The sequence below is a fragment of the Ciconia boyciana genome, chromosome 1, assembly GCF_034638445.1.
Source record: "Ciconia boyciana chromosome 1, ASM3463844v1, whole genome shotgun sequence".
NCBI lineage: Eukaryota > Metazoa > Chordata > Aves > Ciconiiformes > Ciconiidae > Ciconia > Ciconia boyciana.
Window position 1 is genome coordinate 61,468,941 of NC_132934.1, and position 144,179 is coordinate 61,613,119.

At 44.4% G+C, this 144,179-nt stretch overlaps 2 protein-coding genes across 2 annotated transcripts in view; both read left to right on the forward strand.

Annotated features, from left to right (window-relative positions):
- The window catches only part of CKAP4 (cytoskeleton associated protein 4), an 8,248-nt gene extending 3,742 nt beyond the window's left edge, over positions 1 to 4,506 (forward strand). Inside the window, exon 2 of the mRNA XM_072870649.1 lies at positions 1,431 to 4,506. Coding sequence (XP_072726750.1) covers positions 1,431 to 2,762 — 1,332 coding nt within the window. The 3' untranslated portion in view covers positions 2,763 to 4,506. The remainder of the gene's footprint in view (positions 1 to 1,430) is intronic.
- A 25,948-nt stretch (positions 4,507 to 30,454) lies between these two features.
- Positions 30,455 to 83,469, forward strand: NUAK1 (NUAK family kinase 1). The gene is made up of 7 exons (XM_072870660.1): positions 30,455 to 30,840; positions 58,336 to 58,456; positions 69,460 to 69,611; positions 70,961 to 71,026; positions 78,019 to 78,138; positions 78,443 to 78,575; positions 79,660 to 83,469. The coding sequence occupies exons 1-7, from the start codon at positions 30,520 to 30,522 to the stop codon at positions 80,811 to 80,813; spliced, it is 2,067 nt and encodes a 688-aa protein (XP_072726761.1). The 5' UTR covers positions 30,455 to 30,519; the 3' UTR covers positions 80,814 to 83,469.
- Positions 83,470 to 144,179: the final 60,710 nt, after the last annotated feature.

Consider the following 144,179-nt stretch of genomic DNA (forward strand, 5'->3'; position numbering starts at 1 on the left):
TGTTAGGTCTTTTGAGATTAATTTCTTGGTTCAGAGGCTGACTGGGAACTGCTGGAGCCTCCTTCAGTGAAAAAGGAAAAAAAAAAGGAAGCTCTGTATATTTCTTTCTAAGAACATATAAAATATACTTCCTTCTGTTTATAAAATAAAACCACCCCTCCAGCTGTGTATCTAATCAGTAAACATGGCAGCCCGTGTGGCATGACTGATTAATATACCCCTCAGACACAGGGAGTAGCATGAGGCAAGGCAACATGCATTACTCAGCACTTGCCATACTGCCAAAGCCTTGAGGTATTTTCTACGTGATGGATTCCTGTTGCAGCCAGTGGGAGTTCTTGCATTGCTTTACAAAGTTTAAAAAAATACAACCCACACATGCACAAAATGATTTCTCCACAGTCTTGAGACTGATATTCTGCTTGGCCTCGAAATTAAGTAACATATGCTTCCGCGTTGGTGTGCCTGGGTCTTACATTTAAATGTGAGAGTAAATTAATGTGGTTGCCGCTCACCCCTTGACCTTTTCCCTCTTGCCGCTACTAAAACCAGCTCTAGTTTTTGCAGTTGGGAAGCTTAATAGCATGCCTCATCCAGTGGTAACAACTTTCTGTATTAACCTGAGATAGATGCAAGTCAGTCCACTTGGCAGCTGCTAGGGCTTTGTTCTCTGCCCGTGTCCATACGTGTGCCCCTGTTCACTAAGAGCATGTGGGTGTATGCATGTGTGTGAATAATGGGTTACTAAGTATTTAGAACATTAAAGCCTTTCTGTGGTTTTGTATCTTAAAAAATAGTTAACAAGAAAAATCTGTGTCTCCATTTATGTCTAGGAGCAGCAAAATGTCATGATTACTACTCCCATTCCCTAGCCATTTCCAGCTCCCCTTTCCCCCTATTTTTTCCTGTTACTCTTCCTTGTCTACTTTGAAACTTCTTTCATGTTTAGGAATTGGCCTTGGGTATGATTGCCTGCTAAAGTCTAATCCCAGCTTTTCTGTATTCAGAAGCTGATGCCAGATGTGCTTTAGGGTTTTTTTTCCCCCTCCATTTCCTCCCTTACAGGCTTGTGGCCCATAGAACCAGGAATTGTATAGGGGAGGGATGGCTCAGGGGTCCAGATGCAGACTCTGGAGACTTGAATTTGATTTTCACTGCCACGGATTTCCTGGATCATCTGTGGCAGGTCAGTGAGGCCAAAGATCCTCAGCAGAAGATGTATGTATCTATAGAGCTGTAAGGGTCTAGATGCCGGGCTTTTTGTGCCTCCATATCTGTATGCCATAGGGTCACCTCAGATAGGCAGCATGAAGGATTGTAAGGTGATAATTTCATATGGTAACAAGGGCCATAAGGATCTTGGACACGAAGGGTAAGGATGTAGGTAAGGATGAAATCGTGGGTATTAACCATGTGGATTTCTGTTTTAGGTGCGTTCCCTTCAATCCACATTTGGAGAATTTGAATCCATGATGAAAATTGCTCAGCAGAAGCAGGAGGTTACTGAGAAGGCTGTTAAACAAGGGGAGAGTGAAATAAACCGGATCAGTGAAGTGCTTCAGAAGCTGCAAAATGAAATTTTGAAAGACTTGTCTGATGGCATCCACATGGTGAAGGATGCAAGGGAACGAGACTTCACATCTCTGGAGAACACAGTGGAAGAGAGACTAACAGAGCTAACCAAGTCTATAAATGATAACATTGCTGTATTCACTGAAGTCCAGCAAAGGAGCCAAGATGAAATCAATAATATGAAAGCAAAGGTTGATTCACTAAAAGAGTCAGATGTGTATAAACATGAAATTAAGGTGCTAAAAGATGCTTTTGATGAAATACAAGCGTCACTGAAAACCAAAGAAAAGGACATAGAGACCTTGAAGAGTACAATAGACTCCATGGAGTCTGATGTCTATACTGAAGTGAAAGAGCTAGTCAACCTCAAACAAGAACATGAGAAATTCAAAGAGGCTGCGGACACGGAACACCTTTCATTAAAAGCTTTACAAGAGAAAGTTCTGAGAGCTGAGAATTCTATTATGCAGCTCCCTAGTGACATTAAGAGGCTTGATGAAGATTTACTGCAAGTTAAAGCCAACCTCAACAAATGGGAAGAAAATGAACTCTTCAGAAAAGCATTAGAAACTTTTGGGAAGAACAGTGAAGGACTAGAGTCTCGATTGAGGCACATAGAAGACAGCCTGGAGTCTCTAACTTCTGTCGCTGCTCAAAACAGTGAGAAGTTGCAATCTTTCCTTTCTAAGGAGGCAGAATACGAGAATAAGCTCAGTACCCTAGAACAAAGCATTACTGCTCTTCAGGGGATCTCAGATATGGATGTAACTTCAATCACAGACGCTCTGAAAAATCTTGGTGAATCACAGACCTCACTGTACAATGACATGGAAAACCTGAGGAGAAGCATCAGTGACCTGCCATCCTCCAGTGCTCTTCAGGATGTCCAGAAGCAAATTAGTACTTTGTTGGATCAAGGAAGTCTTCAGACAGGTCAAGCACATTCTGAAGGCTATCTTGAAAAATTTTCTTCTGTGGAAGGCTCTGTAGATGAACTGAGATCTTCTGTCAGCCAGGTTGATTCCGATTTGAAAATGATAAGAACTGCAGTGGATAGTTTAGTCTCCTACTCGGTGAAAATTGAAAATAATGAGAACAACTTGGAGTCTGTGAAGAGCTCAATAGATGACCTGAGGAATGATCTGGAAAGGTTGTTTGTGAAAGTAGAAAAAATACATGAAAAAGTTTAGGCAGCAGTGCTCCTTGTGCAAATAATGGATTAAGGAGAATAGCTTTTGTATGCCCAGTTTTTTACTCTTTTTAAAAGCAATTTGATACCTCCAAAGAGAATAAGAATACTTTAATAATAGAGGCAGTTCTGCTTATTTCCTTTATTTCTCTTTTGTGTAGTGTTTTTTTTTTTTTTTAAGAAAACATGAGTTTAGTTGGGGGTTGAGTTTCTAAGGGCTCATCTTCTCTATAAAGTTGTACCGCTGTAACTGTAGTGGTGTAACTAGGGCACTACAGCCTCGTTAGCATGGGCACATAGGTAATGGCATGAAGGTGTTTCACACTATGACACTAGATATCCCACACAGAAGGGCTACAGCTGTTCTGGTACGAAAAGCATACTGCTGTACACGCTGAGAATTCCACTGGTATGTTTTGGTCTAAGAAACAAATGAACAAAACTACACCCTTATCTTAAACTGTTTAGATGGGTAAACTTAAGCGTGGACCAGGTTTGAAGCAACTCATCCTTCTCTGCAGTTTGGGACTCAGCCATATGGTCAGTGTACCAGGTGTCAGTTGAGCTGTAGTATATTTCTGTGAGTCCTTAATCTGCACCAAGGAGCTAACAAGGGGTTAGCTGAACCCCCCAAAAGGAAGGTTTGAGGTAAGTGGCATTGCCTGGGGCTAAGACCCAAGAGAGGTGTTCCACCACATGGCTGGAAAGATTCATTTTTTGTGATCACAGGCTTCTTTGCCAGCATCTACAGCTGCTGGTGTAGAAGACCAGTGCTTAGAAGGGACATCTGAATGATGGGATTAGTTTCAAGAGCGTACAGTATTATTTCTGTCGTCTTTTTGGGCTGTTTACATGAGGAGGCTGTTGTCTTTTCTGGAAGGCCTCATTTGTCTGTGATACAGGATGTTCTGTACAAATGATCACGAATTTGAATAAGGAAAGAGAAGGACTAAAATTGCACCTCTCATGTTCCACGTATAGCAAGCATGCTAACGATAATGGTACACTCCAAAACACACAAGGGGGAAAATCACCATGAAATCAGCAGAATTGCTTCTAAGGTGTATACATTTCCAAGTTTTCACACAGCTGACAGTGACCTGAACTGTTACATATTCAGGACTTGGTGCCTGATTCTTGTCACCATTGTCACCGGGTGTTTGCCTGGGGCACTGGTAGCAAAGGATCCTTCTAGGAACTGGCTGAGAGTGAGGAAAAAGTATCATAATTCTCTAGATGTTCATTTTCTCATGGAGCTTTCTTGGTTTTCTGTCTTTTCGGAAAGGGTTTCTAATATCCCTCCTTTTAAAGTTTACTTTTGAACTTTATCCAAAGATTTGGTGAAGGGGTCTGCACACAGATACCTTGGAAATAGGTCGTGTGTGTCATGCCCACCTCAGCCTGCACTAGCCAGATCCGTGGCTACATTAGAAGAAGAATTCCTAGAAACAGCACCTCCCAAAGTGGTGTGCTTGTGGGAACAGCGCAGGTGAAAAGGAGTTCTCCTAGGTAAATAAGATACTGAATCATATCTAGTGTTGTTCCCACTGTAAACAGGAAAGAATTGCTGGCACAGAAAGAGGGACCCATGGCATTAAGGTAACTGTTGTCACTGTTGGAACTGCACTGTTCTTTGTTGACTTCTCAAGTTCTTGAACAATGTTGTTTAGGTTACTGTGAAATGAACTGTATGGCTTATTTGCGGTATTTTTAATACATAATAAACATTGGGAATATTCTTTGCACCTTTTTTTGATTGCTGCTTACTTAATGTTGTGTTTCCCAGGATGCTTCCAGTGGGGAACAGGAAAGGGTGTGGGGGAAAAAACATCCCTATACTTGTTCTCAGCTTTCATAGGGGAATGTGGAGGCAGTCTTACCTGTTGTGGTTACAGAGGAACTCTTGAAAACAGAATTTGAGTCAGATCAATGCAGTGGTGTTGACCACCGGGCTCAGAAGCCCAAGATGATGGTTGTGAGGTGTGAAATACGTGATTTATGCAATGAATGCCAGACACTGCCAGCAATGCCTTGGTAAGACTTTCACAATGTCCAAAGCATGTGTAACGGAAATAATGAACAGAATGGATCTCTATAATCTTTCCAAAGTGGCTGCTCCTTTTGCATAGCTTTGGATGCTGCATTGCAAGGCCCATAAACTGATACCATATTCAAGATGGATGCCTGGCTTTCAAAAGTTTGGGAAAGGGTGATTTCAGGAGTATGGGCATCATCATGTCCTGGCAATTCCTGAGGCCAAATTCATAGAGGTAGGTAATCGCTGTTATTAGACTACCTATATGTTCAACAAAAGAGGTGAACACACAAGCCCTTCCATCTAAAAGAGATTCAACATAACCTGGTGATGGGAAGCTGGCCATGAGCACACAGTGGCTTTGGACATGTGATGAAGGAACTTAAAGAGGCTGTAAAGCCAGCAGTGCAGCTGGGCCAAATTGGATCTCAAAGATTAAATGAAAAATTACTAGTTATGCCTCTAGTAACTTAAATTCTATGTCAAACTATTGAAATGACTTATTTCACTAAATAATAATAATTCTCCGTAAATAATAATGTGGCTGGAGGCAGGCCCAGCGGCAAGGATCCCTGGGTGGGCTGGAGGTTCAGCTTTTCTACGTGGCTTGACAGCCTCATCGAACACAAACACTTCCCGATTCCCTCATAAATGCTCAGAGAGCACGTCCTGTCTCCATGCTGCTCTTCACCGTTGTTTTTACACTTTCCAATAAAAGCAGTGGAGAAGGTCTTAAGCAAGACATAGTCTATGCTGCCAATGTTCTTTTACATTATTAGTAGTTCACCGATAACATGCTGTTAAGAGTAACAAATTTCAGCAGAAACTGTCCACCTGATTGATGAGGTATTGATTGAGCCAGTTCATTGTGCCAGCATTTGTCTTCATTTTCAGCTCTCATCTTATACATGGAGAAACTATTATGCTGCGGCACTGTAGACTTGATCATAGTTGGAAGGGCTTGCCCAAATATCTACACTGGCAAACGTGATGGAGATAAATCTTGTGCTGCTGCAGGAACTTCTCCTAGTAGGGCTTCGACCACTGCCTCGAGTGAACTAACCCGTAACAGCAAGAAGAGTTGCTGGTGGCCTAAGTGTGTATGTTAGAGGTTTTATTAAAACATGGATCAGTGATTTAGTCTTTTTGCCATGTTATTGGACAGAACGCAGCTGCAAAGAAGTTAGACGACTACAGGAAAAAAGGCTTTCTGAGATGTACAAACACCACAATAGCCTTAAAACACCCAGCGTGGGCCCTCCGTTCTACTCGGCACTGCCAAGGACACTCTCTATCCAGTTTGGGGCACTTCCGAGCAGCGTGTGGCTGAGCTGGAGGGACGCTCGAAAAGGAAAATGATGATAATGATCAGAGGTAAAATGTTCTAGGGAAAAGAGACTGAACAACTGGGCCTCTTTAGACTTGAAAAAAGCGGAGGGAGGATGGACGGGAAAAGAGGAATGAAAAGTATAAACCACCTTCAAGTACCTGAAAGGCTGTTCGGGAACAAGAACGAAGCCATTTGCTTATTGCGGAGGGGGCGAGGCGCTACAGGCGGGAAGGCCGCAGTGAGGGGCGAGGATGGCGGCGCGGCGCGGCGCGGAGAGGCCGGGCAGCCTCAGACAGGCAAAAGCTTTGCTGGTACCGGAGCGGCCGCCGCTTCTGCCGCTGCCGCAGGCCGGGCAGGGAATCCCGCTGAGGGCGCAGCCCGGGATGCGAGGCACGCTGCAGCCGCCGCGGCGGGGCCGGCGGCGGGGCCGGCAGCGGGGCAGGGCGGCGGGCGGCGGCGGCGGGCGCCCTCCGGTGGCGGCGGCGCGGCGCGACAGCCGGCGGCTCGGGGAGGGCTGTGGGCCTGTCTGCCCGCCCGTCCGTCCGTCTGTCCGACCCACTGGAATGCCTTCCCTGGGCAGGGGCCGGGAAGGGGCCCAGCCTGCCGCCTCCTGCTTGCACGGGCCGGGCGCCAGCTCCCCCCATCTCCCTTCGCCGGGTCCCAGAGCGGCACCCGCTCGTGTGCCCTGTTGCATCCCCTCCTCCCCCCGAGAAAACCTTCATCCAGTGCTGAGCTGATTCTAGAAGCAAGTGCCACTTACTCTGCCCAAGGTAGCCATTTTGCTAATAACTGGTCCCTGGCCCGTTTGTTCTGTCAGCAACTGCTCAGCGTATAGATGTTTAGGGAGGGGGGAGCTGTGGCTGTTTTGGTTTTAATATCGGCTGTATAGGGTATTTAGCACTGTGAGATGCTAACCCTCGTTGGTCCTCTGAGTGCTCGTACATTGCTGCTCCCCTGCCCTTCCTGAGGCATCGTCAGCCTCCGCCAACCATGAGCAGATATGCACGGATATCAGACATGCAGAGTCAGAATATTTACACGCAGGACTTTATTGACACTTATTTGTAAATCTTGGCGTGAGATGGTCAAAAAGCATATAAAGCAAATCCCTTTCCCAAGAAGCCCTTTGGTCTAACACTGACCAAGGATGCTCAAAGAGTAATTCTGCCTTGGAAACCAAACCAAAAAGTATTATTTTCTGCTTGCTCACATAGCAAAACATCTCCAGAATCTCTAGTATACAGTATTTTGCAAGTCCCCAATATATCTTCTCAGGAGTCAATGCTTGCTCATGCACTGAGAAAAGGAACTCAGAAATCTCTTTATAAGAGCAGAGCCTCATGATTCCTGCATTTATAATGCAAATACTAAACCCTGGAGCTATTCAGAGCTAATGCAGCATCACAGTTGTAGCCTGCTATACCTCAGATAAAGAGATCCCTGAACTCTGCTTTTTTTTTTTTTTGGTACTGGAGCTTATGTAGCAGGTGGTTCTTTGGCTGATATGGATACACAAATAATACATCTCAAAATACTTTCCAAGACGATGCTATCTAGATGCTCAGCTTAGCACTGGAGGACAAATCTTTTCTCAAGTGATTCTGATTTCACTGTGAGAGGAATAAAAGCCAAAGAAGCAATTTCTCATTTTGCTCCGTATCCTGTTTAGAAAAAAATAATTTAGATGAAATACTTATTACCCAGTTAACTCCTGCGCCCCACCCTGGTGTCCATCCACAATTCTAGAGGAAGAAGCTAGTTCAAATAAGGCTGTCTTTGTTCCACTCAGAAGAAAGATTATCCTTTGGCACTCTCTAGATGTAAATATGTCACGTTCCTGTGGATAATCCTTTCCTGTCAATGCTGCTTAGGTTGGGGCTGGGATGGAGTCCTACAGTTATGAGTAAGGATGGAAAACATAACAAGCAGAGAAAGAATCAGGGTTACATTGAAACTCTCTTTCAATTTTTTTTTAGTGCGCTTTCAAACAAAATGCTGATAATGTTTTCTTTTCCCCTCCTTTCTCCCTTTTTACTGAACTTCCCATCAATATATACGTCAGGGGGATGCAGAATATGATGTTTAAATATTATTTGCTTTAGGGTAATAATTTGAAGCCACAAGCAAAAACAGGGCTTGAGATGATAGCCACTGCAAAGCCACCTGTTTAGAGAGAGCACTGCAAGAGACACCATCTATATAAATGAGTTGATGTCCTTGTTAGTGGCAGGCAAAACCAAAAGATTGCAGTTCCCAGAGTGTGTTTGGACAGGTCACACTTTGGTGTCACTCAGGCCAAAACACCTTTCTGCCAAGTACTTCCCTGCCCTGGGAACTCAAAATGCTCTGCACATGGGAGCGGGATCCAACCTGCAAGGTGGTCTGCCTGGGAGCCAGAGACCCGGGAAGGGCAGCAGGCTACCTCTGAGCTGTGCAGCCTGGGAAGCCTTGCTCGGATGACCTTTGCGGACTGGTCAAAGTCTGTAAATTGAAAACAGTGAGGTCTTAAAGAAAATTTCCGATCAGATGGGAAACTTAGAAGTTATGGAGAGACAAGGGTCCTGATCCAGAGCCCACTGAGGTCAGTAGCTACACTCCCATTTCCTTTCCTGGTACAAAATCAAGGCCAAAGCACTTAGCCAAAGCCACACTGAAAACGCATAGTATACCCAGCAATGATTTCCAGTACCTAAAGCTCCAAAAATCCTCTCCTTTCCTTCGAGTGCATCAGAGCTGCCTACCAGAACACCTAATAGCTAACAGATCTTCCCATACTGAGAGAGCCTTTCCTTTTTGAAGTCCCCTTCTCAGGGTCTGGACACAGCAGCGTAAGAACATTATCAAAGGAGGTAGTACAGCCTTGTACGGTTTATGGTATAAATGAATATGGTTTATGGTGTTGGGGAAGGAGGCTGGGCCTCAAGCCATATTCACTAGCTATTTCTGTTCAAAAGATTGCAAACATTAACAGTACAGACAGGCCAATGCTCATCATTAAGCTCCAGAGTAAACACGTAACTGAGGGACAACCTTCTTGATGCTATTGTTTCCAGCTGACTGGAGTTTCAGGCAGAGCAGCTATGCTGGTCCACATTCAGCTGATGCCTTCAGAGATCCCATCACAACCCTCAGAGCTAGAAACAAAAGAGACATTGGCTGATCTGAACATAGCGCCCTGAGTGAATGAAACTGTTGTTATTCCTACGTCATGCGTATAATGCCATCACCCAGAGGTTCAAATCCTATCCTAACAGGTGCTGGGTGAGAAGACTTATTTATGCACCTGTCCACCACCAATGCTCTGGGCACCAAACCGCTCTCCCAATGGCATATTTGTATGTGGACCTCCAGCACCCCATTCTGATCGCTTTTGCCTCATCCCCATACCAGATTTCTAACATCATACATTCAGGTCTGAAGATGGTATTGTTCTTAGCACTTTCATTAAGTATTACACATTCTTAGGATGGTTTCTAAGAGAGGGAAAAATCCCTCAGTTCTGTCTAATGTGTTCAACATTTAAAAATAAGATATGCAGGAAAAAGAGCAGCTTTTCCATTCAGGAAGGAGATATTTGTATTGCTAAAAATAGCCCTACTAAGCTTTCGTGAACATGAGATTGATGGCAGGATAATTAACGTTTGCTGGAGTCTGAATCCTTACAGATAATTAACTGAGGAGGTAATAACCTCTTAGACCCATGAAAAATACCTCTGTACTTTAATGCTTTCAGTGATCAAACTGCATTACAGCATCCCAGAAGAATGTCACAGCCTTCCAGTGACTGCAGGTTGGTGGCACGACTGGAAAAAGCCGGGTACCTCCTCCCTAAGTCACTGGGGTTTTAAAGCTGCAGCAGCTGTAGAGACAGCAGGATGACTCCTCATCGCTTCCTTTGGATTCAGGGGAAGCTCCTTTGATTAAGCCAGCCCAGGACATCGTAGACCCTTCAAAATGTATTATCACATATGCACTTTTGGGTTATCCTGTAACAACATGGGGAAAAATTTAGCTGTGGAGCTGTAGGAAGTGAGGGTGCAGGCTACATTTGTCCTTTGTGTCACTGTTCCCTCCCTCCGCTGTACAGTCGCATAAGAGATTACCTGCTCAGAGGAGCTGATCAACCAAAGACAGCAGAGGGACAAAGACGAGGTGTGCTAAAGCAATGCGGCACACAGCAGAGAGACCAACCAGTCCAGGTGGCTGGTGGCAACCCCTGCGCCTGTTACATTTTTATAGTGTTAACTTTTAAGTGTTTCTGCACCTTCCTCTCCCTGTCTTCTGTGGGATCACATCTTTCATGCGATATGATCTGAGGCCTATGGACATGGATAGATCCTTCTCTGTCAATTTCCATAGTAATTGGATGAGTTTTGTGTGGGATAGGGATAGGGGAAGGTGAAGAATTCAGTTACAAAGCAGAATTTACAAGGACCAAATAGAATAGATATCTACTGCTTTCCAGCCTCCAGCCCCATTACATATTTTCCAGGGTTTGGGGAGCTTTATTACTTCATAACTTTTTCCAGGGCAAAGAATCTTCTATTTCTTCTGTCCATTCTTTCAGTATGGACAGGGAATACTTATAATGCAGTTAGCAATAGACAGTGGTATTATTTATTAAATACAACCCTCAAAAATAGTTTTTGGTTCAGGTCACGCAAGAAGATCAAGGACTTTAAGCATTGCAACTAAGTGCTCCAGAAGCACTGGCAGCTCCATAATGCAAGACAGAAATCATGTGTTTGAACTTTCTAGAATTAGTGTATTTTAACCAAAGTCCACAGGAATCACCAAAGGATGCGTGCGGGGTTGCATTTAGATTTCACTCATTTGTTCCTCCGGTTTGGGGGATCACTACTCACATGTAATCTTGCTGTTGTAGTAGAAGCTCTGCAAATACTTTTGGCAGAGAAGTATGTGTCCAATATTAAAGTCTTAGGGTCATGCCCCTTGCAGCATGCATGCTGACTCTCTGCTTAACATGGCTCAGTGATGCAGCTCTTGTGTGTGTGAAGGTCTGTCCCCAAACCGCAAATAGCTGGAGTAAAGGCTGAATCTATCCAAGAATCCTACTACATTGTCCTTTGTTCAGATCCTGATTTCCTTCTCTTTCTTCACAAAGCTCTTCAGCTTCCTTAGGTTTGCTATTTCACATTCATTAGAACTGGTATAATTTACTACTTTACCTATAAAATTAATTCAGTAACAGAGCTGCTGTTTCAAATGGTTGCACAGAGCTAAATCCCTGTTTGTGAAAGTATTTGAACTGTAAAAAGAAGCACATCTATTAAAAAGAGGTTTTGGAGTGCTCTTTATTGTTCCTTTCAATTTCTCTCATGTCACCGTAACAGAAAGTTATCCTCCTCCTGAAGAGCAATGAAATAAATCTAAGTGCTTACAGCCTTCACTGCACAATCCAAGTTCAGGACTAGGTGTGCTTTCTTGTTTTGGCATAAGAGAAGCGAACTGAGAAAAGATGCACTGTAGCAAGTTCAGTGTTTGCGTTTTTGTCTGAACTATTTAGAAGCAGCCAGGTGGTTAGTACAGCCCTGATTTCAACATTTCCTGAACAAAATTTGGAGATAAATGTGTCTCAGGATGATGGCTGAGGCTAGCAATCTGCACTTGCTTCCTGCAAAAAGGAATCAAGAATGCAACAAGCAAATGTACATCGCCACGTTCATCAGTGAATCCAGCCAACCTCAACACCATTGTCTGCAAAAGGGAAGGGAGTTTCAGAGGGTGCAGCTATACTGTATCTTGAGTGTGAGCCCAAACTTCATTCATGCCTAAACTGTTTGGAAAAAAGCCTGTGCTCAGGAATGGGGTTTAGTATGTACTTGAGCAGAGGAGCCCAGAGGAGCTCCTTTCCTTCCCTCCCTTCCAGTCTGCAACCAAGAAGCAGAAGCAGAGATTTACTATGGGTTTATACAGGCAAAGGGGGCCTGGAGGCTCAGGCTAGCAGCTATCTTTCCCACCAGCACAGCCAAAACTCCCAGTCCCAATTCAAAGTGCTTACGTCCCTCTGAAGTTTGTACCGAGTAAAGATAAACACATCCTGAAGTGCTTTGTTAATACCAGAGGGATGGGCTTGACACAGGGACCTGGTTTGAGAGAAGTTCTCCACTCCAAATGAAAAAATCTAGTCACTAGGTGATTTATTAGTCCCTCTTCAATGATACTTTTGTTTTAAGAGGGCTTCAGTTACCCTCTGCTGACTGGAATTTTTCATTTATGTTGGAGAAGTATTGCTCCTTGACTTGAAAAATGACTTCCAGTGAGCAATAAATGCTGTGGGCCTCATCCTGTGGCTTTGGGCATGACAGCTCACCACCGGTCGGTCACTTTGCCACAGGATCCTTGCCATTCTTTCCCTGTTTTCTTTTTCTTGCCTTATGTTTTACACATGTTTGTAATTACCTTTTTTTTTTTTTTTTTTAAAGTTGCCTTGTTACATATCCCTCTGTTCCAGGCTGTCAGCTATGGGTTTCCCTATATTTAACTCCCAGGCATTCCTCATCAATGTGCTCGCTGAAATGCTTTTACTGCAGGAGAAATCCTTTTCCCACATTGCTTCCAGTACGGTAAGGTAGAGCGAGTCCTTGCAGTTAAGGAAGATTCCCTCTGGGGAAAGATCCTAACTGCAGTGCAAGACTCAAGCCCACCAATTATGCTTTCAAAAATAATGGCAACATTTAAGGTGTGGCTGAAATTCTTCTTGTACATTTTATCTTAGACATTATGTGAACACTTCTGACAACGAAACCTCTGGCTGGCTGTATTTTTGAGTATCCTTCGCAGTTATCAAGGAAAAAGGTTGGGTGTTTTGGCAGATCTCTAATGTAGGTTCTACCAGTAAGTTCATTCAAAACAACTGTTTTCTTCAATATGACTCCTGATCTTGTGGAGAATCTTACAGCTTCCTGTGCTTCCACTGCAATATTGCTCTACTTTTTATTAACCTTTGGTAGGGAACTGTGGGTTCTGTCTGTTTTTTCTCTGCCTTCTCCTGCTCCTTTCATTAGGAGTATTTGTTACAGACAAACACTCTATTTCAAGGCAGTTCAACTCAATTTACTCTTTTCAAGGTCAAAAGTAAACCATTTAAAAGTAGGGTTTTTTACTTATCAAAGAAACTCTCGCATACTTACAAACAAGAGGAAAACGGCACATTGTTGCGATGCGCTAATGATGTTAAATGTCTAAATGTGAGTAAGCAGCTGTGTGGGAGGCCTTCCCTGAGCACCTGGGCTCAGCAGGGTGCAGAGCTTCATCGGTGCCTGGTCACCCTTGTGCGCTGCTGCGGCAGCAGAGGGCAAAGGAAGACTGCAGCACCCTTAGGATGAGAGGTAATACTGAAGCTAATTCTGCAGCTTGGTTTGTTGAGACATGAGAGTCCCTTCTCATCATTCTGGCAGTGTAAATGTACTTTAAAGTTAAAACAATCCATAATCAGTCAAGAACTTACATTACTTAAGATGTTGTGTAGAACAGGTCTGGTAGTGCCCGCATTTGGGCTAAATGTTAATTAACTGCCTCTTGCTGTCCCAAATCCCATACTATTCTCAATCTGGGGCAGAATATCCCATTTGCTGCCCTAATGATGCATAGGGAGGATGGCTGCTGTTGACCAGGCTTTCTGTGGTGATTGAAGAGATCACATGAGTAATTAACACACCATTTGCTCAAGTGCACATGGATCTCTGAAGAAGAACATTGTTGTGGTTTAACCCCAGCCGCAACTAAGCACCACACAGTCACTTGCTCACTCCCCCCCAGTGGGATGGGGGAGAGAATGGGAAGAGTAAAAGTGAGAAAACTCATGGTTTGAAATAAAGACAGTTTAATAGGGAAAGCAAAAGCTGCACACGCAAGCAAAGCAAAACAAGGAATTCATTCACTGCTTCCCATGGGCAGGCAGATGTTCAGCCATCTCCAGGAAAGCAGGGCTCCATCACACGTAACAGTTACTTGGGAAGACAAACGCCATCACTCCAAATGTGCCCCCCTTCCTTCTTCTTCCCCCAGCTTTATATGCTAAGCATGACGTCATATGGTATGGAATAGCCCTTTGGTCAGTTGGGGTCAGCTGTCCCCGCTGTGTCCCCTCCCAACTTCTTGTGCACCCCCAGCCTACTCGCTGGTGGGGTGGGGTGAGAAGCAGACAAGGCCTCGACTCTGTGTCAGCACTGCTCAGCAGTAACTGAAACATCTCTGTGTTATCAACACTGTTTTCGGCACAAATCCGAAACATAGCCCCATACTAGCTACTGTGAAGAAAATTAACTCTATCCCAGCCAAAACATTGATCATTTTTTATAAATATTGTATAATTATAAACATGTACAAGTCTTCCCAGATACAAGGATATATTGCAGTTATCTTTCTAGCTGATTTGCCTGTACAGATTTGGACAGATCTCTAACACTCTGATAATATCTTCTGACAGTGCCTGAAATTCTCCTTACATTTCCTTATATCCTTATATAGGACAACGGGAGTTGTGCCTGGGGATTCTTCCACAGCCTCCAGCTCAGCTGCTGCAATAGCAATGAGCAGTACTCAGTCCTGTGGGAGTGACAGTGCATCTTGCTTCATGCAAGATTTAGACTTTAGCTTTGTGCCGAGACTTCTTCAAAGGTGGCCAAGAAGAGCAAGGTTGCCAAACCTCACTGCAACCCTGACGGGACTCAGTCATCCAGTTCCCCTAGGCTGCTGTGAAAATCCCACTCTGAGCTCTGTATCTTGCTATTTGCATAATGTAGCTTGGCTAGCGTCAGTCCCTAGGAGGCAACTTGGTTTTGGCTGTCTTTAAGAGCTGCAATTTAGTTAATGTACCCAAAGAAAACACAGGAAACGCATCAGAGTAAAGAAGGAAATCAAGAGAAAATCAGATAACAACACTCATCCTCAGCATTGCCTTGAAAGAAATGAGTTACATGTAGAGAACAGAAGGAGCAGCCACCAACTAAATAGGTCAGGTTACCAACATGAGGCTATTTAGAAAGCGATAGTAGGAATGGTGATCAGATATGCAAAGCTTTTGAGATGCAGATTTAAATTGCCCTGGTCAATGGCATTGCTCCAGATGTTCTCTAATGTAATGGGACAGAATTTTTTCCACTGTAATCCTGCTTTCTCCTCCAGGTTTCACTGACCATAAACTTCTCGTTAGTGCCCTTAACATGAGGCACAAAAGTCTTCAAACTAACACCTGTTGCATCTATTTTTATAAGCCAAGGGACTGACTGGTTCCACAGGCGATTCAAGAATAAAACGTATTTAGTAGCCACAAAGGTTTTCTATTAACTTTATGTTTCTTTTCCTTTCAAAACTGACTATAGTCTCAAACTATACAGCTATATGTGCCACCTGCCGCTGTCCCTTTTCGACGTAAACCTCTCTTTGTTTTGCTCCTTTAAACTCGGTGCCAGATTCTGCTCGTGCTTGTGCCCATGTAGATCCAAAATAACTCCTTGGACGCTAATGATGCAACTCCAGGCTCTCTCTGGGGTAACTGAGAACAGGAGCTGGCCCTTGTTGGTTCGAATGTACCCTTGACGCAACTTCACTGAGGGTGAAGGAGCTGCCGTGAGGGTAATTTGGCCTCACTGCCTCGTGACACTAAGTGTTTCCTGCAGGCTGCAAACAGTTGGAGTGTTGTCCAGCCAAACGTGGCGAGTGCAGCGGGTCACAGACCTCTCATAAAGCTCTGGAGCTAAACTGGGTCAGCGGAGGCACGACAGTCCGCACCAGCTAAAGAGTGGCCCGAGTGATTTACGTGAAGGAAGAAGAATACGTGCGGATGCATCCATCCAAACCTGTAACTGGAAGTGACAGAGGCGAGGGGAGTTCCCCGCTCCACTCTCTCATCAGAGATCCTCGATAATAACCCCCGACAGAGAGAGCTTCTTCCTGGGCAGCTGCGGATTTAATTTTGCTCTTTGTCCAGCCGAAGCAGCTCAGATCTCTAAAGAAGTGGATTTTCTATACAATAGGGGTGGGAAGCACCGAAGCGTGAGGAGAAGGCGGGACACCAGGTGTCTATGAATGAGCTAACGAGGAGCCTAAAATGCCTCCATATCCCTCCCCTGCCCCCTTGTTCTGCCCTTGGACTGTAACACGGAGCAGCACAATGAATCAGTATTAGCCCCGGCGCAGCTGCGAGAGGTCAGGCCCTGCACTTTTGTACGGGTGTCTTTAATTTAGGCTCCTCGGGGACTCATTTTTCAACCGAGGACAGGGCTAATGCTTGAGCTATCGGGGGAAATGGCATCAGTCGGTGAGAGGACAGGCGTTTAAGAAAGGCAGCTTGTACTTTACCCTCTCCTACCACACCCTCGGTGTGATGCTTAGGTAACCTCTTCTGCCTTGGCCTCTTTTTAGTAGCCTGCATAAAGTTGATAGCCCAAATCCGTTCACCTCTTCTGCCACTGATTTTCAGGAACGCAAAATTTAAGGAAATAGGGAATTGCTTTTGGTGGCATTCAGCGCAAGGTTAAGTCCAGTGAGACGAAGTCTGACAGTAAAAGAGGCAGAGACAGATGTGTGCTTTTTGCTAACTGCATCATATGGAGAGTTAAGATTATCTTCATTCTAGTCTACTCTCCTGACCGCTAAATATTAAGCCCTTTAGATCGACTCTGATGCTCCACAATGCTGCCTCCTGCTTGCACACTATTATTTTCTACCTAGTTTTATTGACATGGCCTGTGTTATTAACCACAAGCTATTTCTCCAGGGAAAATGCGGTTGTCCAGCCAACCCGCAAGGAATAAAAGGGATGCCTCATGCACATGAAGCAGGACCCCTCCGTCTCCAGTCTTTGGACAATTAACAAATAGCATTAATGAACTACTGGAGGGTGCAGCCCTTCCTGGCTGGAATGGTGGTGGCTGTGATGGTGGCAGGAGGGAAATGCCGGTGAAGGCAACGGGGCAATCCTCAGCACCAGGAATGGGATATGCACTAGGGAAAAACATCCACTCTAAGGAGCGGGTACTGGATGTGGGCACTGAAGGCCTGGCTACCTTCTCGCTGAGACTAAGGAAATCTGAAGTAAATGTAGAAAAATCAGAAAAAATGCACCTGCAGAAAAAATTAGAGTAAAGTAGGAAAGGAAATGGGCTATGAAAGTTGTTATCTAGCATCTGTGCTGAAAAGCAAAAATAAAAATTTCCATGACTTACACTGGTATAAATTAGTATTATTCCTACCAAAGTAAGTGGAGTTACACTGGCATACACACAAAGGAAAATGAGGTCTCATAAAGAACAACGGTCTCTGGATTAAATCCATCACTGGGGTAAGCAAATACATTCCACAGACCTCAAAGGAGCCATGCCTGCTTGTACCCATGGTGAATTTGATTCATTTTCCCCAGAGGCCTTTTTCCATTTTACATATAGCATGCACACAGATGGCCAGAGCTACAATGGGGTGCCCAGCTTTGTATTAAAACAGGCAGCTTGACTTCAGCTTGAACGTAGTGATGTGCTCCACTGTGATTATATTTTTAGAGCTATCCGTGAACAATATTTCAGCTCCTTGTCAACTTGGGCTTTCAGATCCTCAACCATCAACATAAACATAAAAGGATGTTTAATATTGATGGCTAATATTGACAGGATTCCTAGTATAGCTATTTAAGCAACATGAGCTTGCATGTGTACATACATACATGTAGATGTCTATATATATATTCATATATATATGCTGCTGTTTGTTATACCACAGACACACACACAAATGCACAGAGTTATTATTGATTATAATAATCCCTTGGAAATCAGACACTGCCATGTGTTTTTACTCAATTTGTCTACTTTCCCTCAGGGTCAATCTAGCCTTCTCTTCAGGAGTGCTGAACGGTCACTGCTCCCATTGAACGCTGTAGCAGCCATGCATAATCACCTCCTCTGAAAATCACATTTAGCTCTCACAAGCTTGCATATGATGGGTCCCGGTCTGCTGGTGCTTCTCTTATTTAAAAAAAAAAATATTCCCATTGTACATCTGCAGTATCTTCCTGGAGGATGAGTCCGACAACCATACCACTGGCAGCTGCTGTTCTTGAAATGGGACTCTGCAAAGCTTCACCTCAGACTTCACCTCAGGCTCCTTTGAACTTTGCCTGTCGTGCTAAGAAATGTATTTTTGAAAGTGTATCTCTGTCATTAGGAATGCTGGGTCTTCTGCTGCTTTTCCAAACAGCAGCACCTCAGGCATCTCTGGCTGTGTTGCAAGTTTGCAGGCAGGCAAACAGAATGGCCACCGAGCACCTGCTTTATTAGTTACAGGAGTGTTAGGTGGCACAGAAGAAGGTGGCCTTTTATTCCTCCTGGGGCTCTTGTCACCTGAGCAGCCCCTGTGAAGAGCAGAGACACCTTTGGTCCCGCCAGTTCCTGGAGGCAGAAGGGAGCTGATGTTGCTGTGGCACTGCAAAAGGTCAGTGATGAACACAAGCCTCAGTGTCCTCCTTTTTGGCCAGGAAGCAAGTAGGGGTCATTGGCTGAGACCTGATGATTGAGACCTACAATTGACGAATGCAGCAATTAAAGGGGGATGTGATAGCTGAGAGGCATATTAGACAGTGTGCCTTTCTAAGGGCTAATTACTGCAGATGCAAGTGCTTTGCTCTTGCATTGAAACCTGCTTAAATCAGTTTTACTCAGATGTAGCCTGACGGTCTGGTCCCAGGAGCAGTACTTTTAGTCTTCCCATGAGTCAGATTTGTGGGTTCAAATAAGCCGTGACTAGGACAATACCAGTGGCCTGGGCAATGTGGATGCCCTCTCAAGCTAGATGCTTGTGTGCTCCTGAGGACCATGTTGGGAGCCGGGTTTCACACGGGACATCCCAGGCAATCCGTTTGCCTGCAAGTCTCTTTGTGGCAGGGGTGAGCTTGGGCAGCCAAGCTGCTACAGGGCCCTCTCCATCATAAGAAGACTCAAGGCAAAGGAATCCTCCTTGAGTAGCAACCCTGAAGGTAGGGCAGCAACAGCTTCTAACATGTCATATGAAAAAGTTTCACTGATCATTTGTCACTGGCACAGGGCAATTTTACACCAGCAGCCCTTCATGGACCGAGGAACCAGATTCTGCCTTCATTTCTGATCACATCCCCTTTCACAGCTGTTCAGATCTGATTTAAAAATTCACACAGAATTTTTTTGGGGGGGAGAAGAAAAGTAAATTCTGCTCAAAAAGCATTAAAAGATCTTGCCTACCACTGATTCCTGCTACCACTTCCCAGTGAAAATTTTGTCAAACAAAGACCTGTCTATCAGTCTGTGTCTGTAGCATTCCTAATGCAGCTAGGTCCTGGTTCACAGCTCAAGACATCTGCTCACCCACAACAACAACGGATAAGCATTGATGTTTTGTCAGTCTTCCGAGAGCTTTGAGTGCAACACATCTAATACTGTCTTCACCCACACTCTGGCCATATTCAGTGATGTTAGTCCCAATTTACATCCAGGTTTGCATGCCAAAAATCATATTTACTGCTTAAAATACTGTAAAGAAGTTGAAAAATGTTGCTGAGCAGCACTGCTGCATGCTTGTTTTGCAGACAAATTTTTGTCTACAGATGCTCAACCACTTGGTGGTGCTACAGAAAGGGTCTACTTAGCTTTCTAGAGCAAAGCAGGTTTCTTCTCTTTCACAAACAGTATCCAGAGATCACATTAGATAAAGCTGTGGCAAGAAGTACCTTTCTTCCTCTCTCTTTTCTCATATGAGTATTGCCTTTGCAATGGTCAGGTTGAAATCTTAGAAATCTAGCTATCGTATTTCCCCACTGAATGTGTGTGTAAAGTTACAATCTCTGCTAATGCATTTCCCTCTATTGGATATTTGATCTACACATTTCCAATGGAACTGAAAATTGCAGGAGAGGGGGCTTCCCGGGAGAATTCACCCATTTAAAAATGAACACGCCCCATGCCACCTTTTGCTCGCTTTCCCTGACGATCCAGCGCTAATTTTTCTTTTTCTCTGGCATTATCCCTTGCCAACAGCAAAACCTTCAGACTGCACATTCAAGAGTTCACGCTGCAGTGACACAGAGCAGAGGATATCTGTCTCTCTGTGCAAAGCCAGCGAGATCCGGGCACTGACACCCCTTCGGCTCCGTGGAAAATCCCAGGCACACTCTGTGGGTGCCAGCTGGCACATGGGGATGAAAGATGAAAACCCTCCTTTTTATCAAGCCAGGGCAGAAAGGTGATGAAAGCCCTGATGGAGCAAAGTTCTTGAGCTTCATATCTAGGTCCTGAGGGGGAAATGCCCACAACAAGCCCGCAGCATCTGCCCCAGCAAGCGAGTGTGGGCTGGGGACTGAGGGAAGGGAACAGAAGCAAGGAGGGATGAGGCAGAAGACTTCAGACAGTATCATGGTGAGGGGGGATAAATGGAGAGGGAGATTCGTAATTTCAAGCTGTTTTGCAGCAGTGTCTGGTTGATCGTAAGCAGCCTAACTGGTGTTGTCTTCCTAGGCTTCTGTGCCAGCAAAGGCTCCTGTGCACGGAGCCCTCACAGAGATTAGCACAAGCTGAGGTAAAGTGAGAAGGATTTGGCCTTGCTAAAGCAATGGGAAGTATGAAGAGGTCACGTTGCTCCTCTTGTTATATGTGAATACTTTTTTCATCTTGGTAACAGATCTTCAGACATGTTCTTTAGAAATGAGTGTCCTGTTCCATTAAAAATAAATCTGTTTCTTTCTTATAACACAATTAGTGTCAGCAAAGCATTCTCCAGATCCAAGAAGATTTATTTTTGTATAATTCTTGGGAGGCAGGAAAGAGTATTCTAGTTCTGGAGGAGAGATAAGGAGACACAAGTTTAAAAGTGTTTTTAGGCCCTGGGCCAGATTTTCCGATTCGGCATAGCTCACGGAGGAGAGGGAGGCATCTCTTCAAGCCTCTGTGGACTTGCTGGGGAAGGTAGCTCTTTCCTACAGTTAGCATTACCCAAAGCGTTGTGCGCTTCGCATTGATATGGGGAAGCTGGCGGCATCCATGTGTTGTCTTGCTTCTCTTGTAGGACTGTGGCTGCATCTTATCTTAAGATCTGTGTTGTCTTTTTGGGGTTGTTGAACTGTGATTGTCTGTGGCCTCAGTGCAGGCTGGAGAAGCCTAGGGGTGGCTGTGGTGTGGACCAGCTAGCATCAGCTCTACAGAAAACGACCTGTCATCTTAGCATAGCAAGAACATCTCTTCCCCACCCCTAAAACTCCCCACCCCACCCCTGCCCTGACACTCACCCTGCTGTGGGCCCAGCAATGAGGACGGCGTTGGAGCCGGAGGGGCTGTCACCGTCCTCCTGGACGCCAGTGCACGAGGGGGTGGCATCCTCTGCTCCGCTACACCCGTTTATGGGGGTTTTGGAAATTTGCAATTCCCTTTATACCGCATGAGAAGCACAAAGGAAACACAGAGAGCCACAAAACCTCCCCCCTTGCAATTCCCTAGCCAGCGAAATGAAATTTTCATGCATAATGAGGCTTTGATCAAGTTTGTCGCTTAGCCAATTTGCTATTGATTTAAAGAGTTCTCTCTGCTAGCAAACAGGCATAAAGGATGGGATTTTAAAAAGATCTAATGGAAAATGATATTTGGTTCTTGGGCATCTATACGCAAACAGATTAATTTTCCATTTAACTGCTCTTTGTAGTTTGCTGCCCCAGATTTCTTGGTATGTCCTTTTCCTGTGGAAGTCGTAATGTATTGTTGGTACACATCCTACAGCTGTAATATTCTGTTTACATCTTTCTAATCACTTGCCATAAAATGATTATATTGCCATTAACAGTTTTTATGATTTGACCTGATTTTATTTACAAGTCACAGACAACACTATTTTCTAAAGCCAGGAAGTGGCTGCAGACAAATGAAAAGTAAACAAAATAAAGCTCAAGGAAGCTGGCAGCCTCCGCGCTGAATCTATTTTCTAATTTAGTATTGTTTTGACTTTGACAAACTAATGATCAGTGAAGGAAAAATGCAGCCAGTCTTACAGCTTCGAAGCCATGATGCACACTATGCTGAATTCCAGTATTTCAGTGTGAATTTAGAGGGAGGTGGAAGCAGGAGATGGTTTCCCAGGACCAGATTGCGTCCTCAGTGTGGAGCCCGTGGCAAGGGGTGGAGTTCTCCACCGTTCCCCAAAACACCTCCAGGAAAGGAAAAGGCTGCATTCGGCAAGGCACGATTCAGCCCTTGCTCCCCTTTGTCTGTGGAGGGAAGGAGGATGCTGGCCAGTCTGCAGCACATGGAAAGAGGGAATAGAGAGCCACGTTGCCATCTGTTCCCCCCAGATTTGTCTCCTAACAGGAGTAAGGTGGCACACAGTGCCCTTTTCTCCTCTACTCTTGAACCACATACCCACACTGCCAAGCCAGGGTCGTACCCAGGGAAGTGATGCATGTTATCGGTCGAATATAATGAATGCTGTTCTTTCTGATGAGGGACATTGTATATCTACCATAACATGGTAGATGCTATGTTCTAAGTGTCATGGGGTCCATTTTCAGTAACTGGGCAGGATTTGCCGTCATTATCCCAGATGCCTGCTGATCAGTGAGAGTCTTGGGGAAACACTTGTATAGATGAGTGCATCCAAAGGCATGAACGTCCAGTAACTCATTGATGCCACATGCAGCATGAGTTTTAGCATAACATCTTGTGCTTAACCTTTTTCACTCCTCACTTTAAGAAAAAAAATGTGTCTTTTTTACTCCCTATATTATTGGAGTAGCCTTATTTCCAAGAAAACTGGTTATGCATCCAATAGCTGCGTGAAAAGAGCTATACAGTCTAGACACAGATCCACAGACCTCAACATCCAACCAAACATCTTGTGCAAAACATACTTTTGGTTTTCTTCATCACAGGCATCAGCGCAATGTATGCCACACAAAAGCCACAACCGACGCTAAAACGCCCCTCCTTGTAGGATCTACCCAGTGGCTGTGATATCTCCATGTGATCAGACTGGGCAGGAAATCCCAGAGTCCTGGAGGGACGTATCTGCCCCATCTCATCCGTGAGTCATCCAGGATGAAGGGGTCAAAATGGCAAAAGTTCACGCTTCCCCATTATGTTCCCATACAAACATATCTGAGCGAAGGCTCCTGCAGCGCACAGCTCCCCGGCGCGGGCCAGCAGCCCCTGGCAGGATGCCCCCGAGCCCGTCAGCACCTCAGCTGTGTTTCGCTTCCCCCTTCTCCGCTCCGGCTGCCTCCCGGCCCCAACCCAACCGGCGGCCGCACAGCTCCACCCTTTTCCGCCACAACCCACAGGCACTGCCAAAGTCTGCCCATGTTTGGCAGCTAAGGGCCTGGGGTTGCAGCACCGAAAAACAAGGTTAAGACACCTCGCTTGCATGCACCGTTGTGCTGGGGGAGTTGGGGCCAGAGGCATTGCGAAATGGTGGCTGGGGGACGACCGCTCTCGGTGATGCTTCAGAGAAGCCATGTGTGTATAAGCTACTCCAAGAGCGGTCGTTCCATGCGTGGGAGCTGGCGGTGGGCAAAATGGGCTGGGTGGAGATCCAGCTGCCTACACGTGGCCTAATGTGCTAATGGTTGAAAGTGATGCAGCCAGTCAGCCTCTCAAAATAAAGGCAAAAAACCAGAGGCGGCGGAAGGGAGGCAACCGAAGGCAAAGAAGGGAAGTGATGAGGGGAGGGGAGCACGTTGTTGAGTAACTTAATTACTTTTTTCACTTCTGTTTTGCAGTTTGCATGGGTGAGATGCGCAATCCAGCCACCATAACCCGCCACAACTCCCTGCTCACGATGATGAAAGCTGCAGTGTTGGTTTTCCTTATTACAGCCTGCTGATGTATGTGGACTTTAATCCCAAAAGGATTAATGTGCAGGGGGAGGGAGGGGGGCTGGTGGTTTGGATTGTATGGCTCATTTATTTAATAAAAATAATATATAAATAACAAAATAAACACACCATCACAGAGTTTTACTGAAAGAATACCTAAGCTGAACGAGAAATAGGAAAGCAACAGAAGAAGGAATTCTGTGCGCTCAGTCCTTCTGGAAACCCTGCAACAGAAGAGACCCTGAGCCTCAGCCCCTACATTTCAGTTTCCTCTACTGTGCGGTTTGGGTTGTTTCTCCTCAATTCTCAGTGGTGTTGAGTGCCCCAGTTTAGCAACAGCGGTGAGGAGTTCAGGTATCACGCAGAACTGTTGAGTGTAGAAAAGCAGATTTTACATGGATAAAATCATGTGACAGAAGCATACAGGCGCACACACGCATATGTAAATATGTAAATGAATCTTCAGATCTGGAGATGTAAATTCAGCAGGTGATTGGTATCCTCTGTGCTATGGATGTTCCAATAAAACATGCCAAGCAGTAGAAAGAAATAACCAGTATTACAGGTTCATTGTCTAAATTCTCAGTGAAAGCCATTGAAGCAAAGGCTTGAGGCTTGGAAATAGAATTTAAAAGATGTTTTATATACACACGGCTCCTCTCCTACTGAAAGTCTTATACTCTTATAAAGAACCCCTGCCTAAATTCCAGAGTCCTCTCCTAACACACAAGTATTCCTCAGTTTCTTCATTGCCCATAAAGCTCTGTAATGGGTCCAGGATCCAGATTCAAAGGGCTTAACTCCACCTAACTCTCTGTATTTCCCATTGCAAGAGGCCTAGAGGCAATCAAATAACAAGACGAGATACATGAATTTAGATAGAAGTTATAACTTCTGAATCTGGGCCCTGGATCCAGATCCAGGGTGTGGGTATTCATTACTTGATTGAAGTATTGTTTTAATAGTGAACTGACATCTGTGGGATGCAACCAAAGACCCACCTCAAAAGAGCACTACTTGTCAAGGTAAAGTTTTTTATATGGCTCACTGCAGAGAAAATCAGCGTTACAGTCTTAATCCTGAACTTGCGTGACTCCTGTAATTTTCATAAAGCATGCCATTTCAAGGATTGGATGTGATCTGCCAGGGCAGATAATATACAGATACCTGCTGCAGGAAACAGATGCCAGCCGTCTCTGCCAGCCGCCTTTTTCCAAAGGATAATCCCTGTCACCGAGTGGAACACATTAACATGCTTTCACTTCATCAGACCAAAAAGCTCGCTCTCTCGGCAGGTACTTATACAGAGGAGAAAGTTCAACTGAGAGAATGTCCCCCGGGTTTGCCGGCCAGTATCTTCCAAATATTTGCAGTTATATTATCTTTAGATTTGCAGACTGGACAATGCTGAGCACTTCAGCTTGGTCCAGCAAATGCATACACCTATACTTAGCTTGATCATCAAGCACGAGCAGTCAAAGCAACTCAACTGACTTTAAGGCTATGGTTATGTGTTTCTCCACATACAGACTAGAGCTCAGCAAAGAGGACTGAAACCTAAGAGAGAAGCACGTTAGTAACAGAGAATACAGGCCTGTTGCATCCAGGAATCCCTTTAGTACTCATTTCTCCTCTTTCCTCTATCTTATGCTGTAGGGAACAGTCAAAGAAGGTATTCCAGCTCTCCAACAGACCCCTGGAAGCCCACCTTTGTAAGCCCAACACTGTTGAACACTTTACAAACACTGAAGAGTGCTTATGAGCAAAAAGTCTGTGTACAAATGATACTGTCTCCCCAAGTTAAGCCGCAATATGCATAATTGTTGCACAGAAAGTACCTGCCCTCAGTTTGTAAAATAAGCATTTGTAGCAAGTTTCTTTGAAATCCAGAGTTTATTTTTTTTTCTACTTAGCTAAATACATGGAATGAATTAACATCAGCTCTATGAATCTGATGTTTCATTACAGGTGTTGTAGACTTTCTGAGGAGACCTAAATATTTGATTGAGAGCTATTAAGCCAGTGGGTTTTTTATCCTGAGTGTCTCTATGGCAGATAACAAAGAAGTTGTGCCAGTTTGAAAGTTCATGGCAAAAATTAATCCTAAAAATGTATTGAGTTTTATGATAAATTTATATTGCTACCATGTTGCAATCTTTTAAGATTGTTTTCCAACTCACACTGACTTCAGGAAGGTAAGCCTACTGAAACCAGTGGCTTTATTGTTGTTATTGTGATTATCTGTATAGCTTAGATTTGGTACAACATATCCTCCAATAGTGTTTTGCAAATTAGAGCCTAATCCTATTTCAGAAGTCTGCTGCTTTCAGTGGGAGGATAATTCCTTTTTGTGAATAAGGAAAAGCATTTACATAAAATAATACTGTCAGAAGTGAAGAATTCCCTAGTGGTGTCTATAAACTCAGAGAGCTGAAATTCTCACCAAATGTTTATTTCAGAAACAGTGAAACGCTGCATATTTTACACTGACATGAACAGCTAGAACAATTCAAAATGCCTACAAAAGTAATTAGTTAAGATATTCTATGTCCATTGTGACATTGTCTCGCTTTCCCTCCGTGATTTTTACTTCTTGCTGTTCTTATACCTGTTGTGAAGGACACTGGTTTACTATTTGCTCTAGTCATTTTTATTCCTGTAGTGACAAGTATAATACTGATTGCAAAGCTGACAATACGCTAAAAATTAAAAGGAAATATCTCTCTATGTTGGTGATACACCCAATCATATGTGTACTTCTATATTTATCATTATTTTCAATTCCCATTGCTATTACATATGAGCACAGAAGTTTCTTGTGTCCAGTTTTAATTTACGTGTTTAATTTGCTTAATGCCCTCTGGCTTTGCATTTAAGAGCGTGGAAATTTAAAAGGAAAAGTGGTATTTCTAATGCTACATAGTACCTGTGCTTATTCCATTACAAAATTGGCATTTTTCATTTTGGAGCTTCTGGTATTTCATTATGCCTTATATCTTTCCAATCACAATATATAGCAATGATTCATGATGTATTTCCTTATGGAACTGGTGACGTATGCTTCCAAGCAGCTAGAAGAGAATACTCTTGGGAATATTAACAACGCTCATGAGTATAACATAATTAAACCTATTTTCATCACTGGCATTCATGCTTTTTGGCTATTCAAGAGGTATAAAGGACCTGCATATAGGCTACACTGAGTTCCAGCCTGAAGAGAGCTTCCAGACAGACAACCATAGCTGGACACTCTTCTCTGCTGCCTCTGGGGGGACCGAGCCATTTCTGAGCTGCTCGTACAGTCCAGCGCGCAGTCAGCTGGCACAGGTCAGAGCAGGACCTGGGCTGCTCTCAGCTTTGGTGGGTCTAGGGCTTGCACTGGACATGCAAAACCACCAGGCAGTTGTTACTGTCATCTTGACAGGCTGCTGCGCTCCTGGCACTCAGGAAGATCGAGACTTTGCTTTAATCTATTTAACTGAAGTTGCACTGAGGTGAACACATGCCAGGACAATTTTTCACTTCTCCCAGCAGTCAAGGGCACCTCTCTTGTTCTCTGTGTTGCCAGCCCCTCTCCTAGCTCCCTCCTGCCTCTCGGTGCTGCTGCATCCCCATCCCATTCCCATGCCAATCCCTACTTGCAGCAGGTCTCCGCTCCACGTGGACGTTTCTTGGGGTATCCCCCAAGTTTGAGAAGAGCTACATAAGTGGGTTTCAAACTGTGGGCACAGAAGGCAGCCAATGCAGTCGCAGATCTCCCTCTCCTGTACATTCAGGTACCCCAGGCACCGCTCTATTGTGTGCCAGCTGGCGGGAATGCAATAGCACTTCAGACCATTAAAATAAAACAAAAAAACCCCCATGAAAGCTACTGATGTAGTCTTATTTCTTACAAAGAGAAGGCCACAGCATTTTTGTCCTTTCAACAATTAAAATAAAGGAAGGGGCTACAGGAGGACATGGCGCTCTTTTCTTGTATAGTAAGAGTGAGGCTTCCCTTAGCACTTTGGAACAGCCAGTCTGTGGTGCACTCTGTGATGAAAGCGAGGTTAAATGTTATGCTCCAGGGCTTAAGCCAGTATCTGGCTCCCAAAGATCAAGCACCCAATGTGGGAGGCGTTACCTATCTCTGGCCACTGTGGGATTCTTTCTGTCTTCTTCAACATGTGCGGCGTGGTGCTGGCTCCTGCCAGGAACAGGGAACAGGGTACTGCGCTAGACAGACTTGGCTCAAGCCACTCGGGCACTTCTGCTGATCCTAAAATGAAGGTGCAGAGACAGTAATTACAGAGAAACGTTTTTTTCCAAGTTTATCGAGTCAGAGGGGCTAAAGCTGCAACCCCAGAGCAGTGTGTTCACTGTCTCAGGAGAAACCTCGATGAAGTCCAGCCTTACACACCGTCCTGGCGAGCTAGAAGAACCAAATGAGAGTCCTCACTGAAGCTGGTGTGTTGGTATCACCCCATGTGCTGGTTTTGACTGGGATAGAGTTGTTTTCCATAGTAGCTAGTATGGGGCTGTGTTTTGGATTTGTGCTGAAAACAGTGTTGATAATACAGGGATGTTTCAGTTACTGCTGAGCAGTGCTGACACAGAGTCAAGGCCTTTTCTGCTTCTCACCCCACCCCACCAGCGAGTAGGCTGGAGGTGCACAAGAAGTTGAGAGGGGACACAACTGGGACAGCTGACCCCAACTGACCAAAGGGCTATTCCATACCATATGACGTCATGCTTAGCATATAAAGCTGGGGGAAGAAGAAGGAAGGCAGGAGATATTCAGAGTGATGGCGTTTGTCCTCCCAACTAACCATTATACGTGATGGAGCCCTGCTTTCCTGGAGATGGCTGAACACCTGCCTGCCCATGGGAAGCAGTGAATGAATTCCTTGTTTTGCTTTGCTTGCATGCGCGGCTTTTGCTTTCCCTATTAAACTGTCAACCCACGAGTTTTCTCACTTTTACTCTTCCCATTCTCTCCCCCATCCCACCAGGGGGGAGTGAGCAAGCGGCTGCGTGGGGCTTAGTTGCCAGCTGGGGTTAAACCACGACACCCCATCATCTTGACAGTCCTGAGTTGGTTGCCTCTGACAAACCTGAGCTTTCACAGGAGACAGTCATTCGAATCGGCTGAGTACACGGACCAACCTCTGCGTTAACACTCCCCCAGCGAGATGGAGGGATGGGGTTACTGACTGCCTAAATTCTGTGCCTTGACATCGGTGTGACCGCAAAGCTGAACCCTGGATTTCTAAAAGTCTGTGTGTTATCCTTGCAGAGCAGACAATCCCAGCTGTAACCCGCACCTTAAGGACAGTCACTGGGGATGAGACACTGAGCAGGGCTCTCACATGAAGGCCTTTGCGATGGTTCAGTCAATTGGCCATACTGGACCACGCCAAAGTGATTTCACCCCACACAAATTTCCCATTTCTGCTGCAACAGAGACCATCCACCTTCTCTGTCCGTGGGCTTGGGGATGGCTTTTTTTCTAAAAGAAACATCTGATTCATCTTAACCCTGGCAACAATTTATATGTCTGCATCGGTTTAAGTTTTCAAGATGTCTTTGCGAAAGAAATAACCACCTTACTTTAAAATGAAGAGTAAAACCGATGCATTCATTTGTATTTCAAAGTTCCCAAGAGCAGAGGTGACGGCTCTGTCAGTTCTTCATCTTGGCACCGCTTTGCACGAATGTCAACCACAGCAGGACTTGGGCCCAGGAAGGTTTCTTGCAGGCGAAAACCTCCTGGAGCTGGCGAACAGCGCCTGCCCGTGCCAAGGACAGGCAGGGGCTGGGCGTGCCCGTGTTTTTCTGCCAGTTCCAGTTACGTGGAAACCCTACAGGAAACCCTGGCCCGCTGGGGGAATGGGGAAAGCTAAGCGTTTTCTGGAAAAACTTTCCAGACCTCAACGTGGTGCAGGCTCACTCGGGCCCCTGCCCGCCGTCCGCACGCCCACGCTCACGCCCGGGCTGTGCAGGTGCAGACGCCAGACGCGTGGGGCCGGGGCCTGCCCTCGGCCTCGCCTCAGCCCGGCCCCGCGGAGGCCGGCGGGGCTCAGCCGCGGGGCGAGGCCGGCCCGCGGCCGTGCGGCGGGGGCAGGGGACAGGCGGCCCTCCCCGCCGCGCCGGGGGTCAGCCCCGCTGAGACGCCTTCCAGCGGGCCGGCAGAGCGGCCGCGGAGCGCCGTCTCCTCCGCGCACAAAGGAGGGCCCGGCCCGGCCCGGCCCGGCCGCCCGCGGGGTCGCGGTCCCCGCCGCCAGCGCCTTCCCCGGCGAGGCCGCCGCCGCCCGGCCCGCGGCGCTGGGGGCAGCCCGGCCCGGCCAGGCCGGGGTGGGGCGGGGCGGGGCGGGGCGGAGGGGCCGCCCCACGCCTGTGCGGCCGCCGGGGCGGGCGGCGGGGAAGGGGAGGGGAGCGCGGGGCGCCGCCGCCCCCCGCCCCGCCGCGCCGCGCCCCGCCCCGCCGCGCCCCGTGGTGCCGGCGCGGGCGCGGGGCCGAGGCAGAGGCTGCGGGGCCGGCGGGGCGCTCACACCCCGCGCCTGCCGCCGCCGGGCATGGAGGGCGCCGAGGCGGCCGCCCGCGGCAGCAGCAGCCCCGTGCAGCCCCGCTGCTCCTCCTGCGGCTCCGGGCCGGCCGGCGGCGGCGAGGCAGCGGCAGCGGCAGCGGCGGCAGCAGCGGCAGCGGCAGCAGCGGCCATGGAGGAGCCGCTCGGGGAGGCTCCGTCCCCGGAGGTAACGGCGGCGAGGAAGCAGCAGGGGGTGAAGCGGCATCACCACAAGCACAACCTGAAGCATCGCTACGAGCTGCAGGAGACCTTGGGCAAAGGCACCTATGGCAAAGTCAAGCGGGCCATCGAGAGGTTTTCTGGCAGAGTGGTAAGGCAGGCGGAGGGGCTTCTCTTTGCCTTTTTATTATATATATATATATATATATATATGTATATATCATTTTTCTTTCCAGCACTTACTTCGGAACGGAGCCGGCTGGGTGCATCCCCGCCGGGAGCCGTCCGTGTGCGGGGCTGGGTGAGGCAGGAGCCCGGCGGGGACGGCAGCCCGCGGGGGCCCGGGTCCGCTCCCGCACCCGGGAGCGGGTCGGCATCCCACCCGTGCCTGCGGCCGCTTGGGTCCAGGGCTTTGTCTGGAGTGCAAATCCTATAGAGAAACTTTTTTTTTTTTGTGGGGTGGTGGTATTGTAGTAACACATCGGTACATTTTTTTTAAAAGGGTGTGCTATTATTGGAAAAATAGGGTGGCTTATTGTTTTTGTTTTGTTTTTACATGTGGGTCCACTGTGAACAGTTATTCTTTCCCCACTGGAAATTCACCGTTTAGCGAAACCTGTCACATCCCCCAGCTAACCAAAGCCGCTCACAAAGTACTGTCAGAGTGGCAAACGTTGGGTCTCCGCTTAAAAATGCTGTGATTCAGTCATACTTTTGTGACCTGAACTTTGCTGACACCTAAAAAATGGCAGGGACTGCAACCCAGCCCCATTGGTTTTTACGATCCGTTTCACCGCTCAGCGGTGCCGGCTGGCTTGAGACTTCAAGCAGCCCGGAGGTTGTCCAGCAATAACTCAGCTTCAGCATTTCCTCATTGGTACAGTGCTCCAGCAGGGCGCAGAAATGCAATTGAAGAAATGTACACATTCGTCAGAGTTATTGTCATTTTTTCTTCCCCGAAATATGTAACTATTCACAGAGGGCAAGCGAGTGAGAGGCAGGCTCAGAGAAATAGATGCTTTTCTAAAGAGGTCTTAACACTGCTTTGCATGTGAAGTAGACTAATTGAGTTTTCACTAGACTTCATCTAAAAGCAAGACGTTTCCCTAGTGACGTTGCAGGTTTTGTCTCATTTATCTTTCCCTTTCGGTTGCCTGGAAGCTCAACGCTGTACCCAGAGGCAGAAGCAACTGTAAAACAGAAAATTAAATTGCAGATGCTATGGCTTTAATAAGGGACACTTACTTTGCAACTAAATATCTTTGTGTCGACAGTGAAAATGAGAGTTTCAGCCAAGTTGTAGAGTCATATCATGTATGCTTTCAGTTTATTAGCTCATTTGGAGGCAGGCTAAAGAGAAACCAGAGATGGACATCTCTGCACATGCTCACTCCCAGTCCATGACTTTTAAAGTTTGCTGTCTTGGCTGTTTTACAGTTTCAGGCTAACAAAAGCTCCAGGGCTATGTTATATACTATTATTTTGTAAGTAGATTTGAGTTGCATTACAAAACGTAGGAAATAAGCAAATACATTGAAAAGACCTTTTTTAAAAGACTTGATAAATTAGAAAAAAGGTGACCATATTGTAAATGAGATTTGGTTTTGGGAATGGCCCTCTCAGGGGAAAGGATGTAGCGTTGGTATGTATCTCCTCTAAGTTAACAACATACCTGTTTTTTCTGTATTTTGCTAGCTGTAAAGCACTTCAGCTACACAGCTAAGGATACTTAGATGATACGGTCTGAACCAAATTTGTATGGCTAATGCCATCTTGAAATGGAGAGGGTGAAAATCGGAATACCCATGCAATCTTAAATGCAATAAAAATGTTACGCTCACTCTATCAGCTGGTATGCAGAAGCTAAACAAATCCTTACCGGGGTGTGAGTTTTATTCTGTAGTAATACAAGCCTTGGCGTGTGGCACTTCATAATTATTAACTAGTCTGCAGGCGAGTTCTGGTGTAATGTGTCTGTTTGAACTTTAACATCTGTGAGTGTACGTAAAATATCCACGTTTTGTCTGCTTACAGAATAAAAGCTAGTCAGGAATCCAGACAGAGCTAAGTGAATGGAAAACACTTCTTGTTTTCTGACAGTTCCCTTGTCTGGCTGTTGCAGTGAACGCCGATTGCTTTCCGTGGGTGAGATGAGAGCACCGACAGGATGACTGATTGGAGAGGGGCAGCGTTTTCCTTCAGTTCCCCCCGACCCCTTTCTCTTCCCTTTCCTCTCCTCAGTTCATATTAGTGGGCAGCGTTTGCGGCGTTCACGAGCAGGTTGGACTGGATGCGGCCGCGTGTCCAGCAGGGGATGCACAGAGCGAGCGATGTGCTGGCCAGCACCGGCTCTTGCACCATTTTCCAATGCAAATCATCTCACAGCCAGCAGCTAGGTAGCCAGAGTCCCAAGGTTGCTCTAGTCCAGTCTGTTTGCTTCCTATTCTGCTACTGGTTTAGCTAATCATCTTTTTCTTTACTCAGCGGTAAGCAGGTATTTGAAGCTGTACGGTAACAGATTGCGAAGCTGGACCTTGGCAGCGGCGTTGTGTTCCCAGTCATCAGCCTTGTCCAAGCGATTCTCCTATTCGGCCTTTCTGCTTCTCTTGTCGGTTAACCATCTCTTTAGCTGTACGGCACTTCATAAAGACATTTGCATGATTAGCCAGGCTTTTAATATGAAGCATGAACTTTGGATTTGTCGTCATCTGTATAAATAGAGAGCTCAGGAGTGAAATAGAAATTGGCAGATTTGAGTTAATGAAGTAAAACCAAGGTGAGAAGACAGTTCGATCCAGGGTACAGATGTGCTTTAGTCCTGTGCCATTGGAAATCAATAGCAGGATTTCTGTTGACTTGAATGAAAGTAGCATTTGGCACTTATGAACAGGTTGCAGGTTTATTCACATTGGTTAGAGTTTCTTTGTCTTTCCTCTTAACTCAGTGGAATGTGATCGTAAAGCTTCTTGCCATAGAGCTCTGGGGTAGATGGTATGATACATTTAGTTTGTTATTGGAAACAACTTATGTGAATTTGTGTATTAGTTACCACAGTGACTACAGACAGTATTGCGTGCTGCACGAAGCAGTTAAAATATTGCCCACTACGTGACGTATGAGGTGCCTGATTTTGCCAGCAAGATTTCCTTCATTAGTACTGGCTCAGTATGCACTGTGTAACTTATGATATTTTAAATTAAGGCACCTGTTAGTAAGTGTAAGGATGAAGAGATGATATTGCAAGCCTGTGAAGTAACACTCATGTTGACATTTCTGTGGGTGTTTTCTCCACTTGTCATCTTGCACGTTAGACGAAAGAACTGAGCTTTTGTTCATGTTATGTATTCAATGTTTGTTAGCCAAGAAATCCACAGTTACACTTATGTCAGCCTTAGATAAGCTGTGCATTGACCACCTCTGGCCGATCCCATGCATGATGCATGAAGACAGTAGATGCTGCTGAGTTCTTCTTTGAGTAAATGGTTCCACTGAAGTAAATACCCCTTACAATGCAACATTAAATTACAGATAGGTGTTTTCAGTCTTGTTATCTGTCTTTTCCTGACATTATACAGAAAGCAATGCCTGGATACAAAAATGCATTAATATTAATTAAATTCATGTTAGTAAATTCATGTTAGTAAAGCATAGCTCTCTAAAACATGGAAGGCACCAGGTAAACCCGGTTAGGCTGCCTGGAGCACTCCCAGCAGAGTTTAACCCAGGACTTTGATACCCCGGCCGGTTTACAGCTCCCTGTGAGGAGCTTGCTAACGTTGCTGGTTGGTTGCTATACGCTCTCACGAAGCATCCTGTATTATCTGCGCTTCCTTTCGCTTGCCATCTGCCCTCGGGACAGATTTTGCCCTTTGCAGAAGCCAGGAGCTTTTCTCCCTCTCTCTCCTTAGGCTGCACTTGGGAAGCGATGGGGAGTAGCTGCAGGGGCCTCCCCTCTGCCTTCACCTCCCTCTCCGCTTGAGAGTCAGGACATCTTTTCTTCCTCCTCACCAGCAGGTGGAGGAAGCACTATTCTCCTCCGGCCGTTCTTCCAGAAAGTTAATTATTTTGGGAATTGATGACAAGCTGTAGCCCAACATGAAAAACAGGCGTGCGGTGCATATTTTTGCAGGCGTGTTATGTGTGGTGGTGCATGTTTTTTATCTCTTTTGCATAGAGGTGCAGGTAGAAGGATGTTGCCAAATGAAATTGCTTTTGGAATTAAAACGCTGTAAAAAACCCCAAACTTTACAGCAACAGAAATATTTTTAGTTGCGACTCCAGTGAAAATCTTCGCTTTGAAGCAGCTTTGCTTCGTGATGCTTTTGGAGAGTCGCACAGGGTTTTTGAAACCCTGAAACAGCAACAGATTACATAAAAGGAGGACCTTTGCTTTGCTGATTGTATTTCTCCTTATCATGACAAAACCAAAACATGAATGCCAGCAATGACAGCTCTGTCGTGTCAGTAATTAAGGCCTTGTTGGCCACACAACCATTTGTTTGTTTGCAGTGTGGTTTTTAAGGGTTCCAAATAACAAGATAAAAGTCTGCTTGTGGGTCACTGAGGACAGTGAAAGCCAGGTGGGACATTTGCCCTAATTCTCTCGTCTACTTTGCTGATATCGTAGTAAATGTCGGTATTCCTCTCTTCCCTCTTATGCACATAAATTCTCTTATCTTTAATGACATTTCCATATATATTTCCATTTTTTTCCTGAGATCATCTGCTTCAGTTAGCACCTGGGTCACTACTTCATATTGATTTTAACTTGATGCTCAGTGTGCATCTTCTGCAGGATAATGTCCAAATCTGATGCAGAACTGTTTATTTTTCTTGAGGTTCTTCGTTGTTCTTATTAAGATATCTTCCTTTATTGCAGACACCAGTGGAAGTATCTACACAACACTGCTGTGATGTGAAGTGCTTGTACGGTACTTTGCACAGCAGGATCTTGACTCGTGAATGTAGCTTCCACAGCTATGATAATACACTTGAATAATAGTAACAACGGCTCGTATCACTACTCCGTTTTATACATGAGAAAGAAAAACTTGCTGATTAAAGCCAAAATCATCAGAAGTATCAGCTAGTTTTGAGTGCACAGCCTAATACCTGATTTTTCCGGACTTGTCGAGTACATACCATCAGGGGGATGACAGCCTCCTCCTGCAGAGCTCAGTCTCTCCTGCCTCCTGGGCTCCCTCTTTACCCTGGGCTTTTGTCCCTGTGTGACATTCAGCTTCGGTCTCCATTCCTGGCCCTTTTGTACTCCACTTGCGCTGCTGCCTCTCGCTTTGTTCTGCTTGCCAGCCCTGTGACCCACGCAGAGAACGCTGCCTTGCTCCCTGCTTCCGAGCTGGTAGCTGCCAGCAGAATCTGTGCAGCCTGTGGTGGGTGCTGCATACACCTCTCCTGCCGTGCAACACATGGGGGGCCAGAGGTTCCTCCGTGGAAGAGGGATTCTTGCAAAATGTATTGCCAAAACCGTACTTATTTATTTATTTTTTTTAAGATGTGCAAACTGAGTTCTTTTGGGGACTCACAATGTGACTAAATCTGGACAATGTTTTCACGGTGCTGAAGGCACGTTAGTGAAACTCAGGTCATCCTCTGTAAAAGTTGTACCAAAGCATGCATGGAAATTCTAGATCTGGAATGAATAGAAGTTGGAAAGTGTCTATGGGCTTGCAAATAGTTTTGCTGTTAATTTGTTATTTTTTCCACCCTTACTTATTAGATGTGTTCTGAGACTCCGGTTTAAAAAAGAAAAAAAAAAGGAAAAGGAAAAAAACCACTGGATTTAATCTGTTGTAATTCACAGTGAATATTGTGGGCTTATTAGAACAGGAGTTACTACCTGGTTGTCTAAAATTACTACAGTCTTTACATAAACACTTGTATAACTGAAATGCCAAAGAAGACCTGAACATCAAGGGCTGCAGGCAGAAATAACTGATTACAGCATGCAGGTCATTAGGGGAAAGGCACTACTACAAAATACTTGTTTTCTGCACTGAGAATTCTTGTTGGAGAAGCAGATTTGTTCAGGGGAGTATGGTTCTGTGGTATGAAGGTCTGAATTAATGACTAGCCAGTAAGGGGTCATCTGAATACGCTAGCTTGTCAAATCTTTTACCAAATCAAAGAACAGCATGTTCTTTCTGAGCTTTGAGTGGACATCAAGTGGTATTCCTTCAATGATGTTGGACTGTCTTACAGGTGAAGAAATTAAAAGTTTCTGAGAGACTGTTGCTTCTTCCGCCCGCCCCCCCTGCCTGGGATTGAACAATTTTGGGCAGGTCAAATAACTTCCCTGTGTCTCAGTGTATTCCTTTCTGAAGGGATACTACTTAATATAGGGAAGTTACATTAATTAGCGGGGCACATTTGGGCCTGATACATACCTAGTGCGATCCCTTTAAATGTGAAATTCACAACAGAATTTGAGCCAATGTTTATAATGCAGCCTTCAGCTAAAAACACTATAAAATGCCTAAGCGTTATTACAAATGGTTTCACAGCACCATATGCTAGAGAACACAACGGAATGGAAATTGCTTGTACAAAGTCTTTCATTAGGTATGGCTAAAATACACTGAGTTTTTTGGTGGCATGTGTTCTAAAAATTATTATTATTTTTTAAGAACCACAATGTGGATTTGCCATGTGGAGACAATTATTGTATATATTGTAGTTTGGGGTCATACATGTTGAATAAAACTGTGTGGAATGTGCAGTTCTTGTGAGCAATTGTTTATTCTTTACAGAACTGTAATCTTAGTTAGTCTGTGTTTTGTCTGGTAAATAAATAACTAGAGAGTCTTTCCTGGAGTGAGGAATAGGGAGGAGGCACGTGGTTGTCACGACAGTGCCAAGGGAGAATGCCAAATGGGGGTTGAAAACTAGTTCCAGGTATATCAGCCTTGAACACCGGCAGGTCAACGTGTGTGTACAGCCATGGTAATCCAAATGTAGAGCATATGGGACATGTTTCCAAAGCCCACATACCAGAGATTTGGAAACTGGCTGCTGACCTTTGCTTTGATGTGGGCATCTCCCTGGCTTGGGTCTCCACCTCCTCTACCACGCTTACGTATCCTCTATCTGCGCGAACCAGCATGCTGACACCAAAGCATCTCCTCTTACTGTACAACCATGCTCCTCTCAGCAGGACACTGTTGTTCTCCTCGTTGTCATCTTGTACACTCTTCCTGTGTAAAGTGGGACCAAACCATATGTTTTCTGCTGCAGCCCTGGACGATGCTCCAAAGCCAGAAGCGCAGGTTTGCCTCCGGGCTTGGGGTGGGATAGGAGCTCACGGCGTGGATGGCAAGAAGCGGTGGTGGCAGCTGCCAGCTCCTCCTCTGCGCAGAGTAGCCAGAGCCTCAGCAGCTCCTGACCTGGGCAGGGGTGGAGGCTGCTGCCAGTGCCCAGCTCTGGCGTACGGTTTCGATGGTTTGCATGCCACCAGCGATGGGCGTGTTGGTGTGGGAATCTCTGACCTGCAGAGAGTATTGATCTTGTCTCTTCTTGCCTCCTGTGTAAGGCAGGATTTGTCCCTAAATTGCCCAGGCGTGCACTGGACTCCTTATAGAAAAAACTCTTGTTATTAGCCCTGATGGGTCAATGTACTTGGGATAGTTGGTATGTCAGAGGAAATGTCTCAGATGAAAAGGTCTCTGACTAAATATGCAAATTATATTTGTCAGTGTTTCCCTCATATCTTCTAGCAGATGTGAGTACCATGTGTGTCCATTTAATAAACTAAACTCAAAATAATTTCCACTTTGCCGGATATATGGGGAATAGCTGGGGGTGGGGTGGGGAGCGAACTACAAAGCAAGGTAAAAACTGCATATGTGTGCTGTTATATTTGATGACCAATTCATTAAAGCCATAAGTGTATCCAAGCTTTCAATAGCGTTCTCCTGCTGTTGCTTCCTGTACTCCCTGGCTACAAAATCAGTCTCTATGGCTCTCATTTGTCTTTCCCACATGAAAGACTTTGAGCATCTGCAAGTTATGATTTGAGAAGTATCTGCTTTTAAACAGAATATATTTATCACTGTGTCTTCACAGGCAGCATAGTACGTTGTATAAATTAGGGGATCCTAGACCTTTGAACACTAGGGGGCTGGGTGAGATACTCCGTGCGCGTACGGTGTCTGGCCATACCCGTCAAACATCCTGGACCCACACCAAAAATGCCAGATGTTCAGTAGATGTGGAGGCCCTCCTGTAACCTTTGCTGCGTGTTGCAAAGGGGGGAGGATGGAGGGGGCGAGGTTGTAGCCATCCCTCGCTCTTGTGCGGTTTTAGTACTCTTGTTTAAGCTCAGTATTTTTTATATTTTGAACTAAAGACCAAGGACCAACCCTCAGTTCAGTCTGTTAAACTATTGCATGGTATAAATGCTTAGTGTTCCCTAACTCTCCACAGACAGATGGGATTTGCTTCTAGCTCTGGTGGTTTAAGAGACATCAGTCCTTAAAGCTGCCACTGGCCCACGACAGGATGCAAGTCCTGGGTCTTGCTCAAGTGTGAACTTTTTCAGCCTCTGTTCTTACCAATGGAGGAAAATAATAAAATACTTTAATGGGTGGTTCCTTTCATTTAAAAAAAACCACCCAGCCACACAGCAGCTGTGGGAAAAGGGGTTGGCATGGCTGGCATGTTCAAAACCGTCCCAGCCAGTTGTAGGTGAATGCAAAATCAGAAAATAAACACAGGTCTTGTGGTTTATAAGTATTAAGAAGATAGCTGAGGTTGCTTAAGTTAATGTGCAACCAAGGTAACTGTTAATTTCTGGATGCCTCCTTGGCTTTCCCCTCTCCCTGCCAGCGTTTCCCGCCTCACCTCAGCCACACCTCCGCATGGCGCCGAGGCCCTTTGCCGTTGGGTCCCCTGGGATGCCAGCCTGGTGAAGGGGAGGGCCTCCTGCACCTTGCCTGGGGCTGGCTGCCTCCATGACGAAGCATCGGTGCTTGGCGGGCCACTCCATCCCTGTTGCCTTGCCTTCCCAGGGAACGTCAGCTTATGGTAATCCCAGAGCCCCTCGGCTACCCTGGCCCGGCGGCCGGCATGTGGGATGACTTCAGCAGAGAGGCTGGAGGAGCTGAGCGTCTTTGTTCTGAGGTCTGGCGGCTTGAGGGACTTGCAATTATCGTAATGTCTCGCTGTGCCGAGGAGCTGAGTCAGCGTATTTGGGCTTGAGCACTACTGCCTTGGACTAGACACTAGTTAAGGGATATTAGGCTTAAAGAAAAAAAAGAAATTAATTGTTCCTGCAAAAAGATGCCATGCCAAGTTTGGAGACTAAATTTACCCATTCATGGGTAGATCAGAAAGATTTGGGTCCTGTTGTTGATGGAGATTTCAAAGCCTCCATATCGTGTTTCCCGTACACAAAAAGGCATTTCATCTCTGCTACAATTTCTAATCTCCGTGAAATGCTTGATGGTGAATGATATCTCCCTTTATTTGAGGTACAAGTGTTATTTTAAAAGTGAGTGTGAATATTTTTTTGATCACAAAAGGTAGCAATGAGGGTTGGATAAAAATACCTGTTTGAGCCATGTGAGCTGAACATAAACAAATGTTCCTTTTTGTTAAACAGTGTTTTGTTGTGGTTTTTGTCATTGATGCACAAAGATTAAGTCTTTTGCACACAAGTTTGACAGGGGAAGACGGCAAAGCATCTGTTAAAAAAACAGCTCCTGGGGCACGTGTTTGGAGCTGTCATTTATTTGTGTATTTTTGCCATCGCACTCTGCACAAATCAAATCTCGTAGCTTCCCCAGCGGAGTTCGGCTCAGGAAGGAGGAGTGAAGGCCAGCCAGTCCCTCAGGTGGCCGGGACGCCCGGGGACGCCCGGTGCAGCGCCGTACTCGGCGGTGGTTTTGGCAGGGCCGTGCTGCGGGTTGTTGTTTTGTCCTGGGGGGAAAAAAGCCTTTGGGAGGAGAAGAGGGAGCGCAACCTTCCCGGCTGGTGCACGCTCTAACGCCACGCAGACTGGAGCATGAGACGTGCTCCAGCTCAAAATGAAAACGCCTGTAAAATACCTGCTGGAGCCAATACAGGCTTGGCTGACCTATATAGGGATAAAACTGAGAGGCGTCCACATTGTCCTCTCAGGAAGACACATTTTTAACCAGGCCTATAATACATGGGGCATAGCGTCCTTCACGCTCCTTTCCTTCCCACGTTTATTCTCTTCGGGTTGCCGAAACGAGATGAAATAATGAAACGGTGATCTGTAGGAGCCAGTTGTCACAGCTGTGCTTCGGGTGCCCAGGGGCTGAGTGGTTTCCCTGAGGTTCATCCAGAAAGTCTGTGGCAGAGCCGCGGGGAGAGCCGAGGTCGACCACAGCTCCAGCGCTGCACTGAGCCGAGCCATTCCTTGTATGGGTGTAACCATCTCAGGAGGGTCGCTCATAAAGTGGGTGTCCTCTTTCATGGCTGTAGTCACACTTTGAAGGGATGGTGCCAGTTTTTCAAAAGCCCACCAGCTGTCGTGTCTTGGAGCCTGGTCACTACTGCGTACCACTGTTGATCACCCATCGTACCGCTTGGTCACCGTTGTGTCCTCACGGTGGCCAAGGAGGAATGAGGGCCTTCAGCTAGACCATGCAGTGCATTTACATCCAGGCCAGGGACCAGCCATCTTTTTCAACAACAGGATTTTTTTCTGTGTACAGTTTGAGAGTTTTCTACCTGCCTCTCTGTTTTGGTAAAACAAATGTATTCTCCCATCCTGTCTGGTGTTTCATGATGAAAACGCGGTCTAGTGGGACCTGTGAAATGCCTCGTTGTGGGTTGCGCATTGCTCGTGAGGAATTCATCGGGGAGAAGGATTTCATGCTGTACTTTAACCTCCTTCCAGCCTTTCTGGGATGAAAGGAAAACTCTGCACCCGTGAATGTAACTGGTTATCATTATTGGATGTCATTACTCACTCACTCCGAGTTTAAAACAAAAAAATCGCATCCCCTGTGATGTCCGTGGGTAAAACACTGCTCTCGGTTACATTAACACTGTTGTAAACCAAAAAGTAGAATTTGGCCCTTTGTTTCAATTGAAATATTTGTTTAACGCAGGCAAGGACTAAACAATACACTTGAAAGCGATTTGTGTTATTGTCTGTAGAGCAGAGCTTGTATTTTATGAACTGGCTGATCATAAAGACAGCATAAATCATGTAAAGCATTCTCATTTACTTTTTCTTTCTTTTTTTCTTTTTGCAGATGGGGCTTGTAGAGTAGAGTTGCAGTCAAATGTCTGCTCCAGGATATTTTAGTTGAACTGTGTGAGTCCATTAAACAAATGTAATGGCTTTTTGGAAAGAAGCGCTGCGTGTTTCAAACCAAATGTTTTACATAGAGAACATCTGGGTAGTTCTGGGTGTTTGTATGTAGAGCAAATCAGACAGCAGCCGTAGTGAGCTCAGCTGGGAGGTTGCCTGGGATGTAGTTGTAGGATATGACAGTTCAGTTGTTATGGGGAATAATTCCTATGAAGTATTGCCATAAACTGAATGTTTGGCACAAACAGCTATATCTTTGTTTTACTGTACACCCAAGTTATTCTTCTTATCTGCCCAGCAAAACTCTAAACGATGTTTAAACAACCCAGTAAATGTTGGCACCTCTGAGCTGCGGCGTGCGCATTAAAGCAAACTTGAGGAAGCCGTTACCGTCAAGGGGAAACGAAGCTTGCTCTATTTTCAGTGAAGCACTATTGATTCCTGCCACGGGCAATGCAGTGCGAGTGAGCGATGAATGCAATATGTGCAAACGGGTTGTGGGGTTGAGTTGGAAATGATCGATGTTCCAGTGGTGTTGCGTGTTGTTGCTTTGAGGAATGTGAAAATGCAAAACCGGTGAAATGCGTGTAATTACCCTGACATTAGAGTTTATTGGGGCTACTGGAAGAACTTTAACCTGGTTAAATTAATAAGCCTGCTTTAATTCACAGCATCAGAGGTAATATACTTCCAGGAAATGTAGGAAATGTTGAAAAATGTCTTACTTGGGAGTCAGTTCTCAAATTATTTCTGCAATTTAACTGAGGAATGCGTGGTTCAAATGAGATTAAAGTTGTAATTTCCAGAGTAGCAATGCAGCTTCCCCTTTCAGGATTGTTTAAGTAAAAAGTTAAACAAAGTGGGTTAGGCAGTCTCTTGCTCCGGTCCCTTGTGGACAGCAATTCACATTGCGCAGCACTGCTTTAATAGTCCTGCTCGGTCTGACATGATTTGCGGTATTTGCTGAGATGAGTTTCTGGACCGAGCAGCGTGAGAGGGAATTGCTCCTCACTCTGAGGAAGGTGGTATGTCCAAGTCTGTGTGAAGGTCACTGGCAGGGTGAAGTGGGAAGCCTGGGCTGCTGCTGTTGCACTACCTAACAGCTTAGCTTTTGGCAAGGGGATCCCAGAAATCTGAGCGCTAACTCTCCCTTGTTCAACTGACCCCGGCCAAAACACATGCCAAAAAAGGTGTTTGTGCGTGTTGAAGAAGGGGGCAACAGTCCTGGAGATCACAGGGTCTGGGGGAGTTCTTTGCCAAAAGCTTTCCATCTAGAAAAAAAATTGCTTTGCTGTTTCTCCCCTCCAAAGTTAACCCTCCCCGTAACTGCTTGTAACAACGGCCTGCAATTGTGAACTCCTCTTCTAGCAGGGAAAGCTAGAATTATGCGTTTAAGGCTGCAAAATTGCTTGATCGCCAGCCACTTAATTGTAGGAAAGCGTAATTCATTCCTCACCCTCTCATGTCTATTCCAAGCCCAACTGGCCGCGGGGAGCAAGAGTGTTCCTGTTCCTGTGTTACTCTCTCCACTGAGCCGTTAGGGTGGCCCTGGTAATTTACTTTCAATAAATAGAAGAGAACAACAGGAGGTTCCTCTACCTTCAGGGGTATAAATATTTCTCAGAAATCAGAGACGGATGGGGAAGAAATGTTAGCAAACTCCTTTCCTCCCCCTGTAGCAATTCCACCACGTTGTGTCATAAATTCTAGGACGGTCCCTTCCAAAAAGGGACCATTAAATAGGTAACGTCCAGGCAGAACAATGTAATAATGAAGCAGTGCTTTTACAAAAACAAATTTAATATTGCGAAGTGATCTGCAAGCCCTGGAGCAAAATAACCTGGGTGAAGCTTTGATACACATGATTGCCAATCTTTTTGTTTTCCAAGAGTATTTTTCCAGATAGGATGTGGGTTTATGGTTTGCTAGATTCCCACCAGGAAGTGGCATTTATATTTTGATCGACCTTAGATCAGTTTAGAAAAACATACTAGATATAGGTGCTTCTGATAGTTCTGTGTCATTAACCCTTCCAACTGTGCTGTTTACATACATCTGTGTACCTTCCGTGATACAATCTCTGTCGCCCACCATCCTTGCGCAATGAATCCCTGCTCATCAATGTTAATCCCAAAGCCTAAACTCTATAAACTCAACTTTAAAATCTCTCCACACTTCAAAATTCCACTGGGTTAATTAGGAATTTGAGGTGGCCAAGCAGTATGGTGTTGGGTTTTAATGAGTGTCGTGATGCCTGAAGGTATAGACATTTCTTCAAAAGAAGACTCTTCCCAAGTTTTCCTTGTACTATTGTAATTCTCATGGTGAAATAGCACTTCCTTTTTTCTTTGAAGGACTGCAGAACCAGGAGAGCAAAATCAAAAGATCCACACAATACCAGATGACTTTGCTTTTGTGGAAGAAGAGGCATTGTGAAGATGTGCAAAGCTCTCAGAGGTTCTGAGGCATCTCTGAACTCACAGAAACTTTAGTGAAAGAGAGAGAATAAGCTGAGTTACATTTATTTACCCACAACTTCCTCAAGCAGAACGTACCAATGAATGAAAATGCGCTGTCAAGTGGCTTCTTGGAAAAAACCTAGCTCTAAGAAGGATTTTAAACAATGTCCAGCACCCTTCCTTGTTTAATGTGAATTACAGCCTTGCGCTGATGTAGCACCTTTCACCTAAACATGTGCAAAACCACTTTAGAGACTCTGGTAACTGCTGAGGTTACTGTTATTTAGCAATTATTTAGCAGCACATTACAATAGTTTGCAGCAGTTGCTTAGAGGGTGTGAATAACCCCATTTCCAATTTAAATTATTGGGAGGAATTACAGGAGACTGTAACTTTCAAACTGGAACTAGATCCAGGCACCAGGGCTTTATACTCTTTTCTGAAGAAAGTCATAAAGGGTTTTTTCTAACGAAGTAGCCAGGATCTTGGTTTTGCGTTTCATCCCCAAATCAATGCCTTGAACAGTGTGCACTCCTACTTCGGAGGATTACTTCAGTGTGGTTCACTGCTTATTCACAATGAAAAACAACATGGAATTAAAGTCCCTCTCTGCTGCCCCAGGTTAGCATTTTGCATTACATCAGCAGCTGTGGTAGCTGTGAGATCAAGCCTCAAAATTAATGTGAAATCTATCTTCCAATTTATGGAGGGGGAATCTGTAATACCCATGTAACACTGAGAACAGTAAACCTGGGGCTTGTGAATTCTTTCGCTCCTCTTTAACCTGACTTGCCAGTAACTTAATTAGTGCTAAACAGTCTGCACACAGACCTGCAGAAGTTAAAAGACTGACTGACACAGGATTCGCTTCCAGTGACTCTTCCTCTTTTGCACATGTGCTGGATGGAGCTGTGCTGTGTTTGGAAGTTGATCAATAATGATTGCACAATTCTAACCTTATTTAAACTATGATATAAACAGACATGATAGAAACAGATGCTACCAGTTTTTTTCCTACTTAAAAGTGGTCAGCTTTTTTTTCCTGCCCCCCCCCCCCCCCCCCTTTTTTTTTTTCCTTTTTGGTTCCAACAGAATTGTAACCTGGAAGAAAAGCAGTTAGACTTTGTGAAATCCCAGTTCAGTGTAGCATTTGGCTTTAGTAAATGTGGAAGCCAAAAATAAACATCTGCTTGGCAACTTCACCAGAAGTTAACTGTAAATGCAGTTTTCATCTTTTCAGTGAATGTGGCATTCAGTGCTGGTTAACATCTATTAAGGAGGAACGATCCATAGTTGAGGTTGTAAAGCTTTTTTTTTCTTTTAATTACAGTTACGAACCTCCATGCCTCGGGGAAATCCCCTACCCCAGTTTCTTTCCAGATACAATTTCTAATGTGCCAAAATGTGAACTTCCCTTGGAAGCTTGAAGGTAGCTGGATGGGATATTTGTGAGTTATTAGACTTTGGAAAAGAGATGGTCTTCCATCGATCTGTGCATGACAGCCCCAAAACTTCAACTTGGCCATTTTTTTCCTCTTTTCTTTAGTCCTTCAGAATTAGATCATAAGCCTCTTTTTTTGCAGGCTGAGTTATGAACATCTTAAAGTATTAGATATTGCATCTTTGGATATTCAGAAGGATATGGAGTTCCATTTAGAAGTGAATTGGGAAAAATGTAAGCAGTTCCACTCTTTTCTCCAGGAAGGTGAAGTCTGCACGTGACAGGGACTCTCCCAGGATGCCAGCCTTGGGCTCCAGTTCTGTAAGGCCACGTCTGCAAACATCTTTAATAACCTCGTCACGTCAGATCTCTGCTTTTCAGCAAATCCTTTGCAACCTCTGCTGCTAGCAGGGCAAATCTGTTTCACTGTGAATCAAGGAGGATGGAAGTGGGTATAGATTAGCGGTAGCGTGCTATTGGGACTGTGGGGAGGGGTGAGAAGGGGCAACTTGAGGCAGCACTATGGGAAACACTTTGTTATTGCTAGGGATGGTGATTACTTGTAGGATCTTTCTTCTAAAACTGAACAGTCCTACGACTTGGGACTTCAGTAGTGGTGTATGAAAAACTTTTATTTTGGGAAGGGAGAAGTTTTTTGGTAGGTTTCTGACATATATCAGTGGACTGTCCATTTCCTAATTCTGCAGCTCTCTCTTCTTCTCCCTGTTTCCAAGATTCACTGCCTTACAATGAAGAATCAATAACCAGGCTGCTAACTTGTGTTTTTGAATGCCATTGGAAATCAGATCTATGCTAAACCAGATGAATGCTTTTTTTTATTCCTAGTGGTAAATCAGTCCTGAAATGATTAATACAGAGCTGTAAGATCCGTCTGGTAGTAAGGATGACTCGAGGCCAGGATTCTCAGCGTTAAATGAAGAAAGGTCTGCCAGGTAAATTTGTCAGAGGATGCATGGTGTAAATATACCAGACTTCATATACATAGCTGAGGATAGCGGGTACCAAACAATGAAGGGATGTAAATTTTCCAGTAAGGCAGTAGTTACTCAGGAAATGTGCTCACAAATCCTGTTAACAGCCACCGTCTGCGGGGGTGAGGAAAGAAGTGGAGGAAGGGTGTTGTACGTGTTCCTCCTGGCACCCACTTTATGTATGTACAACATAAATGTGTTCATCTGGTGCCTTCTACTGCTCATTAAAACTTGGTTCCACAGGCGTTCTTTTCTGTGAATAAAGGGGGCACTAGAAAGAAGATATAACCCCGTTGCCTAGTATTTGTGATTAGTTAATTCCTCTTCACTTGATGTATCATCATTTATGATATGATAACAGCAGCTATGTCCAGCAGAACCAGAAAAGGAAAATTAAACCCGAGGTAATCATACCCTGGTTCTCCAAGAGGCACTGACACATTGTGCCTCAGCTTATGCAAATAAAATTTTGATTTAACATTTATCATGCTGACTTGGGACTTCTAGTGCCTTGCTGCAAGAGTGAGTTTCTCTACAGGTAGTGAATGATCGAGTGGCAGTAAATCAGCTTTGGTTTTTAGAAAGATAATCTTTTTAATGTGATACATTGGGAAGAGGGGAATGAAGCAGAGAGGCGCAGAGATGTTTGCTATGTGCTTTTACCATACAGAGTGAGGCAGGTGTAAAAAATACCCTTGCCTCTTAAAAGCATATGAACTTGAAAAGTGCATTGCGACACGTGCATCCGTGCCCTTTATGTGTGCAGCTGCTGGCTCACAACAACAATAACAGCGTTTTGTCTTTGGTAACATCCATGACATGAACAAACATGCAATGGAACAGAGTACTGGGCAGAAGCCCTGAGATTTAAATCAGCAGAGTCTCACTGGGTGCAGATGGCACCAGTTATGGCTTTGAGCAACTCCCGTGACTACTGCATAGTTTGCCAACTTATCAAACAACAGAATTGGGCCGTTGATAAATAATTAATAAGGATTTTGTTGCATGCTTGTCTCCCAAGCAGTATCACCATGGAGATGACCTGTCTTTTAGGATCTGAAAAGTTAACAGTCTCCAAAACAATGGCATTGTGTCAACCTTACTCTTTCTCCGAAAGAGAGAGCTCTCGGGGATGTGTTAGCAAAATGCACAGTGCCAGGCACTAATTTTGCTTCAACTCACAGTGGCCTTTTGTCCAACTTTTCAGTGAGTGCATGAAGTGTTTTCTATGACCGTGCAGAAACTTGTTCTTAGAATTGCACGTTCTGCAATTTCTGTTTATTACTGCATTTGGCCTGGAATTGGAGTCTCAAGATAGCTTTTTTCCAGCAAATGGACACAGCAAAGAAATAATCATGTGGGAGGAGGCTTACAAGAAGAAGTCAGCATGAGGATACCTTTGCAGAACCCTCTGGATGCTTGGCTTCCCTGTAGGGATATCTGTCCACGCTCCTTCTTCCCACCTGGAAGGTCCAGAGGCCAGATAGACAGTTATTCAGCCCATCCCCTGCCTTTCCTTTCTCTCCTTTGTGCAACCTCTGGAAGTGCCATTTCAATGCAACTGCATTATCAGCATCCCCCTCCTTATCATTTGATTGCAGCAACCTCAGGGACCACCCGATTTCATTGCTTTGTTTCTCTTCCTCTTGCGTTGGTGATGTCTGGGCCAAGAGCCATAGGCAGAGACTCCCCTGGAAAAAACATAATATGGTGCCAGACTTTATTCTTTCTTGCTCAGCTCCGTGGAGCTGGAGAAAGAACAATGTGCCTTTTCTCTCCCCACCCCCAAACATCCTCTGCTCTCCCTTTCTTGTCCCCCCTGGTTGATCCACCTATTCTTTCCCTCCCCGCCCCAGCTGGCACTTGGCGCATTGCACTTCCCACCTCCGAGTCTCAAAGAAAGGAAGCAGAGCTGTGAAACCGGCTGGGCTCACCCACTTCCCATTGCTGGGTGGGGATGGCCTCAGTTCACAGCTTTTGGAAAGGAGGCGGGTGTGTGTATTTAACCCTCCCTTCCCTCTACACCCAAAGAAAATCGTTTTTAATAATTTTCTTTAAGCTGCATTTCTGACATATGTCCCGGTGGCAACAAGCTGGTTTCCCTTCCTCGGGGGCCTGCACTCCCTGTCCTGATGTCATTTTCCCAACTGTCCGCAATAGTATTGCAAGAGCCCATTGGAATTTGCTCGAGCACGGGTGGTATGCACAAGCGCTGGAACCACAGTCACAGTCCCCACAGTGGAAAAAAAAGCAGTTTGCTCATATCTCACCACGGTCCTAAAAATAGACTTGATAGATAATAAAGAGTGGAAGATTGTTTTCAATGGGACTGAATGTACTGCATGCAGAAATTGCTGGGGAAGGTTCAGTGGTTTGTGTCACTCAGGTGGTCAGCCTCGGTTACAGCACTAGCCGACTTAAAAATCTGTGACTTTCTGCACTGTGGCTAATTCTACCTTTGTTTATATTCACACATCTTGGCTGGAAATGAGGCAAACATAGGTTCATTAGATTAAAACAAACACACGAACCAACTTCCTGAAATCAAGAGAAACACCTTTACGCTTTGATGAAAATATAGCTTTGTTGCTCGTCCCATAAATGATGATGCCAGCAGTGACTCAGCAGACACGGAGATTTGATATGGAAATGGGCACCCAGCGCCTGCCATGCCCTTTGTCAGATGTTTAGACTTTGACATATTTTTTTGTACGCGATGGTCTTGATCTGCCTCTGTAAAAAGAAAATTCCACCCGTTTTGCTCTGCCCAGCAGCCGAGAAGCTCGTAAAGGAGGAGAGACATTTCTCTTACAGATAGGACTGAATGTACAGAAACCTTTGCAACTGTCATCTTTTTGAAGTATTTATAGTTCAATTCAAGTTATTTGTACCAAACAAAAGCAAAGAAGCATGAAATGTGTTGGAAAATACTTAATAATCTCTCTACACCAGTTCAGAGAGTGAGTATAAATCCTCTTTCCAGCAAATGGAGACAGGTAATTTATTGCAGCCTTGAAGAGAGCAGCTTATTTCTCCACGCTTCCTGCCCAGCAAACTCTGCGAGCTGACTCATGGAGGGATGGGAAGCCAAAAGCTGTGCTCCCTCTTTTCTGTCTGCTTCTGGAAGGCAGAGCAGTGGTGGAGCAGGGGCTGTGCTCGTGCAGAGCCGTTTGGAAGTGCCTGGCAATATTAGAGGTTCACAACCCCCTGCTTTCTCTTCCCTGTGCCATACGTTTTGGAGAGGGTATTCTCTCTACCTGCTTCTGAGCAGAGGCTGGTACCAGAACTGGCAGTGCAGGTGGAGGTCATTTCAGTCCATCTCTGGTGCTCCTTTCTCCCCCTCTAACCCTGTGTGTGGGACCATGTTGCCATCAGAGCTGCAGAAGAGATACCGAGGATGTTACAAGTGCGTACAGCCAGTATCGATCCCCGGAGGGACCATCGCATGGCCTAGTTTTGAGCTGTGACCTTGGTGCTTATGCATATATTTAACTTTACATGTGTGAGCTATCCCCCGAAAGCCAATGGACTGCTCACATGTGTGAAGTTAGGCATGTGCTAAAGTGTTTTGCCAGATTGGATACTGTGTCTATAGGGGTTTTGGGTGAACTTGAACCTGTTTTGTTGGGGTGAGAGGCTTTAGATTTCATTATTAAGAATCTGATATGTTACTCTGTCTGAGTGCAAGGTCTTGGAGTTATCTGAAATTCTCATTAAGACAAGAAGCTGGGAAAAATACAAATTCCTCCACTAGTAAAGTGGAGTACCCTGGGACAGCCCTCAGATTATTATCCATTATTGATTTTTCAGGTAGGCAGTGATGAAGCTGCAACTAGAAGTCTGAGGGCAATCAAGAGAGACTTCGGGGCCTTGGGATGACTGTTAAGGGATCAGGAGCACAAGTAGTATTCTCCTCTGTCCTTCCAGTTGCAGGGAACGATGAGGGAAGGAACAGGAAGAGCCAGCAGATCAATGCCTGGCTCCGAGCCTGGTGTCACCGGCAGAATTTTGGGGTTTTTGATCATGGGTTGGCCTACATGACACCAGGCCTGCTGGCGACAGATCAGGTGCACCTGTCTCAAAGGGGAAAAAGGATCTTTGCACAGCGGCTAGCAGGGCTCATTGAAAGAGCTTTAAACGAGATTTGAAGGGGGAAGGGGATAAAACCAGGCTCGCTAGAGATAAGCCTGAGGGTGGCACACGAATGTTTGAGGGATGGTCTGCTAGCAAGGTCCTTTGGTCTGCCATCTCAGTGGAGGTATAAGATGGAGATCCATGTGGCAGCAAAGACAAAAGGGTTATGGATGTGTTAGAAACCACGGAAACACCAGAGAATGGCCATGTAAGAATTAGGGCTTCTCCCCCCAGAAAGGTGACAGGATCAATAGCCCAACTGAAGTGCATCTACACTGATGCACGCAGCATGGGCAACAAACAGGAGGAGCTGGAAGCCATTGTACAGCAGGAAAACTATGATATAGTTGCCATCACAGAAACACAGTGGGATGACTCGCACAACTGGAGTGCTGCAATGGATGGCTATAAACTCTTCAGAAGGGATGGATAGGCAAGGAAGAAGAGGCGGTGGGGTAGCCCTGTATGTTAGGGAGTGTTTTGACTGTCTGGAGCTTAATGATGGTGACGATAGGGTTGAGTGTTTATGGGCAAGAGTCAGGGGGAAGGCCAACAGGCAGATATCAATGTGGGAGTCTGTTACAGACCACCCAACCAGGATGAAGAGGCAGATGAACTGTTCTATAAGCAGCTGGGAGAAATCTCACAATCGCTAGCCCTTGTTCTCATGGGGGACTTCAACTTACCAGATGTCTGCTGGAAATACAATACAGCAGAGAGGAAACAGTCTAGGAGGTTCCTGGAGTGTGTGGCAGATAACTTCCTGACACAGCTGGTGAGGGAGCCGACTAGGGAAGGCGCCCCGCTGGACCTCTTGTTTGTGAACAGAGAAGGACTTGTGGGTGATGAGACGGTTGGAGGCTGTCTTGGGCATAGTGATCACAAAATGATAGAGTTTTTGATTCTTGGAAAAGTAAGGAGGGGGGTCAGCAGAACTGCTACCTTGGACTTCCAGAGGGCAGACTTTGGCCTGTTTAGGAGACTGGTTGACAGAGCCCCTTGGGAAGCAGTCCTGAAGGGCAAAGGAGTCCAGCAGGGCTGGACATTCTTCAAGAAGGAAATCTTAAAGGTGCAGGAGCAGGCCATCCCCATGTGCTGAAAGACAAGCCAGCAGGGAAGAAGACTGGCCTGGCTGAACAGAGAGCTTTGGCTGGAATTCAGGAAAAAAAGCAGAGTGTATGACCTTTGGAAGAAGGGGCAGGCAACTCAGGAGGACTACAAGGATGTCGTGAGGTTATGCAGGGAGAAAATTAGAAGGGCCAAAGCCCAGCTAGAACTTAATCTGGCTATTGCTGTAAAAGACAATAAAAAATATTTCTATATTTCTATTAGCAACAAAAGGAGGGCTAAGGAGACTCTCCATCCTTTATTGGATGCAGGGAGGAACATAGTGACAAAGGATGAGGAAAAGGCTGAGGTACTTAATGCCTTCTTTGCCTCAGTCTGTAATAGTGAGACCAGTTGTTCTCTGGGTACCCAGCCCCCTGAGCTGGAAGACAGGGACGGGGAGCAGAATGAAGCCCCCATAATCCAAGGGGAAATGGTTAGCTGCTACACCACTTAGACACACACAAGTCTATGGGGCTGGATAGGATCCACCCAAGGGTACCGAGGGAGGTGGCGGAAATGCTCACCAAGCCGCTTTCAATGCTTTATCAGCAGTCCTGGCTAACCGGGGAGGTCCCAGTCAACTGGAGATCAGCAAATGTGATGCCCATCTACAGGAAGGGCTGGCAGGAGGATCAGGGGAACCACAGGCCTGTCAGTCTGACCTCGGTGCCAGGGAAGGTTATGGAGCGATCATCTTGAGTGCCATCATGTGGCACGTACAGGACAACCAGGTGATCAGGCCCAGTCAGCATGGGTTTATGAAAGGCAGGTCCTGCTTGACCAACCTGATCTCCTTCTGTAACAAGGTGACCCACTTAGTGGATGAGGGAAAGGCTGTGGATTTTGCCTACCTAGACTTCAGTAAAGCCTTTGACACCGTTTCCTGCAGCATTCTCCTGGAGAAACTGGCTGCTTATGGCTTGGATGTACTCTTCGCTGGGTAAAGAACTGGCTGGATGGCCGGGCCCAAAGAGTTGTAGTGAATGGCGTTAAATCCAGTTGGCAGCCAGTCACAAGCGGTGTCACCCAGGGCTTGGTATTGGGGCCAGTTCTGTTTAATATCGTTGTCAATGATCTGGACGAGGGGATCGAGTGCACCCTCAGTCAGTTTGCAGATGACACCAAGTTGGGCGGGAGTGTTGATCTGCTCGAGGGTAGGAAGGCTCTACAGAGGGACCTGGACAGGCTGGATTGATGGGCTGAGGTCAATTGTATGAAGTTCAGCAAGGCCAAGTGCCAGGTCCTGCACTTGGGTCTCAATAACCCCATGCAAGGCTACAGGCTTGGGGAAGAGTGGCTGGAAAGCTGCCTGGCAGAGAAGGACCTGGGAGTGTTGGTTCACAGCTGCCTGAATATGAGCTAGCAGTGTGCCCAGGTGGCCAAGAAGGCTAATGGCATCCTGGCTTGTATCAGGAATAGTGTGGCCAGCAGGAGTAGGGAAGTGATCGTCCCCCTGTACTTGGCGCTGGTGAGGCCGCACCTCAAATACTGTGTTCAGTTTTGGGCCCCTCACTACAAGAGAGACATTGAGGTGCTGGAGCATGTCCAGAGAAGGGCAACGAAGCTGGTGAAGGGTCTGGAGCACAAGTCTGATGAGGAGCGGCTGAGGGAACTGGGGTTGTTTAGCCTGGAGAAAAGGAGGCTCAGGGGAGACCTTATTGCTCTCTACAACTACCTGAAAGGAGGTTGTAGAGAGGTGGGGGTCGGTCTCTTCTCCCAAGTAACAAGCCATAGAACAAGAGGAAGTGGCCTAAAGTTGCAGCAGGGGAGGTTTAGATTGGATATTAGGAGAAATGTCTTCACCAAAAGGGTTGTCAAGCATTGGAACAGGCTGCCCAGGGAAGTGGTTGAGTCACCATCCCTGGAGGTATTTAAAAGGCGTATAGATATGGTGCTTAGGGACATGGTGTAGTGGTGGACTTGGCAGTGCTTGGTTAACAGTTGGACTTGATGATCTTAAAGGTCTTTTCCAACCTAAATGATTCTATGATTCTATGAAAGTTACTAAAAATACTATAATTAAATTATCTAAGTCTTAAAACCAGTAAAATATATTGAGAAAGTGTGGTGGAGGTGCAAGTACAGTGTTCTGAGAGTACCAAAGGGACTAACAGCACTTTGTTTGCAGATCTAGAGCTGGAGTATTTGGAGTAGTTAATGTAGCTGATGTAAAAAAGCATGTTGCGTTTGCCCTCATCTTGATTCATAGGCTGTGACCCGTAATAAATTTTGATGTTGCACACAGTGGAGCTGTTGCTTTCAGAGAAAGCAAGGAAAGTAGCAGGCAAGCAAGAAAGAAAAGGACCTAAAGAATGAACAAACAAGTTCTTTCATAAGGTATTTCTCAATTGAGATTATTTCTTATTAGGCTTAAGTTGTTCAGGTTCATCATGTACCATATCTGGCAGCAGTCCTGTAAGTCAGGTTTTGAAAAACGGAGCCAGCTCTGTCTGGTGTTAAAAGCATAAGCACACTTTCAAAATGTATTTTCTGGAATATATTTCTGAGTAAAATACATTTCATGAAAGAAATTCCATTATTGATATTTTAGAATACCTGGAAGAGAGACTTGTTTTACAGCCTGATACCATAACATACAGCTAGGGATCTTATTTTGCTCAGAGAGATGGAAACAATGACATATATAACAAATACCTAAAATGTAATCATGACTCGTAACATTTCCATGAAATACTAAGAAAAGAAAACTGGACTGCTTTCTTGTTTGTGTTGTTTTTTTCACATCAGTAGACTTAAGCCCAAGTACCCTTGCTGACACGGTCTGAGCAGACTGATGCAGGTGAAAGACGCTTGGCTGGCAGAAATCCCTTACTTAGAGGGGAGGAGCTGGAGCGAATGCTGTCCTGCTGCTCCGCTTATCCTGCTTTGGGATGCCTTCTCTGACAGTGACTCTGCTGACAGCGATCGCTCCCTGCTTAGCCTTTTGGACCATGTCACCGGCAAGGCTTTGCACTCTTGGTAGCCTCTGAGATGTGGAGCCTGACCACTTGGGGATCGTGCAGGCCACCAGGCAGACGGCACGGGGTAAAAAGTATTTATTAAGATGAGTTCGAACCCTTCACTTCCCTGAGGCTCTTTTTGAGGGGAAAAATAGCAATGGAACATGGGGAAAGGTATCAGAAATCAGCCTTTAGTAATGGGATGGTTTGTTGTGCAAGGCACTCCTGTGTTGCACAGTTTGGGAGGGAGAGGCAGGCAGCAATTTCTGAGATGCTACTGTCCTCGTTTCCTTTAGGAGTCATGTCGGCTTTCCGTTTCGATTTCCTCATCTCCTAAAAGCGGATGAATAGTGCTGTTTCACTACTTGCCTCCCAAGGTTTAGTTAATAAATGGCTGCACTGTGCTTTGAGCATGCTCGTTTGTTATGCAAATAGACAGTGATAGTATTTCGTTAATACGTGTGAGCGTCTGAAGCCTTGCTCCACTATGGAGTGCTTGTACTGGTAACGTACTGTGCCCTGGCTAAGGGGCATTGCCTCCTCCACAGCACTCTTGCTGTTTGTCAGGATTGCGGGGTATGGTCTGAGCGTGGGCACGTGGATGCTTAGCAGGATGCTTAGACACCACTGGAGTTAAGATAGTTCACACCTGCCCGAGTGTCTTTCCCTGTTTCTAAATGCCGGTCACTGTGATCTGAAGTAGCTGAGGGAGGGAAGAGGAAGTCTTGAATATTAAAAGCTGAGAGATGTGTTTGGCATGCGTTCTCTCCTAATGTTGGGATGAGCTCTTGCAGCCTGGATGTCACTGACAAAATCCCAAGTACTTCACCTGGGCTGCTGAATTCTACCCCTGCAACTGGGAAGTGATGTTTTCAGGAGAGCTTAAGTACCACCTTCAAAGTTCGGTTAAGCTTTTAGGGAGCCTTTATAAATTAAGGCTCCTAGGTGCCTTAACCACTTTTCAATGTGGGTTGTGAGAGTAAACTCTCTGGTCCTATTGAAAAATATGTTCCCATGCAACACATCTGTTTGCATTTGAAGATTAATCCAAACATATATTTACAGAGTGCCACCACGCTTTTCAATCACATTTGCATTTTTGTATCTAAAAATATATGTTTTCACATGTGCAATTATTCCACGGAGGCCATTTGCAGTAATTATGTGTAGACTTACAAAGGTCCTGTCTGTGAAGCACGGAGTCAAGTTAGTAGGAGATTGGCATGCCCTCTGGGGTGCCGTTATTACTTTACCAGCCATGAATGGTGAAGAATTTGCTCCCCGTTGTATATTTGACAATGAAACCCTTCTTAAATTCTTCCTCAGAGCCAAGTACAAGGCTGTCTTTTAATAAAAAATGTGTTTTTACCCATGTCTATATTTATTTCTTGCAGGAATGCACATGCTGCTCCAAGAGCAACCCACGTCCTTCTTGTATACAGGGTGTATTTGCATTTGCAGCTTGTCCCAGTGCAAACATGGGAAGGGGAAAAAAATCCAACCTCATCTTCAGTGTTAGCTGCCTTCTTCATCTCTAGAATTACTTGGAGATTGTCTTGATCACTCATTCAGTTAAAATCTGTTGTATTACCTTTTCTAGAAATATGTGCCATGTAGATAAGACCATAGTTATATTGTTACTTTTGAAATCTCTACACCGAATGGGTCAAGAGCAAGAAAATAATTGTTTGGGTTTTGACACGCAAATCCATTTGTGCCTTGAGTTCTGGATTTTCTTCTGCTGTCCCAAAGTGGGGTAGCACTTGAGCATGAGCTTAATTTTAAGCATGTGCTGAAATCTTTTGGAATTCGAGGGGATGGGGCATGTGCTTAATGCTTTTTTGAACAATGTTGCTTTTCAGAGTTGAAGGCTTTGCAGGAAACCCGATCCTTTAAACTAGCTCCTGTTTATGTACATTTCAATTTTATAATATTGTAAGTTTTTCCCTTCTTTCTTTAATATCCTTGATGCTACATCATATAATGAAAACAATACCGGTCATGCCACTTGCAATTACTGAAGTAGGCAGTGAAATTATTTTTTTCTGAAGGAACTAGGGAAATCACATAAATCACAGATTTGCAATGTTTTCCCAGGAGAGGTCCGCAGTAGTTGGCTGCATAGAATGACAAAAGTGTTGTTTACCCATAAAAGGGTGGTCATCTCAGCAGGTCAGTGATGTTTTTCAAAGACTTATTGTTGATCTTAAAGTAGCTGGTAATTTATTCCTTAAACTCTGGCTTATAAAAATAAAGCAGGGTAAATACTGAGTATAATAAAGGCCATGCTACCATTCAGTATGCACAATGCCCTCACCTTCCCTCTCCCACCAGCTTCTCCCCATTGTTGGCTTCTGCATTTCTTGTAGGGCATGAGCTGACCTCTGTGATTATTTATGGCGTTGTTCAGATAAGCCCTTTTTTCACAGGCAACACACATACACACACTCACAAGGGCTGTTATAATTTGCAAGTTCAGCTATCACTTCCTCTGTTCCCACCCTGCCTTTTGGAAAGATACCCAGTCACACGATGTGCTTGAAAAAAGGTTGCTGATTGAGGAAGGATGCAGGAAGGATATGGTTTTGCAGTGATTGCATAAGTGCTGTGTAGGACCTGAAAGCCTTGGGTTTATATGAGGACGAGTTTAGATGTGGATTTCAAAGATTTATTTCTTCTGATTTCTAAGTAAGTCATAACGCCTGAGCAGTCTGCCTGCTTTAGAGAACCGTGGAGCAACCCGTGTTAATGTAATACTCTGTGTATTAACATGGACAAATATAAATCTGTAATTGGCACCCTGGATTCCCTGCCTCCGTTCCATCAGAGATCTCAACCTTATTTCAGATAAATTGTCTCCAAAGCTTCTGTTTGAAATTGTCAGATGCAATCATGTCTAAGCAAATGTACTTACCATCAAAATCTTTTGGGAGTTTTGCCATTTGCCTCAGACAGAGAATACTTAGGCTAACACAGAGATCCTTCCAAAAGATGCTGTGTCCTCCCTCAGTGAAGGCCTAAGACCTGAAGACCCTAAAACTTCATGTCACCCATTACTGTAATGAGAGTGTATTTATTGCTATAAAATGAAGGAGTTGGGGCATGGAGGTTTGTGTTTTAAAGCTTTGTTTTGGTCATTCCACGTTCTGCCAACATTGAACATCTGTATTTGTTTTTTGAACTCTCCTTAATGGATTATATGCATCTGTTCGGTTCCAAGAATAATGCTTGATTTCCTGAATTTATAGGTTGCAATAAAATCCATTCGTAAGGACAAAATTAAGGATGAACAAGATATGGTTCACATCAGACGGGAGATTGAGATCATGTCATCCCTCAGCCACCCTCATATCATCACCATATATGAAGGTTAGTGAATGAGATTCTCCTCCCTGACTGCTCTGTTACATTCTTGCAGACCTGATATTCACGTTTCTTGAGATCATGCACCAAACAAACCCCTACTCCTAGTGTAACCTATCCCTTACCAAAGAGACTGTTCTGAGTACTACCTTCCCTCTGAACCACCAGCGTTTCACAGATGCATAACCCTTTGCCTGGAGGAGCTTCTTCATGTGTGACTTGAGCGCTGTGTCCATGGCAGGTGGGAAATCATTGCATGTATCACCTCAGCTCCTTGCTCCTGTTGGACAGTTCAGTTTAATTTCACCCTCACTCACACACCAGCCTAATGTCTGCTTATGTCCCCAGCCTCTAAACCACTCCTTGTATGCTTTATTTTCCCTGGACTGCACAAGACCAGTCTCGTCTGCTCCAGGCCTTTGGTCCTCCCTTACCTGCTGGTTACTCTTGCTGGTTCTGTCATCGCTGCTTTTTTCCCTGAATCCCAGCATCCGCTTCCTATCCACCTCTGCACGATTTCCTGTCAGTTTGGTCACTGGCTTATCGTTCCTGTTTCCTCATCCTGTCTTCCCCCTCTAACTCCTTTCTTCCTGGGACACAGCCAGGAAGCCTGCTAATTCCTGCCGCCGGGAGCTGCTCCCTGGTCCTACAGCAAGGAGCAGGAAGCCAGGGGCATTCCTCTCTGATTTGCCTGTTTGTTTATATATTTATAGAGTGTCACTCTGTAGTAAAATCTCCTCCTCCTTCCTTCCTTCCTCAAGTAACATCCCAGCTCCATCTGGGATGTTTGGGCCGGGTACGTGCTAAAAGACACCAGCTGAAAGGTCTGCTGCCGTGAGAAGAGCGGCCGCATGGCGGACCCGGGGTGTGGGTTCCAGAAGTTCGGAGGGACCTGGGTTGGGCAGCCTCATCCCTGGGGATCACCTCTTTCCCTGTGTGCAGAACAGGCAGCCCAAATTTAGCCCTTCGTATTTACGTACCCATGAGGTAAATGGGCAAGGTGATGATATGTATATGGCAGCTCCGCTCTGAGAGTTGATACGACTGATTAAAACGAGCTGGCTTGGAGTACTGTTACAGTATCGCATATTGAGTTATTCAAAAGCATGTTCTTGTACTTGAAAAGAGATGAATATCTGTCTTTTTATTGAATAAACTCATAACAGGATCTGGGAACAGAAAAGGGGAGGGATGCTGTGTCAGCATGTGGGTTGCAAATGGAACAAAAGTTATTTCAAACGTGCACGGGAACTCAGAAAGAAAAAAGATTAAGCATGCTGCGGTCCTTTGACCAATTGCCCTTCTCATCCTTACTTTAAATAGTTTTTACTGAGTTAAAACATTTGTAAAAGTTAAAAAGATTACAGCATTTTTAAGAAGCAGACAATAAAGTCCCATGGGAGCAAAACTTTCCTCTCTGGCCCCGCGGAGGGAGGAGCAATGCTTCTGCAGCAGAGCCAGGCAAGCTCTGCGATGGAGGGTTCATCCTGTCTGCAGGAGGGCGAGTGCCTATGGCAGGTGATGTTGTGGTCCTCTTATGGTCCGTCAGCCAGCAGCAGCGCTTTGCGGCGACAAACCTGGAGGCAGTTTTTCCTCTCGTTTCTGGGAAGTTTTCCATTCTGTTACTGGTTTGTTTCCTTTTTGTTTTCTAGAAAGCAGAACAGCCTTTCATGGCTTCTTATGTTTAACTCCTGGCCTGAAGGGATGGGCAGTGGAAATCAGCTTCTTGGTTGGACTGTAGTCCATTGGAAGGAGTTACATAGAGGAGAGCTATAGCAGCTATACAGCTCATCCAGCCTTTCCAAGCAGTCAGAGTTGGTATTTGGCCTTTAGCAGCCAATGCTGTAACCTAGATATTGTAGCACTGGGAAGACGTGTGGTTGTGCAGCTGAATCCAGAGGAGCAGTTACATACTGCCCAGAGATAAGGATGTGATCTCAGGGATCCTTAAGTGTGTGCTTCATTTCAAGCTGAAGAGTACTTGTAGTGAAGTTAAGGGCTGAAGTATTTAGGACATTTAGGACTGAAGTATTTGTATCCTCTTAAAGTTGGATTTTAAACACAAGGCTATTCCTCTTAAGTGATGCATAAGGAGTGATAATATTGCTATCCCCTGACACAAAATGTTGAAGTTATTCAGTCCTTAGGGATGGGCTTAATCTCACCAAATTTAAGCCATCCAACATTTAGGCAGTTGGTGTACACTAGAAGTCTAGTTTCCCTCTCTAGTCAAGAGAGATCAGCATCTACGCAGGGTGGTTTGCTCCCTCCTGGGAGATATTTTTCCAGATAGGTGGGATAAATGACATACTGGAGGCTCTTGTTGGCTATAGATGGAATCTAGCTGACTAACTTAGATCAGATGCTTAACTTTTAAACTGAAGCCACCCCACAGATATTTTTTCTCCTCTCTTACTAATTTTTACTGTAGGTTTTCAGACTGCCACTGCACGTCTGACAGTGCTTTCTGTTGGTGCCAGGTTGCACGGATCTACCTAGCATGGACAATGCTGTATCTCCCCGTAATATCTTTGAAAGCTCTTTGTATTGCATTTACAAACATGTCTTGTCCTTAAGTAGGATCCTTGTTTAGGTATCCTTTTGACCTGCCTGCTTAAAAGCAATTAACCTCTGAATTCGTCAACTTGATGTAAACACAAACTTATCTTTTTTTTGATCCCAAGCAAATTCAGATGTGTGGAAGCAAAGCTTTCCAGTTTAGAGTTATTTTTTTGTAACCTAATCAAAAGGCATGTACCTTGCCTGTTACTGCCAGGGCAGACGTACAGTTGTGACTCCAAAGAAATTCCATCCTCTCAGCAGGGCTGTAATTGGCAATCTGTCGAGCACGGCTGCAAGGGAAGTGCTCTTTCAAGTGGCTTTAAACTCCTTGAAAGGGACTGGATAAATGAAGCTGGCTTTGCTAGCAGTGTTCTGATTTCAGCACATAAATTTTAATTTATAGAATAATGCCTCTGTCCATTCATCTGTCTGTCTCCCCCCTGCCCCCCACCCTTCCCGTGCCCTCTTTCTTTTTTGCCTTGAAAACTCCACGATTTGGTAATAAAGCCTTTGAGAGCTAACATATTTTTCCAGGGGTAGCCTGAGTGCAAAATCTATCTCATCTGGCAATACTTTATAAAAGTTAAACCAGGGAAAGAGCATCAGGCCTGATTCTGCAAACATTTAAACATGTGTTGGACCAATCATGAGAGTGAAGTTATGCTTGGTACATTCAGGAGTGAGCTCTTGAGTCTTTGTAGTGTGAAATACAGTGCCTACATGAGTGTTTCTGTGCTGGAAGAGTTGTCCTTGGTCAGCATAACCATACAGAAAAGTCCACCCATTTGCAAAATGCACTTAAAAACGAACAGATTATTAGCTAACATGTTTGTAGAAATAGTTTAACGAAGATATTCCCTGAAGAATGAATAAATTATTAGGATCACAGTTTGGTACCCATGGAACACGATGGCAACGTGAATGAGTAACTGAAGGAAAGCATGTGCTGAAGTGCTTTGCTGGATTGGGGCGAGGATGCTTAGAACAGTGCTGGACCCTTCACAGCAGCAAGGCACAAAAAATGGATTTCCCATGTAAGAGGGACTTCTTACTTTTTTTTCAGGTTGCGTTTTTGGTACTCTTAAGAAAAAGCACAGGGATTCTCCGTCGTGTGTCTACCAGTCCACAAAGACTTGAGCTAGGTTGCGTGCTTTGGTTAATCAGGAGACTGGTTCAGCTCTTCTGTACTTTCAAATCCCAAAGGCAACGGAAGAAGATCTGACAGCGTGTAACGGTGGTGGCATAGTATTTCATGAAACTCATCTTACTTGCCAAATACATGTTCAGCCTAACACTTTGTGCCAGACTTCATGCAGCAAAAAGCAAATGCACGCTTGGTGTTTCAGACACCCATAGGCCTGTCTCCAATGCAGCTCTCCTTGACATGTGTCAGTCAAGTCACTGTGTTGTCAGTGAAAGCAGCCGCATTGCCAAAAATCTGCCTGGGTGGCAGCTGGCAAGGTGTGCAGACGCGAGCCATAGCTGACAAACTGCGTCCCCCCCAGCAGCGCCAGCTCAGGCAAGTGTCCCCCGCCATCAGCTGTGATGCGCATCCCTGGATGGGGCAGGTAGCTGAGGACCGAGGTAGCAGCTCACACCATCGGCCGGTTTGTGCGTGGGCAGACCGGAGTTACGTGTCTCAGGCTGACAGTGCTGGGGAAGCAATCCCAGCCTCTGTCCCAGCCTCTGCTATCTCCTGGTTTTCAGACGTAATCAAAACAAACTTTGGTGCCTAATGACTTCATCCCTTCTGTGTGCAAAACACCTGAAAAAGTCAAAAGTCCCTTAAAACATCACGTGGACGACTGGGCTTTAAACAAGAATGATGAAAGTTGGAAAGCTGGAATGATTCTTTTTTTTTTATTTAGCCAAGAGAAAGTACTTCAGCAGTGACACTATTTAACCACATTTCTAATTGATTTCCTCTAATTATGTAGGCTTTTGACCTTTAAGTGCTCTATTCCCATTGTTTTCAGTTGATAATGTCCAAGAACATAAAGTAATATTTCAAGAGTCTGGCGATAGTAACGAAACAAGTATAAACAAACTTAACCCTTTAGTTACCATACCCCACCTTTATGAATTTCCTGTCATTCAGGGTGATTGCCTAAACAACACTTTGTCGGACGTGACATGAACTCAAATGTGTGAGATCACTGGCAGGTCCAATTTGGATGTCAAAATGATTACAAGCAATGGTGAACTTTATTTCTATCTTTCCATTTACACAGTCCTCCCACTGCAAAGTAAACGTTTGCTTGTCTGAAGTTCGTCAACAGTTTGTAATCATAATTAAAAAAAGGGGGGAATTAACTCTTGTATTCTTTGCTGAAACAAAAGACAATTAGTGTAACATGTTATTGTGGCCGAATTAGTAACTCTCATTTTTCCTTCCTTTTTAAAGAGTAGACCATCAAAATCTGCATATCCTCAGTCTCATTCTCTGAGAAACAACCTCAGCAAGGATAATGGTTCTCGTTCTGATTTAATCTCCTCACTGGGGAGTAAATTCTAGCATGCTGTCTGATTTAAAATGATTATTGCAGGATCTTAACTACCTTCCTTTCATTTAAGAAGAGATGCAATTCGGCTCAATAAGGCCATAATTCAGGAAAGCAATTTAACAGAAGCTTAGCTTTGAAACACATACTTTATATCTTGCTATCTTCAATTATAATGAAGCATATGCCTAAATTTATGCATATGCATACAAGTGGTTTTCTACATTGGAGCTTGGATATTTTCATGTCTGCTGTATGCTCTATTAAAAAACAGTCATAAAATAATAATAATAATAACAATAACAATAATAATAATAATAATAATAATAATAATAAAAATAAAAAATACACCAAGGGGCTGTAAAGCTTTCAAAGCAGTCAAGAACAGAAGATGCATCGGGCTGAATTTCTAAGGTAAAAACCACTTTTGAGTACTCGCATGTCTTTTTGAAGAATAATTCGAGCCTTATTACACACGTGAGGTAATTGGGTCATACATGACTTTTCTGAATGAAAAGGTTATTCTAGTCTGCATCTCCAAAATTAAAAACAAACTCGCTTGTTCTTTTGATTTGGCTGACCTTTAATAAAAGAGCATTTTGTAGCAGTGGAAAGGTACTTCTGTCTGCGGCTGTTAGGAGAGTAATAAAAATACCGCTGAATGGAAAGACACCAGATGGAAGGAATGTCAACATACTGGAACTAATTTAGGAGATTGCTCTGATAGAGAGCAAAGGCATGAGGAGAATTCAAATGGTTCCAGTGCAAAGAGATTGGCCGCCCCTCTTAAACTAACAAACTAAAATCCTTACCCCAGGGTTACATGTAAACCAAATGGAATCAGCCCACAAGGAGGTAGTCCATTAAGGGGGAAAAAAAATCCACCCCCCTCGGCACTTGCTCTGACTTTAGCATCCTGTAAACTCGGAGGAAGGGCAAAGCCTTCTGCTTTGTTTTGCTTTTTGAATTTGGTAGTAAATAAGTCCAAAGCGAACTGTCCTAGTAGAGAGGTGTACAATGTACTGTTAAATCTTTCTGACTGATATTTGCAAACCCATGCCCGTGTGGGCTTTCAACACTTTTAGGGTGAAGTCTGAATTAGCATTTAAGAGGGACACTGAGTATGTTCATCCAGTGCCAAACTTGTTCCGTGGAGTTTCAGTGGAGGTGACTTCGGTATAGCTAAAGGGAATAATTTAGCAGTAGGGTTGAAAAGAAGAGTGTTGATCAGCAAGAGGTCCCTATGCAATTAGTGCTATTTGGAAAATGGAAGGCTGTAGATAGAAGCTGAGTTCATCATTTCACGGCCTCTAAATATAAGTAAGTGGAGAGATTATATCCAAGAATTATTGCTATAGTAGAACAGCCTGTGAAAGAGACAGATTGTTGATGTTACAAAATGTACTTTGTCTCAGATATGTCTTTGGTAGCGAGAAGTGAAGTTCTTTCCCAGTTTTATATTCTTCAGTGAGCTCTGAAGCCAGCAGATTTGGTTTCAATTATCAGCCTAGTAGAGAACTTTCTTTCTGTCATTTTGTTTTTTAAATAAACAAACAAACACATTAGAGTTAAGGGGGGAGTTTAAAGAAAAGCTGTAAGAAACCTTTCTTTGACCACTGCATCTTAAGCACCCTTCGCTGCTTGGGCAGAGTGCTGCTCTTAGCCTCGGCTAAGGCTCTTGGGGTGAACAGACCAAGCCCAAGCAAGCTTGTAGGCCACTGGAAAATGCTGTTTCTCCACATTGCTGCGCCCCATGTCTTAGTACATTAACACAGTACTCTTGCTCATCTCCTGGGGATACAGTCACGTTGTTCCTCGCACCTGGTACATCCCATTCCTGGTTCCTGATGTGCTCTCACAGTGCTGTCCCTCTCTCCTCCCTTGTGGCCAGGTGGAAGTGTAGCCGTCTCAGAAGTCAATCCTCTGTCCTGCAGGCTCTGTCTGCAAAGGAGTGCTGTCATTTTGCGACCACTACCCTACCCCGCTTGACCGCTATGACTGAGATACTGCAGCAGCCCTCCCACCACACCGAGGTCTTGCTGCAGCTCTCTCAGCGTAACGCAGCTTGCAGAGTGGTGGAAATAAACACAGTGGCTCAGAAATGAATGACACACAGCATTTCTCCTGCTGCTGTCTCCTCTAATACGTGGAGCTCATGCCTTGTATCTAAGCAACCCCCATCTCTTGATTTGTGATTGACAGACCATCTCTCCTGCTACCACGTCAGGGTGTTGATACTGACAGTTCTCCACTTATCTTATTTGGCCAGCTGTTTGCAGATATCGATGGTTTGAAATAAGCAAGAGCAGCCCCGCCTTTCTTATATATAACCTCCCTCCTTGACCTTGGTCGGGGTTGAGGAGCAGGCCTTTACGACATGGCCGTCCCATCAGTAGCAAGCTGCAGGGCATTCCTGGGGCGCAGTAGCCTGCCGAAGCTGTGCTTTTCCATCGGCAGTAGCTGCAGCCAGGGTTCAGGCACACTTCTAGGCGGGGGTGAGTTTTGGAATGAATATGCAGTAGGATGGCAGGTAATAAATCATCCACAACGAAAACAAAGAGTGAACCAAGCAGTCCCAGAAGCTATATGGAGGCAATCTGTCCGTCATCAGCCTGCAGGTTATGGTCCAGGTGTTAACAGGGCAGTATATTTATTACCTCATTATTATTTGCAGTAAGTCAATCCAGCCTTTAATTAATGCCCTTCTCTCTTCCCCCAGCCATTGGCCACAATGCTTTCTTGGAGCTTATGTTTATAAAACTACATACTGTGCTCAGAAGGGAAATTCAGAAGTGTCTGTATGAAGCCTGCCTGGCATCCTAACTGCTGCTGTGAAAATTCGTGGTGTACATGGCTGATAGTCTGAGACTTGCCAGAATAACTCCTTGTCAGGTGCCTGATTGTTTTGACCACTAAATTCCTCTTTAAGATTGTGTGTGTGTATAGACATAAATCCTACTGCCTTTCCACTCCCTACTCCTCCAGTGGCAGCTCCCATTTAAGACGTTTTTGTCTGCTGTTCAGTTCCCTCTCTGCAGGAAAGTAGCCGTGCGCCCTCTCATGAGATTCAGCTGATACGATGGAGGTGCTCTAAACTGAAATGATGCAGTTGTAAAAAAATACCTCCCACCTCCCTGGAAAAGATTCTCCATTCAGCTCTGCTCCTTGGTGAAGAGATAAATTGCTGTTCAGTTCTGTAATCGTTCAGCTATGATGATGCTGAGGCGGCCTCTGCAATGTCATCTAAGTCCAAGGGTAGTGTCCTTCTCATAATGCTCTCTCATGAAGAAAAAGATGTTCCAATTTGACCTGAGTGTGCTGGTAAACTGAAACCTGAATACAAGTTACTGGGGGTGCTTCTGTTCTGATTGATTCTAGTGCGGTTTTGTGACAAAAATTCAAAGTTTGGAACAGTGATTTATGCTTTCCTAAATTCAATTGTAAGGTCTTGTCTCAGTTTCCTAGAGGGCATAACAGAGAATTTGAAATGGAAAGTACCTTTAAATGCACGTTCCTCCAAACTGCGTGCTTTCTGCTTAATTTCCATAGAAATGCAGGAAAATACACGTGGATCAGTACTTGTATTAGTATGGCAAATTTTAGTGCAGAAAAATTAGATTTTGAAATTTAAAACTTCAGATAATTTGAGGAAGCTCTCATGACTGAGTGATGAAGGCAAAACTTTAATAAAAACACTGTCTGGAAGAATGCTCCATTGTAGCAGGGCTGTTATTGCTGTCATTGTCATCATCAGCACTGAACACCTGGTAGGGCATCAGCAGTCGGGGGAGCGGGGCGGGAAGAGCCCAGGGCCCCTTGGCCCCCATCTGTGCCCCCCTGGTGAGGCAAACATCCCCCGGAGCTCAGGGTGGTCCTCAGCTGGTGCTGCTTGGAGCGCGCACTCCCGTGAGAGTCCACTGAGATCCGTGGTGCCATGTGGCGACTTCACCTCTATGGGCGTGATATAATAACCCCTAAGTCATTGAATCAGCTGGGGTTTTTTGGGGGGAACGGGAGATTGGGCTTTTTTTGTTTTGTTTTGTTTTGTTTTTTTAAAGCAAATCTCTTAAATAAGAGCACTTTTAGTGATTTGTCTCAGTTTACTGAAACTATTTCTTTTTGCCTTCCTAAACAACCCTGTATCTAACAACCTTTTCCAAGCTTAGAGAAACACGTGTGTGTGTGTGCATTACTGCTTTATCGGTAACACATCACAGCACTTCCCTATATGACACAGGGCATGTTCAGTTTTTCCCAGACAATATCAGTCTGTCATTCTTGGAGAGGATACTGTAAGTATAATCCATCCAGAGACGGCTCTTCCAGTTTCCGAAGTTTATTGCTAATGAGGATGCACATAGGATGTAATCACTGGCAGGAGCCTCTGTTTCAGGGTACAGTGAGGCCAGCAGACAAGCGGCCAATTTTATCTGGCTGTTCACTCTCCCCTTTATCAGAGCTGTTTGGCTGGAGTTCAGGGGTGTTAGAGGGAACTGCAGAGGCTTTGGCTTGTAGAGTTGAGTGACAAGGTGTGAGAGGACATGAGACAAAGCCTAAGAGCAGCAAATATCTGCATGTTGAGAGAGGCAGCTTCAGATTTCACTGCAAAAGCTGAAGCTGGTTTCTTTTTTCTTTTTTTTTTTTAAGAAAAACCACTAAGGACTACTGGCTGAGCTTTGCTAAAGAGATATAGGAAGGCATCATTCCAGTAGGGCTGGTCAAAACTAGCATCCGTTTGTAATAACCCCTATAACCTCATTAATTTGCAGATGCTTTGCTGCCAGCGTGACCTGGCCTCAGCAGGTTGCTGCCACAGATAAAAAGAGAAGGAAAATCACCATGTTTTAATATGAGCAGTGGTTATTTATGGCAGGTGCAGTCAGTTTCCAGTGGGTTGCAGTGGATTTTCGGTATCAGAAGGGAAAAATTATTTAGCAGCCAGGGCATTATGGCAATTCGAGACTATTCACAGCCTGCTTTACTAGATTAAGTGTTTAGTTATCTGCAACCCCCAGTGAAGTCCTTGACAGCAGGTGGCACAGAGTACCCTCAGCCCCAACGAACAGTCGAGTTGTGACGTGTATGAGATAAATGTTCCTTGCACTGCTTACATGGGAGTTGTGCATTGCTGCTGGCCCTGCACAAGTGATAAAGGATGTATCTACAGTATGCAATGGGACATGCGACAGAGGCAGGAGATAAGTAAGCTCGAGGATGGGTTGGGTGCATGAGATGGGGTGCAGAGCCGAACTGACAAGACCTGTACAGCTCCGGAGACATTGCAGCCACTGCTAGCTCAGGGGTTAGGGTTAGGGTTAGGGTGCAACCCTAGGGTTAGGTGCAACCATGCTGTTGCACAGAGTTGGGCTGGAAGAGGACGCATGCATCAGTTGACTTGTTGGATTTTGATGGTAGGTGAAAGCCAACCAACAGTCATTATAAGCCAAATGGCAATTTGGTATCAGCCAGTCATTGAAGACGGGGTTTATTATGCCTTGTATTAACCCTTTCCAAATGATGCGATAGCTCCTGTTTCCTTCTGTCCTCTGGCCTCAAGAGGACTGCCGGTAAGAGGCAGTCCCTGTTGGAGCTGGGGTTAGTATTCACATGTCACTGGCAAAAGTGTCCACCTCACCTCACCTCATTAGGATCAAGTTGACTTTGCCACCCTGTGACCCCATACTATAGAGGCAAAGACCTTCTTTCATGTAGCCGTATGAATGTGAAGATAGCCTCAACTTCCTTCTCTTGGTCTGAAATGTTGTAATCTTCCTCTGGAAAAATTTAGCTTTGGAGCTTGGTTTTTGCAGTGGGGTTGGTAGTACATCTTTCCAGGCTGCAGTGATGATACAGGATGTGTTCACTCTTCCTGAGTCCTCTTTAAAGTGTCAGTTTTCAAATGTATTGAATCAACTGTGGCATTTTTTTTTCTTTTATCCTGTGCAGTGTTTGAAAATAAAGATAAGATTGTGATCATCATGGAGTATGCAAGCAAAGGAGAGTTGTATGATTACATCAGTGAGAGGCGGCGACTGAGTGAAAGAGAGACAAGACACTTCTTTCGACAAATCGTCTCTGCTGTACATTACTGCCACAAGGTGAGCAAAGGATTTGATATTAAAAAATGCTATTTGAAGGCTGAGTAGTGACTTATGTATTTCAAAGCATGTCTAAAGCAACAGCATTCATTATTAAGTATGACAGCATGTGATTATATCAGTACAACAGGAGATCTTAATTAAAAGCGCTACAGTAGTTCACTGCCTGTTTTTAAAGGATGTTTTCCTGTGTTATGGCAGATACCAGCCACTCCCTCACATTAGCCCTACATTGCATTTTTGCCTTGGAAATAATTCTCCTGACATTAAAAAAAATAATTAACATAAACTAGAAAAGGCATCCCATAGAACTTCTACAACATTAATATTAATACATTCCAACAAATTATAGTTTGCAATTTGAATATACAAGTGAACAACTTTAGAATAGGAGATAAAATATATGAAAGAAAAAAGCCAAGAGAAAAGGTATGAGTGTTCATGTATGAGCTTTAGCATGTTTTCATGTTTTCAGTAAATGTTTTCAGTATGTTTTCAGTAAATTCAGTAAATTCAGTAAATGTTTCAGCATGTTTTCAGTAAATTTTCCAGATGTAGCAGGAGCACTAGAAAGATACTTTTGCTAATGACTTTATGTGTCATGGTATCCACTAGAATGACAGTTTAAGCAATTAAACCCAAGGTATCTGACTGGCTGTCATCATGGACCTTTTATCCCTGCTTATGAACCAACTGTGTAGAGCCAAAACTTGCATGATGCTAAAGGCAATGAGCAGCTAACACAATTTTTTATTTGAATTCTTAAACACTTTAATCTCCACTTGAATTCTGATAAATGAGGGTGGTTCTCAAAGTCCTCACTGCACAGCACTGAAAAGCTGCAGCGCCCTTCCCTGTGCAGTTAATTTTTCCCAAATTTCTTTAAAGAAGGCTCTGACCTAAACCCAGCTTGTTCGTTTCCATCCCTAACATTTATGGTCCTTTAGGATTATAACTCCCCCAATTCATGTGGCTGCACACTGGAGGAGCGAGGGCTTTTGTAAGGACTAACGTCATTGACAGATATTGTTTTCTGGTGCCTGGGAAGAATATATTGCTTTCATGCGGTGGGGGCAGGATCCGGGCTGGAATTAAGTTCCGAAAAGACACCCCCCAGCCCCGCCCCTGCTGTTTTAGAGGCTTTGTGGGAGGACAGATTCCAGTCATTCTTCCCTTAACCACACACCAAGTGACTAATACATCGCCTGTCACTAGTCACTGGGCCGTGAGTGTTATGACAGTGAAATCAGCCCTGCAATGTAGATGCAAAGACCACCCTGCCAGCTCACCTTTAATTTTCCCAATATTTTCTCATGTTCTCCCCCCTGTTTTTTTCTTCCTTGTTTCAGAATGGTGTTGTCCACAGGGACCTAAAATTGGAAAACATCCTTCTTGATGACAATTTTAATATTAAGGTAGGATTCTTTTTCTCAGCTTCTCAGAATGGATTTGCATGTTTTGTAACATTTTTATCCAAGGTATTAGAAGAGCCAGTGTTATGGCAACAGCTACTAAGCAACAGCATCTGGCAAGCGGCTCAGGGGTTTGGAGGTTGGGGGAAGAGCACCACTGGTGACAAGTCATACACGCTAAATGCAGCTTTGCATAATTTGGAGGAGAAGGTCCTGTCCTGCTACCCATGGGCCACGATTCCTGAAGTAGCATCTATGTACTGGTAGGAAACAGCAGAGCATTTTGTGCAGTCGGGTTTATTGTACAAATGATATTATTGCTGGCTGCTGATGGGGCTAGGAAAAAAATCTCCTGGTCTACAGGGTTCAAGTGCCTCCTACAGAACACTCTGAATGTCCTTTTGATCATGGCTGGAAAATAAGCAAATAGAGTTTCAAAATAAACCTAGTAAAGCACATGTGCTTCACTAGGAAATGGCCTTGGAACTCCAGACACAAACGTATACTTTGGATAGTGATGTCAGTGATGTCATTTCCATGTCATTTCTCCGCAGTGAAAGCATGGGAATGACCTTTTTTTCCTTCTTTTTTTTTCCTAATAGCTGTAGCGCAAAGATAAATATTGCAGAGATGAGTGTAGTTTCCAGGTGGCTGAACCTGTTTCACTTTCAACTTTGTTCCTCCCTGGGTAGCTGGATGTGAGGGTGGCTGGGTCTGCTCATCTATGGGCAAACAGAGGGAGGGACGACGAAGAGTTTCTGCTGATGCTTGGGCATCCTTGCTTAATTAACAAAGGAATCAAGGAGCTCCCTGTGTAGCGGAGTATCTAAATAGCCTGGATCTTCATTTTGTCTCCACTGAAAGCCATGGGGCTGCACACACTGCCTTCGGCGCTTCACGCTGGAGAGATTGTCTTCATTTTAAGCTGATGTGCAATGGAAATGGAAAGTAACATATGGTAGCTGCCATCTGTGTAACGCTGATGACAGAAGCTAACTTGGATCAACTAGTGGATTAAAGGCACATAAATATGTGGTTTCTAAAAATAGGCTTTTACGGAAGGCCCATCCAATGCAATACTTGGATGTTTTGCTGTTAACATCCAGTGTTAGAGCGAACCTCCCCACTCCTGTTCCTACAAGGACACTGGCTGCAGCAGCCCGAGCTGTTCTCAGCAGTGCTGAAAACAAGAAGTAGCCTTTCTAGGACATTGTATACGAAACAGGCTTCCGCAGGCAGGATGACCTTTCTTTCCGCATTGCTCGCCAAACTATCTTCCCAGCTAATCAGAGAATTCTTGAGAGAAAAGAGGAATTTGGGGAATTTGCTAGCTGCGGTGGCCTGGATCTCTGCACTGTGGTCCTCATATGCAAAACCAATCACTTCCCCAAGCCTCTGGGGAGCTGTGCTTTGTCAGAAGGCTCCGCTCCCTCCCCTCTCCTCTTTATGGGAGTCTAATCGTCCTGCGGGGAGAGCGGGAGGATGGGGCAGCGATGCGTAGTGTTGTGTTCCCCTCCAGACCATGGAGGTGACCCAGGGGCTTCAGAACCACAGAGGCATTTCAGCTGCCATAGTGAGTGGCACTGCTGTGGAAGAAATTTGGGTAGCTGCAACTCCCCGCATCCCTTCCAATCATTTTGACATCTTTTTCTTGAAGGCTTCCCTTTCCTGAACTGAGCTGTGTTTAAGCTGCTGTGTGGGTATTTTGCATATTTCCAGCCTTTCCTCGGTTACTTCTCTGCAAACCGTAAGGCACGCCTCTGAGCGGACAAGGCTGCCTCAGCGTGGGTAGGTGGCTGCAAGCTCCCTTGTTGTCCCCTGGTAACTATTTCTGCAAAGGGTGAAAATGAAGCTAAAAAACAGACCGAGCTTGGGAAGCAGTTGGAATTTCAGACATCTTACTATCAATAGTGTTTGAATTTGAGTTACTTCAAGAGATGACTTTTTGTATTTTCCTTTTTCTCCCCGCTCTCTTTTTTTACACCTCATGACTAAGATCGACTTTGAGTACTTGATGTTGTGCACACTGCCACTATTTCCCTGATGCTGAAGCTTTGAATATGTTACTGTGGTTTCTAAGTTACTTGCACAGAATTTTACTTCCCACTTTTTCTTTGTTTCACTAAACAGTAACCGTTGGCAAGGAGACACATATGGAGCTGTAAATTATTTATTAGGAGTAAATTTATCAGGTCCTCATTCTGAGAGTACTTATATATGGTTTATTCAGGTGGAAAAAGAGAAATATGCAGTTTGGGGTTTGGTATTGACTGATGGCTTCAAATCCTCAGTGGAAGGCATTTCCTAGAAAAGGGGAGTGATAGTCTTATCTGTACTTTCCCAGTATTTATATTTCATTCAGTGGATTACAAAGCACTTATAAAATTGGCAGTTTGATTTTAAGAATGAGAAAATTAAAGGAATCCCTTTGTTCTTGGGTGCAACGTGCAATTAAATACATGTTTCTGAAGAAGCCAGTGGCCTATATATTATGATATACACAACATGTCATAGTAATGTGAAGAAAAAATAAGATATTGTAAAAATAGATCCATGTATAGCAACTTAAGCAATACTTTTAGAACAGGAAATAAAGAGGACAAGTAATCCATTAGAAATTATTGTCCGACCTAAAAGGGCCCCAAGCCATTTTACATGATACTACACTAACTTGGAAACGATTCTTAAATTTTAGCTAATTAAATGAAGGTCATGAAGCAGTGTATGGAGACATAATCAGCTTTTTTTTAAGAGTTACGATAGTGAGTAAAAGTCTCTGGAAATAGAGTCATGTGTTGGAGTACAGCAAGTAGGAAACACCAGTGTCTGAAAGCTGACAAAAAATTACATGTTTTGAAGAGTTCTGCAGGTCCACAGGCCAGAGGTGGAGGGTGATGAGGGGAAGAAAACGATCTGATCTGGCGTATATAATGATGTTTTTCAGGGACTTGGTGTATGCAGTAATATTTCCTGCAAACTATTACTTAAAACCCCTAAATGCAGCAAACACAAGTGAATAAAATGAGTTTTAAACACTTGTGAGACTGAACATGCACACAGATCTATGGGATACAAGGAGTTCATCCAGCCAATTAATCAAACAGTACCTTGCCTTGCTCCCCAGATACACACCCAGCTACCTAGCAGACACCCCGAGTGTGAATGTTTCTCCTGGGAGCTAGCCTGTCTGCGGAGGTCAACAGTGGGGCACGATCCTAGAGCTAAACCTCACCAAGGCACTGCAGCCTCCCAGGGTAGAAAAATGTTATTTGCTTTCTTACCTTGTTCATGGTGCCGTATTCTTTAGAGAAATAATGCAGTGATGAAATTAGGGTTTCTGCAGCATGTACAAGCCTCTCCTTACTCACATTCATGTGCCAGCTGCTAACGGCACAGTTCACCTTAAAATTTACTCCATTCTCCTTTCAGCTGCCCGCACTTACTGCCTTCCACCCTCCAGCTCTGGGTAACTTGGAGCTGCTCCCTCTGCTTGCCCCGGGTTCCCGGGGGAGGGTACAGCTGCTGCTCCCGCCGCACAGTGGCACAGCAGCCTCTTGCTGGCATTTTCATCCCATCGAGAGGATATCGTCGTTCATAATCCTCACACAGCTGGAGGTGGGCAGGGTCAGACAGGCAGCAGGGCTAAGGCAACCCCAAAGCACCAAAAGAGCTGCCCTGAGTTGGTGAGTTAGAAAGCTCTTCGTGGGAAGAGATTCGTGATGGCTTTAGGCATCTGCCTTTGGTGGTCTTCAAAAAAGCATCCTGGTGGTTCCGCCTTCTCTTCATTAGTTTTAAAAGGACTGAGGTTGCTAGTTTTTGGTTCATTGTAGATATGAATTTACTAGAAGAACTAGCAAATTCTGGGGTGAGCGTGTAGCGGCCTCCATTCTCCCATGGCTCCAGCAGTTTGGCCTGATGAAGACCACGTGTCCCCAAGCACTGCAGCTCTCTCTGGTGCCTAAATCCCCAAAACTGCATGCAGGGAGGTGGAGAGAAACTGCTGCCCAGTGCAGCAGCCAGGGAATTAGTGTCTTTTGCAGGTCTATCCAAATACCGCGTTCCTGCCCTGTGGCACAACCTGTCCCCAGGGACACCTCTGTCATGCAGCCTGGCATGATGGAGGGGACCTCCTTGTTCACAGTAGAGCTGTGGCAGCTCCTGGGCTGGGAGTTGCACCTGAAAGAGCTGTTTAGCAGAGGTTGACGTAAACTGTATGATCAACCCCAAAGTGATAGAAGGAGAGAAAAATGCAAGTATAATAGTAACATAATCCTACTAACTGCACTTTCTCTTGGGCCAGTAAGGGGACACCAATCAGACTAACCACTAAAAACCCATGAGGGTTTCATATATACTGAGTAAGTGTATGTAATTGGGATTTACCTTGCTGGAAGTCTCACTCACTGAACATAGGTTTCATTTGCTTTAAGAGACCTAATTATTTCTCTATCTACAGTACAAAGAGATAGATTTTTAAGTGGGATAAAACTGACAGTTTCCATGAGTGCGAACTTCATGGAATTTATAGTCCACACTTAAACAATAAATTACATCTGGTTTATCATAGCTAACAGTAAATATGAAACATACACCTCCTGAAGCGAGGCGAATAAAAGTCCACTTCCCCGCTCCTCCCAATTTAGGAAGTATTTTTGACTTGATGCCTTAGTTCCATTTAAGTGCCAAGAACATGAAGTAATGTTGGCTTCTATTAATCTTGTTTTGGGGGGCATGACAGTTTTAATGGGAAAAGCTGATAAACATCAGTCTGTGAGTATGGGAGTGGACTGTAACATAAATACTCTTTTCCTGAATGGTCAAAATGAAAACATGAATGCCCAAGTCTGAGAGTTTCTTAGTGTGAACAATGGTATGTGTATCCCTATATATATATTCATGCACATCCACATGCATTTTATACATTCCATGGTGTTAAGGGAATGTATTTTCTTAAGGAATCACACTGTGCAGTGTTTGTCCTTGTCTTAGCTGCATCCTGAACTAAAATAAAACTCAATGACCAGCACGAAGTTTTAACACTGAAATGATCCCCTTCTTCCCCTGATTGACAGGGTACACTTCATAAGGCTTAAAACCAACTTCCTGCAAGCCAGGCAGGGTGACTTGATAAGAAAGTGGAATTTAGGGCAATTAAGTGCAATCTGATCCATGAGAATATGTTTGCAGACTGCAATTGTACACCAGCTGTTTTCAATGACATTCCAGCCATACAATGAAGATTTTACAAACCACATTTATTTAAGGACTGAATTTTCTGCTGTGGGGTGATAATACGCTGTTTGGGGGACTGAGTGAATTCAAACTATGAATGGACACGGTGAGATTAATTAATATTAATGAACAGGAATCAGCTGCTCTTTGAGCAGGATATTATGAGTCCAAATTGTCAGTGGAACACCTGCACAAGCAGAACATCAAAATAGGAGAGGGTAAAGTGTGAAATCTCATATTTGCTCTGTGACTTTAAAAATTTTGTGAAAATGATATGTTAAAAAAAAGTTATATTTCTAACATAAAAGTATCTATATCTATATATCTGTATCTATTTATAGACAAAGTGTATATATATGTATTTCTATTTTGGAGTAAAGAAAGAAAATTGGAAACTTCTGTCCATACTTCACCAACTTCGTTCCTTTTGGTCTCAACGGTGACATTTTTAGGTGTAGCTGTAGGAGTTTAGATGGTAGAGACAAAGACTTTATGTCTCCCAAGAGTTCACTAGACATTGTAATTAAGCAGGTGTCAGAGGCACTGATGATACACATATTAGGAAGCCAGGAGTGAATGATGCTGCTGGTAAATCCTTTTCTTTTCCATTCACTTTGCATTTTCTTGAATTTTCTCTTGTGAAAATTCCCAGGTTTTAATTTCTTTCTGGTAGAAAAGACCTGAATAAGGTGAAGAAAACCCAGAGAAAGCTCCTGTCTCTTATAGCTATAATACCTTTTTTATGCCTGTGCTTTATGTCTTTTATGTATGCCTTATGTCGATAGCGGGCAGTAATAGAAGTACTTCTGGGAAACAGAAGCGTTTGGGTTTTAAACAAGATAAAAAATGAGATGTGTTGCTTTGTGCTAGAGAAACAAAGGAAATGCAAAGGTTGTGGGAGTATTTAGCGTTGCTATCCTCAGCCTTTGTTTTGTAAGAACAAGAACAGAGAATTGAAGTAAACAAAATATTTGGACCTGATCTTGCAATTCCTACATGGGCAAAATTCCCAACAGTCTCAAGGGAAATTTTGTTTGTGTTGGGAAAGCCGGATCTGGGCCCATTGTTTCCAGTTAGGAACCAGACTTGTGTTTATTATCTCATGATAGACATCTCATGTGCTGAACAGCTCAGATTCCTCAGCTGGAGTCCCTGAATCTGGAAGAATTACCGAGTGCCTCACTTTCCTCCTCCTTCAAGCATAGCTAAGTTCCAGATGATTTAAAAAATCACTTTCTTCTGTAATGCTTAGTTTCCTGTGACACTCCTGCCTCACTCCTCCTGTTGGATTTTACGGTCTTGGCTTTCAGCTTGCATGTGCGCAATAAGAATGGTACTTTCCGCTTGCTTTCCTTTGGTATTAATGATTATACAAGATGAAGAGCAATCAGTGGACAGCAGGCCCAGTGCCTCCCAGTATGAGATTGTCTTTGCAAACATATGCAGTTCATCCAGGATAAAATTACTGACTGATGGTTGTGCAGTCAGTCAGTGACCCGTCTGTGAATGGGAACCAAAGCATTCTTGTTCCTAATCTGGATGATTTAACCGGGGGACTCTTCTCCTTCTCTGGAGGATCTTTAGAGAGAAAAGTCAAAATATCATAGAATAATGGGTTGGCCAGGGAACTTGAGAGATTATCCACGTTGAGATCCCTGCCCTACAGCAGGGTCAAATATAGCTAAGTCTTTCCTGATAAAGGATTTTCTGCTGCATTAAGATATTGTTAATACTACAGATGCCTTGTGCAATTCTATTTGCAGATTGCTGATTTTGGACTCTCCAACCTTTATCACAAAGACAAGTTTCTGCAGACCTTTTGTGGAAGCCCACTGTATGCTTCTCCTGAAATAGTTAATGGACGACCTTACAGAGGCCCAGAGGTAAGAAGGGTCAGCTTTTCTGTGGTGTTATGGGGATGTCTTTGATGATAATGTTCTTGAGGGTTAGTCTTAATGCGAGTGTTATTGCACATGTGGGTTCGCTTGGGTCTCTCCCGTGTTGTAAGTTCTCAAGCTGCCTTTGTTTGCTTTTGTTTGCTTTGCCTGCGGTTAGCCAGATGTTAGATGCCGGTTTGCCCATCAGTAGGTGCAGCTAGACGTGGTGCTGCTCTTGTGGTGCTAATGGCATGGAGAAGGGTGGGGATCAGCTTTCCTGGGCTTCACACACATTGTCTCTGTATTTCAGGTTGACAGCTGGGCCCTTGGTGTATTGCTTTACACTCTGGTTTATGGAACGATGCCCTTTGATGGCTTTGATCACAAAAATCTCATCAGGCAGATCAGCAGTGGAGAATATCGTGAGCCAACACAGACCTCAGGTATAAAAAAGGAGTGAGGGCAATGTATTGAGCTGACAGGAGTTCAGAATGGAGGGTTTGCCCAGCTCCTTCCCACGTGTTTTGGTGTCATATTAGAACGATGAAGAAAAAAAATATCTTTCCCCTACTGACTTCATCTGCTATCAATTCCCATCTGGGTACAGCATTTACCAAAAGCTCTTTTGAAATCAAAGTTTTATAGCAGATAGATTTTATTGCCTTGGGGAAGCTGTAGCGGGCTCTTTTAACTAGATCTATGACAGTGGAAGGTCTGTTAGCTATTGCAAGTGGAATTGTTCAGACAAGCTGTAAACCGATACAACATACTGGTACAAATCAGTCCTCTTAACTACACTGTGGTATATCACAAGCAGAGAGAAGATGAATGGTCAGAGCGACACAGTCTCTTATACAAGAAGGCAGGCCAAAATCTGAATTAATGTCAATATGTAGGCATTTACTTCTACTTAGAGGATAACACATTAAGCAGTTGCCTGACAGAAGAGCGTCAACTAAGTCCGGGTCATTGATTATAATGACTCCTTCCAGCCTTAAACATCTATGTATATGTTATATTTAAATGAATATTTATCTTGTATAATTTGTTTGCCGTCCCTTTCAATTTTCTGCCTTTTTGCTCTCTTTATGAAAATATAGCTTTAAAATATACAGAAGACTACACTGTTTATGGAAAAAGTAAATACAAAAGTAGTAATGTGTAGATCATTTAAAATATCCCAATTCCCCTTTGTTTTCTTCTAAGTTTTGTAATTATTAGAGTTGATAGGTTGGTGCATTCCTTCAGGAATATGGAACTATTCACTGACTAATACGGTACACATATTAATTTCTTTGATAACCCAGTGTACATTTCCCAGGGTGAATCATATTATTCTGATAAGAAGTAGTACACAAATGCATTTCCTGACATTGACCGATGGCCAAAGCCTTGCCCCCTTTCACTTCTCCTGTTGTAAGAAGCATTATTTTTTCTCATTTGATTGGCTTCACACTTCCATTTTAAACTGACAAAACTAAGAGTGCCCATATTCTAAATATTTTATATTCCATTCTTTGTCCATAGATGCTCGTGGTCTTATCAGATGGATGCTGATGGTGAACCCTGAACGCCGAGCAACCATTGAAGACATTGCCAACCACTGGTGGGTTAACTGGGGCTACAAGAGTAGCGTTTGTGACTGTGATGCCATGAGGGACTCTGAGTCCCCATTGCTGGCAAGGTTCATTGATTGGCATCACCGTTCTACTGGCCTCCAACCAGAGACTGACACCAAAATGAAGTGCCTTTCTAAGCCCAAAGGTCCTGAAGTCACACTAGAGAGACAAAGGTCTCTGAAAAAATCAAAAAAGGAAAATGACATTGCACAGTCCATCCAGGAAGGAGGAACTGAAAATGCATCGAAACCCACCTCCAAGAGACCCAAAGGCATCCTGAAGAAAAGGAGCAACAGTGAACATCGATCTCACAGTGCAGGTTTCATTGAAGGAGTGGTCAGCCCAGTGTTACCCTCTGCTTTTAAGCTGGAGCAAGAGTTGTGCAGGACTGGCGTAGCCATTAAAAGTGTTGTGGAGGGAGAGGTAGCAGGCAAATATGGCACTAAGCAGTCTTCACTAATGCCAAAAAAAGGAATCCTAAAGAAGACTCAGCAGAGGGAGTCCGGCTATTACTCCTCTCCAGAACGAAGCGAATCTTCTGAACTCTTGGGCAATAATGATGAGACAGTAAACAGTGACACTTCTCTGGGGGTCACAGAGCCATCCAGAAATGGGTCTTACAGCCATTCCTGCAGGCGTAAGGGCATCTTGAAACATAACAGCAAGTATTCTACCAGCAGTACTGAATCTGCTTTGATTAGCCCTGACACACCAACGCTGGAGGCCATGGAAGAAGTGGTCCTGCCTGGGGATGCATTACCTCGAAGTTACAGTCGCCCTTCCAGCGTGATTAGTGATGACAGTATTTTGTCCAGTGACTCCTTTGATTTGCTGGATTTGCAAGAGAACAGGCCAAACAGACAGAGGATACGGAGCTGTGTCTCTGCTGAAAATTTCCTCCAGATCCAAGACTTCGAAGGACTTCAGAACCGCCCACGGCCACAGTATCTAAAACGTTATCGCAACCGTCTGGGGGACAGCAGTTTTTCCCTTCTTACAGACATGGATGATGTGACTCAGGTCTACAAGAAAGCCCTAGAGATCTGCAACAAGCTCAACTAGCAGAGGGAAGATGGAAAGGGAGGGAAGGGAGTTTTTCTGTGTACCTTTATGATGGAGTAAGCCAGATCACTGATTTGCTGACAATGGTAGGTTTTGCTTCAAAGGACCTGGCTGTACCTACTTAGCTGAACTCCTAATGAAGTAGCCCCAAAGCCATCTCACACTTCTCTAATTTTGTGTTCTCAAAATATTACCTACCTGGCCAGAGAAAAACCTTTGGTCTTTGTGTATGTGATGAAAGCACATCAGGATCTAGCAGACAAAAGCATCAAGATTTGATGGCTTGAAGTCAAAGCTAGACAGAATTAAAACTGGAAGTGAGGGACACACATTTTGAGAGGTTTGTAATTAACATTAGATTAGCTTTATCAAGAGATGAGCTGAGTTTTTCAAGTCAGATTTGGATGTCTTTTAAAACGAGAGCCTTTATTTCCCCCTGAAGTTATTCATCTGGATACAGTCATTGCACATTGGAAATCTTTGGCTTGCATTATGCAGGAGGCCAGACTAGGTGGTCACCGTGGTCCCTTCCACCAGGGTGACCTGAGAGGTTCTGAACGCGTTCTGGGACAGATAATTTAAGAGACTCACCCCAGAATAACCTCACGAGGTGTATGTGGACAAGCAGTGGAGCAGGCTTGCAGATCTGGCCCCTCCCACAGCCATTGCTCTTCAGTGAGCAGGAGGCCCTAAAATTGTTTCTAACTACCACTCCTACCAGCAAAAACAGTCACAGAAACGATAATGGGAGCTGGAAGGAATGGATGTTATCAGCAGCTAAATGAGCTTTTAAGGCATTTCAACCCATGTGTTCAATTTGTGACTCTTTCAAAATGCCCAGCCAGATGAATGCCCAGACAAAGATGGATCTAACAAAGGGTCTCAAGGGTTAACTGACCCTCCAATCTAGAGTTCAGTCGCTGTCAGCAAATGGTGCCACAGTGCTGTTAGCTTGTAGTATTTGAGGGTGACAGGTAGTTTGCGACCAGAATGTTAGGTAAGGAAAAGGTTGTAGCATGTAGGAAATGGATAGAGGTCAGAAAGTTAGTGGGAAGATGCCTTTCTCCAAATGAAGATGTTTCTAGGTAGGTAGTAATGGAGCAGAAAGAATTGAGCGATGAAATAATAATGGTAGATTTGATAACAGAGTTAGCATAAAAATATGAGCCTCTCTCTATATAGAGTAGCTGGTACTGCATGTGCAATGATACCAGTTTGAAAAAAAACGAGAAGGATATGTGTTTGTGTTCTCAGACATAGCTAAATATCCAGACTGAAGGCTTCAACTCCCATAAAGGTACCACATGGGTCTACTGGATTACCTGAATGTAAGCCTATGTCAGAAAGGCACTGTGTTTGGCAGGCCTGGGCAAACTGGAATCTTAAGGCCCATTTCAGTCTCATTTCCGTGAGCACATAGCCCCTGGCTTTCTTGGAGGTGCACTGGTGCGAATAAGTGGTGGGTTTCAGCCTATGATGTCAGTGATCCACAGCTGCAAAACTTATGTCTACATGCATACCCAGAGCAGAGGAAAATGGGGCAAGCTCTGTTCTCACTCCCACCCTGTAACTGGAATTGAAAGCAGAATTTGGCCCACTGTGTCCAAAATCCTAGAGATCGTGTGGAAACAGAACAGAGTGCCTCTGCGGATTCCCTAGGAATCAGGGATAACCCCATAAATTATTGGCATCTGGGACAGGGAGCTATTTCACTTGCAGATTCCTTATTCAGTGTATCATGGTACTTAAGTCTGCCAGTTCCTCCCAAAAATCAACTGGGCTGCCTAGCATAAAGATGAATGAGCTTGAATTTCCTAAATCAGTTAATGTGCCTCTATGGAGAACCTTTACTTATTGTGAAACACTGGACCAAATTTGGCCCTGGAGTAAACGGCATCAGTACCATGAAATCTATGAGGAGACCTGCTCTCAGGTGGTCAAGTGAAATTTGGCTCACTGTCCATTTGCTCAGGAGGGGCAATTGCAGGTCATTTCTCTATAGAGGTGTACCTCTCTTTATGATACTCAGATGTCCCATCTTCTCACAGGCCCTGCATGTGCCCATCTGAAATCAACACGACATTTTGCTGTGTATTTAGTTAAAAAGTTTGCTGTGGTGCGTTTTAAAACAACTCGACATAATCTCCATGGCCTTTCTGAAACAAGGATGTGCTTTGCAGCCATGGCTTTTAACTCGTGCCCCGGAGCATAAGAGCCAGATCCTCAGCTGGTGTAGATCAGCGCTGTCCCGTTGACATGATGGAGCATCATGTCAGTGGGGTTACACGGATTGACACCTTCCCTGCAGATCTGGTGCTAAACCTTGAATGGATTTATAGAGGTTTCAGGACGAAGGGAAGGGAACTCAGCCGGCTGTGGCAGGGAAGTGAGGAGCACCTCAAACGCTCGTATCTCCCGAGGCTTTTGCCCAGGCCTGCTTCCTTGTGTGCAAATGTGAATGAGTGAGTGACTGCTTGCTGCCAAACTGGAAATGTTATGTAGGGATTTACTGGCATGTTACTGGCATGTTACATGTTTACTGGCATGTTATCATTCCTAGAAGAGAAGAAAAAAAACTTGACTGCACATTGTTATTATTAGTGTTGTGATTTTTATTTAATTTTTTTGTAATACAAAGTTGACTTTTTTATTTGAATTTGTCTTTTTTTTTTATTTATTGGTCTGAAAGCCATTTCAAAGGTATAATAATATATTTGGTGTAATTTAATTGGTGCAACATTATTTTACAGCTCCGGCCAAAATTGTTTGGTGTTATTTTTTGGGTTTTTTTTGTTTTCTTCTCCCAATCCTTGGTTGGTTTGAGCTCTACGAGGCACACAGGGGAAAACGCTGGATAATCACCCAAAGTGTTTGTATTTTTAATCTGATACTGTTTTTTATTAAATAAAATGAAATTAATGTAACTGTGAAGAGTCTCTCTCTCTCCCTTTTCTTTTTCACTGTACATCAGCATAAGCCGAGGCCAAACGGTAATGAACTTGTCATGCAGAAATACAGCAGCATCATAGCACATTGTACCAAGTTGTTTATGCAAGGCTTCTTGGCTCGTTTGTGCATTTGAATATAATGTGGGTGGCCACAGAGACTCCTGTGCTACGAAGCGTTTGGCACTGCAAAACACCCAGAGCTTTCAGCTATAGAAATGTTTGGTGGAGAAGAATAGCTGCCTGGGGTTTCTCTGCTGGAGGTGAATGAGGTTTGTGGGCCAGGTGTGCTGCAGGTGAGATGGAGCAGGCTGGCTGACCAGACACGGCACAACTCATTTGTAGCCCAGAGACAGATGGTCACAGTCCTTTCTCCTCTCTGACAGGGAAAAGGACAGTTTACTAACAATTTTAATGTTCCTGTTGGTATAATTTAGGGGTTGTTTGGGCAAAAAAGACTGGTGGCCATCTGCTGCTGTCAAATGTGGGGTGGTTTCAGTCAGATGGCTTTGAGCAGTCAGCGTAATCGGCTGGTAAGAGGAAAAAAGGGAGTCAGTTTTAATTTTTTGGAGTCCCCTTGATAACCAGAAGGCTTTAGATTGTTTTTCTTGGAAAGCAGGTGGACATCATAAGGGAAACTGGGTGTTAGGTATGCTGTGTGTGCTGGGGACTTGTTAAAATAAAGGAAATGGTTGGCAATGTCCTAATGTTGGCTCTGAGCAAGACACCATTAAACTTCACCCTTGATGCAGCCAGCCAAGATACCTGTGGTGTATACTCTGCTTTTTAAATTACAGGCGGTTTGGATTAGGATCCAAGGTTTGGATATAATGCAAAAAAGACTTTCATTTTTCTAATTCTCTCTCTTGAGCTTTTCAAAGCGAGAAGCCATGGCTGTAGGTGCTAGATTATTCATCATCACCACTTGACAACCAGTGGGAATAAAGGGAAAAAGCCAATGATGCAGAAAGGCAAACAGCCGTTAATACATCACAAAGGGAATTATTAGCTGCTGTATGCTAATTGAGTCAGAAATTGTAAGGTATATATTCAAAGTCAGCACACGTGTTCTTGTATCTGAGGCGAGTAAGGTCTAACTGTGTGGGTGCTGGGTGGTGGAAAATGTAATGCAAGTCTCTTCTGTAATAGCAATTATGAAACTTTTTTTTTAAACACACTAGGAAAAAAGTGAAATTGAGGGCAAACCATTTGTTTTGTTTTAAAAATAATGACTGAAAGAAAGTTCTGGATGGCTGGGTATGGTGCGCGTATGTGGCAAGCACTGAGAAATAATTACCTGCATGTTTGTACAGCTCTGAGAGTGCACACTTCTGGGGCGGGGTGGGGTGGGGAAGTGGGTGTCTAATTTTCCTATTTATTAAAGGAGATAAGTGTACAGTGATATTCCTTAGCTGAAGTTACATACTAAGTCTGTAGCCAGACCTGGTCTTCTTTTATGCTTGCTCCGTGGGGATTCCAGTGTTTCTCAGGAATCGTTGAATTTTTATGGATTGGGCAAGACAGGAGCAAGAAGGAAAGAAAGGAGCCGTGGGAGCTACGCAGTTGAGTGACAAAAGCAGTAGTGGTTTTTTTATACAGCCACAAATAGTCTTGTCAATTACAACCCTTTCTTTACCTCTAAAAGTTGATAATCGCAACTTCTGATTCTGCAAAGCCTGTGCATGTGCGTAACGTGATAATGTCAGGGATCCCTCTCACTTCTGTGGTAGGCTTGCTGAAGTCCAGGGGCCAGCTCATGCGAGCAGCCCTGCCTGATGCTGAGCGACACTTCCATGTATCGGTAGAGCACTCGGAGGCCAGCACAAAAACTTGCAGGAGAGCCTGACGCTGCTCCTCAAAGTTCACCCGCCCCAAGTCACTGGTGCAGAGGGGGAGGACCTGTGCTGACACGCAGGGAAGCAGCTCTCTTCCAGTGCTGTCACAGCCGCTGAGGTGGTACCCACAGCCAGCCCGGAGTGCTGGCAAGAGAAGCAAAATTCAGGGCGAAGTGATACAGCACAATTTCTAGCCACAGAAGTTTGCGTTTGGTTTGTTGTTGTGTCTCTTCTCACAGAAGAGACTGGTCTCCATTTGGAGACTTCAGGGACTGTGAAAGTAAGGCACTGAATTGAGGTGAAGAGTTGGCATTTTTAGTTTTTGCAGACAAATGTATTTACAGATAAATTTGCTAGTGACTCCATAAGCATGTGTAATAATAAACTTTGCAAGTTTATTATTACTAGCCTCAGTTATAGCTACAGGCTAAGTCAGTCATAACCAGTCCAATGAAGGGAGAAGTCCACTACTCATGTAAATTTAATGTATATGAGAAGCTTATCAGTTTAGTTAAACATTTATCTCAATGATTCACATCTCATTTTAATGACATGCTTCTGGACACAAATCTGCAGGAATGCTTTTGTTGAACTAAGAGAAACTCTGGTGTTTGCTAGCATCAGCCCAGGCTCTCCAGTACCTGTCCCAGGGTTATTGGTTTCAGGGTTTCAACTGAAAGTTTTACCACAGCAGAGAACAAGTCATGTTTCCCCTGGATTAATGATATTTAGTATTTGACTAGGGCTTTTTTTTAATTATTATTGTCTGGTAGAGCTGTCTTTTCCTCCTTGCCAAACCAAGACATCTTTCTCATAAAAGACTGAGTAATTTGGCTGGAGAAGCAACTTTTCTGGGTAGATGATCTGAGCATTTTGTTTCTGGCTATCTCTCTCTAGCCCTTACCCCCCACCCCATATTTCCTGGAATTTCATCAGTGCAGAAAACCCTTTGATTTGCGTATCATCTGGCCATACAGAACCCTGCACTTTTAAGGACATTATATGTATTTGCACTGATGCTTAATTGTTCCTTGGAAAAGCATTTTACAAGACAATGTTATGCGTCACCAGAAGGCTCCTTGTCCCAGCTCATGTGCTGGGCTTAGAGCTCACACTGAGAAGAATTGCACCAGGCCCAGGGCCATGAAGGGGTTAGACAGGTGACTGCTATCAAAATAAGGAAATCAGCTGCGGGTGTTGGCCATAGGTGCACTTGCAGGTCAGGACATCACCCTACTTCTTCATTCAGCAAAGCAGCCCTACTGCCGGCAGGAACTCAGGGTTTTTTGACACTGAGCATCTCTAAAAACTCAGGCCTGAGCTTTCTCACAATGTGCACCCAGCGCTGAAGCCTTTGCTGTCAGAGACCACGTGGAAATGTTGGCGTCAACCTGCCTTGAGATTTCCTTTTTGCCCTTTCCCCTTTTACTTTATCCTATTTATTTAATATAAATAATGTCCCTCACTCGCTCATGTAGTCCAAATCTTGTTTGCTGTCCTGTTTAGTTTTGCTCCTTAGACCGCGTAATACCCTGTCAGGACGGTGGGTTGAACTTTGCTCACGAGGTGCTTTTGCTGCGCTAACCCTGGCCATGGCATCGCCTCTGCTTTGGAGGCTGTTTGGATCGCCGGCCGAAGGCAAGTCTTGTTCTGCAGCAGCGGCTCCAGCTCTGGTGCTTTGCAGCAGGTAGCTTTTCTTCCTGGATGCAGAAACTGTGGACCTCAAGCGAACAGCAGGGCTCTCTCTGAAAGAGACACCATGTCGAGGAACAATTAAAAAGCCGGGCTGCCAGGACAAATGGGTTAGACCAATGGAACATAAACCCCTGGAAATTGGTGGTGAGGTTATACCCTACCCAGCAGGAATCCACTTAGAAGACTGTGCTCCTTTCATAGGCTGGGGAGGTACTATTGCACTTAGAAATACAAGCAAGGAAAAGCTGTAGAAGAACTGGCTGAAAAGCTGGGGAGCAGGGAGAGTTTGTCTTGTGTCTCTGCAATATATAGAGTTTATTAACAGACCTCTCCAAATTTCAGCCTCAGAGATAATAGGACAAGACATACTTCAAACAGAACCAAAGGGAAAACAAATTCATAACAGATGTTAGGAAATATGTAAATATATGTTTATATTTACATATAAAGCCCTAGCTGCCTGCCAGGCGAGTTTGCTAGGACCAGAGTGTGTGTCATCATCCCAGCTGCACTGGGAATTATAAAAAATATTTCTTTAAATGTTCCTTCAAACACTGTTGTTCTCTTTAGCTGCACGTCCCAGAGCTTGACAGTTTAATTGGAAGATTTCTTGAGACGAGGGATCTGCTGCCTGAGAAGAGAGGTTTGCTAAATTCCCATACAACTCAGTGCCACAAGGAATGTTCAGTGAGCTCCGGCCCTTAGAAACCCCAAGGTAGTTAATCCCCTTGTGCTCCCAGGAAGAATTTGTGTAAAGAGGCAATGGGTAACGGTCGAGTACTAGATCCCCAGATAGTGCAAACTGAAGTTGACCCAACCTGGACAAGCATCCAGCCTTAAAAAATAAATTCGTATCATTGTGGAATTCTGGTTGGATTCAGTGGGGATGGCTTCAGGTCCCACACGATCACCATTTGATTTCCCCATATGAAGAGTTCTGGATTTTCAAAAGTGGCTTTAGAAATATCTGTTTCTGAGAAGCTAGTCTGAGCTGCCTACACCTGAATTTTTGAAACCGATGGCCGCCTTCTGCTCCCCGTGACCTCAGCTTGAGCTGTGGTCACTTGGTGCTTACAAGCATAAGGCTTAATGGACCTCAGGCTGGACATTGCAAAATGGAGATACTCCAAGCGAGTAACTGAAATCTTTAGCCTTGCCTTAGCTGGCAGGGGTCTTTCAAATAATTGATGCACCAGGGCGTTGTATAAGTAAGTCCCTGCTTCCAAGATTTTGGGGAAATTGCACAATTCTTCAGCTGAAACAGGATTTATCATTAGTGATGGTTTTGTAGGAAATCAAAATGTTTTTAATTTCTCAGGATTGGATGACTTGGAGTACTGCTTAGAGGACAGGGAGCCTCAGCCCCTTGCAAACAAGGCACTTGCAAAGCTCCCAACACCCCAGAGCTTGTGTTACAGTTCAATAAATCTGCCATTTCCTAAGGGAAGTGAAGTGGTGCTGTTGGTCAAGTTTCTAACGTGGTCTTAACCCAGTGTATCCCACCAGATCAGTGGCAATAGCATGCAGATCAATCCATGTCTGGATGGGCATGGAAATTGCCCTTCTTTAATATTAATAGAGAAGGCACAAACAGCCCAGATAGGTAGTACATGAACAAAGTCACCTGGTCTATGAAGAAATAACTGCAGTGGCCATCATAGTTACTGTTTACCAAGAAAATAGCATTACCCAAAATGCTATTTTCTGAAAAGTTCCAAATTAAGGCCCTGATCTCGCAATGATTTAGGTAGGTAACTCTGGAAGAAAGAAAACTATTGACAATTACAGAAAATGAGGCAGAGTAGGGGCTACATTTCATCTTGGTGAAAGAGCAGAGGGACAGTCTTTTCTTGCACTGGAGATAAGTGAATAAATCAATTTCCTCCTGGTGTTCCATTCTAAAATTGGAGCAGATTTATTGGAGCCTCCCTCATTACTCTTCCCATGGCAAGTACAAGTGGTTAGGTTTGCTCACAAGAGTTGCAAGTTTGCACCTTGTCACCGTTTGCAGCAGGACTGCAATATTGCATGGAGGATAGGATCCTGCTTGATACCAGGCAGAGGGAGAGATCTCAGAGCCCCTCCAGGGATCCCTGGTACAAAGACAACTGTAGCGTGAGAGAGGGATCAGAGCCCATAGTGTGCTTGAATGGGGCTCTCAGGGACAGCTTTTGTTGAAGTTCTGCCATGCAAGAAAGGAAGATTTGCATATTTTACCCTCTGATATAAGTATGCCCCCCAACACCTGCAAAATCACCCTTGCCACAGAGGCCACCTCTAAAAATGCTTCCAAAAATGCATGTGTTGTGAGAGAACCTGATTGCTTCAAACAGCAGGAAAGCCATTTTTGTCAACACACTCACTAAACCTTAACTAAAACTGTACCCGTTCCACCTTAGTTATCTGGCTTTTCTTTTGGCAAAGCTGGTACTGCTGAGACAGGAATTCCCACATCTAGTTTATATGTCTTCCCCTCTTAAACCTTTTCTTCTGAAGAAGCCCTCGTCAAAAGCTGAAGCAAGGTCCTCCAGTTACAGAAACGATGTTCAAATCAGTCTGAGAAATGAAACAAAAATTACATGACTTATGACCAGTCATAGCTTGTCCACGCAGCCTGCAGTGAACATTGCATATCTAGTGGCAAAGTCCCAGAAACACTGTGAGGCCATACCAACTAACTGCTCACTGGTAGGAAATGTGTTGGAAGCATCAGAAGACTCTAGATTAATTTAGTCCTCTGCCCTGGTATATGTACTCCTCCCTCCTGGTAAACACTCCAAACAAACATTTAGTTGGCTGTTTTCTGAAAGGACAGTGAAAGCCTCAGAGATGCTACAAGTAGCCTATCCACTGCAAAGTTCAAGAAAGGGGTTTGATCTTTCACCACAAAAATATCCACACTCTTCCACATGCATGTGAATAGAAAGCTTTTGTTCAGATCAAGCCAAGAAGAAATAAACTATTGTTGGAAGGTCATTTCAGCTTGCTTTGACGGGTGGGGAAGAATTACAAAAAATAACCAAATGTGGTCTTCTTACCAGTGATTACAGATATTGTCTTTCAGCAGAACAGGCAAGTTTTTGTTAGAGAGATCTATTCTTGTGTTGGACTAATTAATTGTAGGTTCAGGCAGGGGTTTTATAAAATGTCTAGTGGTTTTGGGTACTGCGGCTCCTGAGTGTCCCACTTGAGACACCCTAGCAAGGTTTGCCTTTTAGAGAATGAGTGGTTCCTATGAGGAAACAACAAATGTAGGCACTCAATCTGCCTTGCAGAGATCTTGGTGGTTGCTTCTTTGACTGATGCTTGTCAGCATTCAGGAAATTATGAATCCAACTCACTATTAGAATAGGAAAGACTTCTAGTAATCTGTTTTGTATTGATATTTGGAGGCTTTGCTTGGATTTCATACTCCACCTTAACATAAGTCTACCACCAGGTTGGCAGCAACCACATTAAGTCCATCTTCCAGCAAACCACCACCACTTTTATAAAGAAGAGTTTTGCTACAACTAATAAATTCCTTTTAAAGGGAGGGCAAGGAGGGGGCACATGTGACATGTCAAATATAACTCTGCCAGGATTTCCTGTAGTTTAGTCTTTTTATGAAATCTTCCCCCTTATCTCTCTAATATGAGGCCTGATTCAGTAAATTACTCCTATAAATAACTTTCACATGTTTAAAGGTAGACCTGCCTGTTCCTTGCTGACTCAGGGATATGGCTTTCTATCTGTCAGAGAAATGCTATCCAGGAAAATCCCCAAAGGTCAGTTTTCAGTATTATTTTTTGACATGAACTCAAAGAGGCTGGCAAAAACTCTTCAGTAGTGGTTTTCTAGAGAAAAACTAAGGAATATTATATATCTGTCTTTCAGCAAATCTGAAGCTTTGGAACAAACCACAGCTTGCCTGGCTATGTCCTGTTTTCTTCTATTTTGAGTATTTATTTCTGCAGATAAATGGCTTGCAGTAGTCCATCATAAAAATGGTCATTAACAAATCAAAGCTGAGATTTTCAAAAACATTCAGCATAAGCCTAGCTCTGCTCTTGTTCAAGTTACTGGCAAAACCCCCAGTGATATTTTTTTTTTTCCTTTTTCTGCAGATAGCCCCTCAAAAGCCGATCCTATGCCTTTGCCCCAGAAGAAAATTTTCCCATTTCTGGTAGGATCATTATAGGAGTTATTGCATAAGGAATGAACACTTTGGCAAGATTATAATGGCAGCCCTGATATTCTTTTATATAATTATGAATTCAGAAGGAATTCAATCAGCAAGCTTAGTGATGGAGAGAAAAGCTGAAGAGGTTGTTCCGCTGCACCCAGGGCCCCTGTAATTTTTAAAATTTGTAGCCCATAAAATCTTCCCTGCTGTGGTGGACAGGTCATCCTCACCTATGTCTAAAATGACTGGGTTTATATGCAGATTTTTCTTTCCCAAATGGCATAAGTAACCTCCTTAGGCTATGGTTTAAACTTCTTAAAAACCCCAACAAAAATAATAAAGCTAACCTTTAACCTGCTTGATTTCTTTTTAAGTGCCAAAGTAAAGTAAACAGTCCTTGAAGGAAAGAAAAGAGGCAAAGCCAGAGCTCAAAGCAAATGCATATTGCAGGGAGTCTCTCCTCAGCTCTTCCTATCCTGACTTTCCTTGTCACCCCATGGGCCACGTAGCACATCCCAGCACAGGCACACACTGGGCGCTCCACCGCAAGCCCAGACCTCCTTGCTCCAAAAGTGCCATCACGCCCAGGAAACCTCCTGGATCCCTGCTGCGTCGTCCCTCCTGAATATCCTCTGTTCCACACACACCTTGAGCTGAATGACTTTGGGGATCCCCTTGGGGGTTTTTTGTACCCCACTTGCACCATTGTTTTGTTTTTTTTTCTTGGAGCTTGGCCCACCGCTGCTCATTGCTAATCGACAGCCAGGGCACCAGGACCACATGTTTTTCCTCCATTTTTTCCAAGCTAATTTGACTTGTGGGTTTCCACAGGCAACAGCAGAGACCGATTCTTAGCTGGACATCACATCCCATGGTTCATTCTCACTGGCTCCCTTAAGACAGGGCTAATTTACACCTTCTTCTGGGGCAGGCAATTTACTTGAAAAGTAGATAGCCGAGTACAGGAGGGAAGGAGGGGCTGGGGGGAACGAAGCAGTTGGTTTCTGTGCTGGGAATCTCCGTTAGGCTGAACAAAGGCTATCTTGTTTGCTAAGCTGCAGACCAGGAACGGAGAGTCACATTGGGATGCCTCAGACCTGCAACAACCTGCTGAGCTAGCGGCCTCTGCTCCACCGGCTAAAGCAGATGGGGAGGCCAGCTTGCCTGCATCCAGATGCATTTCTTTCAGTCAAGCATCTGCTCCTGGCTGCTCATCTACCTTTCTTCCTATTCATAAAAATAAGTAATGTCATAATATTATTTTTATTAGAAAAAGATGAACTAAGAAATAAGACTGTAGGCTGCATCTTCTGTGCACCCTCCCATATTTTTTCCTCATTGCTGTCTGTGTGGAGCACATTGCAGGTTGCAGACTCCTTGTGGGGGTACAATAACATGTACACAGCTATGCAATTTTAATGCACATTTATACCACAGTCCTTAGCTGAGCACAACTCTGACTGATGTCATGATTACTCATGCCAGATGTCTCATGGTGGCCTTCAGGCTTTTGTTCCACTTTCATGATGACTATGGGGAGTGGTGTTGGACAGATCTTGCAGAAGAAGTACCATCGTCAGGAAAAGAAATGAAAATCAGCTAGGATTTTGCTTCTGTCAGTGAGTGAAATCTGCTGTTCAGGACATTTTGAGCTACTGTAATAACAAAACCAGCTCCCTCTCTTTTAATTTTGCTTGGACTTGGATCTTTCTCTCAACTTTTCCACAATTGTATTCCTTATGAACTCATTGTGAGCTAAACCAAAGAAACTGGAGACCTGCATAGCACGATTACTGTCTAAGTGATTTTGGGTACAGACACATTCTCATAGGAAAAGTTGTGAAAACAATATAAGCTGCTGGAAAAAAACAAGACCTTTTTTTCAGCTTCCCTTCAAATTGTAATTAAAGCATTTTTTCTAAATTTCAAAAACTTCAAGCAGCCACACTAATCACTCATTCCGCAGCTGTATTTAGAGGAGACTTGGGAATTCGTAAATAAGAGGCCTGAAGAACAAAGACTTCTGCCCTCAGGAAGGATATTAATATTGAAGGAGGCCTATACTTGAGCATGCTTCTACCCCTGCTTCAGGGGATTTTCTTGCAGCGGGGATTTTCCTGCTTCATTTGCTACCTTCCCTGAAGGCATTTTGACTAGTCGGATTCCCCTCTACACTTTTTGTCATAGCTATGGTATTTGAGGGAGACAAAGTGAAAATCTACGAATCTGTACGCATACAACGAAGGAAGGAGCTGTTAGTATATGCTTAAGGGCAAACAAAGGATTAGCTTCTAATCTGCCCCTTTTGCTAAACAGAAGTTATAGAGATTTACCAGACATGACTTGCATCTGTTTGAATTACAGCTTATCATTTAGAAAATAACCAACCTTGGTACAAGCATTCCAGTGGATGAAGAATCAATTGCATTCCTTAGGAAATTGTTTCAGTCATTTATTACTAATACATGAAACTGAGATTTTCAGAGTCACCTTGAGAACTGAGCAGCCCAAGTCCTGAAGGCAGTTCATCTTTAAAATCTCCATATGGACAAATTTCTTTAGCATTTTGACAGTGTCCCTCTGGAACATGTCTGAAATGGAAAGTGTTATTAAGTCCCTGAAGTCTTTTGATCTCAAGGAGAAATTTAAAAATGGTTGGAGAATATGAATACTCAATGTATGTCCACCGTGTGCACTTAACCCCCTGCTCCTTTCTCCCCAAAGATCTGGCTGTACACTAAATAATGACTGAATGAGTAAATACATATTGCCTGTGGCCAGAAACAATAGGTGTGCAAAGCATTTCTCTGGTTAAGCTTCCATCTACTCCTGTGGGTTGCATATGCTGGGAAATGCTTCCCTCTCATTTACATAGATCTGAAAAACGGAGTTTTGGCATCCTGTAGCCAATGCTCAGAGAATGAGTGCTGGGACATTGGAGCACTTGTTTCACTCATGCCAAACAGAAAAACAGTTCTGGATAATACTTTCGGAATTGTTTTTGAAAAAAAAAAGTCATTTTTCCTCATCAGTTAACAAATTTTCATGACAGGTAAATTAATCTTCCAGTAGTGTTCTACTGTTGCAGTCTACCCATAAACTGTGCACAAAATTCCTAATTAATCTCTTACAGCAATTAGCTTTGAAAATACTGCACAGGATTTGAATTATGTAAATATTAATTGATATAAATATTCAAAGGAGACCTTAAATTATTTGACAGTGAAGCTAAGTTTGTATTACAAAGAGCAAAAAATTAACCTAGCATAGAAACCGTCCCTGATCTACTGTCTGATTTTCTGATGCCTCTTCCTACTGGTATCAGTGATGGCGTGTGAGAAACAACCACAAAATATGTAGCTTCATCATACCAAAAAGACACGTAAGTAGGAGAAAGGGACTGGATTTCAAGAAAGCAAGCTGGATTTATGGAAGAAGATTAAAAAGGCTAATTATGTTTAACTTGGCTGACAGACAGCTAAAAAGGGGATATGATAACTGCCTACAAATATTTGAAAGATGCAAAATACACCAAGGAAAGAGGGAAATAGTTTGAGATGAAGTCTGGTAAAGCAAAATTTAGGCTGGATAGAATGCTAACAATGAGACCTGTCAGACTGCAGAAAAGTTTCCCGAGGGAATTAGTCGACACCTCATTAAAAATACCTTGGACAACATGCACTGAGGGGGATTGCGGGGAATAATCCTTCAGTGAGAAAGTCAAGAACCAGGGAGCTTCAGAGGGCACATTCTGCTCTGGTATCAGTGCTGTTGTCAATAGGCTATGATTTTAAAGGTTTTCCCAACAATGTTTTTGAGGCAGGAGATGTTTATTTCCACCCTGACAAACAGTAGGTGGAGGGAAGCTCCTTTTGAGGGAAATTACTATTTTAATGGAAAATCTGAAACGTCAAGGGAAAGTCACTGTATTTGGAACTGGAGCTGTGCAACACACCAAAATGGTGTCACACAGACCTTCCCTTTCCCCAGGAGAGTTTCAGTGTGGGTGACAGGAGTGCTCTGGTTGAAGTGCCAGGGAATTGGAGACCATCTGGGGTTTGGATCATGTACGTAGCTCCTGTTCAACATGAGCTCCGTGGCGGACTTGCACTTGAGCAGCTATTCTGTGTCAAAAGCCAACCTGCCTTGCGTCTGTGGGTTTTTTAACCTAAATCAGCTAATTCGGTTTTGTCAACCCAGCTCCAGAGCACATTATTTTTTTGCAGTCTAGACCTACCTTCACTATTAGGGGGTGCAATTTCTAAGCCAGAAATACCAGCCTATATTTTTTCCTGGTACTTGGCTCCCCTGTGTGATCTACCACAACTGACACTTAACATAGCTGGAGTAGAGCAACTGTGAATCTACTTAGTGTCAGTCTTACGAAAGTCAGTGGAAAGAGCTGATCCCTTAAAATGAGAAGGGAACCAGTGTTTCACTGCACATTTATGCCGATGTAACTCCTCTGCCTCATACTAGGATAAACTGAAGCTAGGCAGCAGTGAATCAGACCTAATATGTTTAGTACTTGTATGCTAAATTTATGAGGCACCCAGTGACATTTGCCTTATGTATAATGGTAGCACTCCCAGCAGGATGATCTAATCATTCATGAGGAATTACGGTACAATGTTGGAGTTTATTTAATGCTTAATGTTCACAACAATCTCCAGCATTGATTTTAATCTAGTTACTGCACACATTGTGAAACAGATCTCTGTGGAGCAGCAGCAGCAGAGATCAACCACATCCCGTGCAGCGTGGCATATATCAGCAATACAAGGTTGCGCTGTTCTTCTGACAAGCAGAGGAAGCAGAGTTGATTCACACACCAGAACGATTCCTCTCACCAAGACACTTAGGAATGCATCAAAGGAAACCGGGCTTTCTCTGCAGACTTCCTCTGAGCAACAGGCTTACTGTTAGTCTGAGACTTACAGTAATAGCACTAATAGACTTACAGTGAATAGCACTTTTTAAAAATGGTGCCCTTGACAAAAAGAGCAGGAAAACCTGTGGAAATTTGGATCCAGCAGAATGGATATGCAACAACTGCCCGCCAAGGTGTTAATTTTGCAATGCATACTCGGAGTGGCACATTTTTCTGCTTCTAACATTGTATTCCTTCCAGAAGGGATACTCCGGCCAAAGAAGTTCTCTGCCTCCAAGATACACTGTCCTTCAAAAAGAACCAAGAATGGAAAAAAAGGAGGAAAGAGGATGTTCTTCCAAGTCGGATACTCAAATTCTAAGGAAAAGGTTTCAAATCAGTGAATGAGCTTTTATAACCAAAATCCCCTTCAGGGGTCCCTGCAGTTTGGAGCTGGAACATGCTTGGTTCATGTTGCCTTCAAGTCATTTTAACAGCAAATATTTCCTGAGCAGGAAGGGCAAATAGTCCTGCTAGTGGATTTTAGTCACAAGGTTTTAGGGAAATAACATTAATATTACAGCTGCTGTGTCAGTGCCACAGAGAAGAAGCAGCTTCAGGAGGATGACTGGTTTGTATCCTGTCCAGCCTTCATCCGAGGCTGGCAAGCTCATTTTGCTCATTTTCCCCTGGAGAGATCACTGCTTTATCCCCTCAATGATTTCTTGAGCTACTTGCTTAAAAGAACTATTTACATGGCATCTTTTTGTGTGATTGATTGCTCTTATGACTTGTTGCCCGGCAGCCGCTTAAATATTACATTAAAAAAAATAGCATTAAAAATTCCTGTATGGTAAGTTAAAGTTACATCAAGGAGGTTCTCACATTTAACAGTCCTCCTACGAGCACATGTGACAAGGTGGTGAGCAACAGGACCCATCCAACTTGTTTGCCTTGGGCTGGCAGAGAAACAAATGACTGTATACTTTTCCTAAAGAAGCTTATAACATCATTTCAAATGTCATGGGGCAACAGCCAAGGCTCATGTATTCTCCAAATGAAAACACACTGCCTGTGTTTGAGCACTACTGACACAGATCCTAGTTTCTGGCTAGGAGGAGAAGCAACTGCACTGCATCTCCCACAGCTGTGGAAACAGCTGGCAGAGCGTGACAGCCTTGTGTGGCTCCTCTTCTCAGCTGCCCCATGTTTGCAGCATGGTCTCCCCACTGCCCCTTGCATGCTGCTTTGCTCAGTGAAATGACCCTCAGCATGCCACTTAGAATCATAGAATCGTATACATTGGAAAAGACATTTAAGATCAGGTCCAACTGTTAACCTGGCACTGCCAGGTCCACCACTACACCATGTCCCTCAGCACCACATCTATAGGTCTTTTAAATATCTCCAGGGATGGTGACTCAACCACTACCCTGGGCAGCCTGTTCCAATGCTTGACAACCCTTTCGGTGAAGACATTTTTCCTAATATCCAGTCTAAACCTCCCCTGCTGCAACTTTAGGACACTTCCTCTTGTTCTATGGCTTGTTACTTGGAAGAAGAGACCGACCCCCACCTCTCTACAACCTCCTTTCAGGTAGTTGTAGAGAGCAATAAGGTCTCCCCTGGGCCTCCTTTTCTCCAGGCTAAACAACCCCAGTTCCCTCAGCACAGCTCATAAGACTTGTGCTCTAGACCCTTCAACCAGCTTCGTTGCCCTTCTCTGGACACGCTCCAGCACCTCAATGTCTCTCTTGTAGTGAGGGGCCCAAAACTGAACACAGTATTCGAGGTGCGGCCTCACCAGCGCCGAGTACAGGGGGACAGTGACTTCCCTAGGCCTGCTGGCCACACTATTCCTGATACAAGCCAGGATGCCATTGGCCTTCTTGGCCACCTGGGCACACTGCTAGCTCATATTCAGCTGGCTATTGACCAACACCCCCAGGTCCTTTTCGACCAACGCCCCCAGGCAGCTTTCCAGCCACTCTTCCCCAAGCCTGTAGCCTTGCATGGGGTTGTTGAGACCCAAGTGCAAGACCCGGCACTTGGCCTTGTTAAACCTCATACAATTGACCTCGGCCCATCGATCCAGCCTGTCCAGGTGCCTCTGTAGAGCCTTCCTACCCTTGAGCAGATCAACACTCCCGCCCAACTTGGTGTCATCTGCAAACTGACTGAGGGTGCACTCGATCCCCTCGTCCAGATCATTGACAAAGATATTAAACAGAACTGGCCGCAATACCAAGCCCTGGGTGACACCGCTTGTGACTGGCTGCCAACTGGATTTAACTCCATTCACCACCACCCTTTGGGCCCGGCCATCCAGCCAGTTTTTTACCCAATGAAGAGTATGTCCACCCAAGCCATAAGCAGCCAGTTTCTCCAGGAGAATGCTGCGGGAAACGGTGTCAAAGGCTTTACTGAAGTCTAGGTAGGCAAAATCCACAGCCTTTCCCTCATCCACTAAGCAGGTCACCTTGTCACAGAAGGAGATCAGGTTGGTCAAGCAGGACCTGCCTTTCATAAACCCATGCTGACTGGGCCTGATCACCTGGTTGTCCTGTATGTGCCACGTGATGGCACTCAAGATGATCTGCTCCATAACCTTCCCCGGCACTGAGGTCAGACTGACAGGCCTGTGGGACAGGACTGACAGGTCACATTTGCTAACCTCCAGTTGACTGGGACCTCCCCGGTTGACATCTATAGGCAGGTCTCTCTGTGTGCCCTGACCGAGGATGCTTTGGGGCAGGGACATGAGCCCTTGGCCCGTCATGGTGTGGTAAGTGCCCGTCACGAACTCCCCTGAGCAAGAATCCAAATTGCAGCTGCGTCCTGGGCTGCACCATGGGGAAATAGGGTTGTCCAAGAGTGAGACAGAGGAGGGAGTGAGGTTAGTCATAGCAAGAAGCTCAAGAAATTAGAGAGGGTCAAGTTTTGACCCTGTATCATTGACCTTTGGGGTAACTCTGATAAAGTTCATGGTACAGGACATTATTGGGTACTCCTGGGCTTCTCCTCCATGAAGTCTTGGAGGGCTTGATCTCACCATCAGCAGTGACCGAGGGGCTGGCGGGGGGAAGGCCCCCGCAAGCCTGGCAGCTAGTGCTAATTATCAGCCACTCTGCAGACGCTTTGCACGGCTCCCGCGCCTGCGAGCTGGCGCTGGTGTGCGCAAGCTGCCGAGGAACAGTGCTATTATCGGGTAACATGTCTGGTTACTTTATAGACCCAGTTAACAAGAAAGTGGGGGGGGGAATTCCTGCATTGTGCAAAGGACTCCTTTCTGCCCCCCCTGTTGTTTGGACCTTTGCCACTGTTTAAATTTAAGCAGATTTGCTATCCCAACATCTGCAGTTTGATTATTTGACTATTGCCTGGCTCTCGGTCAAACCACAGCAGAACACACTAGTCTGTGATTTACAGCCTGGGCTGTGATTATAATGGTTTTATTTTAGTTGGACCCCTATTTACAAGCTCATTTGTATTAGTGCACAGTGTTATAATAACAATGGTAGAATTATTAGGTCTCGCAGAAACAATCGCACATAGTAAATGGCTGCAGCTCACAGGGTGCTGCTTAAGTGCTCTAGCAGCCCAGCGATGTCTGTAACACAGGGGTTTCCATTTTAATAGCGAGGTGCGGGGGGGAGCGAGAAGAGGACCGGGGAGAGGGAAGGAGCTGAGGAGAAACGTGGTTATTATTTATTCTTTTCTAAGTAAATAGAAAGGACGTGTGTTTCCTGGATTAGCAACTGAAAACAAATGCTGAGAGGGGAAAGCACTGGTGTTTCCCTCACCAAGGTTAAATAAGGTACTCTGCCGCAGCGCTGATGTCCGTCGGCTGCTCGGAGCCGCACCGCGCGCCATACAAAATGCCACAGCTGGCGCGCCATACAAAATGCCACAGCCGGCACGCCGAGGGGCACGCGCAGCCACGGGGAGGGTCGTGGATAGCCCCGGGTGTCTCGGCTTGCCCCAGGGAGCCCACAGCTGCCCGTGGTGGAAGTGCCTGGGGTGCACAAGTGCAGCCCCACAGGCCTTTCCCAGCAGTGGGCCGGGGCAAGGACGAGGCGAGGTTTGGTGGTGCCACTGATGGGCGTGCGCTGAGGGCCTCCCCGTAAGCCCTGTCTCGGGTTGGCGTGAGCCATCGTCAGGGTGTCCCACCGCCATGCAGTGCCGAGTCGCTGCTCCGCAGGCATTTTCGGGGTTTGCCTTGGGACCCCTGTCTCACAAAATCCCTGCCTTTATTGATGGCAGAAAGAGTACTCAGGGCTTTACCTCGCACACCACGGATGCTGATCAGCCGGACCCCACAAGGCCTTGGCCGCATATGGCTGGAGTAAACCACCGCCACAGACCTCACAGGTTTGATCTGCTGGCGTGAGGAGTGCCGGCAGCTCCCGCCCGGAGACTTGTGGGTGTCCGGTATTTCTGAAAATTAGGTCCTTTAAGTGACTCATGGCCTCAGGGGGTCAGTGGCAGAGCTGGGACAGACACGATGGAGGGGAAGGTGGGCTTAGTCCCTGAGGCTCTCCCGCTGTCCCTGAAGGGTGCAGGGAAAGGACAGCTTGTCTCCTCCGTGGAAACGCTACCCGAGGACTTCCAGCTCCTGCCCCACGGCCAGCCAAAACACGAGTATTAAAAAATGCTGATTCTCTAGTCTCAGAGAGGAAAAAAACATCTAACAGACCTGAATTTACTGCCCAGAAATACAGAAATCACAGCCCAGGCTGCTCTCGTACTCGAGCGGTTGATTTTAGGCTGTATTTTTGCTCTGGCTTTATAGGCCAAAGCGCGCAGGGCTGGAGCTGCTACTCAGGTTACCAGGAGCAATTAAAACCACCTGTGGCAGGTGAGGCTGCCGGTGGAAGTGGCCAAGGGGAAAATTTAGATTCTGTGAGTTTGAACGGTGGGCATGGATGCTCTGCTTTGAGCCTAAGGAGAGCTTTTTGAGTTGGTTTGGGTTTTTTTTTTTTTTTTAAAAGCTGACCGCTAGAAAAGTAACATTTTCTGAGGGTGGGGAAAAAAAGGAAATATAAACCAAACCTATGCAAAATATGGTTTTCTAGAAATTCTCCTCACCTCCTCCCACCATTTTAATGAAAACAGTAGCTGGTGTTTTCCATACCTTCTGCATGAAGAAAACTCTGTATTTGTTTCCTCTCATCATTTGAAGTTTTAGGCTCTCTTTTTACCACTATGTAACAAATATACAGAGGATATTCACACAAGTGAAGTCAGACTCTAGTGTAAATAAAAATATAAAAAACTCATACACATAATCTAATAAGGAATATGAACAAAGGAGTGAAGCTAAACATATTTCAGTTCCATGTTGTCAAGATGCCCCTGAACAAATATGACTTATCTGAGACCCCTGGAACTGTGGCCACAATATTGCAGGGACGTTTGCTAGTGAACATAATAACTTGGCTAGTGAACATCATAACTTTCCAAGGGGCCCATTGGAAAATTTTGTTCAAAATAAAAACAAGTCCCCATTTCTGGAGTCCTCAACTGCTTCCATCCAAGGCAAGAGCAATACTCCTGTAGGACTTACTTTATATATTAGTGTAATAGCTGGAGATCTCTACCTGTCTCAGAGACTCCATAATCAAGCAGAAAAATCAAAGACAGAGTGGGACCAAGAGGTTTTATCATTCTTTGTGAAGAATGTAAGACAGGGAAACAGCCCTGACAAAATGTGCAGGGCTTAAGTCTCTTCCCTGACAGGACTCCCTCAGCCATCACCTGAGGCTGCAGATGAGGAAGAGATGAGCTGAATCATCCTCTCTCCTTTGACTACGGAAGAAGCGCAGGGCAACAAAACACTTTATATGGATGTTTCAGATAAATTACTCAAGATGCCTGAGATTAAATCAGGTTTAAGATAGTCTAGCTAAGATGATGGGTGTACAATTGGGGTGTTCTTGATGCCTGACTTGTGCTTAGCTACCTTTCCTCTTACAGATGCTGTTTGGTATTGCTGACCAGCTCTGTTCAAGGGTAAAACCCTTCAAAGCTAACAGAAAAAGTAGTATTTCTCTTCCTCTGGCTGACCTCTGTCTGTGTACCTCTATCTCTTTAAAAGCTGCTGGTTTCCTGGGTGTTTTGGTCTTTTCCAAAAGAACCTTCTGACAAGAATTCTGTATAGTGAGAGTTTTTGGGGCTTTCTGCAGTCCCTTTGCACTAATTGATTCCCCAGTGCATTAGCATCACCAAAGCTAGATTAATCTTTTCATTTTAGTGCTGAGATCAATGTCTCTGTCAACATAGTTTATTGAACCTGGTACAGTTTTACCACTTGCCTTTACCTCCTCTAGGATGGCTTTTCTCTTAAGTATGTCCTGAGAAAGGATCCCTCTTTAAAACTCTCTCTGGACAAGCTGCGGGGTGGAATTGTCTTCCTGTGGGTCATGATCCAGTGCCAAAATCCCTCCCGCTTCATCGCAGCTGCCAGATTTCCCAGCAGCTGGCATATCATCCTGCAGCTTTAGAAATCAAGCTGTGTCTTTTTGTCAGGGAAAAATTAGGATGGACTCCTCTGCTAAAGGGAAGGACTAGTGGGAGATACTTTCACGCGTAGGCTGCGCAGCCTGGGCTCTTCACACACAGTAACACAGGACGTAACACAACAGTTCTGCAGTACAAAACTTGTTTTCTGATGGAGCCAAACTTCTTCCTTGTGTTTTTCAGGTGCCATTGTATTAATTCCTTCAAAACTTGGCAATAACAGCCTTGCTCTGTTTCCATTTCTTTTATTAGCCTTTTTACTCAGGCCAGTTGAAATTTTATTACTTCTTTTTTTCCAGAAGAAAGCACTGGGATAGGGTTGGCACTGAGAACAAAACCCTGAGTCAGTCCGTATAGCCACCGGCCAGCACTGCGAGAACATGATATACGCCGAGATTCAGAGCAAGCCACCATGGCTCCACTGTCCTCTGCTGTCTCCATGCAACCTTTTCCCCATGGAGCCAGCCTGTAAGGACATTGCACACTAACAAGAGTGCCAAAACTCTTAATAACTCTTCATTCAAAGCCAGCTTTATTGTACTGTATCTTGCCTGTCATCTTTGTCTTATATGAGAAAAATCAGGCTGAGAAGTAATTCCTATATAATTACCCAGCCTAATAAAAGAGACTGCAAAGAAGAGGATTTGTAGATGGTCTTGCCTCAGCTCATTTATTTCATGCCATAATAGTATGGGAAAAGCAATCTTTCTGCTTGCTTATATGGATGGCACAGACAGCAGAGGGTCCAGACCCTCCTCTGGCACTGAGTCTGCTTCTGCTGAGGGTGTTGGTAAATTGCTGCTGACTTCAGTGGCAGATGGACATGATCTCTTTTGGACCGCGTTTGCCCTGTTTTCTCTTCTCTTTGCTTATATAATGATCAGTCCCTGCAAACTTTCTGTGCATTGGCTGCTTCCACCAACTTCAAGGACGTATTTGAGCTGATGAAGATTATTTGCTCCCATGTAGCTTGCAAGATCAGAGCCAAAGATAAATAACTAGGCACACAAATCTTGCCTGAAAGGGCTGAAACAGAGCGTAGCTTATACTCATCTGCTTCTGTCACATGCAGTGAACCTGACTTGTAGCCCTGCTCTGGCTGCAGCGTTGTGCTAAATCCTTTGCAGCACAGCACTTCCCAAAGGAGCTGGGAACCCCCACATCTGCAGGGAAAATCAAACAAACAGAATGGAGAATTTAATTGTAGAGTTCCCACACACAGCTCTGCATTTAAAATGAGTATAATCAAATAGATCTGACGAGTTGGGCTACTTAGAAAAGAAGCTAGCAATGCAAACCAGAGAAAAATCAGTTTGCATTTATGATATTCTAATCACTTTCATTAAAAAAAATACTTAAGTAGATCTTATGCTTCAATGAAGTTGAAGGGACTTAAGTCCATGCTTAAAATTCTGTAAGTGCTTAAAAGTATTGCCAAACAAGGATGCAAGTCCTCAGAGTGCTTGGGCTGAGTGTATACTTAAGTGTTTTGCTGAATCAGAGCAATGGTGTCACAGAGCCTTGAAGTGAGCTCAGAGGCTTCAGCCTAGATGAGGGATAAAGCCAAACAGCATAACAGGAAACTCTCAGGATTTTCCAGAGTCTAGTGCATAATTAGATTAAACGTGCAATCCCGTTTTGGGATTATGAACGGGTTTGGGGTTTTTTAGCTCATTAAAAAGAGAAGGAGCCTTCCTTTGCAGACATATACAGTATCTATCAGGTAGCTTTTCCTACACTTGCACTTTCCTAGTATGTGGCATTTCAAAATTAAAGAAATGTCAGTGACACTGCAGTTTAGTCCTGAGTAATAAAAAATGTCCATCTCATGAGAGCAAAGCCTTCCCCCGTGTTCATCCAGATAGTGTTAAATTCCTTCCCAAGTTTCCCTTGGGCAACTAAATAGATTGTAATGGCATTGCAAGTACAGCATAACAGTGACCATAACAATTACATCTAAGCTGTGCTAACCATACATTTCAGCAAACAGTTCCTCTTGATTATATATCTTATGGCACATAAGTGCATTTATTTTAATACATATTTTACATATTTTAAATATGTTTCCCCTACCTCTGATCAGTGTTAGCCGCATCCGTTGCCTGCAGAAATGCATGAAGCAGAGCAGATTGAATAGCTTCTTCCCACTGCTTAACATCTTCATTCCCCTTAAAATTCTATCTTATTACTCGGCCCCAGCCCGATCATGCCCTCCAGCACTGCTGAATTTCAGGGAGGTGATAACCGCTTTGAAATTGATGGAAAGAGCCATAAAGAAGACTAAAGACATAAAAAGCATCTGTTACCTTCTCACCGACTTCGTCTGTATCTGATGTGTGATTCTTTTCAACTGTTTGAATTTAAAGTTTTAATTTATTCAGTCATCCCAACATAGGTCCTGAAACCGTACACTCTGTTGAGCAAAATTTCATTGTTTTTAACAAAGACATTGCACCTCTGAGGAGAACTAGACTATCTCTTGCTCTTATCTACACTAATCTTAAGCTTGATGTATCCTGTTTGCTGGTGTTCTGCAACCTCCCCACTCCTGGGTCAGGGTCCTTGGGGCAGGAACGGCTGCCAGCCCTCGTTATCTGGGCTCAGATAGCCCCAAATGTGGGTGACCTGCCAGGAGCTGAGGTTGGGTGACCCAGGCTGACTCCTTGCAGAGACATTGGGGTGTCTCTGTGCCATGCTCCTCGGGCAGCTGCTTTTCCCTTTTCTGGGATATCTCAGCAGTCCCCCATTATCTTCCTCCCTCCCATGAGCATAGAGATGAGAGCCAGCTGTGGAGCAGTGCCCACCCCAGGACCTCCAGATATGCCCTGATGGCTGGAGTTGGGATCACAGGCCAGAGTTGGCTGGACAGTACTCCAGCAAAAATGAAAGCAACTCTAAATTTGTGAAAGCAGTTTAATTTCCAAGATGTTGTTGGCCTCCTTTGCCTTTCCTACGCCCTATATATCTGACTTTAAAGGGGGTTAGCAGTGGGGCTTAGAGTCCAGAAGTTTTGAAGATATAGGAGGGTTTGATTCCCTGTGGGCCTCCACTCCATGGCTGCGGCTCCACAAAGGTGTCAGAGCAGGTCCATGTGACGTAGCCCAGACTCCTTCACCCAGCGCGGTGGCTAGGCAAGCCATGCCAAGGGCCCTCCCTGGGGGGTTACAAGCAGCTGCTCTGCCCCAGCTCCAGCGTCCTCGCCTCACTCTACACACAGTTGTATAGGTGCCCCGTAAGTCCTTTTTCTCAAGGCTTCAGCTCCACAGTGCAGTAGCCAAATGCAGGGAAGGCTGTAAGTTGCCATTTTCTGCTGGCGGCAAATTACTAAACAGATGGGCCCAAAAGTTGGTGTGGAGGCAGGCACAGCACAGTGCTTGCAAGCTGCTCACCGCTGCTCCAAAGGGGATGAAACCTGGGCACTGACTTTTCCCACATACATCTTTAAAGGCACAGTCTCACTATAATTACTTTAAAAAAATTCCATCATATCTCAATGGATAGTATCCTGCCACATCAGCTTTAAAATCTACTGAATGCAGGAGCAGTTGAGATCTAGACCCTCCTGTGAGTGATAGAGTCCTCAGTAATAAGGAAATTAGCAGCTGGAAGACAAAGATGCCAAGGAAAAATGAAACAAACAGACCTTTCAAAAGCACTTGGGAAAATTTCATTGAGAATGTTCAATTAAATATGGATATTGTTTAAAACGTATGGGCGGAGGCAATAACAGGCAAGGAACAGCTGTGCCTGTTGAATCCCATCCCTTTGTTTGAGCAACAGCACAAATCCCCACAGATGTGGGATCTTTTTTTATTAGCTTGCCCCCCACCTCACGTATACTTATCTTTATTTGTAGCATCTCTAACACCATTTCAGGTTGTAACCTTGGTTTATAATATTGGAAATGCTGGCACACCGTTTTGTCTGCCTAGAAGTTAGCTAGGTGAATTGCATAGCTGAGCTGTAACGTTGCTGTGAAGAATAGCAGATGTTTAGCTGTTTTCATTTCCACTCCTCGATGGACAATCAACAACTTCTGATAACTTCTCTTGCTTGCTATGAGGTGGCCCAGAATCTAAGTGGGGGGTCTGGCCAGAGCATGGTACACTACTGAATCGGCAGAATACCTCCATCAGCCTCTACATGGGCTTAATGACAGTGGATAGCTCAGTAATTTGGGCATTGTTTAGAGCTTTTTATGTGCGTCTGATTGCCCTAGGTCTGTTGCCAAACTTTTTTGTGTTGTTTTGCATATGCTATATAGTCTTCTTCTGGGACTTCCCACAGGACATCAGGCACCTTTCTTTTCTTCAGGAACTGAAAGCACACAGTACAGATGGCTAAGAAATATTTTTCCCCTAGTGAATATTTTCACTAAAATGGAAACATCTTTATTATAACTGAATTTCCCATAAACTCTTAATGAGAAACCTCCTGCTTTTCAGAGGAAAACAAACAAGCAAGCAAAATCCTCAACCCACCCTTGTGCTCAGCAAGTTCCCCCAGCTAGGGAACTAGCCAGGCTGCAAAAATTGTGTTGTGTAATGCCATGGAAATGTAAGAAACACAACAAATCACTCTCACTCATCCCTCAGTCAAGCTATCTTCCCACTCTTTACCACCCAATTTAAACTGATATCCATTTAGTGACTGCAGGGGAGCTTCTCTCTGGGGGAGTCCTCGACTGCATGATGCAGAATCTGTGTCACCCAAACCGTGGCACTGTTTGTCACCAGTACACTTCAGCTCGGTTGCACTCGTTACTCTTTAATTGATCTGGATGTATTGGAGCTGCAACAAGTTGTAAACCGGTTGATTCAATCCAGTATCAAAGCTGAATTGTGCCGAACCAGCGTAGGCTGATCTAAAATTGCTCAAGAAGCCTGGCTATTTGAAAGGGTGTTAATTTCACGTATTTCAGGGGAGTTACTCTTGTTTTGTGCCACTATAAACAGGAGCAGAGCTAAGCTGTGAGTCATCACCCATCTCTCTTTTGCTGCTTCTATTTTCAGAGCAGATCTGCTGGCTTTGCTGCTGGCTGAGCTTGCAGTGATGCTTTTTGGAGCTTCTTGCTAGTTAAACAGGGGTAGACTTTGTTCTCTGTGGGAGAGCAGAGAGAATCGGGATGTTATGAGCCAGGAAATGCTGAAACCCAAAGGCTCAGGTAGTATTTTTAGTAATATTATAAAATACAGGTGCCCCAAAGCCTAGGTTTTGTCTCAGCTGGTAATAAGTATTTGAGAGCACTCATCCTGTGGCCGTACTGGGTTCCCAAAACAAGTGCTTGTCCTGAGTGATCAAAAAACATGTTCTCGGGAAAGCAGTTTATGGTATTACATGGACCTGGACAAAGATGCCTGAGGTGAATAGTTACTTTGAACCCCTTAAGTATCTTTGCATTGCCATATAATCAGGAGGTATTTTTAATACAAACAGCTATTTTAAAACTCAGTCCTCTGACACAGGCATGCACAGGCAGGATGCGTCCATTTTCTAAGACAGGAGATGTAGCAATCCATCAGCTGAGAAACATCTGAAAAAAGGTGGTTTTCCTCAAAAGGAAAATGTCTAAAGAAAGCATGTGGCTTTCAGAGGAGGAATACTTTATTACTATTAAAGAATCCAGTCCACAAAACATTTTTAGTCTGGCATTTAGCATTTGAACTATCCCATGTGGTCCAGCTTTATAGCTATTAAAATCACTTGTTTGCACTCACCAGTCAGCAAGTAATTCTGTGGCTAAGGTGCTGTGTTCATATCTTCCTTTTCCACCCAAGCTGCCATTAGCTGTCTGGTCTTTGCTTTCAGAAACCACTCATTGCTTTCACCATGCCTGAAAACAAGATGTGGTAGGAGCCATTACAAATTGACAGATTCTGTTTGCAGATTTAGGGATGGATGCCATGCCCACGGGAACTAATGAGAGTCGTGTCTTCCATGCATGCATTGCTTTTGGGTACAGTTTGTCCTGAAGATTGCCATGTTGGCAAAGACCTGCAAAAGAATAGGGTGAAATTCTTCCCTGTGTAGGCAGCCAACATGGGGTGGGTGCTTTACCACAGTCTCCTATGAGACTTATTTTGACAACGCAGTAATGTACAGACATTCTGTTGATCTTCTGAAAATGAGTGAATTCCAGTCTTATAACTTAACTGGTGTCACGTTATTATGAATCACCACCAAAATATTTTCAGTGCTCCTTGGAATAAATAGAAAACTCAAGCAAAAGCAGAAGAGCTAAACAGGAATTTAGTACTTACTAATCAGGAGCCATAAAATTACTCTAGTTAGAGCCCTGTAAGTCTTGATATAGAATATGCTGAATAAAGTTGCCTCTTTGTTTCTTTCAGACCACCTTTTCTTTAATTTGCAGTCATGCCAGGTCAGGCTGATTCGTGTTTTTGTGCCACAGCTCAGCAATCAAACAAAATAACGTAACATGCTGGCAAAGCTAAAGAGAGCTCATGGACTGCAAGCTCTACTCTGGTGTGTATACATGCATGGGTCTGCCTGGGTCAGAAGAAATAGGAAGAGATCCTTCTACCACTAGGATGGATTCTGCTGCTATTGTACCCAGGCTTTTTCCATGCAACCGTGTTGACTTCGGTGGAGTTTCTCCATCTGCATGGCAAGGATCCTTAAAACAGAACTTGGACTATTGAAGTCAATGGGAACTTTGCCACGTCCATTGGCTTCATGAGGAGCAGGGATATTGTTGGCTTAAAATTACAATCAGCTTTCAATTATTTTTTCTGGCTTGGGAGGGAAGGGGTTAGAGAGGAAAATGGATGGAGAGAAACATTGGTCAAAGCCAAGAGAAGGAGTTTGAGAGCAGCATCATTATGCTTTCTCAGAACAACAGGAACACAACACATCTCCAGAAGAATGTAGACTGAAGTCAAATTGCAAGACTTGTATATTTTCCCTTAGGAAAAATGCTGTGGTGAAAAATGTTAATGATTTTTAAATAATGCTCCATTTTGCAGGGCACAATTTTCCAAACAGTCTTTGCCTCCAAAGCAATTGCTGACCATTTAATGACATAGTAAGTATCAAATACTGGCAGAAAGTGTATGTGGTAAGGACCATATAATCACAAAGCAAATTCACCATTATTTTTGCCTTAAAAACCAGCACACGTGTTAAATGATATTTTTGGGTCTACTGTGTATAATTACCAAGCATCGTACACTTCAGGAGCACATAATTACTATGTATACTCCTTGCACTAGGAGTATATAGTTACTCCCTCAGGTCCAAATTCTTCCCTTGGATGCTACAACTGCCCTGTCTGAAGGGCCAAGTGTGAGCCCAAATACAGGATCCTTAGTGACCAGGACATCAGGGGCTTTCACATAAATAGCCAAGTCAACATCTTACCCTATTCTGGTTTCCTTGAGAAAGCTTTGGGTGAGGCCAAGGCCTAAAGCAAAAGTCACAAAGCAACTACAGGCTGGCTTAGTTGCTTCAGCTTTACCACAAAGACAAAGATGCTTCATCTGCTTGTGTCTCCCTCTTGCCATTGCATTACTGCACTGGGCAGCAGTGTGTCAGTCTTCAAAAGGAGCTAGAAAATTTCAAAATGGTTGCAGGAAAAAATGACACTCTGGCTGGAAAACATGCTTGACAGGCAGACGCTTGAGGCGTTTGACTTCAGTCTGCCAACAGGAAGTTCAAAGAGGTGACTGGAGAAAACGCTAGGCACAAAGTCAACTAAAGACACAACAAAATGGGTGCCTGGAAATTACTGTCAGACAAGATCAACTAAAAAATTAAGGGTAGCAATTTTAATGGTCAAAGCAATTAACCACTGAAGCAAACTGCCCAGGAAACTATGAAGTTTTCACCTCTGAATGTCCCATAATTGAACTCTGGACATCCTTCTGGAAGGAAAAGGCCTTTGATATACAGAAGGTCACACTGGCGCAAGTGTACAATGCCTTGAAACCCCGACCTGATAGGAGAATTCAGGAATCAAAAAAACTGAGGTCGAGCTTAAAGGTCTTTTCCAACCTATACGATTCTGTGATTCTGTGATTCTGAGCATACGTAAGAGACTCAGTGCCAAACCTGACCCTGAAGGCTGCTCTGTTTGGAGAGTGATCCCTCTGCCATCAACGGTGCTGCGTGGGGCTGAGTGGGGTGCAGATGGGAGCAGAGTCAAGCACGTGACAGCCCTTTGGGCCACTGTTTGGGGTGTGCTGGGATGGGCATTGGGCAGGAGCAGCCTCTACAACTCTGAGGAGCAGAAGAACAGCTCCCACCCAGGGAGCACAGCATGGAGGGTTTGGAGAAGGGGCAAGGAAAGAGGAGAAAATGAGGAAACTTCTCAGGAAAGGCTCCACACTGAAATATGGTGCATAAGGGCATTTCTCATCGCACTGCATATTGAGAAGACGAATGTAATGGTGTATCTGCCCGAGGCTTAGTTTCCCAAACCCTCCGCCTGGGCAGAAAACTCCTCGTTCCCTGGAAGGAGAGTGGTAAAACCACCAGGGTCATCCAGCTGCTGGGCTCCTAGAGGGAAGAGAGAGTGGGGTGATTTCTGGGCTGAACGGCTGAGTGAATCCCTGGGGATGCTGCCTGGTGCTGTGGATGTGATGGCCAGTGTCAGTGTTTAACACAACACAGGGCAGAGAGAAAACTAGAGCTATAGCCAGACATGGTATCTGTATCACACCGAATTTCCAGAGAATGTACAGAATGGTTAACCAGAACAAAATGTTTTGCCAGAAAATGGCCAGTTCTATAAAATTGTTTTCTATTGACTGCAAACCTCTAAAGGCCTGTTAAACCCTTTTGGTGAGGAAGAAGAATCCTTTTAGCTGTGAGAGACAGAGTTAGTTGATTTCCATCTGATACCTTTGAGTCCTGGGAGTGTACATTGTGTTTTTTTCAGCCAAGTTCCCAAAGCCTCTTTTCTCAAAGGATATGCAGCATGGAGCAAAAATATTCTCTTTTCCTTTTGGGTTCCCGCTTCGACGTGTTTTTCTCCCTATGGTCAGTGGCTGGCAAGTGGTCACTTGTTGTGTCTGAGGAAAGGAAGAATATCACTTGAGCAGATGAATGTAACCACAGGACTATAAAACAAAGTCACTAATGCTCTGCTATCCCTTCCTGTGATTCAGCGACGCTGCTATATCTGAGGCTGTCCTGGCACTCTCTTTAACATTGTCTCACCAAGTACTCAATGCATGAGTTTTAGAAACCTTTCTTAGTCAGAGCTGTGCTGTATTGTTGGAGCTGGATAAGGGCTCGGTGTCACTGCAATTCAATGTGTGCCCGGCTTGCTTAATCTGAAGCCCATTATATGAAGGAACAATTACCTTGATTTTCTCTGTCTTCACATTTGTACTCTGTGGTCTAGGGATCTCCAAGCAAATGCTTATTAGTAAAGAACTCAATTTAAATTTAAAACCATACGACAAGATTTTGGTAGAAAGGTCAATTTTTGCTAGTACACTCCCACCAGTGCTACCCAAATCCTGCCTGTTCATATTTTAAAACTCTCTCATATAAATATCACAAACGTTAATTAGTTTACCATCAATTGCCAGTGGAAAGCAACTGAGAGCTATTTCAGTGTGAAGCATTTTGCCATGCATCTAAGTAGGTGATTTAACAAACCTCAGGCTAATGTCAGAGGTCCGGATGGCTCTCACACTTACAGGCTACTGCACTTTGCACTGATGTCTGCTGTGCCCCAGCTGCAGAGATTTTGTTCAGGATAATGCCAGCAAGTATTTCCTTTGATGTTAGATAGCATTAAGTGAGTAAGTGAAAAAAAAAAAGAAAAAAAAAAAACAAACCCAGCCCTGAGCCTAAAATCCAATCTTCCTGCAATATTCAAGATAATACATGGTCTGTTTTCATGGCCAGTCTGCAAGAGTCCATTAACATCAGATTAGTTCCTGATGCTGTTTAGTACTTCAGCACCAACATACATTTCCTAATAATTACAAAATGGTGCAAAACCTAGGATGCAGTTTCTGCCCCGTGCCAGGGCAGGTCTGGTGTAATTCTGCTTGTCAGAGGCTTGAGTCAAGCCTGATGTGAGCAGGAGCAAACTGAAGTCTGCAGCCTTTATTTGTGAAGAAATAAAAATAGCGGTGACATAGGAAATATCTGGAGGCACTGTGACTCAGGGGATTAATAACGGGGACAAATGGCCCTTGTCAATTTACAGCTGCTTACATTTGGTTGCATATCACAGCCACCTCATGTTTCCTTCGCCCAGATGTAAATGACCAAACGAGATGCCAGGCACTGGCAAGTTAAGCTCTACATGAATATTTCAGATCTTGTGGGCAGTGACAGGCAGGCGGCGTTGCCTGAGGTATGTGGTGCAATACCCCTCAGTGCACCTGGGCGCTGAGGCATTAGAAGATAAACGGTACATGGAAAATTGCAGCTGGGGAAGGAGAGCTGCAGAAGGAGAGCTGCAACCCTGCTGCGCAGAACAGCGCACGGGAGTGCCAGTAGCTGGAAGGGAACCAAGGCTCAAGGAGGGTGGAAAGGCAAAGGAGTCTCAAGAAAGACTGTGGGTGTTCAGGAGTGCCTTAGAGACAGACAGGGAGGTTGTTTTGGCAGAGCAGAGGGAGCAGGAGCCCGGACAGCACAGCCAGGTCTGCAAGGCCTGGGGAGCAGAAGGGAGCATCTGCATGAAGTGCAGCCTTTGCAGCTCTTCTTGCCAACTTTTGTTCTTTTTTCTTCCTCTTCTCAAAATAGTTACTTGTTAGAACAAGCTTCTTGCCAGGATGTCGCAACTGAGATGTTTGCTCCAGATCCTGGCTGTGATTCCTGTAGCACAACTACGCTGGGTAAATCACATTCCTCCCCCACCCCCAACAAGTGGCAGAAAACATGATCCTGGCTGCACTGAAAATAACAAACTTTGTCTCACTTCCTCTTCAGAAACTCTTCAGTATGCCCCATTATGCAATCCTCCAGCCTCCTGGTACCAAGAGGGAATTAATATCCATTTAATCCCTCAACAGCAAGCTTCTAGGGGATACTTTTCCCAGCATAGCTCCTTCAGTCATGGTCATTTTAAAGTGGTGCAGCTATTCCTGGCCCTGTGCTGACCATGGAATGCTCTGCTACTATCACCAACCAGTTTGTGTGCGTGTGTGTGTGTATGTGATCCAGACCTCTCCTTGCTGCTTGGTTTACAGAAGATATGAGTCACTTGGCATTTTAGCTAGAACACCTCAAATCCATAGCTCAGACTCCAGCAGATCAACCTTTCAGCTTTTCAGGTATATTGCAGTCTCCAGGAATTATCCCAACTGTTTGTCATCAAACCAGCACCTGACATTAAAAAGATGTAGGTTCTACTTCAGTGGATAGCATACATTTCTCTGGTGACTGCTGGGAGGTAAGGGGGGAAAAAAGAGATGGACAATTGCTTGGATGTGAAATATGCATGAAGAACGTTTTTATTAGCCCAGAACTGAATCAAGATCCCAGACTGCAGTCTTGCTGGGCTTTACATCTGTCATTAAGCTCTTCAGACTTCTGAGCTGCAGCAATAAATCTTTTTTCCTGCTAATGACATCAAGGCAGCATGGCAACTATTTAGGCAAAACTGTCCTGCACGCACACATACAGACACATGCCCTTTTGGTGACTGCTTGTTGGAAGAAAAATACTCAATAGATCAAGGACAGATGTGCAAAAGTAAAAATATCTTTTTAGTCATTGGTGTGAATGAAGCTTTGCTAAAGAACCGAAAAGGGTGAAAGGAATTTCCATGAATTCAGGTGCTGGCTCAGCAGCTCAGTCTGTAACAGGACTGTTCCTCTGCTGAAAACTCAGGCACATACATATGAACAGTATTGTATCCATGGAAAACCAGGGGAGCCACAGCATATTTTTCAGCCTTATCACCCCCATTTTAGCTGCAATTTCCCACTAAGTACAACATGGAGGATCTATCCCAAGCATGAGGAGGTGCAGCAAGACATCAATAATGAAGATGAACACTGAATGTTCACCTCTAAATTCAGTGCATTGTATTGTGACATTTTCTGGTGATATCTTGGTGGAGTTTTAGCAGAGCAGAAATACGTTTAATAGAAGCAGACCACGGAGTCCTTTTGAAAAAAACCCCTATTTTCATTGCCACCCAGAATGATGCCGCAGATCCTGCTACTCACAGGGATCTACTATTAACTCTTAACAAAACACCTAACTGCTTTTGAAAATCTGGGCTTCTGTGTTTTATTAGTACCCCCATCACAGACAAAACCCTACTGCCCCAGGTCCCATTCACACACCACCTCTGATCCTCCAGGATTTATAATTTAAATAAGCATATCAGAGACCATAACCTGCGCCATCCAACAGTTTCTTCGGGGTTTTTATTCCAGATTCCAATCGAAGAGATAAAGGGCTAGGAGCTGGAGTCTTTTCTTCTGTAGTCAGGTGTTTCTCCTAAAACAGGGACAGGTGTAGGAAGAACACCTCTGGCTGACCCTGGGCATCTGTATCCCCTCTCAGATTGCATCAGCTCTGCTGCATGATGAATTCTTAGTTCAGGGTCATACATAGACAGCACTGATGAGGCAACCGGCAGTGAGGTGGGCAGCCGCTCCCTCATGACTCCTCCAAGGTGCAGCCAGGTTTGGATGCAGCCAAACAATCCGAGTGCCCACGGGGAGATATGTACCTGCACGCAGAAAATTAGCAAAACACCCGCCTTGCCAAAGGGGCTGGGTTGCTGGGGGTGCGTGCTCAGCGGGCAGCAGCCTATGCCTCCCCAGTCTGGAGGCAGCCGTGGCCCAGCTGACGCTGTGACAGGCAGCCAGCGTGCGTGTGTTCTTGGCCTCCATGGAAGGGCCAAAAAGGCAGGAGAATATGCAACGCAGCCCGCTTGCCTGGGCCTGCCTGGCGTTACACACCCAACTCATGTACAAAAACACTGCCTTCATTCTCCTGGAAAGGTAAAACAACCGCAGTTGGTTGTTGTTTTTGGAGAAGCTGTTTACTGTGCCTGTTCCCATGGGGAGAAGAATGGGTTCTTAACCTTTTTGGGGCTTCCCAGAGAACAGAGATGGACCCAACACAAGGTAGAGTTATTGTCTGAGGTACAATGCTGCCCATCCTGCTGCCCTGCACTGTTTCGCAGACCTAGGTGAGCCCAGCAGGTGCCCACCAAGACGCTTTCCAAGGTCCAGCCAACACCCATAGCTGGGACCCTCCTTCAGGTCTGCCAAGGGTCTGCACCATTTCTGGTGCCACCTCACACTAACCGGGGAAAAGTGGCTTTGAATGGGCAGTTTGATGGCACAGTCATCTGTGACTCGTTGCCCAGCTGGAGGGATGTCTGGAAGAGGGGACAGCTAAGACTGCTCTGGTCAGTGTCACAGCTCAGTGTCTTCGGTAGTGATGTTGAGGATGGCTAGAGATGGTGTTTGGTTGATCTGTGGAAGACACAAAGCTGGGAGACCTGCAGTGCATCAGGGTGAGGAGTGGTATTTAAAATTATCTCATCAGCTTAGAAAAACAGACTGGTGAAAGTAGGATGAAATTCAGTAGAGACAAGTGCAGCATGCTATACTTAGGCGTGAACAAACAGCTCCTTAAATCTTTCAGCTTGAAGGTGTGAGAAGGAGTCCTGCTCTGCTAAGCCCTGGAAAAACCTCAGCTGGATTTCCGTGCTCAGTTTCATGGTCAGATAGAAGACCAGATCTCTACACAGTTTCTTTATGACTCAGTGTAAAACAGAGGCTTTGTAAAACAACAGACAGTGGCTGTTTAAAGATCTGTCATCATTCCCCTCTGGCACAAATAATTCTCTTGGTTTGGTTGACAGTGTAAGCTTCTGGGGTTGCGGACTGAGAGCACCAGAATTAAACTTTGAATTTCTCCTGGAAGATGGGGGCCAGAAAGTGTGTTGGAGACACCCGTTGAGTGGGAGAAACCATGGTGATGTGGTTGTGCTGGGGAATATGCCTTGCTTCCCTCCTGTGATACTCCAAGTCGATAGTGGTATTACTCCAATAACATGAAGGGAGTTAGGCTGGTATGAAACTGGAAATAATGCAGTGTTTAATTAGATGATTTTGATAAGAAGAACTTGGGGTAACATGTGTAGCTAGAAAATATTAATTGCAGCTTCATTTCCCAAGGTAATTCCATGTAGGATTGCCTCTGGTCACAACACAGTTTCACTGTAATGGTGCTGCACATTGTTAAAAGTCAGCAGTCATTTATTTTGTGCTGAACAGACTACATTATGAAGGAGATAATCCAGTTTGCTGTCATTTTGGCAGCTTGTTAATGACACAAGGCAGCATAATATCGCATGGGTTCAGAATTTAGCTGCTAAGCTTCAAGCTTTATGCTTTGCACATACTGTCATTCTTCAGAAATAGTTTTCGCTTTATAGCAAAACTCTGCATTAAATTTATTGTCACTTCTGGCTAGTGTCTAGAGGGCAACCAAATGACATTTTTCTTCATGCCTGTTAAATGATGTAGTAACCCGGGGGGCTGGGGGGGCGAAAGCACTGGCAATTAACATGGCCAGACCCTTTGTAAGAAGCAAATGGAACAGAAAAGAAAAGAAAACAGATCTGACTCATTCAGAAGAGTTTTTAACAAAGCCTGCATTGCTCTAAATCTATGTATGTCCTTCATCTAGAAGGAAAGAAAGTCCAGTGCTGTGGATATTAGCCTAGGACCCATGTCAGCCTAAAAGCTGGCCTGGACCAGGTTCCTCTCTCCCTCTCATACTCCATCCCTATCTCCTAATTTCCAGGTAAAGGAAAGTCAGGCCTGTGGCCCAGCCAGGAGCCACGGCACACACAGCTGGCAACACCAGGGCCTCAGGTTTAAGCCCAGAGGGGTAGATGAAGCTTTACGAAGGTGAGCTTCCATGGCATCCTATAAATATCCTGGCCCTCTGCTCTCCGGTGCTCCAGGGGGATTGCCCAGCTCTGCCCTCTGATCACAGCCTAGTGTCCTTCCTGAGGCAGAGGGAAGCATGGGGAGTTTGTGCTGGGGCATCTGCAGCTCTTTCTGGTGTGGTTTCTGTGACCACAGTAAAGTTTGTTTCCTGGTTTTGGTTTGCATGAGCTTATATCTTCTGAGTTTTACTTTGACTTTCAGGGAGAAAAAGGGAAAGTCTGCTAAAAATGGATAGCTCACTGCCATTTCCACCACACGTTCTCAAGATTGTGCTCCACTGCATCAAACTCTCTTAGGCCAATTTTGCCACAGGTTTGTTTTTTGAGGGTATTTCATGCTAGAAATTGTTTCAGGTTCATGGACCATAACAAACCCTTCCGGAAATCATGCAGAGTTTGTGTGGCGATCTGTTGGGTTTGCAATTGGGTTTGGTTGGTTAGTTTGACTTGGTTTATTGTTCATTTGGAGGTTCCCAATGAGTAGAGGGCACTCAGCTCTCCTGCTTACTCCTATTCATAAAGGGTGGGAACTCAGGCACCCTCTGACAGTGCAGGCTTTATAAGGGCAGATAGGCAGAAGGATCAGGCTGTGGAGGGCATTCAAAGTGGATACAAAAAGCCTGACCTTCATGTCCTGAAGCCAAGGGAGTCTGAAGAGTGATTCAAAGAGGGGAGGAGGAGCTGATACTGGGCGATTGATGGGCAAAGAATATGATCTTAGCAACTGCATTTTGAAGGGTGGCCTTCGGGGGGGGGAGGGGCGGAAGAGAGCAAGCATTAAAGTTTTAGCAAAAAAGGTTGACCTTTATTGATGTTAACTGCTATGAATTATATCAGTTTATACCAGCAGAGGAATTGAACCTGAATTTATTTTTCTTACAGACTTCCCTACTAGATGAATTCACTGGTGAGTGAGATAAAAGTAGGAGGAAGTTGAGTTCTGATATTGCTAACAGCAAAGTCCACCTCTCAGGCCAGCCTTTCACAGAAAATAGCTGTGATCTCATACTTTTGTGCCTTATGAAAAAGACTGAAATAAAGTCAAAACTGCACTGTGCTGCACTGAAAGGTATTTATGGTGGTGGGAGGCATCCCGGCACCCTCATCCTCTCTCCCTCCTCCTCTCTCCCCACCCAGTAAAACATGGCCAATTGAAAAGGGTTAATATTTGCTGAGATCTGAGCTAGGTCTTCCTGGACATGAGTGGGTTGCCATGCTGACTGCATTGGGGTTTAAGTGGCTGGAGAGAGGAGCAGAAGCTGGAGAGAAATGGGTGGGAGTAGGGCTAGCTTCTGGGTATGCGGGGACCCTGGTCCTTGCACCAACAGATCCATGTTTTGGCAGAGCTGTGATGCCAGGCTGACGTTTCTTATTGCCAGGCTTTCTGTTAGCACCATTACTTCTCGTGCATTTGACCATAACTAAATCCCACCACCATCACCGCCAAGATGTCCCAACCTTGCATCATGAAAGCCTGCTCAACCAGAGGACAAGATCTGGAGATGGTAACACTCTTTCTGGAAGCAAAAAGGGGAATGATGCACCCATTACCAGGATAAAACTTGAGTGGCAGCATAAAATGGAGCTCAGCAGAGCCAGGCTCCCAGCTCAGCCCAGGTTGTTCCCAAGTTAAATCGTGTCCTTTCAAATGTAGCCAAAATTAAGGAAGACACAAACTGGTGGTCTTAGAATGAAGAGAGAGAGGAAAAAAGGAAGCCTATTTTTAATAGTTGGAAGGCTCTTAGATACAAAGAGTCACCCTGGATAAAAGAATACAGAGTAGGCAGAAGCAGCAGCATTTCTGAATGGCTCAGGAACAAGGAAGGAAGAAAAGCTAAGAGCTGAAGATGACTCATTTTAAGGACCTGAATGAGAAGGAGGATGGGGTATTCAGCAGTCTCCCATGAAGAAGTACCTTTAAATACAAACCCCATCTTTCAAAGAAAAAAATGTAAGAGAAACAAAACCCAGAAGCCTTTCACGAGATTTTGAATAATTTATAAATGTCTTTTGCATTTTTCTCATCCTTAAAAAATTCCTTAAGAAATCAGTGGATCACTATTGTAGGCGGGAGCTTTCACCACCATATTGAGTGAGCAACAATGTTCATGTCAATCTCCCGCCTTTGGATCACGTTAAGGACTGTGTGTGTCATCACAACGGCTGCGTTTGCACAATGCTTTAAGACACTGTTGCTGATGCTTGTGGAAAGTACAAAGCAGTCCCTGGAAGGCACTGCGCTCCATTGTCCCATACTTCTTGTTTCCTCTCTTTATCAGCTAGTGATAACAAGAAATATTTGTTTTTTCTGCTAACATTTTTGGTTCCAGTTCTCCTATGATTTATATAGGGTGTGAGTGAGAAGTATCTCCATCAACACCCATAGATTTACAAGGGCTTTGAATTAATAGGCTGAGAGTATAAACCTTCTGGATTTAATCTGTATAATCCCTGTTTTACAGAATGGATATTTTAAATTGTTCTCTCTGGAGAGAGTAGATAAACAGTATGACACCACGGTTTGACATGCCCGTATCTTCTTGGAAAGATATATGCAGAATAAGGGAAAAGCATCTTAATCCTTCACCTATTAAGACAAAAAAAACCCACTGTCATTTCATGCAATTTGGGATGTATGGGCATCTCTCCCTTGCTCCTGTTGTCTTCTCAGTCTCCTCTGCTATCTCCAGCTGGAAAGACCTTAAAACCCTACGTGTTCTGTAGGAAGTAAGACTCAAAGGCATTTCCTATGCTCCTTCACATTGCCCTTTCCCCTGCCCCTGAACACCTGCATTTAGTTTTCTACTACTGGGCTGCTGCAATTCAACTCAGAGATGAGTGCATTTCAGGTAAATATCTCTGTTACAGGACAAGATCCCTCACTTTATGTGGGAAAAAACCTGGAAGAGAGAATGAAGAGAGCCTCTGAGGTTTCCCATGCAGTGATTTTCCTGGGTGGTCTTTCTGATGAGAAGTGATAAGTAGATTGGGGAATTTGGAGGCTGGAACGATCACCCTCTGTTGCAACCTCTCTTGCTCACTAGGGTGTGGAAAAATTCTTCCTAACCGAGCCAAGCACCATCTTCCTGGGGTAGCTCTTTTTTCTGGTGCCTGTTTTCATGGAACAACATAGCTCTACATACCACCTTGCAGCACTGCTCTGTATTGCATTTACAGGGCTACTTCATCATGCTCATCCTGTTGTTCCTAAATAAGTATTTCCACTCTCCATTGGTATTAAACCCTTGCAAATACTTATGTACAAGTCTCCTCATACTATCACTCAGCCAGTGCCTTCAAACTTTCCTCTGAAGCCCCTCACATCTCTGGTAACTGCTGTTACTCTTTTCCTCCACAGTCACTCAATATTCTTCTAATAGCCTGGCCACTATACACATTTCTCTTTAAACCACAGAGTCCTCCTTATAGACCTACTCCATCTCTGTCATTTTTCCATAGGCAACAGCTGTTGTGACAGTGATGGTGACATCCCCGCTCTGTGACCTGAGCCCTTTGGTGCAGGTATTCCCAGACTGCACAGCTGGTGGTTTCAAGTCCTGTGGTATCCAATTGCTATCTGTAAACCCACAGTCTCCCCCAGTGCTCCTGCGTGTGAAGTTATTTCCTCCCTGGCTCTCCACCATGCATTAATTTGTAATGAGGGAAAGTAAGTTGCTCACTGTTCTGCTTTATATAATTATGTATTTGGAGCTTTAATTAGAACACCACTAAAATCAGCGAAGACAAATGAATCCAGCTCTAAGACATTATTTAATCACCTAAATGCATTTTTAAATTAAGACAGAGCTCTTTGATAGCAGAGCCACTTAAAGCAATCCACACTGGTAACATTATTTACTAAGGAACCATGCACACGCCACCACCTGCATCCATCAAAACTAAGGGTTCTCTAAATCATCCAGTGCCAAAATTAATGCAAACAACCAGCAAAAGGATAAAGAACAAATAAAATAACATACCAGCCCTGGGGCCTCTCTCTCTAATCTTTGGAAGAGCCTTAGGGTAGACACGTCAATTATTTTCTTTGTTCCTCCTTCTGTACACTGTTTGCATTACAATTTGGCATAATGATTTAAGAAGCCCTGAGTTGTGTTGGATGTGGGTGGTGGATTCATAGCTTGGAGATTGTGTTGTTGTTGTTGTATATTACTGTCTAACTCTCCGGAGACTGAGCTTACTGTACTCCATCTGTAATTAATTTATCATTTTGCATGTGTGTTTATATAGTGTACATATTATATATAATGTATGCATGCATACGTACCCCTGTAGCTATTATGCAATATAATTTTATTTTTTCTTCTTTTTGCTGTAGACAGTAAATGTCTGCCTAGACGTCTCCATTTTTGATCACCTAAGACGTGATAGAATGAGTTTTGTGGCATGTGGTTGAGCAAAGAGTATGTCAATTTTCTCCTTATGTTGGCTGTTCTCAAGCTACAGTGATGTAACTCCAAATGGATAGCAAGACATCGTAGGTACGCAGCAAGATCTGAAGCTCATAGATGGAGCTTGGGTATTCAGGCAGTTCATCCTAGCTTTCCTCTGCTAAGGATTTGGTTCAGAAAACTATCATCTAGAATCTGTGATATTTCTTCTTAATGAGGGTGATAGGAGAGACATTGAACACATTGAGTCAATAAAATTGTGCTGGAATAACTAAAAGAAGGATATGATCCATATTAGCCTCAGGCTGTACCATTGGCACATCATCCAAGAAAGCTGAAATAGTTGCATTCTTCTAAGATTCAAGTATGCTTTGAGGTGAAAATACCATTTAGAAAGCACATATATCAACAATTCGTCTTGTGGCCTTTTTCCTTAATACCACAGACTGTAGGCCAAATTCAAGACTGATGTCTGCTCCCTGGCTTCAATGGGCTTTCATCCAAGTTAATATTTGGTGTCTTCCACTTAAACCAGAACCAAACTCCTGCAGTGAAATAAGTGCATACATGTCAATTAAGCAGTAAGGGCATTATTGTAGGTAGTGAAATTGCTACTGAGGAAACTTTATGTTCTAAGTGTAACTGGGCACTAATCAGGAAGAGAAATTAATCATTGAAAGCATTAGTAATTCTCTCCCAAACTGACATGACAATTGATTTGGTAAACCTATCCTTTGCCAGCACGGCACACAAGCCCTGTCACTTTACAGATTAGGTATTGACTAGATTTAGTCATACCCTGTTAGGAAATACTCAGAGCTGTACAGCAAATAAAGCAAATGGTAGTTTTTCAGTACTGTCTAGTTAATAAGGAAACATTGGGAAGAACAACTTGCCTGTCCTTCCTAAGCTCTTGCACTGCAATGTCTAGCTCACCATCATACTCTACTGAGTAGGTGGGCAGAGGCTTACTGGGAGCAGAGCTGATCCTCCTCTGCTGAAGACCTCAGAACCACAAAGCATGGGGTATATAGAAGCAGGCAGTCAAGCCCTGCCACTCTCTTGGGACCACCTTCTTCCTTGCAGACACAGGGACTGATAACCTAGGCTGGGCTGAAATGACTGCTGCAGAAATGGAGCAGGCTGTGTGGAACAAAGGATCACATATTGTCTAGCTGCAGGGAAACCTGCAGGTCGTTCCACTCTGTTGGGGCAGGTAGGAAATGAGTAGACAGCAGGTACCTGGCAAGTTGTGTCATGGCACTAAAGAAATGTGAGAGGAAACTCTGCTGCTTTAGCTTTATCTTCATCCTCACTGCAAAGCAGATGGTTCTGAATCCTACTTATTCCAATGCTACTTATTCTTTGGACAATGTAACAGGTACTTGTAAAGTTTGATTCATGCACCTGTAGGGTCTTAGAGCAGTATTTGTAAGCCAGGCTTGCAAGATGTTTACCATCTAGTCAGAGCACTGTTCTATAGTCAATCTCCTTTCCCCACACATAAGTTGGAGATGAAAAAGTGCTACCATGTAAAAGCCCTTCAAGAATGGGGGAACGCCAAGTTGTGCTCTGTGGTCACACAAACTAGCTTCTGTGTGGCCTTTACACCCTAAGGCCCTTTGTGTTTGGGGTGGGGACAAACCTAACATTTTAATTGAAATTCTGCCTACCATAAATCCCAGCTTTCTGTGAAGTAGAAGTGACAAGTGGGTTCCTCCTTCCACTCAAAGAAATCTCCTGTTGACTTAAAATCTGGTTAGGTTGGCCAAACTTTGCTTTTGAAGGGCTTTAGCTATGTCTTTGGCTTAGAACCTGAGATAAGCCAGACGGGTTTTGCGTGTCATTACCAAATTTGGCAGTGCTCTAAGGTAGATGCCATGCTGCAGAGCAAGCAGTGTAACATGCCTGTTGGGCGTGAGGCCACACACCCAGTGGGAGGCAGTACCTGGCAGGGCTGAGGAGCTCCCACAGCTTTCTGCTCACTTCTCGAGGGGGCAAAACTAGGGTCAGTAGAAATTACTAAATATTTCCCCTGTGCTAGGAAAATCCCTATGAGTGCCACCCCACAGCACTGTACATTTATTAGACAAATGACCTCATGAATATGCATTAATGGGCTTTGTCAGGGAGACAAAAGTTAGATGGTCTAGTCCCAAAATCCATGCTACTCATGCTTCTTTGGCACTTGAGCTAGAACTTCTATCCCATCCTTAGGAGTCTTGTTCACCTTCTATAGGCAGACAATCTGCTTTCATCACCAGCTTTTGTGACTAAGACATCTGAGGATGCACTAGCCACTTAGAGGAAACCCAGAAACTAGAAAGAAGACCTATTGCTAGAGAATCATGTCCTTTATCTCTGTTCTTTGACGTAGGAAAGCAAGAAGCCTCCAAGACATGAGCTGTGAACATTTTCTGAGATATTACTATGGTAATATGGTAATAACATGGTTTTTAACTTCAGGTTTATAAGGTGTGGGGTCAAGCCCTCCATGATGGGATAAAACAGTCATGTGGCAGCACAGTACTTCTAAGGGAAATTGTTTGGCCATTTCTGCTGTGTTAGCAGAGTATACAATTAAGACATGAATAAAACTGTACCCAAGTGTGAAAAGCAAATGCTCTTATTTATGAATAACTGGATAAACCAAGCCCTCACTGAAAATTTCTATGTAATTTGATCATTATGTCCATGGCTATAATTGAAAGGCACAAAAGAATATCACAGAGGGTAAACAGAGTTGTTACATCGCAGGGGTCTGATTTTGATTACATTTGTAAGGCATAGTTGGGTAAGTTTCTGTTTACATTCTAATTTATGAGGATGTGGGTCAAAGCCATTTGCTACAGCTCAGAGTAAAGCCAGGAGATACATTCTTTACCTATTATGACTAATATGACATCTGTAGAGAGTTAAATAAATAGTATCTCTCTTCCATGGGTTTTTTAAGCATCCTTTTACTACTGAAATGGGAAATAAATTCCAGGTGAAAGTGTCATTATAACACCAAAACCAACAAAGCGAGCACAACCTCAGACATGTGCCTGAAACCTGGTGAGCTTCCAGAAGAGCTCTATGTTCAAGGAAGAGTATGTGGAAGAAGTTAAGGAGAAGTGGAAATTGTGTGCCTGATTCTTTACTTGATTACACTAGTTGGAAGAGGGAAGATGAAGTTTCATCAGTCTGATTCACTGATTAAAGAGTGAACAATGACAGCATGTGCTTTTAAATAAAAGTGTTGCTGACCAATTGGTCAGCAAGGCTACAATACAACTCTAAAACCTCAATAAGAAAGAAGATGAAGGAAGAAGAAGGTCAGAGAGGTATTGCATCATAAGGTGGCACATAGACTATGAAATCTGCTCACCTGGGTTCAGCTCCAAGTTCTGCCACTGATGTCTCCCATCATCTCAAGTCAATCAAGTATACAAGGGTTTGAATAAGTGATCATTATTTTGCATATGACTGTGAAAACCTAAGCCTGACTTTTTGAAAGCCCTTGAAACTGCAGCTGAAAATGAAGAATTTTTCAACTGGGCAGTACCTTTAAAAACCGGCATCACAGTAGCTTCATCCTGCAATATTAAAAGCTGCTTATTACTCACTTATGCACAGCACAGACCTACTGGAGACTTAACCAATGACTTGCTTTAAACCTTGGGATGGAAAATAATTCACACAATAAATGGCAGGTTTATTCTTCTGCTGGTGCTCATTCTTTTTTCTCACACATAAAGAATTTTTGTTTAAATTGTGGAGTATTAGCCATTTTGATGTATTAAGGAGTAGTCTAAACAATTATAGGATTATACCAACACATGATGTCCTAGGAACGTTTTAAGAAGTGCAATGAGATTTGAAACAGAACTTGGCCCTGATGCAAAACAAATACCAAGATGAAACATCACCTCAAAACTTGTGACACTGACTGTGACTTTGGTTAACTTAGGGTATTTACTGTCTTGTTCTTCAGGTGAAATGTAATCACCTGGTGCATATGTCCTAAAAAGAAGAGTTTTACAAAGGGTCTGCTTCTAGCATTGGTTTATAGATGATTCTCACCCACCGCTCATGAAGTATTAAGGAACATTACTTTCCTGTGCAGCTTGTTCACAGGATGCCCCACATGTTGATGTTTAGGAGCCTCTCTAATATTAATTAGGAGGAAAGGGGTATTCACAAAGTTAAACATCAGGTACAGGAGCGACCTTGTTAGGCCTTATTACACCAGATGGAGAAACACGAGTCACCATGGATGTAGCCACTGGTCCTCTTAGGTACAGAAGTATTTCCCAACAGCATGTACACAGCAGGGAGGCTAGTCTCCTGGAAGCAAATCTATAAATAAATGCGTGGTCTCTGCAAGTAGCTGATAAAGGTGACCGGGAGGGAACACAGACTATGGTTCCTGGGTAGTGCAGGAGTAAACTCCATACTGCTGTGCAACTAACCTTGCAGTCAAAGTCTGCACTGTTTAAGTTTTCCATTGCAGGTAAAAGATGCAGCAGATCTCTTTGACAACAGCTGTGGGTACCTCTTTCAGGATGTAAGGTGCGTGCTTCTGAGAGCTGCCCAAAGAATTTATCATCTGAATGGCCCTTTGCTTCCTGTTTTATGGCATTTGCTCTCATAGGTTAACACTGTTCATCTCACGGCCCAGGGACTCCCATTTTGCTTACCCCTGACTGCTCCAATGAGACCCTGAGCGAGGTGGGTCACAGTCAGGGAGGACAAGTGGGTGCCTGTTCTTGAGCATCTCTCCCACTGCTGCAGCCACAGCTGCGCTTCCCTTTTAGATCAGACCGTCCACCCTTGCTTATTCTACCTTTTCCTTTCTAACACAAATTAACTGGCAAAAATATCTACTCTGTAGATTATAGCAGAAGTTTCTCTTGTGTTCTCCAGGGTATTGCAAATGAAAACTTGTATCCATGCAATTTCTCTTGGGTGATGGATTTCTTTTTTAAGAAGCATTACTTTCAAATTCTGTGCTGCCAAACATGCTCAGCACCTTTGTCATTCATAGCAGCACTGATGCTACACTGTGTTCATAGCATAGGTAGTGGTATTTGAGAAATCTGATATCAAGTTCTAAAGGATTTTTTTCCTTTTTATTCCTTCTCCAGATTTTCCTCTGACATTTCCAGCTCTCTTCCTTATTCCTCTGAGATTTTTCCTCAGGGGACAGTGTCTCTGAGTGATTTCATTAGCTAGGATGCTGTTAGCTCTGCTTGTGATTCTGTATTTGCTCAGAAGTTTCTGATTTTAAAAGTTTTAACAATTTTCCTTGTGGCTCACAACATCCACTACATGATATCACAGGAATAAAACCCTTAATGGGAGACATGGGAAGCACAGACCTCTTCTGCTCCGTCTCCAGTAGTTACTGCATCAGACAGAGAGGGACACAGGCTTGTATCTTTGCTGCAGTACAGCTCCCGGGAGAGTGTCAGGACCCACGTAATGTCATAATTTTGTAGACAGGCTGTGAAAACTTTGGTATCCCCAAACTGGGTAGAAATGGAGAGCTAGCTGTGAATCTGGCAACACAGGTGAGGTTCATTTTTGAAAAGTCCTTATTAGCAACCTTTATGATTTTATGGCCGCAACCTGGAAGCCCACAGAAAAATGTTCAGTCCTGCAGAGGATCCTAAATCTCTTCATGCTGACAGTGACAAATATGTACAGATTATGCATAGCCTGAATGCTGAGTGATTTCACCAACCCAGTGGGAAAGATTCTTCTCTTAATTACTCAGGAACAAGTAAGGAATTGCTTTAGTGACGTGAATGGAGTTATTTGGATAGACACCAATACAGGAGAGAACACAATCTGGCGCCTTGAATGCTGCCAACAAAAGCCCGGTTGTATTATCCCATGATTTGACTGTGGCAGGCAGTCTCACTGAACTGATGTCTGACCCAGCTCCCACGGAAGTCAATGTAAGCCTTTACACTGATTAAAATGCTTTTCAGTAGACCCTCTTTGGCAGCCAGATCAGATTTCGGATCAAGGCCTCTGTTACCTACTTCGATTGAAACTCACGTCCTCAATGGTGCTGATTTAACTGCCACCTTATTTCAAGACTGGCCCCACTTTGACTAGGGGGTGGGATCAGGCGACCTTGTGAAGGCTGCTCAGACCTGAAATAGTCTCTGTTTCTCTATAACTTGGTAACAAATAGGGCTGTGGGAGACACAGCAACACTCTCATCCATCAGCCCAACCTATGCTTTCAATGCAAGAAAGACTCCTGCACAAGTGTCCTTGGGAATTTTAGGCATTATTTAACTACTGTATTAGCATACCTGTTCTTATTACCTTATGATGTTCTCATCATGTTACAACATAGATCAGGACAAGCCCCAAACCCCAGAGGTTTATCTTCTCTAAGGAATGTTTCCAAGACTTTAGCCCAGTAAACACTGGAGCTTAGCTGGGATTTAGGAGGAATAACTTTTCCTATTTGATTTGCAAGGTCTGTGTTTCCCTGCCTCACTACAAATTTCCAGAATTTGCGGTGATAGGGTTTCATTTAAATAGTTTAAACTCCCTAGAAAAACATCAAACACATCTAATTTTTCATCTAGAAAATATCTCAGATGAAACAATTTTGGAGCTATATGCCAGTGAGACCAGACTGCTGAAAAATATAGTTTCTGCAGCATCCGCCCAATCACCGAGGTTTGTGCCCAGCAAAGTTTGCTTTAAATATTCACTTTTAGGGGTTCTGGGCTTTGCAGTTTGTTTTGCTCTTCCATCTTAATCTGAGTTTTTGCACATTGAAAAAGGCTACATTTTTTTTCCCGTGGAACTTTGGAACAAGGGTGGGGATGTGGTAATAAGATTAAATAAGTGTGTGCAAATGAATATCTATTAAAAATCAGAATGGAGACAAAGGTAGAGACTCTCTAGATCTGGCCTTTCTGCCAGATTCCTCTGTACAGCATGGGTTATGGAAAGACTGATCATCGGCCTGACTGACCACTGAGCCATATCGTTCTTCTTCCTTATTGCCTTTGACCTGACGAATAGCTTATGTATTGCTGACAATGTTCCCTCCACTAAGCAGACTGTACGCTTATAAAAGGAGGCTCGTCTCTATCCACTCCCTCTCCCTCCTCCCAGGATTCAATGTCCCTGTCCTAGTTCGGATAGGATTTCTGTAAAATCATGTTACAGTTTGGAGATCACAGTTCTCTGATATCAAAGAGGTCACATTAGGGTAATTTATCTTCTCCTTTTCCTCTTGAAAATCCAAGCACATGAGCTGCATATTTAGGAAGAAAAAATTAGCCCAAATTCCCTATAGAGTTGCAAAATTACTAAATTAGAAAAATAAAAGACCCGTACCAGTTGTTTATAAGTGGAGTATGAATTATCCATAATTAATGGAGCACTAGTCCAAATCTTACCATAATTGCCATATTCTTACTGAAGATGACGTGGTCAAAAGCACAAGCATTTTGGCAGCCAGTTTGGTACCACAGTAAGACAAGCATATAGCATGCAGGTCCGATGATATTTGGTATGATTATGCTATTAAACTGGCAGTGTTCTGCACCCTAGTTGTAATCAAAAGATCCAAGGCCTGAGATTACTATAATTTCATAGAGTAAAATCTTGGGCAAAATTGTATTTAATCTGATAGAGCCCACTACTGAAATCCTTACATGGTGAAATGACTCATTGACCTCACTGGAGTTCTGCCTGAATAAGAATTTAAGAAGAGGGATTAGCTGTGCTCTTCTCTACTTATTCATTAAGTAAATCCTATGCAGCTTCTAATGAATGTAAAATGGCGTAAATGGAAGGATGGGTCTTATATAAAGTGGAAAAGGATTTACTGGATTTATTGCAGACACCTTCATTTAGGCTACTTTTTACATTTTTTTTTCTTCAGAAGAGCGCTCTCTATAGAAGAACAGGAACAAGAACGTCTGTAATATGGATGTGATAACCAATATGACAGAAAATCTCTCAAGGACTGTAGTTTTCAACCTTTTTTGATGTGGAAACCCCTAGAAAACTTCCAAGGGAAGTGCAGATCTCCTTCTAAGGAATTCAGGCAGCCTGCCAGTAGAAAGAGTTTTCTTCGTTATTGTTCATGGACCTCTTGAAAGTAGCCCACCCACAGATCCCTGATTTAAAATCAGTGCTGTAAGAGGCTGGCTTTTACCAGAAAGGCAACAGCTGATGCTACTTGGGTTGGTCCCCATAAGCATATAAATAAACATTTGAGGGTGGAACATTTGGATCCAGTGCAATCGCTAGCCAACTCTGGGGCCTTCAGCACCTGCTGTGCACCCTTCTTGCTCCAAAGTGATGTAGGAATTGTCCTGCTGGATAAGAACCAGCATCCATCCCTGGCACCTGTCCTTCTGAGCCAATTGCTCTCAAATTGAACAACATGGATAACAGGAGGAGAACGCCATGCTGCTGGGAAAGGGATCTGTCCTGCTCTCCCCCTCAGTGCTGCAAGTAATGCAATTTGCTAGCAGCCAGGGGAGGGTAAGATTTCTAATTTCCCCAGGCATAATGGCTTTTTTTCAGAGGCAGTTTCCATCCATCCTGAAGGAGGGGGTGAAAGTGTAAAGCCAAAAGAGTGCTTTTACTCTGGACCATGGCCTGTGCCCACAGTAGATCATGTCTAGAGGGCTTGACTTCATGAGGGACTCTGGCCCTGCTGATCCTAGAAAATGGTCTTTTAGTTCCCTAGGTCAGCTTCCTAAAATCCCTCCAGGCTGGTAGATGCTTTAGTGTTCATCCTAACAGGTACCAGCACCAGTGCCGCCTGCCTGTCCCGTGACAGCAGTATGTCATTCTTGACATGACTTGACATTCACCTTGACATGACTTTTCTTTGCCTTATGGAGAACACCAGAAAGCCATTGATATAGCAGAAGCACTCAATGGCAACTGCATTTCTTTCATACAGTGTTAAATTCACTGCCCCTGTTCGCCAGTGCCACAGGCCTTTCCATTCCACAGCAAATCAATGTCAAGATGCTGCTGAATGCTCCCTGGTGCCTTCAAACTGCAGGACACCTTCTGATCCTGCTGACCGGCTGGTACTGCTGCAGCCTTGGTGTGCGAAGGTGCTACCCACCCTCCCCTATCAATGGCATGAAGGGGGACACATCAGTTACCCCGCCTGGAGCTTGGCCAGGCACAGGCAGGAGGGAGATGGATAAGGCTCAAACCTCCCCCTTCCAGGATTAATGCTTTGATTAATCACATTGACAATCAACTACAGTGTGGATTAATGCATACTAGGCCAGGCCTATAGAGAGTACTGGGCTTTGCTGATGAATAATTTCTAGTATCTCTCATTTTTGGGGGGACAATCCCTTTCTCAGCCTCTCAAACAAAGCTATAAATGAGCGACTAACCCAAAATGTTATCCCATTCAGTGGCAAAGTATTTTTTCATATTATTCCTTAATATTAGGGCTCTTTTTTTGAAGGCAGAAAACTTAGCCAACCTTGCCGTGTCCCAGCAAGCACAGACACTTGTTGTGTTGTGAAAATGAACAACACATTTTCAATGTTAAATAAACATTTATCCAAAGGTTCAGCGTGACTGCTTAAAGCTTGAGTAAATCAATCACTGTAGGTTAACCTTTGCTCACAACACTATTTTTCCTTTCAGAAAGCACTGTAACCATCAGATCTCAGAGTTACATGGTTTTTCAACATGCCACTGTCAGGAGAAATACTTAGTGGAGAAATCTGGCACAGCAAATGCTTTTCCACCCAATGCTCTGTGGAGCTCAAGAAGTTTATGAGTTGCTGTGCTGTATCTTAAGGACATTAAAGATACAGTTTCAGCTACAATCCATCTGGAAAAATACCATGAATGTGAAACTATTGAGAGTTTAGGAGAAGTTAATGTTCCCTGGCACATGCATATCAGCACAGTTCAATTACACAGTTACAAGCATGCTTTCCTTCTAAATTGGTTCAGTGGAACAGATCCTAACATGCCATACCAAGGTGTTTGCGTTACAAAGGGTTATTGTGGTATGGTTTAGCCAAAGCAGATGTGAATAAGAAGATACAAGAAAACATTTGCAAGGAATTTAGGCCGTGGTAAACAATGACTGCTCTCTGCCCTGACAGAGCAAATATTTTTGTACCTGCAAAGCTCCAATTATGTTGGGTAAGCAGAAAAGTTACCCAGCTTAACTGAATACTAAAATGGAAATCTGAGATGAGCAAGGTGTCTTGCCCACTGCAAGGAGCATTTTTTGTTTAAGAGTTTATTCCCTCTGCCAGTTGGTATGGATGGCGGTTTCACTCTGTCTGCACATCTAAAACAAGTGACAGCACTGCACAAAGTCAAGACAGGAAAAACACATGGACTGAGAACAGAAGTGGAGTGCTTTCAGCAGTAAGAGGCTATTTTTAGAGCAGGGTAGATGATACAGTGGAGGTGGACAAGGTGGGATCCTTTTCACTGCACGTGGCTGAGCCAGGTAATGCTTGTTTCAGAGGGACTCTTAAAGGATCTTCTCACTTCCCTGGAAATTCCTTTTTCTCCTCCTGTAAAATCCTAGAGCACTTTTAGTTTGGATGAAAAACAGGCTGTGACAGGAGCTGGGACTGTGGGGAATGCACCTTATGTGTCCTGGCTACCTTTCGGACAGCTGGAAATGCTCCCCAATTTTCTTTGACTAAATGTCTCAGTTCTTCTTCCTTCTGTGGAGATTTTCAGTGACAGCTAGAGGAAAAATCTCAGCAATGTTTAAGCCATGTAGAGTCATGGGATCTGCCTTCTGCGTCTCAGCTGAACTGGACTGTAAGCATTTTCCATCAGAGGTTGAGCATGCTGCAGAGATTTGCAGACGGGACGTGTGGCACAGGTCATGGGGCAAGACGTCCCAGTTCTCCTCTGACATTCCCTGCGAGAGCTGCTGTGGCTTCAGCACAGTGTATCCCAGTCACCAGGGTGTCAGGCAGAGTGTGGGCTTTGCAGACACCCATGAATGTGGCCTATCCAGGAAAATGTTCCATCTCTTTCACTCTTTAAAGCCAAACAGGAACTGTTCTTGAAGGAAAGCTGCAGTCAGACACCGGTTTGGTGGCTTATTGCAGAGATACCTGGGAATCTGCAGCCATTGATTGCAGAAGGTCGTACTAGGTGGACTTACAGTTTCCTCCTGCCTCAATCTCTGAGGATCCCTGAAGCCCCAGTGAGCTGTTGCTGTTCTTCCCATATGGCAGCTGTCACCTTTCCTTATTCTGCCAGACCCACAAGTCTCTTTCAGCAGTGCTATTCTCTAACATACAAGGTGGACCTTGCTTCTACATCCAGCCAAAGCTAAAACCTCTGGAGATACTTTCCTTTCTCTTGCCTGTGTCAGGGCTACTGCAATAGTTTGCTTCCTCCTTACAGGTTTGCTCTTGCAGGTCTCTAGGGATGATTCAGCTATTTCCTAGCAGTGTGTAACCAGGCTAAAATGTATAGCTTGAAGATGGAGAGGCACCTAAGGAGTTTATAACCTGATCAGTGTCTCTTACTCTGTGTTCCCACTTGCATGAGGCCTTCTGTCCACCCTCTGTGTAGATATCCCATTTACAGGGCCAGCCATGGACATGACAATTGTATGGACTCCTAAAGGGACAGGCCACTCTGTCACAGCCTCTCTGAAGCACTATCATCAGGCATAAAAAGTGCAATAATCCACTGCCATATTATTTGCAAACTCTGTAAATTGGTGGGTTTCCATGACGAGGTGGGGCACACTCCATGTCTCCTCACAGCTTTATCTGGAAGTTTGTTTCATTCATGTCTGCAGGCCCTTTGAATTACGCCACATGCAACTTTTATGACCACAGGAAGACTTTTCAAATCCCAAGACATTCCAGCCTGCTCCTGGAGGACATGCAAGAGAATACATGAAGCATGTACAACCTGCAACTCAGGTGATACTGGGGGTGTAAATGGAAGCCAGAAAACCCCCTGAGATTCATTTCCTCAAGTTCAATGAAGAAATAAGGCATCCTTTACAGGATGGTTCAGAGTGAGCGCCTAACATAGCTGCTTTGCATCTCTCCATAGAGAAAGCTGTCTCTCTGCTGACTAGAGGAGAAGGCTAGCGTGATCAGACTCACTGAGATGAAGATATCTGTTGCGAATCCCATTTCTTCCTGATCTGCAGCTTCTCATACCCTCAAAATCCACAGTCTGGCGTTGGTCTGCCAGGAGCGGTAGGCATCTGTTTATTGCTTAAGTGATGCTCCCTCAGTGGGAAATAGTGCCATGTTTCACCTTCTGCCTGCTGGGTCTCGATGAGATGCAGCCCCTCCACCCTCTGCTGGGGTTTCTAGTGCAATCCCAAGAACATCAAATCTGACTGATCTCATTCAAAGTGCATCTTGGGCAGTAAGAAAGAGATGGTTTCCAGTCTGGACGTAAGACTGCTTAGGCTATAAATACCTTTGCTGAAAAAGCATGTAGGTGGGTAAGATGCTGGCCTCTCCTGCAGTTGCTGCTGAGATGCCCTGGATGTGGATGTTGGGATCCCCACAACCCAACAACCATCGCTGCCCACTCAAGGCCATGATGGAAAATCCCTGAGCTCTGCCACAGCACTTTTCTCCACCTCTAAGTAATATCCACCAACCCATGCTGCTGCAAAACCACTATGGCTGTGGTAGTCTTCTGCTTAAAGAGCTAAGTGACTTCCTCCACTTTTTGAGGTAAACCACTAACCCAAGTTGATTGTGTACAGTGTTACTGGTTTGAGCCTCCCCCTAGAAAAGCTTCATCCAGCAATCAGAGAGTTAATTATTCCGTTCATACGCACTGTCCCTTCCACTAGTAATGGCAAAATGGGCTGTGGTCGGTGACATGGGAGCTCCTGTCACTGCTCCCCGCTCACTCTGTGGGCACATTACTGTCTGCAGGCAGGCGTACAGACATAGTCCCTTCAATGAGTGCCCTGCATGGAGAAATCCAGCAGAGGTTTTCCTTTGAAAATAGCCACTATGAGAAAGGGATTGGCCTTGAAGGTACTACTTAGCTTCAATCAAGCAAGCATGATTTAGACTCATCTCTTTGAAAGGAAAACTGCAAACAAACGGTTGTTTTCTCCAGCCACACAGCAAAGTCCTGTTTGAAGTAATATGCCCCCGAGGCAGAACATATAAAAGATACACCCCTGTTACAACCAGCTGCAGCTTGCTGGGGAAAAAACACTCCAGCAGCGCTGGATTCCTGCTTCAGAGTGACTCACTAACAATGTTTATCCTTCATTATGATGCAGGTTTGGTTCATTAATTGCCCAACTATCATGTCACTAATTAGAGAATCCTAAATGACTAGGACAGGAGATGTTCACAACAGCTTGGTGGGGCAGAGGGAGTGACAAACAGGTCAGAGACTAGATGTGACCTAGCTTTAGAAAGGCGGGAGGGTTAGAAGAATCAGGAACAAAAACTTCTTGTCTGGGGGTCTCTCCCCCTGCTGCCACAAAAAGAAACACATTTTTCTTGCTAGGCTGTGGGTTGCAGAGGCAATGTTTTGCCATAGCTGGTTTATTCTGTGCTTTTTGGTATATGGGGAGGGAAAAGGGGTGGACAAACAACTGCATCCTTTTAAAGATAAAGAATCAAGTCTCATACAGAAATTGCAAACAGAACCAATATCCTCCTTGGGCTGAGTAACAATGCTGGATGAGTAGGGCATGGCACATGAACAAGTTACCTTGAGAAAAAGCTACTCTGTGACTTTATAGCACTTTAATTCATCTACTGTAAATATGCATGCTCTTAGCACTCAGTAGACAGGAGGTCTGATAGCATGCTTCCAGGCAAAGACAGCCAAGTGTCCAACACATTGGATGTCCATAGCTTCTACAAGTAGCAAAGCTGTTAGCGGGATAGTCTAAACTACTCACACCAACATACCCATGAAAAGAAGGCAATTCAGCTTGGAAACAAACTGCTTGAAAGTAGGAACTTGAGGAAGTTGAAAGAGCAGGCATCAAAATGTCAGTCCTTCATGTTTGCAATTAGCAACCAAACTTATGGGGGAGTGGGAGGACTTGCTGCTTGCTCAGAGTGGAGCATCTGTTACACAAGAGACGCAGCAGTGCCAAGCTTCCCAACTCCAAGGCACACAAACCTCCTTGCACAGCAGATGCACAACCACGTGTCTTGCCTGCATGCCCCATCCTCACCGTTGCACAGAACCACAGCACTTACAAGTGGCTGATTACATACTACTAGCTGGAAGTGGGACTTGTCATGATTAGCATTTGACGAGAGACTTGTCTCAGATGCCAACACGTCTCCTGCCTTTCTCTTTCAACTGAGGCGTTTGATATTGATATTCATCACCAAAGCATTGGAGCATCCTATATAAGGAGGAACTGGTTAATATTTAACCTCCTGGTTTTGCTTTTTCCTTTTCCAGTGCATCGCTCTGCTTCACATGTTTTGCAGTGGAACCAGCTGTGCCCTCCCTTCACTAAGCCCTTGGCTCTTGGCATTCACTGGAAACATTTTCCAGCTGTGAGATGAAAGGTAAAAGATTTAAAATTATATAGTGGACAGTAGACCTCTGAAACAGTTTATTCACAGTGAATCTGACATACTCCCTGCTAAATACCACAGGCTGTAAGAAAACCTTTGAGCGTAGCAACCTGGCAAATTTTTTTGGAAAATGTAAAAATGGGCCACTTGAGGATCTGAAATCTTCTGGCTGTGTTCCCTGGCAATGGGCAAAGTCCACTTTTGACCAGAGGGTCCCAGAACTTTTCGACTCATCAAGCCCAGTTATACACAGCCCTGGGACCCAGCAAAGGAAGCACTGGGCAGCAGCCATTGCCCAGTCCTCTAGGTAACCTTCCTGGTAACTAGCAGTCTGGCATGATTACTTACCAAGTCATGTGGCAGCTGTATACGGTCATCCTGCTTAGGTGTCCATGGCCTTTCATCCATGTATTGCTTTTCACAAGTGCTTCACTCTCAGAATTGTAAATTCCTTACACCTCCATCAAGAAAGCACTCCTTCCCCCCCACCCATTTGGTGGTTTTCCCTCTCTATGGTTTCTATTGCTTCAGCTGCTCAGATCAAGAACAGTAATATTTTCACCACAGCTAAATAAAATACACCCCACCCACTCATTGCCACAACTTGCCTTTAAACTAGCTGGAGCAAGAAAACATTCCAACAGGTAAAATATTAATTTACTGTGGGCTCAAATGAGCCTTGGAGCAGTGCAATGCTCTATGAAATTGCGCAGGACAGAGTAGGTATTGTCTGCACCTGAATTCATTAGACTTTAATATAAAAGGTTGGAGGTGGGCCTGTCGGAAATCGTGGGTCCAGGTTCTGCATCCTGTTGTGACTGCACGCTTCTCTCCCGGGCTCACCACAACACCTCCCAATAGTCCAGGGTGCTTCAGATCCCAAAATGCTTAAAATCCAAATTCAAATTTCCCTGAAGGAAGGTATCTAAATTCAATGGCCAAATGGATAAAAAGCTCAGCAGTGCTCTTTCTGTTGCTTGGTCCCGAGCCCAGCATCTGGTTCAGAGACATATCTGTGTAACTTTGCTTTTGCTGTGAAAACCTCAGTTCCGCTCAGCGGCAATCCTTCACTCCAGGAGGCATGCTAGTCCCTCTCTGTTGTGCTCAGTCTGGTTCAAGGCATCTTCACTCTTCGAAGGATGCAAAAAATCAACCAGAAGAGCTATGGAAAGAACAAGAGGAGGCACAACACCTGACCCGTTCAACACAGTCTCGCAGAAGCAAGCATTTGACAGCATAATCTGGCTGTTCGGCTCTATAATCTAAGGTGACAACACGGACTGCTGTTACAAAAGAGAAAACTGAAACCATGTTTTCCCAGATTGCGGAGACTAATCCAGTCGGAGGAGATCCCATTTCCACAGTGACAGCAGACGGCTCCCCACCTCCCCCCGCCACGGCACCTCTCACTTGCAGGTCACCAGCTGGGATCTGGGCAAGAAGGGGTTGCTCAGCGTAGCGAGGCCTCCCGAAACTTGAAAGAGCAGCGACCTACAGGTCAGCCCCCCGCCTGCGGGCGCAGAAGTGGATGTGGGGGCGGGAGGCCCTCAGCCTCACCCTGGCTTTGGCAGAGCATCGTGTTTCGAGGGGAGAGCCGCAGGGCACAAACCTGTGTGAAGCTCGGGAGGTCCCCCGTAACTCCATCCCAACCCACATGCCCCCCTGAGAAGGGCCTGCCATGACAGGTGGCAGACAGTGGTTTCCAAGGACTTTTTGTGTCTGCCGTTAGCTGGTTATACTGCGGTAAAAAAGCTCCCTTCAGTTCACTGCAGTGAACTGAGCCAAAGCAGAGAGCCGATGCTTGACTCAGGGAAGGAAGGATGGGGAGGTAACCCAAAACCCCACATTCAGCAGCGACTGATAGTGCTGCCCCAGGTGCACTTCCCTGCAGTGCTGGTGGCAAGGAGCACCCTTATTCTGGAAGCTGCTGGACCTCCATCCCTGGCGTCCAAGCTCCTCTGGGCTCACCAGCCCCTTCTGGCTGTTTCTCAGGCTCATTGCTCACGCTATTGCTTTTCTGAGATTCACAGTGAGACTCAGGCCAAGCAAGACCAGATATAATTTATTCCGAGGAACTTTGTGACTGTCTGTCTGATTTAAAATTTGAGAGGCTTCTGAATTACTGATGTGGAAAATGTCTTTCCAGGAATGCTTGCACCGGTCTTGTTAATCACATACTTACACTGGTATGTACAACATTACAGGTTCTCCAGTGTTTTCCCCAATAGAGCAAAGTGACTGTTTTGACACGGGACTATCACATTTTGCTCACTTGCATCACAAAGTCACAAATAAGATTTGGGTTCCCTGACACTTAGCAGCGTAGAGAAAATGAAAGAAATCACAACTGTGTCTCAGTTTCTCTTCAGAGTGGAATAAGAAACAAACACAAAGAGATACGGTGGCTTGCTCAAAACTGCCTGAGCAGTCAATAGAAGATGATAAACCATGCCTAGATTTCTTGACTCTCATCCAACTGCCTTTTCATGGGATCTTATTCTCTTCACTGACAATATTACCGTTTGTTTGCATAACTTTCAATTTTAAAAGGTATGTGAATTGCTTCTTGGTTATGTACATTAAAAAAGAAACATAAAAGAGGCCAGATATGACTGTGAAATGGCAATGAAATTTCCTTACAAAAGTAAGTGCAAGGTTCAAGACATCATAGTAGGATGCAAAATATAAGTGATTTGCTCTAAAAAGAAAAAGGAAGGTTGATGGGCACATTCAAAATTAGAAAAGGTTGAAAACAAGAAGCACAAATTCCTTTGCATGACTTTCTCCCCTAAGACTGGAAAGGGCAATATTTGATACAATTAGATCAGTACAAATGAGCCCCAACAAAAATGGATTGCTTCTTCATGCAGTTTATTACTAAGCCATTCTGAGAAATTGAGTGGTAAATTGAATCAGTCATTGAATCAAATGCTGCATCTGAATTTAAAGAAGAAATGCATAATTCCATTTAAACCATAATAGCTTTTGCTGCTGAGATGATAACTAGGGCCAGTCAAATTTAATGATGCAGGATATAGGAGGATGTAAGTTGATAACTCTCAGCACTGGGAAGGTGTGGCAACCCTTCATACCCTCTCTGTCAGCTTGATTGGGCAGAGGGAATATATTTTCCATGATGAGCTGTACTAAACTTATCCTAAATTTCATCAATAGTGGTAGGGGAAATGTGGGTGATTTGATGGCTCTTGAGAGAGTCACCACCTCACATTGCTCTGGTGAGTGGGAAATGCTTGGCCAATGCACTATTACTGGTGAAGCGGACTATCAACATGTAAGCACAGGTAACATGCTCAGAGAGCTCCTAATTTTCACACCAACTTGCAAGTGATGTTTTTCTTTGACGTCACATGCCCCTGACCCAGGTACATTTGGGCTAATGAAGCAATATTACTATTACTGCTTGAGGCCTCATCCAGGTCTAAGTCCAAGATGAATAAAAGTAAAGACAACATTTCTCTTTCACCTCATGTATTAAGGCCTTAGGGAGGACCAAGGCACAAGCAAACAACTGGAACAAATCTGATCTGCTGTAAAAGGATTTTGTTCATGTAATAAAATTAATGTGCATTTGAAGAATTGTACAAACAGATTTGCATAGCACTTAATGTATGGCAAACCCCACAGAGATCTTTCATGTCTGGATTATAGGATGGTGTTACCTCCTCCAGAGCAAAGACACGATCTCAACTGCAAACGAGTGACAGCCTGCAGCTTTAAATATCAGCTCTGGAGGGCAGCTATTTCAGCACAACAGATGCCTTTCTCCTGTGAAATTCCCACGCACAGGAGATGCTTGGGTTCATGTATGCTTAACTGCTCCATCCTTCAGCACTTCCTTTCCCTCGAGTGAGGGAAAGTTAAGGAGGGCTCCACTTCCAGCAAGGATGCAAATGCTGTTTTGAATTACAAAGAGGAAAATGAAGGACTCTCCCTGGGCAGCCTGATGTGTTATAAATTCCTTTGTTGTAGGCATAGTCTTGGGTCTTCCTCCAGCAAATAAGAAAACCAAAGGGTTCCAAATGCTTTAGCAACACAAAGAGCCCAGTTTAACTCCAAAACCTTGAGCAATCTTTCCTCTCACCCCCCAAAAATCCCCAAAACAACAGTAGGCAACAGTCTCCCAAATACTTCTGTGGTAGTAACACTTCCCAGTGTAGCAGAGCTCTGGCTGGCAGTGGCTTACTTTTTTTAAGCAGGCAAGAAGAAAGCATGGAGAAGTTAGGAGAAACCATAACACACACGAGCTGAAAGCCACTGGGGAAGCAGGATGAATTAAACAAGGAAGGGTTTCTCTGTACTAGCATTTCCAAGCCATTTCCTCCTGATTTGTTCCCATTGCTGCACGCAGAGATTAGGTTAGCTGTATGGCTTGTCTGGTCCCAAACAGCTCCCTTCTTTGCTCGTTCACCAAACCAGACTCGAAAAGGTTAAAGAAACACCTGGGCTTTGACATAGTCTACTGCAAGAAGAAAGATGTTATCAGGGTATTATCCTTGCATTGTTGAAGTATGGGAGGACACATGGAGGAAGATTGTGCATCATAGTTTAATATAAGATGGCTAAGAAATAATAGTGAATGCAAAAAAGAGAGAGAAAAAATGACATGAACAAATAATCTTTTGAAACTGGTAGTTAAAGATCAAGAAATACAGAATCAAAGGGAATTTGAACTGCCCTGCCCAACAACCAGGGATATAAGCCTGACCAGTAACACAAAAATAGCATCTTTTATAAAATGAAAAATCTGTGCTAAGCCACAAAGCTTCAAAGCATCATCTGGTTCTTCTGTTAAAGTATCATCCTTCTCTGCCAGACACATTCCTGCTACTGTCCTTCCAAATAGAAAAAGAGAGGGAGAAAACTGCTCAAACATGATAAAATAAACTCATTACAAAAATCACAGACTCTATAGCAACTACAGATAAAGATGTGGAAAGGGATTCTTAGAGGGAGGTTTGTAGTGCTTTTTCCAAATGACTCACACCTGTCAGTGTCCTGAAAATTATCACCTCTGAAAGATGCCATCTTCTAGCACTCGAGGTGGAATCATTTTATAGTGTAAATAAAAAGAGAAATATATGTGGGGGTGTGTGAGCAAGAGACCAGTGTTCCCCAGGTGTGCCCTCTTGGAGAGAAGAGGACAGTTTACCACTGCCCCTTGATCTGAGAGATCAGAAGGTCCATCAGCTTGCTACTTAGAATACACAGAAAGCAAGGTTTCATAGAAAGGCTTTCAGCCTTTGCAGTTGGCTTCCTGGAACCTCCATATCTACTCTGGTGATGGATGGATTAAATCTTGAGTGGTCTGGAGGTATGATCTGTCTTAGGTATGCCACCAGGTCACTAAGTTTAGGTGCTTAATTTGGCTCCTGTGCCTTGCAGGAGGGGGACAGAAATACCATGGGGACTAAATCCTTACAACTCTTGTACACAGTGCAAACCAATGTGGGGGCTGTGGTCAGAACTTCACGCTTATACTGGGTCACAACAAAGCTGAACTGCCAGTCAGTGATGACAAGGTGAGTAATCCCAGCAAAGATTCCCAACAGAGAAGTTAGCTGGGACCCACGAGCACTGAGGCATCATGATTGTGCACTCATCTGCTTGGAAGTCCCTCAGGTGGTCATAAAAGTGTCACTGGCTGATCCTTGCTGCTTCTGACAAAACTGCTCATTTGTCTTCCTCTCCTCTAACAGCTTGTCTTCCTGCTGGATATCAGGTGTAAATACCCTTCTGCCGGGTCTTGAGTCTCAGCCAAAGGGTTGGGTTCAACAGCTGAGAGTGCCCACGTAAGCCCTACTTAAATGTCCTAGTTGGGAACCTGCATTCTGCTTTCAAGCAACAAGTTAAAAAAATTGGCTGATTAAACATTGCTTCATTGGGTGAAGACAGGAAAGAACAAAACAAATAGTGCTCTGGAGGCCAATGCTACCAGTGGTCCCTCGACTGCAAACACAGGGATGAGACTCAGAGCCCCCTTTTCCTGGGAAAAGCAGCTCTCCACTACCGTCCCCTCAAGCCCTTCAGCTCCCATGCTTCAGGGCCACGGAGGGGATGAGTGCTGAGGCCATTTCACTCATCCCTGCATAAGCAGCCAGGCAGAAGCTGGAGCTGCTGGTTGGCTTGGAAGAGCTGAGTTGCCCTTTCAACGCCTGGTCCTGCTAGCAGCCCTCTCTGCCCGCTACCCTGTTCACCTCCTCTTCTTTGCTGGGTTTCGGCTCCTTAGTAGATGACAGCTGCATGGAGGCCCCAGGAAGATTCCTTCCCACATGGGGACATTTCCCAGACAGCCTCCTCTCCTTTACCTGGTGGCCAGAGCTTCAGGGCCTCAAGGCTGCAAGCTGCATGACTGGGTTAGGGAGACTCAGGTTTGTTGGATACCTTTGGGTTGACTAAGACTTTTCACATCCCTACTGTATCTTTTCAGTTCCTTCAACTTTATAATGTGTCTATTTGTGCGGGTTTCTCTCTGAAATGTAAACACCCTGTGTGTTGTACAAGGTGCAATGAAAACAAAATATTTTTAGGCATTCTTGCTGGCTCTGTCCATGTCTCCTCACTACCCTTCTGGCTTCTGGTCTTAGGTCATTCTTTAGGGGTATCTACTCTTCTTCCTCTTTAGACCTCAGCCACCAGCCTTGTACATCAGACTAACAGAAGCTATGTATTCTTAAAGGCTGTAAGCATAGCTGGGTTGCCTAAACAGACCTTGGTTTACTGAAATTTTGTATTAAAACCACATTTTTACAGTTGTAAATTTTTTGTATGTTACTTATTTTTATAAAATATGTAACAGGTGTTTAAGAATAAAGAAACAGTCAACAAAAACATTTTGCTTATGTGACTCAGCATTTGGAAAGTCAACAGAAAAACTGGACCCAGTGCTCTTGGTGGCAACTCAGTGGCTGCCTTTTTCCTACCCATTTTCACCCCCCTGCACTCTCTCCCTGCACACTTCATTACCACGTCACTTCTAAATCCGTTGGAATGGGATTGCTGATGCTGTGTTTGCTCACAGACCTCAAACTCTCTAAGCATCTCTGGTGTTCTGTGAAGGTCTGTGTTAAAAGCTTTTTAAAAGTATGGCTAGATTAGATCTACCACTTTATTCCTGTTGGCTCTCTGGCTGTGCAATATAAGCATTTGAGCTTTGAGTTAGATGGAATTATGGCATTAAGGAAAACACAAGTAAAATTAATGACTGGACAATGGTCTACCTAAAGGAATATATTTATTCCTTACGACCTTCATGCTTAACTGTAATATAAGCATTTATTTTTTCATGATAAGATCAGTCGATAGTTCAAACATACCAAAATTAGACCTCACAGAGAGGGGTACTCAAACTCTTTACTTGGTGTGACCTGTGAATACATTATTTTCTGAGTCCTAAAGCTACTGTAGTCCTTCTAACACACTTTTCATTGAGGCTTTTTTCAAGCCCATTTGTGTGT

Coding starts and splice junctions, on each gene's coding strand:
- NUAK1 (XM_072870660.1), top strand. CDS start 30,520: ATGGAGGGCGCCGAGGCGGCCGCCCGCGGCAGCAGCAGCCCCGTGCAG. Junction 71,027..78,018: donor ATGACAATTTTAATATTAAG/GTAGGATTCTTT, acceptor TTCTATTTGCAG/ATTGCTGATTTTGGACTCTC. Junction 78,576..79,659: donor TGAGCCAACACAGACCTCAG/GTATAAAAAAGG, acceptor CTTTGTCCATAG/ATGCTCGTGGTCTTATCAGA.